The following is a 144,179-nucleotide window of genomic DNA, read 5'->3' as shown; positions in this document are numbered from 1 at the left end:
CATACACTGGGCACAGGCTGAAGTCGGGGAACCTCAGTAGTGAGGCATGATTTTTAACCATCACAGGCTGTACATGAATACAGCGTGTGCCTACAGGTTCACACTTGCAGTGCTGAAGCCATACAGTAGCAGTCCAGATGGCAACATTTCTAGAAAGCAGCAAGCCAAATTTCTCTGCAGGTCGAGCACACAATTTAACACAAACTACCATGTCCCAAGAGGTTAGATGCATCAGAATACTCCATGTATCTCATATCCAATTGGCAACGCTGTCATTGTGCAGAGCTTAGGACCATAGAGTGCCAGTAATTGGCTTCAGTACAACAGTAGAACAATGCCAGATGTGGCCACAGATGTATGTGCAGATACAGTGAGGGCACACGTATGGTGAGAAACCAGCAACCATCATGCATTGACACCTCTTCCTGTCATTTTGTCCACACATCACGCACATCTGATAATGGGATGTACCTGGTGATGGCTGCCATTACACCTCAGTTACCCATGTAAAACAGTCACAAGGTGGGGCAGGGAATACTCATTACACACACTCCACAATGCCTCAGAAATCCATACCTGTCATTTCACATAGGGACATGTCCAGGAACTCAATCATTTAAGTACATACAGGGCTCTAAGGACACATTCTGACATATTGCCCATAATCCTAGGCTACACAAATCAAAGTTTAGTCGAGCTACAGTAACATATGTGTACATGGTACTCTTTCCTGCCATTCTGGTGCACCATTGAGGTGTCCATACAGGGGTAAGACCCCCTTCACAAGCTTTTCCAGCTCTTCTAGTGAGAAGGCAGGGGCCCTGTCACCCGTAGGAAGTGGCATGATTTCTTCCAGAGGAAGTAAACAGCAGCTCGAGTTGTGGAGGTCTTGCTGGCAGCAGTGTCAGGAGTCAAGTGAGAGGTTCATCAGGAGATGGTGGTCACGTCTGCCACGTACAGGACCAACACCGCTGGCGAACACTGCAATTGGGTGAAGATCGCCACAGGCAGCAATGTGTTCCAATGGCAATGTCCGTCGCGGTCGCATCCGCCTACTGCCATGATGACTTCCGCTGGCAGTCGCGGTTGTTTCCTTTGTCCAGTATGGTAGATCAGACATTCACCATTTTTAAGCCCTTAGATGATCAAAAAAGTTAATTTATTGATGTGTCACAAGTTTGAAAACAAATTTCCCTTCAAACATGTATGATTGTCCAGAATGAAGGGACATATTGTCTAGCTAAAATTCAGGAATCTTTGGTGGCACAGTCAGCACCCTCTTGGCAATAGGCAAGACAGTTATTGTGTCTTTTTAATGAAATGCCTAGTCAGATGTCAGTATCACAGAGACTCAGAGAGGCATCCATTTACATTCACATGACTTATTTGAGGCAAGGGGATGACATATCACTGATATGCAATAATTTCCATTGGTATGTGCTGTGTACCAAGTTTCAACTGTTTAAATGGCATGTCACAACATTCTATGGGACATATGTATTGACACAATGAGTCATTGACATACCTCCTTATTTTCTCTCACATAGTTACCCCGGAATGAGAATTGTCAAACAACCTCCAGTGTACTCCAGTGTACTAGCAGACCTGCTGACCATGGAGGATCAACATGTGATTCCGATCTACCGCCTGGATAGGCAGACAATTGTGGATCTCCGTTGTCAGTTGGAGCCAAGTCTAATGCCTGCTATACATCATCCTAATGGCATACCACCCATGGTACAAGTCATGTCAGTGCTGCACTTCCTGGCCACAGGCTCCTTCTAAAATACAGTGTCCCTAACTGCAGGGATGTCTCAGCCTATGTTTAGCCTGGTCTTTTAGGCTGCACTGTCTGCTTTGTTAAATCACATAGACAGCTACATCCAATTTCCACAATGGGAGGATTTGGCCCATGTGAAGGCTGATTTTTATTGTTTTGAACACATCCCACATGTAGAAGGAACCATTGATGGTACCCATGTATCCTTGGTTCCCACCACATGGCAATGAACAGGTCTATAATAACAGGAAAAACTTCATGAAACATCAGGAACATGTTTGGTGAAAAAGGACCAGTGAGTAGTGATCTTCAATTATAACAATATTTGTAACTATAAAAGCAAAATATTATCATAAAATAAATAACTTTGAAGACCAAGACAGGAATGACCAGTCGTGAGAGTGGTCTAAACCAAAAAAGAAAATGGAAGATGAAAGAAAAGCTTAAGTCAACAAATTATTACTGTAGGCATGGCATCATAGATGTAGAAGGAAGGTAGAAAATCCATTCTAAAAATCTCTGACCGTGAGCCATACAGGATTACATGTGTGACAGTGGTGAAAACCCATTCAGTATATGTTGGGGAGTTCATGGAGGTTTGGTGTTGGCAAAGTAGTCATCTAATGTTTTCCAAAGTGATCTGGTCTGTGATTTCCAAGGGGAGTTTTGGAGGGAAACATTGTCTGCACACCTCTTAAGTAAGAGACCTAGTTCATCCAGGGTTTAAAGGAGGTGGCAGCTGTGTTCTTCAAATTACTGAGAATGGACTTACAGGCAGCCGTTATGAAGATATCTTGGATTAAGAAACCCGTGAATAAGTGAGAGGAAGCCTTGCTTTAGTTGTATCCCAAAGAGGATACAAATAAAACCAAATACCCAGTCCCAAAAATGTGAGATAGCACTGCAAAGGAAGAGCATATGATAAAGGTCACCATTAGTGTTGTTACAATTCCAGCAGGTTGGGTCCTCTCTGAGACATCATTTATGGAGGCGGGATGGGGTCCAAAACTATTCTGTGTAAGAGCCAAAAGTGCTATAAGGTGTAAGTCACCCATTATCTCTTTTTTTAACATTTAGCCAGGTGGGAGAGTAGTCCTGAGGAGGTGAGAGCCATAGGGAACCTTGTCTGGCTAAAAAAAAGTAGTTTGGTCATTTGTAAGGTTGGTTAGGTTGACTCCTCCTAGCGTTGTGGTGAGACAAAGCCTTTTATTAGAAATTCTGGGGCGCTTGTTCTGCCACATACATTTATTTATTAATTTGATGAGTTTGCGGTGGAAGTTGTTGGATAAGGTAAACAGGAGAATACTGATGAAGTAGTTGCCAATAGGAGTTACTATAATTTTGATGGTCTCCATACGGCCCTACCAGGAGATAAACTTAGGCTTCCAACCATCTAATAGATTATCAGTCTTTTTCATGGTCAATTTCTTGTTGGGTTGGAGGGTTTCGATCAAGTCCAAGGTAAATTCAAGGCCTAAGTATTTTATGAAATGGGGTTGCCAGGTAGGTCACAAGACGCTAGTAGGTCACTAGTACAGACATTATTAAGTCCCTTAACTTCAGATTAACCTCTATTAAATTTATAACCAGCTACTGGGGTGTATTCGTCAATTGTCTGTAATAGGCTGGGATTGAATGACTTGCATTCTCAGTTACAATTTAAATATCGTCCTCACATGCTGCAACTTTTACTGTCATTTTTTACACTGGTTATAGAGTCGTTCATCTGTATGCTACGATGGGTTCAAGAATCAAAATGAATCAGGACGGGGAGAGAAGGCAACCTTGTCTATTGCCCCTTTCTAAATTAAAAGAGGACGACATTAGACCACCAGTTCTCACATTGGCCAAGGAACCACTGTAAAGAGCCCATGATCATCTGAGTGAAGGTTTTATCCACGTTAAATTTTACCAGGATTTCTCTTAAGAAAATCCAGGAGACTCTGTTGAATGATTTTTCCACTTCTAATGTGATCGCCACGGTATCCGAGTTTGTTTATTTGGCTTTGTCAATAATGTGGCAAAGAATACGGGTGTTGTCACTGTATAGACGTTTTTTCATGAAACCCACCTGTGTGTTAAGAAAGAAGGATTCTAGTCTTTGACAGAGGATTTAGGTGTATATTTTTGCATCCAAGTTAATCAGTGAGATAGACCTATAGTTTTTGGCAAAGGACGCATCTTTGCCCTCTTTTGGGATCACCACAATGGTAGCTTCACTCACTGTACCTACGATGGAGCCAGAAATGGATGGAGAACTGATGGAACGATGGAGAAGTGATGGAAGAGGTCAAGAAGTAAGGGACCTAGGGAGGTGACAAAGGTTTTATAGAAGTTAGCCGAGAAGCCATGTGGCCTGTGGCTTTGTGAGATTTAAGCAATTTTATACTCTCCTTGATCTCTTCTATTGCAATTAGCGAAGCAAGGGTGCTTTTTCATGCTCCTTAATGGTAGGGAGTTGTATGTTACTTAGGTATTCCCTGTATTTCTCACTTAAGGAGATGGAGTCGTCTTTGTAGAGGGATGTGTAGAAATCTGTAATGATTTCCATGATTTTTTTAGGGTTTGTGTGAGTGACATTCATTTTATCTTTAAGAATGGTTAAGCCTTTGTGGGACTGTCCATGTTTTAAATGTGCTGCCAATAGTTTACCTGCTTTGCCTCACAGTGTCAAACTTTTAAATATGTTGATCAATTCACCTGCCCTCTCACTCATAATACTGTTGTATTCATATATTTTGTTGGTAAGGGACAAGGGGTACTATCCTTTGGATTGGAGATATGGGAAGTTTCTTGAGATTTGATTTATTTTTCAAGTTCTAAGAGACTGTTGTGGGATTCGTTAAGTTTAGATTGAATCTCGAATAAGGAGCATCTAACAGTAGGCTTGAGTGTGTCTCAGTAAGTTGGGGGTGAAGTGTCGAAGGGCCAGTTATCCTTTATAGTATTTTCAATGATTTCTTTGGATGCCACATCTTTAACAATTTCATCATTAAATCGCCATATTTTACTAGACTGCCTCTTGTTAGTTCCTAGGAGAGAGAAAGAGTGATGGCTGAGTAGTCTGAGACTAGCCTCAGTAGGATATCAGTTTGGTCTATCAAATGGGTATGTGGTTTGGAGATTAAAAAATAGTTAATTCTAGAATATGGTTTGTGTGGGGGGGGGGGTAATGTGTAATCCCTTGTGTCAAGGAGTTGTAGTCTCCAGGTATCTTGGAGGCTGAATCTAGAGGTTAAGTAGTGGCATGTGATTTAGGGGGTTGTAATGCTTCTCTGGATTGTCTGTCTAAGTGCAGTCTATGATGAGGGTAAAATCATTACTCATAGTGACTAGTTCCTCATCAGGGATTTAGTCTAAAGACGAGGTCAAAGAGTCCCAGAAGTCCAGGACATGGTTATTTTGGTCATATAGGACATGAAAAGAACTTGCTTTTTTGGAGAGTTTTGTTAGGATCTACCTCCCATTCTCATCTGAGGTGTGAGAGTCTACAGCTAGGCCAGACTTTTTTTGAAATCAGTTATTACTCCCCTTTTTTGTTGATGGATGAAGAACAGAGGATACTACTGGCCCAATTACGTCCAAATGCAGTTATCTCTTTGTCTGTTATCCTGGTTTCCTGTAAGAGAATATCTGCTTTGAGTTTGTAAAGGTAGTTTTCAATATTTTTCCTTTTAACAGGATGGTTAATCCCCCTTGACATTTAAGGAAAATAGTTCCAGGTTCACATTGAGAGGGTTGTTACTCGTAAGGTATAAGAAAGTAAGTAATAGTGAGATACATAAGCAGAGGGAGTAAGATGGATACGTAATGTGAACAGTCTTGTTGGTTCAGGGTCATTAACATAGTGTCAGCGTCTTTATGGGAGTCCTTATAGTGTGTGACTACAATTGTACTGTTTCTCATGACTAGGTTTTGATGAAGAGTCACTTAGATGTTGGCCCATGTAGGAAAAGGAAATAAATTGTCATTCCAAAAGAGTTGCAAAGTGACAAGAAATACACCACCAAGAAACCAAACTGAATATTAGCAAACAAAACAGAAAACTCACACACCCAACCCCTACCCATTCCCCCGCCTACCCCTCCACCCTCCCTTAACACTGAATGAGAAGGGGGCGACAGCAAGGTGAAAACCCAACCTTATGGCATTGCAGCAATAAAAACGTAATATAGCCTGAGGTACAGGAGCAATACAGAAATAGATCCCGTGAGACAGAAAATATCCAAGCGGATACATTTTGGTTAACAATAGAGGGAGATAAGGCACATGGCTAAATCAGGTACACCTAGTTGGGTAAATCCAAAACGGAACATAACTAGAGAGGTTAAAGGCTGAGAAATGAGTCATACCTCCATAACCCTTTAAGAGACAGGTGACATTGGATTTAGGCTGTAGCACAAGGGGCATACAAATAAGTGTATGTTACTCCAACCTAAGTAGGAAAAACATATACACAGCTAAATGTTGAACCACCTAATAGTGCACACTCAATGAGCAGGTAAAGTACATGCTAGAAATGTAGCAGATTGCAACAAAGTATATGGAAGACAGAATTAGCACTTGACAAAGATGCAGTAAGTTGTAGAAAGATCAATAAGAGCAACAGTTCATAACACGTGTGTCCTTACATTAGATCTGAGCAGAGCAACCAGCTCAGTGAGTGTAGAAGGGTCTCATGTCTTCGCTTGGTGAGTGTCCAGAAAACTGCCATCTATTTCATTCAGAAATAGTTGCAGGTCCCTGTGATCATTGAAGATATGGTGTTTGCCATCGGCGAGGACTTTAAATTTCGCAGGAGAAATGAAGGTTTAAGTTTCTAAGTCTGGGTCTAAGAACAAGAAAACCCTTTCTAACTTCCACTGTGGATTTAGAGTAGTCTGTGAAATAAAAATCTTGTGACCATTCCACAGAATGTGATTATTCTTGCGCATGAAGTTTGTGATTAATTCTGTGTGTTGATAACTCAAGGGGCGACAGACAATTTGATGTGAGATATTCTTATTGGTGGGCTTGAATGACTGAATACAATGTGCCTTTTCTAGCTTGAAATCCTTTTTTAATGGTAAGCCTGCCATCTGTGGTATCCATCCTTCCAGAAAGGCGACGTAGGAGCCCAATGGGTCTTCTGATGCTTCTGGAACCCCAAAGATGCATAGGTTTCCTCTTCGGTTCCTGTCTTCCAAATCAGTGATGTCCTTTTCCAGGGTTTTGGTTACACTCTGTACGTCTTTGCATGTGAGGTTAGAATTGTCTTCTAAGGAGCTGATCTGGTTGTCTGTGACAGACAGTTTAGTATTGATGGAGTTTATGTCACTTCTTATTGCACATAGTTCTTCCTGCATCAGATCAGTGTTGGTTTTGATGAATTTAGCCAAGTCGTGTACATCTGTGAGTTTTTGAGAATCATATCCATTGCGTTGCTAATGTCGGTGTTCCCCTTACTAGGCGAGTCAGGAAGCGGCGGATCCGCTTTGGTGCGTTTGTGGCTTTTGATTACTTTTTCTGACATGAATCTTATGGCTGTAGTGTATTGTGGATGAGCTGCCAGCATGTCCTCAGAAGCTACAGCGACAGTACCAGTGATCCAGCGTTACTGGTGAGGATACATACATGCATGTGGCAGGAATGTGCGTGGAAGCCAACCTTGGCAATATGCCTGTATTGTCACTTTTAATGACTGAGTTGAATGCCAGTCATGTTTTGTGTATGAGCAAAACACATCAGAGTTTTAGAGCGACAGACGATATCTGGGGTAAATAGTTTCACAGCCCATAGTGCATGAAAATTGCATGTTATTTGTCATTTAGTTGATCAAGTTCAGGGCAGTAATGCTGAAATACAAAGGCATAGTAAATCCGGGAGGTAAGACAGGCCTGTGTGCAGCAGAAAACGGATCAGAGGTTTCACATAAGCGTAATGTCACAACAAGTATCCTCAAAGACTCATGTTTTGGGGAGTCATATATTCACACATGTGCGTAAGCATCAAAACTAGCAGGATCATTCATATTTGTAGTGGGGTTTTAATAGCAGAGTGATCGAAACAGGGAGTAACTAAACTTTCACCACTGAATGATTTCACAATGCTTGCTGTAATGAGAGACAGGAAATGTTCCAGGTTCTTGGCTGCTTATGAGAATCTCAATTTTGACGGGCGTTACTTGGGGTTCACAGAATTTCAGGGTGGTGTTGGCTTCCCCAAGAGCTTTTCTCCTCCAATGTAAGCATTTCAGGATTGAAAGAACCTTCTTCTCAAAAGCCTAAACATCACGCCTGATACAGTTCCTTTGAATGAGTTATCTTTAGCTCTGCAACTGTGTTATGCTGATCTCTCATGATGATAACTTCCTTATGCAGTTTCCTGCTTCCTTGACTCAAAAACTGGAGTATTTCTTTTACGTCTGCCTCAGTCTCATCCCTGTAGATTATTAATGTATGTGATTGACAATCTCTTTATGCATCCCCCATTTTATCTTTTGCTATGTATTTGCAGCCAGGGACATCTTAAGGATCTAGGGGGCCCTGGGACAAAAGCATTTTGGGGCCCCAGGTTTGGAACAGCTTTGAATTTATGATCTAATTTCAGCTCTCTCCTGCCCTCTTTGGCGAGGTCATTGACAGTGCCCAGGCACACTCCTCCATATCCTAAATGTGTTTACATCTAATATTCAGGGGTAGTGGTGTGTGTTTTTAACATTGTAACACAACAGCAGCAGCTCACTAATATTACAGCGAATAATCTCTGTGACACCCTCCCATTTCTCATATGTTAGGTCCTCTTTTAATCTAAAAGAATCTTTTTATGGTTGTTGTATGAAATGTAAACATAACATTTCTCTGCAAAATAGACACTCACAGACCACTCACATTAAAAATAACTTAAAAGAAAAGGGTATTTAAAACACTATGTTTAAGAATTCAGGGCAACAGCCTGCAGAACAGAGCTGACTTTATCAGGGGCCCCCTGAAAGGCTGGGGCCCTGGGCCACAGCCCACTTTGCCCATGGCTTAAAACGCCTCTGTTTGTGGCTGCTGGAAGTTGGGATTAAAGTGACCTTAATTCACTGCATGTCATTTTTGCTCTTGACTGGATCATTCAAGGGCAATCACTTCTGTGAATAGGGTGCAGTTTGAATAGTTGTTCACACAGAAAAGGCAGCAATAGTGGCACAAAATGCCCCTGGCTGATATGTGAGTAGCAATTAGGTAAGTAATGTCCCATGTGAAGATCAGCCACGCTAGTCCGCCTACTGCAGTGTGCTCATACTGCAGCAGACAGTCCATCACCACCCTGCAACACTGAGATCTTTTCAGCAGGAGCATGACGGACTGTGCCAAGTTGCTCTGCATGGACATGTTCATCTTTGGCCCGAGGCGACCATGAGAACCCCTGAAAAATGCCCACTAATGGTGGAGGCACATTACACAAGTCCGATGTATTTCGAATTATAACAAGCATTTGCAATTCAATGGGTTTTGCGTTTGCTCGAGTTAGAGCTATTAGCGTTGTAAATTCCTAACTGGACTTTTCTAGCCACATAAATGAAAAGTAAAACAGTTGACATAAGCAAGCCGATTCAAAGCACCATGGCCGCCAGGAGCATGAGCGCGAAGGAGAGACACAAAAGGAAAAAGAAGTTTACTTGCAGTCAAACGTGTCGGCAAACGTGCATTTATCCATGTAACAGGGTCGATGGCCAAGGTGGTAATAAAACTGCCCCACAGAGGGACAAACATAAAGCATTTACCAATGATAACAAAGGATTTTTTAAAGGCAAGCCCATGAACAAGTGATAGTGATGGGTGTGGTTAAAGGCCCACAGATAGATTACAACACGTCAGAGCGCTTGCACGCTCGACCTAAAAATACAGAGTATACACTTCCCAATCTTCTCTGAAGCACTTCTACTGGTGTACATTTCACATTTGTATCATTTAGTTTATGTACAAAAATGTATTTAAAAAATATTTTTCTTTTTTTCATACACCTTCTGATAACTATTTTTATTGTTACTACCTTCGAACATTTACCAGAATATGAACACAGAATAGTCAAGACCAAGTGACAGAAATGTTGCATCTCAAAAGGAGGAAAATCTTGCAAATGCAGATGTGAATCCCGATGCAAATCTGTCTGCCACAGAAAAAGTGGTATGCAAGCGAAATGCCATGAAGGACACATAGTTAACGGTCCTCACAGTGAGAACTGTGAAACATGTGAATTTGTCACTTTAAGACCCAAGAACCCAGAACTGTATGTGAGGACCAGGACTGCCAGGGGGCGAACAATGTATTAACATTAATAATCATTACTTTAAGGTAGTTACCCTGCTTGGCCCTAGACAATGGTCTTGAAGGCAACTCTCCCAGCAGGTGGCTTGTTTGCGGGGATCCTGTCTGCTGGTATGCTGTCAAGACAGCTGCTGCCTGCTGGAGGGTCAGGATTCCATCGGCATTCCAGCAGGGAGGCATGCTGCACTCAGGCTCCCCTACTAGGGAAGTTGCTTTCAGGAGAACCTTCAGGGGATGGGCAGGCACTATAATTACCTTGTTGCAATTAACATTAATGTAATTGCATTGTTTAGTCCCCGAAAGTGCTCCTAAGAGCAACTGTATTTGGCATTGAACTTTTTTGTTACCTATGGAATAACCCTGCTTTTGTTTTTTTAGGCGAAAAAAACTGCAGCCTTTGCCTATTTTGAACTCTGCTTGTAAATTTCACCCTTCCGATTTGGAATAGCCAAAATAGCCAAGGCTGGATCCACATGAACTTTCTATCCACTCCTACTAGCAGATAGGAGCACTAGGGCCCACAAACATCATATTGAAGATGAGCATAAACCTTAATTATTTAATAATGACTGAAATATTCATGCCCTGTTGCATCATAGCTCACTGATCGGTTTGCGGCCTGTATCTAATTTCAAGTCTCATCCAGCAGACAGCTTTTAGCTGTCCGGTTGTGAAAGACCTATTGTGGACCATATTAAAGGCTTACAGTGGGCTAGAAACCCATTGTTTACTATTTAGTTTCCCCCCTCCCTCCACCAGGATATTGTGACACGGATCAGTACATTTTGTGGTATAGATATGGAAATTTAGTGGCAAATAAAGAGAAATTTTGCAACATTTTTGCTGCACTTTATTTAGCTATTTGTAGTTATTTTTTTTAATAAAATTTTGGGAAATTTGATAAAAAATAAATGCCCCCTTGGGCCCGCCACGTGCCCAGTGGGCAGTGGTCCCAGAACTTGATAAAAGTTAATGCCCCCAGGTGCCCGTGAGCGACAGGCTCTGCGGGCATTAATTTGTATCAAGTTTTAGGCCCACAGGGCACATGGTGGGCCCAGGGGTCATGTGAAACAAATGCCTCCTGGGCCCACCACGTGTCCTGTAGGTGGCGGCCCTAAAAATGTTTTTAAATAAATGCCCCCTGGGCTAGCTGCATTCCCCTTGGATGGCGGGCCCAAACCTTGATAAAAGGTAATGCCGCCAGGTGCCCTGTGGGCAACGGGCCCTGGGGGCATTGATTTGTAACAAAGTTTGCGCCTGTCACCCACGGGCCTGCCACATGTCTTGTGGGCGGCAGGCCCTAAACCTTTTTAAAAATAAATGCCCCCTGGGCCCGGCGCTTGCCCTCCAGGTGTCGGGCCCAAAACGTCAGAAAAGTTAATGCCCCCAGGTGGTCTTTGGGCGACGGGCCCTCGGTGCATTGATTTGTATCAAGTTTTGGGGCTGCCGCCCATGGAGCACATTGCAGGCCCAGGGGCATTTATTTTTTAATATGTTTAGGGCTTGCCGCCTATGGGACACAATGCGGCCCAAGGGGCATGTAGAATAAATGATCCCTGGGCCTGCTGTGTGTCCTGTGGGGGTGGGCCCTAAATTTTTTTAAAAATAAATGCCCCTGGTGCCACTGCATGCCCCATGGGCCGTGTGCCCATAACTTGATAAGAGTTAATGCCCCCAGGTGCCCCATGGGCAACGGGCCCTTTGGGGGCATTCATTTGCATGAGGTTTTGAGCCCGCCGCCCACGGGCCATGAGCAGGCAAGTGGGCTTCCAAAGAATGCAAGAAACCCTTTTTCTTTCGGGCCAGTCACAAGCCAGTGGACCAATACAAGGTTACATTCTCAAATTTAACAGGCACTTTTGTAGAAAGTGCAGGCTTTTTACAAAACTGCAGATTTCATGATTCTTTTGCAAAATTAGATATTGTGAAATCCTGGAGAATCTGACTATTGGTTACCTTTATTGTTGCTCTCATTTTCTTGCTTCTTATTCAACAGCTTGCCTTCTTCTTCTTGTGCTTGCCTCTCCCTTGGGACATAGCACATTTACCATCCTTTTGATTGGCTGTCTTTTATCCTTCCAATTCCCGCATGAAGGGAACTTCTTTTTAGGTCTCATCTAGTAGACAGCTCATGCACTGTCTACTGGAAGACATATTCTAGGCTTACCAAAAACATACAGGGCTTGGAGCCTGTCCATTGTTTAACATTGGTTTGGTATCTTTCCTGCCACTCTCATTTACCTTCAACTTTTTGGTGTCCCAGCTTATCATCCTTCTGTTTGTCCCTCCCATGAAGCATTGCCTCTTTACCATCACTTTTAATTGGCTGGTTTCTATGCTACCACTACTTGCTTTTCCTGCACTTATTTATTTCTTTGCAGCTAAGCACTATATTGGACTGTGTTCTTTTTCCAGGTCATGTACTTCTCTCCCCTGCAGTCTGTGTTGTTCTTGCTCTTCTGTGTGCCCCTTCATGTTGAGTTCACCTTCATATATTCCCCTTAATTTCTCTCTCGCCAATGTGCTTTTTCCCTCCCCTTCCATGTTGCACTCTTGCCTGTTGCTTCTCCTCAACCGCCCTCTTCCATCACACATTGCTTCTCATCCTCCCACATCACCCTCTGTGTTGCTTCCATCCCCCAGTTGCATCCACCACATGAGTTGCTTGTGCCACCACCCCTTGGTTTGCTTTCACCCCCCATGTTGCCCCTCCCCCCCACCATCCTAGTGTTGGTAATATTCCCCCTGTTTTTAAAAGCAAATTTAACAAGCGTTTTTGCACATTTTGTTTCTTTTTAGTTACTGATTGCTAGACCTGTTAGCACAAGGGTGGTCTTACCCCAAACGTTTTTCCTGCTTGCCTCAAATTTTGCGAATTTGATTGTATTGGCCTTAGGACTCTGTGCATTTTATCACTGCTAACCACTACCTACTAAAGTGCTCTCTCCCAAAAACATGGTTTGTTTGGCATATTCAATTTACTTGTAGGTACACAGTAAAGTGTACTACGTGTGCACAGGGCCTGTAAATTAAATGCCACTAGTGGGCCTGCAGCATTGATTGTGCCACTCACTTAAGTAGCCCTTTAAACATGTCTCAGGCCTGCCATTACAGAGCCTGTGTGTGCAGTTTAAACTGCCATGCCGACTTGGCATTTAGAACCCCTTGCCCAGCCTTAAACTCCCCTTTAATATATGTCAACCCTAACGTAGGCCCTAGGTAGCTCGTAGGGCAGGGTGCAGTGTAATTAAAAGGCAGGCATGTGCCTTTCAGTTGTACATGTCCTGGTAGTGAAAAACTCCCAAATTAGTTTTTCACTATAGGGTGGCCTACGCCTTTTATAGGATAATATTGGGGATTCCCTATTATATTTACTAAGATGTAAATCCCGATTAAGTGGATGTAGGTCTGACATGTTTACTACCTATGGAATTCTAATGATAAGCCCTCTTTAATGACAAAGTCAAAGTTATTATTACAATTTTAAAAAATGCCAATTTTAGAAAGTTGGCCATTTCCTTCTCTTAGTCCTGTGTGCCTGCAGCCTGTCTATGAGCACTTCTCTGAGGTGGGTGACAGTTGGGCTTTGGGTATTCCTTCCACACAGTGGGAGCCTAGGTGTGACTTGATGGACCATGATGGGCCATCCTAACAGGATGATAGGGAGTAGCTGGCCACAGCCTCACACTGACACCTAATTAAGCAGTGTCCTGTCCCCACACAAATAGCAGCATACCCCCTGTAGTGATTCTTGAGCCAAGGCAGGAAAGAGGACCTCTGTAGACCTCAAAGACTTCTTGAAGTCTCTCCTACTTCAAAGCCATAAGAGTTCGAGCTCAGACCCTACAATCTTAGTTCCCCCTATGGACCTGTGGACACCCTGCCAGGAAGAAGAACTGCTGTTCTGCTACATGGACTGCCACTCTGCTGGACTGCTGCTCTTGAAGAACTGCTGACCTGCTGCCTGCCTCTTTGCTGGGGGTGAGAAGGACTGAACCTGTATCTCCCCAATCCAGAACCCAGAGTGACTCGAAGGGCCAGCTGACTGCTATCCTGATTCAAATTTTCAGGGACATAAAAGACTTTGAACCAACCAACTTCTGCACCTGGACTCTTCCAGCTGCAAATCTGTCCTGCCAAGTGGTGCCTGGATCCTTGAAAGTGGGCTTAAGGTGCTTGCCCAGCAGAACCGATGCATCCGCTGTCGCTGGATCGGAACTGATGCATCACCTCTGTTGCGGGGCTATACTCTGACACATCACCATTGCTGCAGGAACAGGCACTGCGCATCGTCTTCTTATCTGCCATATCTCGGAATCGCTGCATCACCACTGCTGTGTGGAGAAAATTGATGCATCTCCTCTGCTAAGTGAAGAAAATCGACTCATCTCCTCCGGTGTGGGGATCAACACTGGCGCATTGCTTTAGCTGCTCCCCGCATCTTCTTTGTCGACGAAGCCAGGATTAAGGTACTTTTGTTCAATGGATCTCACTTGGTCCCTGTAGCTGGCCTGTACTCCATGGCGGTTGGCCTGAACTTTAGACTTTTTCCCAGTGTGGCGCAGCCAGATAGTCCCAGTTGATGCTGTTTGCTTCTAAGCACTTTTCTACAATTTATTCCTTAAAAAATCATAACTCAGGTTGTACCTTTTGGATTATTGTTGTTTGGGTATTGTTTTATTTATTAAGTTAAGTTCTATTTTTCAAACCAGGTGTGGTTTCTTTTTGTGTGGTGTTTTCACTGTTTCACTGATTAAAGTGTTGAACAAAAACTTTACACATTGCCTCTTATGTTAAGCATGCCTGCTCTGTGCAAGCTACAAGGGTGTGAGCACAGGTTAATTTAGGGTGTGCTTGTGACTTACCCTGACTAGTATAGTGGTTCCTGCTTGATCAGGGTGCATACCTCTGTCAACCAGCAACCCAATTTCTAACACTGATCAAATTTGGATTGAGAACTAAAAAGAAAAAAACATCCTTGTATTTTCGAGGTACATGCACCAAAAAAATAATGAAGGCGTGTCTATCACATACCTATTTATCTCATTCTTTAGCCATACTGCACAGTCAGACTTTCCCTGCCTATGTTGCTCCCTCTCCACTTGCTTCTCCCTTCTTATCCCCCACCCATTCCTTAGTTTCTCCCTCCTATAGTCCTTTAATTTATTTTCTTAATCTGACATTTGCTGCTAGGCCACTCTACAAGTCAAAATGTGCTTTTGCACAAATAATGTTTTATAAATATATTTACAGATTTATGTGGCGTCCTCCATCTTGGCAAATACAACCAAAAGAAAATGGCACCTGCGTTATTCCATAGGCAACCGGATGCATTGTGATGTACGTAAAGGCATACATCATCATGCATGTGCATGGCTTCAGATTGATGCACCACGTGTTTGTGTCTTTCTTCTGATGCTGTAGAGCATCGGCAGTTTTACATTTTGCACAGCATTCGCAAGCAGCTTTGGCAAAGCCAATAGGTCAGTAAGCCGCAATCTATTGGATTTGCCATTGCTTGTGTTTTTTACTGCAGCATCAACCCTATAATCAATACGGTGTGACGAAAGAGCATCCGCAGAAACCACAGCTGACGTACTTCATGCTGTCCACTAGCACAGCTATTCTTATATATAGCTAAAAGCCAGAGTATGCGTTTACTGCTGCTTGCACATTTTTATTTAACGTAACAGTAAGAAAAGCTTGAATTTTAGCTTGTAGCTGAATAGTTTTAACGCATCCATACTTCTTCAAACTTATACATCTCGCCATGGGCTGCCAATTGTAGATCATATAAAACCCCGAGCAATTCTATATTGCGCTTTCTCTTTTCGCCCAACTAAACAGCACATGGGAGTAATGCTGTGCAACAGCCCCATCATGTGTTCATATGGTGTACTGACAATTTCATACTGGTGAATAATCTGTCTTCTTTATGTGACAGACACATCGAGACTGATGAGCCCTATTCATCTTTTCAATCAATCAGTCAATGTATTTAGGTCCGACAAGACACAGCTTTAGAATTCATCCGCCTTAAGTAGCAACAAAAGTTAAAAAAAATGTATGGAAAGGGACTTGTTTAAGGCTAGCGACTTTATTGATGAGCATCTTCTTGAAAACTCAGAACTCGATTCAGACCAGTAGTCGTGACAGTCCACCTAACAAGTGCTTTCGCTGCACTGCAATAAAGGTATATGTTTATCATAAATATATCGAACGTTCCATACCTAAAAAATTAAAATAAAACAGCAGCTGCGGAGATTGGCCCCTGCGCTCTGAGTCTGTGAACCACGAGAGCAGCATCACCACTCTGCCTCGGGGAGGGATGCATAGTGCTTAGTCTATAGGCAATCATAATGACGATGCTGCTTGTCATGGATTGCTGCTGTGAGCAATGACCGCTTTCCCTAAGCTTGTTCACGTTTTGTTTGAAATTAACATTATTTTAACGTTGCAACTACCTTATTCAACGGATAGCCAGTTACTGTGTCCCAGTGAGAACATCACCTGGTTGGTTTGATTCTGCACATTATTGCACCAATGAGGAAAAAAGAAACAATCCATATAAAAGCATTTCCATATTGGTCTACAGCTATACATCTCATGCACCGATATGGAAAATATAAACAATCTTTTCTTTGTGTCTCCTCAATGGTTCACCTATATATATGTAATGTTGAATGCAACAAGAGGTCTAACATTGCGCTTTAACTCTTCACACTACGACCTAATAGCCCAATGAAGCCTCAAATGACTCCATCTGTTAAAGCCATATTGTAGCTCCAAAGCAGTCGTTAGTTTTGCTGGTTAAGAAATTACACATATTTACATTTCTTTCAGGCAGCAGGCGCCCTGACCAGAAGACTTGTTTCTTCCTACACTGTGTGCCTCTCTCTTGGCTTCCCAGTACAGGAGCCCCCTCCACTCCCTTTCAGCCAGAGGCACCTAAAGCTCAGCATTGACAGGGAGAGTTTTTGAACCCTGTTTTCTAAAATGAAAAAAGATTAGGAACCTTGTTCCCAATAGATCCCGCCCACTTCGACCACTGTTCCTGTGTCACTCACCTCCTCCCCCCAGCCCCCTTCCACCAGAAGCAGAGCCTACTGGATGGAAGGCAAGACCACATACGTGCATCATGTTTCACTCTATCTTATTCCACGATATCAATGTATGCAACGACACAGTCACAGCAGCACGAGAGGTGGGCTTCACTATTTATCACGCGTGGCACCAACACAATTTCCACACTAACCATGCACATAATCACCACCCTTACGACAAGTCATAACAATGAATTAAAATAAAGGACATGAACTCTATCCCTCATTCGCCTACACTGTAGGTTTCGGCGCAGAGACAGATGTCAGTATGAGGACACTATGCCTGCTGGCTCTCATGCACATCACCAAAAATACTCAACTCATGGGTAATAGGGTAAGTCAACACTCTTCCAAAATCACACTATTTATGTTGTACCACGCCACCCATTCGCTAATGCACTTTGGTGCTTCATCAGTGAAATGGAACACTATACCAATGCAACTACAATTCCTTCAGCAGCACTAGTGTGACGATGCATGATGTGTTGTGGAGTTCCTTCACCAAAGATGATGGCCGCACCAATCTCCAAGCGGGCTGGTTGTTGTTTACTTAAAAGTAGAACACGGTTTGACAGCTGCAACATGAAGAAGAGCCGAGCCTGAAACACGCATCACAGGGAGCAACATGGCAGCCTGAAGGGCACTGAGACAGGCACATGGTGGAGCCGGCGGGTGCAAGACCATGGCATGCTGCAAGCACCAATGGACATTTCTGTGAAGGGAATGGCGTGCCCTGGGAGAGATTCTTCAGAAGGCTCAGTGATGGCAATCTGGCCATGGAGACCAGGTAACCATTTCCGGTACTCTACATGGGTGTTGGCATCTGCAACGGTCCTTTCAGAGCCGGGAGAGGTGGGCACAACCTGGCCGGCCAATGTCACAGGTTGACTCCACACCTATTCTAGTGCTGTTGTTCAGTGGGTCTGGCATCAAGACACTGCCAGGAGAAATCAGGTTAGGCAGGGCACCAAAAGTAACGCCAAAGCCAACAGTGAATGCAGCAGGTCTCGGTAATGCCGAGAACTGGAGAGGGATCAAAGGCAAACCAAAAGCATTGGTAGTGCCAGCTAGGGAGAAAAGGGTGTGGAGCATTCCAGGTAAGTGCCCGACATAGCAGGCTAATAGCAGGGTCATGGTTTACAGATCACAGCGATTTCTTTTTCCCCTACTCAATCAAATATTCTTTATACTGTTAAAAAAAAAAAAGAAAAAAGAAACAAGCTAATAAAACACAATGCAAAACATCTCATAATAACCAGAGCACATGATAAAAACAAGCATTTGCAATGCAATAGGTCTTGCATTTCCCAGTGTTAGAGCTATTGGCAATGCAAATTCATAACTGGGCTTTTCTTGCCACATACATTTATCAACTCTGCCTCATAATTTTGTCTTTTCCTGCCATATGATTCCATTGGCACAGCATTTAACTAAATCACTTCCATTTACCTTCTTCCTCTACTTCAAAACATATACAATTATTATATAAACCTTTATCAGAAATAAACTTTTGGCACAAGAATGTAATGCTCAAAACACCATAACAAAAATATCATTTGGGAGGGACTCGAGGGTGAAAGGAAAGAGGGAGTCGGGAGTAGAGATGGAGAGGACAAGTGGCGTAGTAACAGTGTCATTGGCTCTGGAGTAAGAAAGGAAAATGGCTGACTGCAATTTCAGCAGGAAAATATACCAGTAATTAGAGTTGAGCGAGGTCCATAGGCCTATAGGCCCTGGTACTACTGCACCTGTTGCTCCATTGATAACTAGGCCCCAGGAGAGAAAGTGGATGGGGCAGAAAAAGAGAAGTGAAAGGCATACAACATTCAAAAGGAAGAAAGAGAAGGGGTCCCAAACAAATAAAAGAAAAAAGGGAATAAAAGAACGAGAAGATGAAAACACAACTAACAGAAGAAATAGAGCAAATGTGTGAGACAAAAGAAATAAGGGAAGGAAGCTAGCAAATGAAAGATAAAGAGGAAAAAATAATGAAAGAAAAGAAAGAGAAAAATGAACATTAGAGAAAAATAGAGAGGTGGTGAGAGAAACAAGCAGCGAAAGAACCAGGGCATGTATGTACTGACACATTTCCCACAGAATGGGAAAACCACTTTGACGCTTTGGTTCCAACAAGTAACTTGTGGCTTCCACATACAGACGGGAAAAAGAGGGATTTATAGTAAAACGGGAATTGACAGATTAAGATAAGAAAAACACCAGAGAAAAGAAGGGCGAAAGATCTAAAAAAATTAAAAAAAAAGAGAAAGGACGCACACTGAGTCAAAGGAAAGAGCAAATAAAAAAGAAAAAGAAAGAATGAAGAAAAGAGAGACAAATAGTGAAAGAATGAACGCCTGGCGAAGAAAAAAGAGAAGAAACCAGGAAAGAAATAACCACGTTTTTGCAAGTTTAAAAGAGACGGTAGCGAGAGGATGAGGGAAATAAACAAACAGGAGAGGAGTAGAAATAAACAGTTGAAAGAAAGAGCGAAACTGTTAATGTGTTGATTTTAAGAGCTAAAAAGAGAAAAGTGGGGGAGAAAGAAACATTGACAGCAAACAGAGTAAAGGAAAGAACAGAGTGAGATGGGTGAAACAGATCCTCCCAAATAAAGATGGCAGCTAACAATAGATTTAATTGGATCTCCCGGTCCTCAAACAGAAGTCAAAGTGAGGAACAGCAGGGAGCACTGCAGAACAGCAGAAGGGTCATTAACAGAGTTGTATGTGAACCCCAATACAGCAATATTGGGGCACTTCAGATCAAGATTTGGAGTACAGACAGAGCTGTGTCCCGGCCCAATGCTAGAATAACAGAAAGGCGGAGGGTGAGGAATGAGAAACGGAGTGCTGTGTAATTCCTGGTATTGGAATAATGGGCCACTGCAGGGCAGGGTCTAGGTGCACTGACAGAGTTGTATGTGGGCTGCAGTACTGGAATAGTAACGGGCACACAAGGTCTAAAGTGAGGTATGTTAATAGAGCTATGTGTGGAACCTAGTATTGGCGTGCCAGTGCTGCCAAGTGTTAGCCTGGAGGTGCCCTGGTGAAGCTGTGAGTGGGGCCCAGTATGGGAGTGGCATTGCCTCTAAACCACAGAAGCAAGGAGTCCTGAAGGGCATATGTGCGAGCCTTAGTACTGAGAAGAAATGCACACTGAAAGTTAGAATTGATGGATTCTGGCAGAGCTATGGTGGTTCCCATCAACAGTGGTGCTGGATGTTAGATTTGAGGTGCACTGGCTGAGCTGTGTTTTGCTCTTTTGGGTCCAGTATTGGCTTGCCAATGGGACTGAAAGTAGAGTTGAGCTGCTGTAATGGAACTGTATGTGGGTGGAGTCCCAGTACAGGAAAGGAAGTGACCTCACCGGGGTAGAACTGCGGTGCACTGATGGAGCTGCATCCGAGGTCCTAGTATTAGAACAGCAGAGGGTACTGACTGTAAGAACTGAAGTGCTGTGGCAGGCAGCATGTGTGGGGTTCTGGCATGGGCACGGCTGAGGGGCTTCGAGTGTATGAACTGAGACATACTGATGGAGCTGCGCCCGAGGTCCCAGTACTGGAACAGCAGTGTGTACTGACTGCAAAAACTCAGGTGCTTTGGCAGACAGCGTGTGTGGGATTCGAGCATGGCTGAGGGGCTTGGGATGTGTGAACTGATGAGCACTGATGGAGCTGCGCTTGAGATACCAGTACTGGAACAGCAGAGTGTACTGACTGCGGTGCTCTGGCAGACAACATGTGGGGTTCTGGCACTGGCACAGCGGAGGGCTTAAAATGTGTGAACTGAGGTGCACTGATGGAGCTGCGAGTGGGATCCCAGTATGGAGAAGAAGTAGCCACTGTCTCTGAGGATTGGGGAGCCCTGGTAGAGCCAGGTGAGGGGTCCCAGCACTGGAACAGTAGTGAGCACTGAGTGCTTGGAAGAAGATGCTTTGTCTGAGCAGCATATGGGTAGCAGAACTTAAAGAGCAGGGACACCATACAAAGCTTTCCTAGTTGACATCAGGTTACATCTGGGGGCGGGGCCTCTGGATGGCACAGGCAGGCAGAGCAAATGTGACCGAGATAACAGCCTGATTTATAGTCTTGTTTACAGCCAAGCTCAGAAACTGAGGTGCTCCGGCAGACAGGTGTGTGGGATTCTGGCTCTGCCACGACTGAGGGCTTGGAGTGTGTGAACTGTGGTGCACTGATGGAGCTGCGCCCGAGGTCCCAGTACTGGAGCAGCAGAGTGTACTAACTTAAAGAACTGAGGTGCTCTGGGAGACAGCATGTTTGAGGTTCCCGGCAGTGGCATGGCTGAGGACTTGGAGTGTGTGAACTGCGGTGCACTGATGGAGCTGCTCCTGAGGTCCCAGTACAGGAGAAGAAGAGTGTACTGACTGGAAGAACTGAGGTTCTCTGGCAGACAGCGTGTGTGTGAAGTTCCTGGCACGGCTGAGGGCTTGGAGTGTGTGAACTGTGGTGCACTGATGGACCTGCTTCTTAGGTCTCAGTACTGGAGCAGCAGAGAGTACTGACTGCAAGAACTGAGGTGCTCTGGCAGACAGTGAGTGTGGGGTTATTGGCACAGCTGAGGACTTGGAGTGTGTGAACTGAGGTGCACTGATGAAGGTGCAAGTGGGATCTCAGTATGAGGCAGATGTGGGCACTCTCTCTAAGGATTGTGGAGCCCTGGTAGAGCTGGGTGTCTAGGCTATAAGCAATTACAAGTGATCCCCTGCCCTTTCTCTCAGCACACAGGCAGGCACACTTGGTAAAGAAAATCTAAGCCAAGGAAGGGTAGGAGCCAGGCAGATGAGAGACGGTGCAGAGACACCATAAAGACCAAATGTGACCAAGATAACAGCCTGATTTACAGCTTGTTTCAAGCTAAGCTCAGAGGAAGAATGCTCTGCAAATGAAAAGGGAAGCTTCCCTGGACCGGATCAGGAAGCAGGGTAAAATAAAGTCACCTACAGACCAGAAAAACATGACAAAGCGTAATCATACAGTAGTTGGTCACTGCTCCCACACAGAATAAGGAGGGACAAAGAGGCATGGCTGACCACTTGCAAGCAAGGATTTTTAAATGACACTGAAACTAACAAATGAAATAGCGGAAGCCCACAGAAGGAGTATACTTAAAAGTATACAAGAGGTAGTACACTTTCACTGGACCTAAAAATGAGTATTACTAGGCCATTACCCTTCTTGTACTCTATACAGAGCCCGGTGAGCTTGGAACATAAAAACCATGAACCACAAGCCTACTATATTATATCTCAGAAGACGTCGCAAGAGAGTTGCTGGATCAGAGCCAATGAGAGAATAAAGAAGACATGGCAAATAGAAGGCAGAAATAGAAAAGGGGAGAAAAAAAAGAAAACAAAAGTTTTCTATTCAGGGATTGTAGACACTTGTGAATAAGTGTGTGGCTAATAATTGTTTAAAAGGGGGTCATTGACTGTGCCTGATGCCACAAATATGGGAATATGGCAAAGGATAGGAGAGGAGAAAAGCTGTGGATGTCACCATCAGGAGCACTGAGGAGATTTGTAAAAGGTGCAATTTACGCACGAGGACCAAATTAAAACTGGCCAGTAGAAGGCAGGCAGTAGCCAATACTGGAGTGGGGCATTCCACTCAGCCACCACCTTTGCCAGTGAAGTCATGAATACTTTGTACCTTTAAGTTGTCAGTTAAGATAGTGACATTCGTACATCTGCTACTCCACCACCACCATAGTAGTGCCTACATTTTAAACTCGCTTTCACTAAAATTGCATTTGCCATCAACATACATGCACTGTTTGATCATGCAGTGCACAATCAAATATCACAGTTGGCAGCAACATTTTACGATTCACATCCATAGCAGCTTTTATATTACCAAGTAAAATGCATTATGTGACTTGTAATGAACCTCTGTAATACATGAATCAGCAAGTATGCCTATGCAGTGCACACTTAGGCCCATATTTATACTTTTTGACGCTAAACTGCGCTAACGCAGTTTAGCGTCAAAAAGTTTTGCGCCGGCTAACGCCATTCTGAAGCGCCATGCGGGCGCCGTATTTATTGAATGGCGTTAGCCGGCGCAAGCAGACCGGCGCTGCCTGGTGTGCGCGAGAAAAACCACGTACACCAGGCAGCGCCGGCGTAGGGGGAAAATGGCGCATGGGCGTCTTAAAATGGGGCAAGTCAGGTTACGTCGAAAAAATCGTCGTAACCCGACTTGCGCCATTTTTTTTCGACGCCCATCCCCCATCAACATGACTCCTATCATTGTAAAGATAGGAGTCATGCCCCCTTGCCCAATGGCCATGCCCAGGGGACTTCTGTCCCCTGGGCATGGTCATTGGGCATAGTGGCATGTAGGGGGGCACAAATCAGGCCCCCCTATGCCAAAAAAAATTATTAAAAAAAAATAAAAAAATACTTACCTGAACTTACCTGAATGTCCCTGGGGTGGGTCCCTCCAGCCTTGGGTGTCCTCCTGGGGTGGGCAAGGGTGGCAGGGGGGGTCCCTGGGGGCAGGGGAGGGCACTCTGGGCTCATTTTGAGCCCACTTGTCCCTTAACGCCATGCCTGACCCCGGCATTAAAAAGCGGCGCAAATGCGCCGTTTTTAGCCACGCCCACTCCCGGGCGTCTCTTTTGCCCGGGAGTATAAATACCACGTAAAGGCCTGGGAGTCATTTTTTAGACGGGAACGCCTCCCTTGCATATCATTAACGCAAGGAAGGGGTTCACGCTAAAAAATGACGCACATTCCGGGAACTTTGGCGCTATACGCCTCTAACGCCATAGTATAAATATGGCGTTAGTTGGCGTTAGTTTAGCGTCGAATTTGCGTCGAAAAAAACGATGCAAATTCGGCGCAAACGGAGTATAAATACGGGCCTTAATACATTGTACAAACAAGCATACTTTCAAACACTAAATTGAAAGTCATCATCGTAAATGTTCTGCACCACACACATTTTATAAAGTAATGTCTACCTGCATCATATTACACATGCATATTTCAATTTAAAATTCAGTTTATCAATCAAAAATCAAAAATAAGGCTGAAATTCTGGGTTCTTCCATATAACAAGGCTTCGAAGCCATGTCCAACAGTATGGATTCGTTGGCAGGGGCAGTGACTGCAGCATTTAGTGCGTTGCACAATGACGATGTGACACAAAAACAGCACCAGCAGCATATGTTGATCAGTCTTAAAGTTTATGGGAGGCTAGTTGGTAACCATTGGGTCTCAAGTGCAGAACTGAAAAATATGCAAGGTGAGATGGCACTCTGAAGCAGGATGTGGCCAAGAGACTTCAAGTGATAGCTGCCCTACACTCTGCAAGGTGGTTTTAGAGCAGAACATGCCTGCACAGGAGACGAAGGAGCACTGAGTCTCTGCAGCCTGGCAGTGCCAGGCAATACAAACAGCACACCGCACAAGAAGCCCTGGTGGAGAGGGAGAAGAGAAGGCGCCAGAGTCTACCATCATCGGGCCTACAGATGGCAGAGTGAGAAAAAACACTAAAAGATAAAAAGTGAAACACTTCATGTTTAGGTTGTATATTCATAGAAATAATTCAGAATTATTTCAACGTGGAGTACAAGCCACGTCAGTTCTTATGTTAAACAAACAAAATTAATATTGTTAATGCACACAGTGCATTTGTCTCATTATTCAGTCGTTACACAAGGCATGCCGGGCCCTCCCTTCAGCAGCCCTTGCTGAATCCTCATGCTACTTGTGTTTTTATGCTATTTTTTTCGCATGAAATGCATGTTGCGTAATGTAGTGATAATTGAAGGATTTGCATTTTGCATAATTACACATACCTGTGCCAAAATGTTGCATAATTATGTGAAAGCAAATGATGCAAATTTCAAATACCCGTCCTCTGAATCTGAGTATTTAAGAGCCCTCTGTAAACCTACCTCGCCACCTAAAACTTTGCGTTCCTCCAACATCAGTTGGTATGTATTTCCAAAATCATACCTTGGCTTGTTGGTGGTATTTCTTTGCCTTCTTTGCAGCCAAATTCTGGCACCCTCTGCTCCTTGAAGTTCGTTCTCTTACGGTCTTTTAAAAAAACGGACTTTTCCAGTCTTTATTTTCCTCTCCTGGTGCACCCTAGTCAGTCAGGATTCTTAGTGCCAGGATGCCCAGTTGGGTGACAGTGCACTGTACAAATCATTCATTCATTCATCCATTATTGTCAAGGCCAGCAGTCGGCCAGCCTGACCAAATGAATTGCAGGGATATCTTGCTTTATCACTGTTACAGTACTGGATGCCAGCTAGCATCTCAGAGCATACGCCGGAAACACAAGTTTGTGGCAATCCGCGATCCCATTTGGAGTACTTTCATCAATACTGATGTCAATCACGCCCTCAGACTGGGGGCCTACATTATTACTTTTTATTGGGCTTTAGGTAATGAAGAGCTGTGACCGTTGCCTTTGATGGGTGATTAACTTGATATTCTAGAGGAAGCCCTGATGAAGTCTGCTGCTATATTTTCAACGCAGACGAAACACATGTTGGCTATGGATGCTGTAAAAATTTCGTTGGCTATCCTGTTTTGAAATTGAAGATCGTGAAACCCGTTTGAGGAATATTTGGACCTTTGTGCCAAGTTTCATGAAAATAAATAGTTGCTTGAGCATCACATTGTGATTTACTATCGGAGTGCTTAAAACATATCATTTTGCAGACTTGATCCGACTGAAGACGAAGTGGTGGCTTTCCTTCATTCTGAGCACCTGATACAATCTTGGACTGGTTTACTCTTGCTGGGTTAAAGTTGGACACTTAGGGCGTATGCGCCGTATTCCCAGCCACAAATACTTTTAGACAGATGGCTGTATTCCAATTCGTTAGCATAATTCTTTTTGCCAATTCCTGGAAGTTTTTCAATTCATAAGAAGCAGAATTAATACACAAACCCTATTGATGATAGATTATTGAATAGCAGCAGTTGAGGTGTCCCACTGGCGGGCACCACAGCATTTTGCCCAAAACAGTCCAACTTCAAACTACAGGCTCTCCTACAAGCCACACAAGAATACCCGAAAGCATCTTCCACTCCCATACTTTACACTAACCCTTACATCTTCCACCCTACATCCCATACCACGTGCCCCTGACTGTAATTCCATCCACTGATCAGGAGCCATTAGTGTTAGCTACATGAGAGGCAACCAGGAGCAGCAACAGGAGTTGGGAGAGGAGAAGTAGAGGGGTAGATGGAGGAGGGGGTGTTTTTGCACTGTGTCCAACCTGGTGAAATGCCAGCCCTTGCATTATAATGGTAATTCTTGGCCACTTTTGGGTAACCATAGAAGGATGCCTCTGCAAAATGGATAGCAACGTCTTGCCAACTTTTGGACATTCATAGGATGATGCCAATTGCCCACGCCTGGAAAATCAGTGGTATTTGTTGGTTGTATGGTTGTAATTACTGGCAATCCATAGGTAGCCATGCACGATGACCATTTTTGATCCCTGGAAAAATACTGTCCCTCACATAATGGTGATAACTCTTGCAACTTTTGGGCTCTAATAGAATGATGCCCTCGCCCACCCTAGTAAAATGCTGACCCTGGAATATTTGTTGCAATCCAGTGCAACCAGTGGCATGCATGAGATGATGTCCACTGTCAAACCACAATAAAATTCTGACCTGCGCATAATAATGGTATTTCTTGGCAACTTGTGGGTATCTATAACACGATGGACACCCCAGGTAAAATGTTGGCCCTAGCACAATGGTGTTCATTCTTGGAAACTTGTGTGCCTATATGCTGCCCATTTCTAGTAAAGTGCTGACTGGCATAATGGTGGTGGCCAGAAGTCATATTGTGAGCATAAAGTGTGCCAATCTCTGAAATGATGCTGATGATGAAAGAAAGGTTGTCATAATTGGCATTTCTGCACATATATGGCACAGTGTCGACAATCCATGGTATAATGTCAGTCCTGGAAGGATAAGAGTAATTCTAAGCACACTGTCGGCATCTATGGCACATTGATGATTCTGTGAGGGTGGTATTAACTCTTGCTCTATCGTGGCATACGTTTCAAATTGGCAGTAAGTCCTGGCTTACTGTGGGCACCCAGGCCTGCTAAAATGCACGCCCAACCTATCTGTCCATGTCTTAAGTGCTGTAACTTATGCCACACTATGGGCAGTTTTGGTATGATGGTGCTAAGGCAAAATTTAAATAATTGTTAATTAATGTAAGTATTAAAGTTCAAGATAGCTTGAAAAAGAGAGGAATCAGTGCAAGTGAACGTTGTATCTTTGCAGTCAACCCTGTCTCCAAAACCGAAGACAAATAAGTCTTTGGAGAAGACTCTTTAAACTGTATTTATACTTATACAGATAGCAGCAACATACATGGATGTTTATCCTCATGTTACACAATCACTCATGAACATCAACATTGTTCCAGCGCTTGACATTCTACTTTAGTATCAAGATGGCACTCGTAGTCTCTGCAAAGTCACCATAAAGCATGGCCATGTCAGTAAGCAGTCATATTTTATAAGAACAGGACTATGTCCCTATATAGTGGAGTACTATGTGTTACACGGATCACCCATCCTTTGTGTGTGCATTTTTCAAAATCTTTTTGGAATTCTGCATACATATATTGTCTAAGTGGATCCCAAACGGATTCCGAACAGGGTGTGGATGGCATTAAGGGTGGAACTATATTCAGGTTATCGTTGCTGTAACCTAAGGTGCATATTTACAAACCCTTGCACCACTGTTGCATCATTGTTTGTGACAATACAGTGGCACAAACCTTTAAATCATATCCATGAGGCTTTGACTAGCCTCATAGATATGGAGTAAGGCAAGGCAGCACAAATCGCTGTGTTGCCTTACGTTGCGCAAGGGAGGCATTCCATGGGGGTGGCGGCGGCTGCTCCCATGCAACACCCATGCATTTTGATACATCCCCAGATTTACAAGACCTTCTAAACCTTACTTCTCCCCAGGGGAGGCACAACGAGGAGAAATATCACTATTTCTCCTAGTTTTTCCTCTTTCTATGTATGCTGCACCTTGCAAGAGGAAAAAGACTCCACATATTGTTTTTGTGCAGGAAGGTGGCCCCACAGCATTCCTGCCCTTCCCCTTAGATGCAGGGCAGCACAGCAAGGTGACTTGCGGCACAGCCCTGCGCCAAAAGCCCATAATTATGCGCCCAGATTTGCAAGCCAGTGTTTAATCAACGGCAACAGTCCCCTGTCCCTTCTGAGGTCTGAACTCCATTTGGCTACAAATCACCTACTTTTTACTGGCACCTTTTGTACGTAACCTACTGCCATCATACGCATCAGCTTCAAACTTAGGCCTGCCATCTTATTCTTCTCCAAAGGTATATCATCACAAATATGTGTGTGCCCGGACACGTCCATGCCAGGTGCATAAAGGTAGCTTCTCTGTGTGTGCATCTATTGGAGGGATGGTCATTACACAGACCAAATCTGTACATCCGGGCAGGTTCATACCTCCAGGGGCAGCTCCTCCGTTAGGGCGAAGGAGGGTTGTCATCCCCTGGCCCCACTGCAAGCAGCAGTAGCTGCCTACGTTCTACAGTAAAACAATAATAAACTGTGTTTATTATTGTTTTACTGTAGAAGGACCACGCGCTGTGACGCATGTAAGCTGGCCAAACATACATGCGCACTAAGCTCTGTCCAACCCGGAAACGCAGGTCGACTGCAGCTCTTTGAAATAGTCCTTGGGGATTGAGAGCACTAGGGTTTGTAAGATATAAGGATCCAAGGAAGGATAGACATTTTAAATGCAGTTATACTTTCCAGTAGGGAGAGGGCTTTGTGTTTCCAGTTGTTAAGGATGCTAGCTTTGCTGACTTTTTTGGAGATTTACTTCCTACGTTTTAAGCAGCTTGGATGCCAGGGCCACCCCCAGATACTGGATATGGGAGGTGGCCTACCACATCAGGGTTGTCAGTTGCAGCTTATCCGCTAGTTGTTTTGGGGTGGAGATGTTGAGGATCACCGATTTTGTGAGACTTCTTTTGAACCCAATTCTCGTCTGGTAGTCTGTGAGCTCGTCATTTGAAAACATAGGCCCTCATTACAACATTGCCGGTAAATGCCACCTACCGCCGTGCTGACGGGCGCCAACATACTGTGACCACGGCGGTATACCGCTATGGGTATTATGACCCACAAAGAGAAATCCGCCACTATACAGACACCCACACAAGTCCGCCAGCCCAAAGGTTGTGATAAACTGGCAGTACCAAAACCCACACTGTTACGCCAACAGAAATACTCCCACAGCATCATGACCCACGAATCACCGCAGCGGTCATTCAACCGCGGTAAACCATTGGCGGCACAGACCACTGCACTCATAAAACACACATACTAACAAAACAGCACCACATTGGACAATTCAAACTACATACACCTGACACACATACACACACCACACCCACACAATAACACTATAAAACATACACACCCACATTACCCACAACCCTTTATGACCCAAAGAATTTGACAACTGAGAGAGAGGCAAGCCAGGAACACCCACTGAATCTGAGCCACATAACACCATCACCCATACACCATCCACACACCTCACAGCACACACCCCAACACATCACCCCACACACCCTCACACATACCACTCACACTACACCCATGGCACCAGAAAGACACCCCAGGTTCTCTGAGGAGGAGCTAAGGGTCATGGTGGAGGAAATCATCCTGGTAGATCCACAGCTATTCGGATCACAAGTGCAGCAGACATCTATTGTTAGGATGATGGAGCTATGGTGGAGAGACGTGGACAGGGTCAATGCCACGGGACAGCACCCCAGAACAAGGGATGACATCAGGAAGAGGTGTTACAAGACACCAGGTAGCTGTACAGAGGACTGGCAGTGGACCCCCAATTCCTCCCCCACAACTAACAACATGGGAGGAGCAAGTCTTGGCGATCATGCATCCTGAGGGCCTTGCAGGAGTAGCAGGAGGACTGGACCCTGGTAAGTCAAATCTTTACTACTACTATATCCCCCACCCTACCTGCATGCCATCACAAACTCCTACCCCTACCCTCACCCCCATTACTCCACCACCTCACATATACCCTACTATCACAACCCACCCATCCCAATACCAAGCCCTGCATGCAACACCAATGCATGGACACCCATCACAGACCTGTATGGACACCCATCACCACAGCATGCACACTAGTGACAATCACTTAGCCAAACCAAGCACAACTCACACAAGCCAAAGCTGCCTTGCTAATAACAACCATAGAGGGAAACATATCCATGCACAAGATGGCACACGCAAATACAATAACACTGCATTTACATCCCCACAGGACCCCCACTCAATGTCACCGGAGAGAAGGTGCCACCAACATCCAGTCCCCCCCCCAGAAGAGGCCCACAGTGATGACAGCAGCTCTGCACGCCTGGATCCTGATGACCAACCTGACCCATCAGGGACCTCTGGACAGTCGGTTACCCTGCCAGAGTCCCAAACCACCACAGAGCCTCCACCCTCAGGAAACACCAGCACAGCACCCACCCAGCGGGCCCATAGCTCTGTCTTCAGGACACATCCATCAGCAGTGTGTCCACCACTACAGGGACCCCAGACAACCCCACAAACCCAAGACAATCAGAGACCTGGGGTCAGTGGCAGTGGGCACACGGTTCAGGGGACAGAGGCACAGGACAACAGGGAAGCTTTGAGGAAAGGCCCAGGGAACCTACTCTCCACGAGGCACTTGCAGGAATCCTGGGAGCATACCACCATTCCCAGGAGACCATGGGGCAGATAATGTACAAGTTGCAGGAGACCCAGCGGCTGCAGGAAGGATAGTACCTGGGGATCAGGGAGGATCTGAAAGACATCCACACCACCCTGGTCACCCTTGCACGGATGCTGGCTGACATGGCCAACACCATGAGGGAGGCAGTGGCACACCAACGGGCCCCCGACACTAGCCACACCGAAGAACAGCCCTCCACCTCTGCCGGCGATAGTGGACAGGAGGCCCCACCACAGGACCAACAGGCCACCAGCACCCCACCCCCTGCAGAAAGACAACCACCCCGCAAACGGTCCCTGAGATCTAGGCAGAAGCCAGAGAACATTGCCAAGACCCCCACCAGGAAATAAGACTCTCCTGATTGTCACCCTTGTGTCCCACTCTGTCACCCTGTCCACTGCTCCCCTTCCTATGCCCCCTTGGACAATGCACCTGTGATACAAATAGACTGGACTCTACCCTGGACTCTTCTCCATCAGCAACCCAGCCCATTGCAATACCCCCCCCCCCACACACACTTATTAGCGCCTAAATAAACACCCTTGGAACTGATACAAGTATGGAGTCTGTCAATTGATTGAAATATGTATTTGTTTAACAAGCTGTAAGCATTGCATTTCTAATCTACTGTAATATTAACATAGGTATAACCTGTAGTGGGTAGCAGTAAACACACCAGGAGCCAGAGTGGGGCACAGAGATCTGAAAATAGAGATGCCAAAGGGTACAGTAAGTGGCCATAGACATAGGGAAATCAGGCTGCCATGTTCAATGTCAAACACAAAACTGCAATGGAAGGTGAAGTTACAGTGTCTTACCTGTGTGTCGCTGGAAGTACTGTTGAATGAGTGTACATCTGTTGTCCACATCTTCTTCCTCTGCATCTTCTTCGTCACTGTCCACATGCTCCACCGCTGCCACAAGACCATCTCCAGACTCATCCTCCTGCAGAAAAGGCACCTGGCGTCTCAATGCCAGGTTGTTCAACATGCAACATGCAACGATGATCTGGCACACCTTCTTGGGTGAGTAGTACAGGGGTCCTTCCATCATATGGAGGCACCGGAATCTGGCCTTCAGGAGGTCAAAGGTTCTCTCAATTATCCTCCTTGTTCGCCCATGTGCCTCACTGTAATGTTCCTCTGCCCTTGTCCTGGCGTTCTGCATTGGGGTCAGAAGCCATGAGAGATTAGGGTAACCAGAGTCACCTGTAAATATCGAGGGATACCTGTTAGCCACACACTCACCCTTAGGGCCAAACCCACACCCATATACCTACACCAACTGGGTGGAGACCATGGGCTCAGCTATTAGCCACACCCTGTGCCTCTGGAGTTGAGACATCACATATGGAATGCTGCTATTCCTCAAGATAAAGGCATCATGCACAGAGCCAGGATAGTTGGCATTCACATGGGAGATGTACAGGTCCACCAAACACACCATCTGCACATTCAGAAAGTGAAAGCTTTTTCTATTCCTGAACACTTGTTCATTTCTCTGGGGGGGGACAAATGCAATATGTGTACCATCAATGGCGCCAATGATGTTGGGGATATGTCCCAGGGCATAAAAGTCAGCCTTCACTGTGGCCAAATCATCCACCTGGGGGAATACGATGTAGCTACGCATGTGTTTCAGCAGGGCAGACAAAACTCTGGTCAGCACGTTGGAGAACATTGGCTGAGACATCCCTGATGCCATGGCCACTGTCGCTTGGAAGGAACCACTTGCCGGGAAATGGAGCACTGACAGGACCTGCACTAGAGGGGGGATACCTGTGGGCTGGTGGATAGCTGAAATCAGGTCTGGCTCCAATTGGCCATACAGTTCTTGGACTGTGGCCCTATCAAGTCTGTAGGTCAGGATAATGTGCCTGTCCTCCATTGTCGCCAGGTCCACCAGGGGTCTGTACACGGGGGGATGTCTCCATCGCCTATTCATCCTCAGCGGTTGAACTCTATGGTGAAAACCGGTGAGCAGAGGGTCATATTCACACATATGTGAAAATAAAAATGCATTTCTTCCTTTACAGAAACAGTATGTGAATTTGAGAGCCAGTTGATGTGCCAATGACTGCTGTGACTCAGTTAGGTGCCATGGCCTGTGCCCCCTGAAATGGCAGCTGCCTGACCTGTGAGGAGAGACAAGTGGAAATGAGGTAATTCTGCTGACACTGTGCACCGTTACGGTCGGCGGTGGATGACCGCCGCGCAACACGGCATTGGTTATCAAAGGGCCCTATGGGTTCCAGGAGCCAATGGTGATGTACGCCGGCGGTGACGGTACACACCGCCACGGGCATGACTGCCATTTTCTATCTGTTCACTCACTTGCTACCTGACATTCAACAGAAGAGGACCTACACTCCAAGTGCTGCTGTGATCTGTGTCTTGAAGCGACAATGGCTCGAGTGTCTGGGGAAAGGGCCCCCATCTTTACTTCGGAAGAGTTGGAGAGACTGGTGGATGGGGTCCTACCCCAGTACACTTTACTCTATGGTACTCCAGACAAACAGGTGAGTACACTGTGAACATGATGCGTGGGCCTTGAATGTATAGATTGCTGTGTGTGTAAGGGGGGGGCTGAGGGGTCCTGGGCAGAGTGCTGCATGTGTGGTGGTTAATGTCTGTGCGTAAGAGGATGGGAGGGATATTGTGGGCCATGAGTGTAACAGTCCGGACGGTATGACTAATCCCGTTTTTCTATGCATATTTTCCTGCAGGTCAGCGCCCATCAGAAAAAGGGTATTTGGGGTGCCATCGCCAAGAAGGTGCAGACCCTGGGGGTCTTTGACAGGCGGAGAACCCACCGCTGCAAACGGTAGGAGGACCTCCGCCGCTGGGCAAGGAATACGGCGGACGCCCAGCTGGGGCTGGCCTCCCAACGAGGAAGGGGTGCACGTCGTACCCTGACTCCCCTGATGGTCTGCATCCTGGCGGTGGCCTATCCGGAGTGGATGGGCGCTTGAAGGCGTCAGAGCAGCCACAAGGGGCGGAGTACAGATTCAGAATCATGAATTTGCGTGTGTTAAGATTTTACCTGGATGGGGGATGTGGGCTGTGGGCTGTGGGTACCCCTAGGCCAGGGCAAACTGGCAGGGTAGGTCCCTTGTTGGGCAGGCTCTGAAGCACTCCAACCCTAATAGTGTTAGTGGGCATCTAATACTGGGCAGGGTCCTGTGGGTTTCATGTGTGCAGCTAATGGCGTTAGGCATTGTACCCCATGGGCTGGTGACTAGCATTGTAACTGGTAGTGCATGGCCTAGTGCATAGGGCTGATTCCTGTGTGTTGTGTACGCCAACGGTAGTGTTGTTGCTGGCATTGACCAAGTGTATCCTCTGTCTCTCCCCCCCCTTTTTGTTTTGTCACCCTGTCCTTGTGTGCATTAGCATCATCTGGTGGAGGAGCAGAGGCACCAGCGACGGAGGGAGCTGCATCCCACATGGGCCTGGAGGCCGAATCCACCAACGGTGAGGGCACCAGTGGGACGGAGGGTGAGGGGAGTACCACGACGGAGACAGGAGGGGACACTACCGACAGCAACTCCTCCTCCGATGGAAGCTCCCTGGCGGTGGCGGACACCTCTGTGCCCACCCCAACAACAGGTACAGCCGCCACCCCCGTACCAGCACCACCCTCCCAGCAGACCCTCAGCATTTTTCCCGTGCCCGCTCACCCAGAAGGATGGGCATCTCCTTTGCCCGAGGCACCTCAGGCCCTGCCCCGTTCAGCCCTGCTGCCTTCAGTGAGAAGGCTATTGACCTCCTGTGATCCCTCACTGTTGGGCAGTCAATCATACTGAATGCTATCCAGGGTGTTGAAAGGCATTTGCAACAAACAAATGCATACCTGGAGGGCATTCACTCTGGTGTGGCGGCCCAACAGAGAGCTTTCAAGGCTCTGGCCTCCGCACTGATGGCAGCCATTGTCCCTATCCCCAGCCTCCCCCCATCCCTCCTCCAACTTCCTCTACCCAGTCCCAATCCCCTCAACCCCAACCTATCCCAAGCATACCCTCAGACCAGCATGCACCCAAATCAACACACAGAAGTGGCTCAGGCAAACACAAGCACCACACTTCATCTCACAGGCACTCACACAAGCACCATCCCCATGCAGACACACCAACATCCACTGCCTCCACTGTGTCCCCCTCCTCCTCCTCCTCCACCTCCACTTCTGTCCCAGTAGCGCCTTCACTCACACCTGCATTCACTACATCCTCACCTACTACCTCCATCACCAGCACGCCCCTCACTGGCAGTCACTACCCCCACATCCATGCACACGTCCCCTGTGTCCTCTCCCACTGTGTCTGTGACCCCTCCTCCCAAAGTACACAAACGCAAGAACACACCCACCCAACAGCCATCCACCTCACAACAGCATCCAGCTCATGCACCTGCACCCAAACACAGCAGACTGATTCCTCCTACAACCACTCCCTCTTCCTCCACTCACAAACCTTCACCCTCTTCCCACCCCAGTGTTCCTAGGAAGCTTTTCCTCGCCAACATTGACCCTTTACCTACCCCTTCCTCCCGTCCTTCACCTTGGGCCAGAACCCAGCCCAGCACCTCAACCACCCAGTCCACGTCCCTCTGTGGTTTCTGCAGCTGTGAGAGGCTCCGAAGAGGCACCCGTCAGCCCAGCCAGTGTGCCAGCAACACCTGCCAAGGCCAAGAAGGTTCCGCCACCTGGCAAGGGCAAGAAGGGGACAACATCCAGTAGGGGAAGGAGGCACAACCAGCCAGCAAGGCCAAGTCAAAGACTCCAGCTGGCAGAAGCAAGGAGGCACCACCATCTGCCAAGGGCAGGAAGGGGCATAGAACACCAGCCATGGCACTACAGCCGTCCGAGGCTGCAGGTGAAGGCCTGGAGGCTACCGCCACAACCGCCAGTATCGCCACCTGCACCGCGGCCAGCCCTGCCACCTGCACCGCCGCAAGCAGAACCACTGCCCGCAGCAGCAGCCCCAGTGGGCAGCCATCCAAGGCTGCAGGTGAAGGCCTGGAGGCTACCACCACAACTGCTAGTATCGCCACCTGCACCGCGGCCAGTACCACCACCTGCACCGCGGCCAGCACCGCAACCTGCACCGCCGCAAGCAGCACCACTGCCAGCAGCAGCAGCGCCAGTGGACAGCCGTCCGAGGTTGCAGGTGAAGGCCTGGAGGTTACCACCACAACCGCCAGTATTGCCACCTGCACCTCGGGCAGCACTGCCACCTGCACACTGGGCACAAGGCCCCCTCCAGAGCCAGTGGATCCACCTAGCCCATCCTTGCCAGGATGAAGCACACTGGGCACAAGGCCCCCTCCAGAACCAGTGGAAGAAGGCATCCACTCGGAAAATCCTTGCCAGGATGAAGCACACTAGGCACAAGGCCCCCTCCAGAAGAAGGCATCCACTAGAGAGACTGTGGCCTTGCACTCCCCAGGACCAAGCAGTGGGCAAACCACCCACTTGAGAGACTGTGGCCTTGCACTCCCCAGGACCAATCAGTGGCCAAACCACCCACTTGAGAGACTGTGGCCTTGCACTCCCCAGGACCAAGCAGAGGGCATGGAGCCCCCTCTAGGAGCAGTGGCGTTGTACCATATTCCGGCTGAGGTGCCCCCCCATTCCCCATCCCCCTAAAGTGCCTGTGTTTTTGACCTGATGCCCCTGCAGTGTTCTCTCCGTATTGAGGCAGGAGTCAAGTGTGAGCTTGGCCTATGTGTTTTGGCCCAGTTGGCCACGGACAACTTTTGAGTGGGTATTGCCCCGCCTTTTGTATATATTGTACATACTGTTTTTGCTTTATGAACGTATTTCTAAGTATTACTAATATTACACTCATTTGACTCCATTCCTTTTGTCCTTGTGTTATTCCTGAGGGTTATGGGCTGTATATGTAATGTTGTTGCATGTGTTTGTGTGTATGGTGTTGGGGGTGTTGCGTGTGTGTGTGTGTCACTCTCTTTTTCTTCCCCCCCCTAGCTTGTGTGCTAGGTACAGTACTCACCGTGGTCGTCGTCGCCGGCGTTCATACTCCTGGTGTATGAGAAGATACACCAGCATGGGGAAAACCTGCAGCTCAGGCTCCCTGGCATCCTGGTTTTCCTTGAATGTCGAGACGGGAGTCATTTCCCTTCAGAGTACTGTTTCTGCCATGCTTTTGATGGCGTTGGTACCGCCCCGGAAAAGCTGGCGGATGGGCGGGTTGTAACAGAGTGGGCGGTACATTGTCTTCCACCTGGCTGTTGTCAGTTACCGCCACAGTGTTTGTTGTTACTGCCGTGGCGGTCAGAACGTGGCTGTATGTGTTGGCGGTTTCCGCCAAGGTTGTAATGAGGGCCATAGTTTTATATTTTGTATCCCAAGTTGGATAACCTATATTTGAGGGCTGTCCCTGGTTTTTTGGGCCCACAGCTCTAGTTTGACCTCGAACAGGGGCGGGTAGAGTAGACATCCCTGTCTCATCCCCCTTGAGATAGAAAACCATCCTGATAATATCCCATTCATTCTAATGCATGCCTTAGGTGCTTTATAGCCTGCCAGCTGCCAAATGAGTCCCCAAAGCCCATCCAGTAAATTATATCAGCCATAAATACCCAGACCACCACTCAAAAGCCTTCTCAGCTTTCACTGAGACCAAGATTGACTGTTTAGCTCCTTTTCTGCCTATATCTATCAAGTGTAAGGCTTTCTTAGTGGTATCATTCACTTGGCGTCCCAGGATAAAGCCTGCCTGATCAGCGTGGAGAAGGTTCTCCATCAACAATTGAAGGAGCAGGGAAGACATTTTTACGTCAACATTCAGAAGGGATATCGGGCAGAATGAACTGGTGGGGTCTTTGCCTGATTTAAGCATGAGCAATATTGTGGAATCTGCCATGGATGGCGTCACCCATCTCTCCTGAATCATCTCTTGATATACTTTATGCAAGAGTGGTAGTACTGCAAGCACAAAATATTTATAAAAAGACTTGCAAAGCCACCTGGGCCTGGAGCCTTCACATTCTTGAGTTTAGCAATGGACTCCAGAATTCCTTCTTTGGCAAGAGGTTTGTCCAATATCTCTCCATCCTGTCTGGACAGTGTGGAGATGCCCATCCTATCCAGATACTTCTCTCTTGGGGACGGGTCGGTTGCAGAGTGTACAGGGCGGAGTGGTAAGAAAGAAAACATTCTGCCTTGTCCTGGTCAAGTGTGAGGAGACGCTCATCCACACCCTTGACTTCTGTGACTGTATTGCATGTTTGCCTCAATCACAAAGTGTTTGCCAGTAGCTTGTCTTATTTGTTGCCCCAATCATTGAATTTACCAGGTTTTGCTAGTAAACAGGCTGCCCTGTCCATCTCAAGCGTTCTGAGCTGGCCCAAGTAATGAGGATTTTCTTCCCAGTTTTGGGGGATCGTGTGTGTTTGTGGTCTCCCTCCAAATCCCTCACGTCCGTCAGGAGCCTTTGATGCAGGTCATCCCTTAGTGTTTTTTAATCTGGCTACCTCCGCAATAAAGCATCCCTTGATCCCAGCTTAAAGGGCACCCCACTGGGTCATTGCCACTGTTGCATCTACAGTGGCTTTGTGTTCAATATATTCCCTGATACTCTATCAATGTTGTTGGCACTGTGAATGGGTCCCTCATGAGCGCGTCCTGAAACCTCCAGGATGTCGCTATTCTGTGGAACCCTGCCAAACCAAGTGACAGGGAGTATGTGGCTGGGCCATGAGCAAATAAAGTCATTGATTCCTGCTTAGCTTCAATCAGGCTAGGCAACCGCCATTTATCCAGCTGCAGGTAATTTGGTAGTGCATACGTCTTGGGGGACCCGGAGAAGTGAGAATAATCCAGCCGCCAACTGGATGCCGATGCCTCCAGGCATCAATAGTCCCATTCCTTCCATCAGGGATCTGCTTGCCAGGGATAATATTGACTTCACTCCACAGACCTGTTCATCCGGGTCCACTGAGCCATCGCAAACTAAGTTGAAATCCCCCCTCTCCCTATCAGGATAAGGCCTGGTGACCAGGATGTCAGAGTGCAGATAATGTTGGTGAGGAAGCACCCTTGTCACTAGTTGGGGCAGTAAATCAAAGCTACTTTCATGGGGGAACCTCGGAGCATGCCTGTAAGGGCCACCTATCTTCCTGCTCCATCACAATGTATTGACGCTAAGTGGGCATTGTGAGAGAACCAGAACCCCACCCTGCCCGTTTTTTTTCTTCCCAGTGTACTAGTATTGCATTGGGAAAAGTTCAGACTGCATGCATGGCCAGTCTCGCCACACAAATAGAGTCTCCTGAAGTAGCCCTAAATCTGTAGGGAGACAAGTAAGCATCTGCAAAATGGATAGTCTCTTGAAGAGATTGTTAAGGCCTCTTATGTTATATGTGGTTATGTGAATGGATGTAATGGCATATGAGGGGGGGGGTCCATATAGGGACTCCTACATTATTGGAACTCGACTGCCTCCTCCCCCAACTACCACATGCCCCTCTCAACACAGTTGTAGGAAAGTACCCTCTTGCCTGGCATTTTACCCCCATAGTTCACGGTATATATGTTGTTTTAGTGTATGTCACTGGGACCCTGCCAGCCAGGGCCCCAGTGCTCATAAGTGTGCCCTGTATGTGTTCCCTGTGTGATGACTAACTGTCTCACTGAGGCTCTGCTAATCAGAACCTCAGTGGTTATGCTCTCTCTTTGCTTTCCAAATTGTCACTAACAGGCTAGTGACCAATTTCACCAATTCACATTGGCATACTGGAACACCCTTATAATTCCCTAGTATATGGTACTGAAGTACCCAGGGTATTGGGGTTCCAGGAGATCCCTATGGGCTGCAGCATTTCTTTTGCCACCTATAGGGAGCTCTGACAATTCATACACAGGCCTGCCACTGCAGCCTGAGTTAAATAACGTCCATGTTATTTCACAGCCATTTACCACTGCACTTAAGTAACTTATAAGTCACCTATATGTCTAACCTTTACCTGGTAAAGGTTGGGTGCTAAGTTACTTAGTGTGTGGGCACCCTGGCACTAGCCAAGGTGCCCCCACATTGTTCAGGGCAAATTCCCCGGACTTTGTGAGTGCGGGGACACCATTACACACGTGCACTGGACATAGGTCACTACCTATGTACAGCGTCACAATGGTAACTCCACACATGGCCATGTAACATGTCTAAGATCATGGAATTGTCACCCCAATGCCATTCTGGCATTGGGTAAGACAATTCCATGATCCCCAGAGTCTCTAGCACAGACCCGGGTACTGCCAAACTACCTTTCCCGGGGTTTCACTGCAGCTACTGCTGCTGCCAACCCCTCAGACAGGTTTCTGCCCTCCTGGGGTCCAGCCAGGCTTGGCCCAGAAAGGCAGAACAAAGGACTTCCTCAGAGAGAGGGTGTTACACCCTCTCCCTTTGGAAAAAGGTGTCAGGGCTGGGGAGGAGTAGCCTCCCCCAGCCTCTGGAAATGCTTTGATGGGCACAGATGGTGCCCATCTCTGCATAAGCCAGTCTACACCGGTTCAGGGATCCCCCAGCCATACTCTGGCGTGAAACTGGACAAAGGAAAGGGGAGTGACCACTCCCCTGACCTGCACCTCCCAGGGGAGGTGCCCAGAGCTCCTCCAGTGTGCTCCAGACCTCTGCCATCTTGGAAACAGAGGTGCTGCTGGCACACTGGACTGCTCTGAGTGGCCAGTGCCAGCAGGTGACGACAGAGACTCCTCCTGATAGGCTCTTACCTGTGTTGCTAGCCTATCCTCCTTCCTAGGTATCCAAACCTCCTTTTCTGGCTATTTAGTATCTCTGCTTTGGGGAATTCTTTAGATAACGAATGCAAGAGCTCATCAGAGTTCCTCTGCATCTCTCTCTTCACCTTCTGCCAAGGAATCGACCGCTGACTGCTCAGGACGCCTGCAAAACTGCAACAAAGTAGCAAAGACGACTACTGCAACCTTGTATCGCTGATCCTGCCGCCTTCTCAATGGTTTTCCTGGTGGTGCATGCTGTGGGGGTAGTCTGCCTCCTCTCTGCACTATAAGCTCCGAAGAACTCTCCCGTGGGACGATGGAATCCTCCCCCTGCAACCGCAGGCACCGAAAGAACTGCATCACCGGTCCTCTGGGTCCCCTCTCAGCACGACGAGGTGGTCCCTGGAGCTCAGCAACTCTGTCCAACTGACTCCCACAGTCCAGTGACTCTTCAGTCCAAGTTTGGTGGAGGTAAGTCCTTGCCTCCCCACGCTAGACTGCATTGCTGGGTACCGCGTGATTTGCAGCTGCTCCGGCTCCTGTGCACTCTTCCAGGATTTCCTTTGTGCACAGCCAAGCCTGGGTCCCCGACACTCTAACCTGCAGTGCACAACCTCCTGAGTTGTCCTCCGGCGTTGTGGGATCTCCTTTTGTGACTTCGGGTGAGCTCTGGTTCACTCTTCTTCGTAGTGCCTGTTCCGGCACTTCTGCGGGTGCTGCCTGCTCCTGTGAGGGCTCCCTGTCTTGCTGGGCGCCCCCTCTGTCTCCTCACGCAATTGGCGACATCCTGGTCCCTCCTGGGCCACAGCAGCATCCAAAAACCCTAACCGCGACGCTTGCAGCTAGCAAGGTTTTTGTTTGCAGTCTTTCTGCGTGGGAACACCTCTGCAAGCTTCTTAACGACGTGGGACATCCATCCTCCAAAGGGGAAGTTCCTAGTCCTCTTCATTCTTGCAGAATCCACAGCTTCTACCATCCGGTGGCAGCTTCTTTGCACCCTCAGCTGGCATTTCCTGGGCATCTGCCCAATCTCGACTTTGTCATGACTCTTGGACTTGGTCCCCTTGTTCCACAGGTACTCTAGTCCGGAAATCCAACTTTGTTGCGTTGCTGGTGTTGGTCTTCCTTACAGAATTCCCCTATCACGACGTCTGTGCTCTCTGGGGAATATAGGTGCACTTTACACCTACTTTTCAGGGTCTTGGGGTGGGCTATTTTTCTAACCCTCACTGTTTTCTTACAGTCCTAGCGACCCTCTACAAGCTCACATAGGTTTGAGGTCCATTTGTGGTTCGCATTCCACTTTTGGAGTATATGGTTTGTGTTGCCCCTATACCTATGTGCTCCTATTGCAATCTATTGTGACTATACATTGCTTGCATTACTTCCTTTTGCTATTACTGCATATTTTTGGTATTGTGTACATATATCTTGTGTATATTTGCTATCCTCATACTGAGGGTACTCACTGAGATACTTTTGGCATATTGTCATAAAAATAAAGTACCTTTATTTTTAGTATATCTGTGTATTGTGTTTTCTTATGATATTGTGCATATGAAACCAGTGGTATAGTAGGAGCTTTGCATGTCTCCTAGTTCAGCCTAAGCTGCTCAGCTATAGCTACCTTCTACCAGCCTAAGCTGCTAGAAACACCTCTTCTACACTAATAAGGGATAACTGGACCTGGTACAGAGTATAAGTACCCCTTGGTACCACTACAAACCAGGCCAGCCTCCTACATTGGTCGTACAGCGGTGGGATAAGTACTTGCAACTACTTACCACTTTGTCATTGTGTACTTTTCATAAGAGAATAATATACAAAACAAGTTCAGTGTATGTACACCTAACCAAAAAGTTTTGCTTTTCTTCTCTTACTCTATTGCTAAGTGCTGAAAAGTACCTCTAAACTTTCAAAAAGTTTCTAAAAAGTTGAAAACGTTTTTTTTCTTGTTTCCTTAAAAAGTTCTGAAACTTTTTCTTTCTTTTTCTGTCATTTAAACCTTTTTTATCATGTATGGTACAGGTCCTACTCTTGATCTGGCCAGCACAGCTTATGATCTCCTTAGGTGGAAAGGTTTGAGGGGTCTCTGCATTGATAGAGGTTTAGGGGTAGGGAAGAATCCCTCTAGAGAATTGTTGATTAACATGCTCATTGAAAATGATAAGGCCTTAGCTGGCACATCTGTTGAGAAGTTAGGAGATGGTTCACACTCTGATTCTGGGGCAGCCCCAGCAAGAATGTTAGATGGTATTCTTTCCAACCTGCCCCTTAGCAGACCTCCTAGCATAACTGGTACTAATGTGAGCTCTCATCACAGTAGGGATGTCATTCCTTTAGGCCAGGTTGTTAGGGTGCCAACTGTTAGGGACAGGTCTCCTTCTGTTCATTCACATCATTCTTCTGTGTCAAAGCATGCCCAACCCACCCACCCTGATGACAGAATGTTAGAAAGGGAGCTCAATAGATTGAGAGTGGAAGAGACCAGGCCGAAGCTTAAACAGCAACAGCTGGCTCTAGACAGGGAATCTTTAGACTTAGAAAAAGAAAGACAGAAGTTGGGGTTTGGACCCCATGGTGGCAGCAGCAGTATTACAGATAGTAATCCTGTGAAAGAGCATGATTCTAGGAATCTGCATAAGATAGTTCCCCCATACAAGGAGGGGGATGACATTAACAAGTGGTTTGCTGCACTTGAGAGGGCCTGTATTGTACAGGGGGTCCCACAAAGGCAGCGGGCTGCTATCCTATGGCTATCTTTCAGTGGAAAGGGTAGGGATAGGCTCCTTACTGTGAAGGAAAGTGATGCCAATAATTTTACAGTTTTAAAGAATGCACTCTTGGATGGATATGGCTCAACAACTGAACAGTACAGGATTAAGTTCAGAGAAACCAAAAAAGAGTCTTCACAAGACTGGGTAGACTTTGTTGACCATTCAGTGAAGGCCTTGGAGGGGTGGTTACATGGCAGTAAAGTTTCTGACTATGAAAGCCTGTATAATCTGATCCTGAGAGAGCATATTCTAAATATATGTGTGTCTGATTTGTTACACCAATATCTAGTGGACTCAGATCTGACCTCTCCCCAGGAATTGGGAAAGAAGGCAGATAAATGGGTCAGAACAAGAGTGAACAGACAAGTTCATACAGGGGGTGATAAGGATGGCAAGAAGAAGGATGGTAAGTCTTCAGACAACGGTGGGGAGAAATCTAAAAATGAGTCTTCATCAGGCCCACAAAAACACTCTGGTGGGGGTGGTGTGACCAAATCCTCTTCTAATCAAGTAAAGAAACCATGGTGCTATTTATGTAAAGTAAAAGGCCATTGGACAATTGATGCCAGTTGTCCAAAGAAAAGCACCAAGCCTCCCACTACCACAACCCCTACTGCTACACCTAGTGCCCCTAGTAATAGCAGTGGTGGTGGGAGCAAACCTACTAATAGCCAATCCAAGGGAGTAGCTGGGCTCACTTTTGGTAATTTAGTTGGGGTTGGTCTTGTTAGGGAGACCACAGAGGCTGTGCTAGTCTCTGAAGGTGCCATTGATTTGGCCACCTTCGTTGCTTGTCCCCTTAATATGGATAAGTACAAGCAACTTCCCCTAATAAATGGTGTTGAGGTTCAGGCCTACAGGGACACAGGTGCCAGTGTTACCATGGTAATAGAGAAACTGGTACACCCTGAACAACACCTACTTGGTCACGAGTACCAAGTGACTGATGCTCATAACAACACTCTTAGCCACCCCATGTCTGTTGTAAATCTCAACTGGGGTGGGGTTACTGGTCCAAAGAAAGTTGTGGTTGCCTCAGATTTACCTGTAGACTGTCTACTAGGGAACGATTTAGAGACATCAGCTTGGGCAAAAGTGGAGTTGGAGGCTCATGCAGCAATGCTGGGCATTCCTGGGCATATTTTTGCTTTGACAAGGGCTCAGGCCAAAAAGCAAAAAGGACAGGGTGACTTGGATCCTGGAACAATGGACCAAGTGCTCCCTAAAGCTAGGGGTAGTAAAGGGAAATCCCTGCCTACTATCCCTCCCTCTACAGATGATTCAACTTCTGAGGAAGAAGAATTTCCCCCCTGTGCAGAACCTTCACCAGAGGAGCTGGAAGCAGACACTGCTGAGCTTTTGGGTGGAGGGGGGCCTACCAGGGAGGAGCTGAGTGTGGCACAGCAGACCTGTCCCACACTAGAGGGTCTAAGACAGCAAGCTGTCAAACCGCAAAATGGGGAAGTCAGTGACTCTCACAGAGTTTACTGGGAGGACAACCTCTTGTATACAGAGGCAAGGGACCCAAAACCTGGAGCTGCCAGGAGATTGATTATTCCCCTGCAATACAGTTCCTCCTAACTCTAGCCCACAACATTCCCTTGGCTGGACATTTGGGGCAGATGAAAACATGGGATAGGCTTGTCCCCCTGTTTCATTGGCCTAGAATGTCAGAGGACACAAAAGATTTTTGTAAGTCCTGTGTCACCTGTCAAGCCAGTGGCAAGACTGGTGGCACCCCAAAGGCACCCCTTATTCCCCTGCCTGTGGTTGGGGTTCCCTTTGAAAGGGTAGGGGTTGACATAGTTGGCCCCCTTGACCCTCCTACTGCTTCAGGCAATAGGTTTATCTTGGTGGTAGGGGACCATGCCACAAGATATCCTGAAGCAATTCCTCTTAGGACCACTACAGCACCTGCAGTGGCAAAGGCCCTCCTGGGAATCTTTTCCAGGGTGGGTTTCCCAAAAGAGGTGGTATCAGACAGGGGTAGCAACTTTATGTCTGCATACTTAAAGGCCATGTGGAAGGAATGTGGTGTAACATACAAATTCACCACACCTTATCATCCACAAACAAATGGACTGGTTGAGAGGTTTAACAAAACTCTCAAAGGAATGATAATGGGACTTCCTGAAAAACTCAGGAGGAGAAGAGATGTCCTGTTACCTTGCCTCCTTTTTGCTTACAGGGAGGTACCCCAGAAAGGAGTGGGCTTCAGCCCCTTTGAACTCCTATTTGGGCACCCTGTAAGAGGTCCTCTAACACTTGTAAAGGAGGGTTGGGAACAACCTTTAAAAGCTCCTAAGCAAGACATAGTGGACTATGTACTTGGCCTAAGATCCAGAATGGCTGAGTATATGAAAAAGACCAGTAAAAACCTTCAGGCCAGCCAAGAGCTCCAAAAGCAATGGCATGACAAGAAGACTGTTCTGATTCAGTACCAACCAGGGCAGAAAGTGTGGGTCTTAGAGCCTGTGGCCCCAAGAGCACTCTAAGACAAATGGAGTGGACCCTACATTATTGTTGAAAAGAAGGGAGAAGTCACCTACTTGGTTGACTTGGGCACTGCCAGGAGTCCCCTCAGGGTGCTCCATGTCAATCGCCTGAAACCCTACTATGACAGGGCTGATCTCACCCTGCTCATGGCAACAGATGAAGGACAGGAAGAAGAGAGTGACCCTCTCCCTGATCTCTTCTCTTCCACAGAACAAGATGCTCTAGTGGAAGGTGTAGTTTTGGCAGATTGTCTTACTGCTGAGCAGAAAGACCACTGCATAAATCTCCTGGGTCAGTTTTCTGAACTCTTTTCTACTGTGCCAGGTACCACTTCTTGGTGTGAGCACACTATAGATACTGGAGACAGCATGCCTGTCAAAAGTAAGATCTATAGGCAGCCTGACCATGTCAGGGACTGAATAAAACAAGAGGTTCAGAAAATGCTTGAAATGGGAGTGGTTGAGCACTCTGAAAGCCTCACTCTAAATATGGGAAAAAGGAAATTAGGTTTTGTGTAGATTACAGAGGTCTCAACCAGGTAACTAAAACTGATGCTCACCCTATACCCAGGGCAGATGAGCTCATAGATACACTGGCATCTGCCAAGTATCTAAGCACCTTTGATTTGACTGCAGGGTATTGGCAGATCAAGTTATCAGAGGATGCTAAAGCAAAAACTGCATTTTCGACTATTGGAGGGCACTACCAATTCACAGTAATGCCCTTTGGTTTGAAAAATGCACCTGCCACTTTTCAGAGGTTGGTGAATACAGTCCTCCAAGGGTTGGAGGCTTTTAGTGCAGCATATCTAGATGATATAGCTGTCTTTAGCTCCACCTGGGATGATCACCTGGTCCACCTGTGGAAGGTTTTGGAGGCCCTGCAAAAGGCAGGCCTCACTATCAAGGCTTCAAAGTGCCAGATAGGGCAGGGGAAAGTGGTTTATCTGGGACACCTTGTAGGTGGAAAACAGATTGCACCACTTCAGGGGAAAATCCAAACTATCATAGATTGGGTTCCCCCTACAACTCAGACCCAGGTGAGAGCCTTCTTAGGCCTCACTGGGTATTACAGGAGGTTCATAAAGAACTATGGCTCCATAGCAGCCCCTCTTAATGACCTCACTTCTAAAAAAAAACTGCCTAAAAAGGTATTGTGGACAGCTAGCTGTCAGAAAGCTGAAACAGGCCATGTGCACTGCACCTGTCCTAAAAAGCCCATGTTACTCCAAGAAATTAATTGTTCAAACTGATGCATCTGAATTTGGGGTAGGGGCAGTCTTACCACAACTCAATTCTGAGGGCCAGGATCAACCTGTTGCTTTTATCAGCAGGAGGTTGACCCCTAGAGAAAAGCGTTGGTCTGCCATAGAGAGGGAGGCCTTTGCTGTGGTCTGGGCACTGAAGAAGTTGAGCCCATACCTGTTTGGCACACACTTCATTGTTCAGACAGACCACAAACCTCTACTTTGGCTAAAACAAATGAAAGGTGAAAACCCTAATTTGTTGAGGTGGTCCATATCTCTACAGGGAATGGACTATACAGTGGAACATAGTCCTGGGAGTACCCACTCCAATGCAGATGGACTCTCCAGATATTTCCACTTAGACAATGAAGACTCATCAGGTCATGGCTAGTCTTATTGTCCTTCGTTTGGGGGGGGGAAGGGTTGTGTTGGAAAGTACCCTCTTGCCTGGCATGTTACCCCCATATTTCACGGTGTATATGTTGTTTTAGTGTATGTGTCACTGGGACCCTGCCAGCCAGGGCCCCAATGCTCATAAGTGTGCCCTGTATGTGTTCCCTGTGTGATGACTAACTGTCTCACTGAGGCTCTGCTAATCAGAACCTCAGTGGTTATGCTCTCTCTTTGCTTTCCAAATTGTCACTAAGAGGCTAGTGACCAATTTCACCAATTCACATTGGCATACTGGAACACCCTTATAATTCCCTAGTATATGGTACTGAGGTATCCAGGGTATTGGGGTTCCAGGAGATCCCTATGGGCTGCAGCATTTCTTTTGCCACCCATAGGGAGCTCTGACAATTCTTACACAGGCCTGCCACTGCAGCCTGAGTGAAATAACGTCCACGTTATTTCACAGTCATTTACCACTGCACTTAAGTAACTTATAAGTCACTTATATGTCTAACCTTTACCTGGTAAAGCGATGGACGCTCCAGCAGAGGAGAGGGTGGAGAGACACTGCGGGCCGATCGGGATCCATCCGGCGCCGGCATTGACTTCATCGGCAACATCATCTGGGGTGATGTCATCGGCACTGAACCAGCACCTTCACCTGGGTAGGAGGGTACAAACAAGGCCTGTTTGTACGGCGCTGGCAAACCTAGCATGAAAGCTAATGGACCCGTGGGACCAGCCGGTGCACCAGCAGGGGCCATTGCTCTGTTGAAAATGCTAAACATAGGATTGAGGAATGCTGATGGATCCGCTGCCGGAGTTGGGAAGGCAGGAAACCTCTGCTCCTGAGGCGCTTGAACTGAATCCGAAGCTTCGACACCCGACTCTTGACCATGAGTGAAAACAGGAGAAAAGTGAGCTGGAGGGCTCGCAGGGGACTAGGAGAACTCTATCAACATCGGAGCCGGAGAAGCAGACTCCGAGGCTGAGGAGTCACCATTGGACTGACCTCCCACGCCGTACGGCGCCATCTCGGAGGGCACCGAGACCAATCCCTCGAAGAACGGCATCGAGAATCGTGCCGGTGCCACTTCTTATGGGACCTCGAGGACTTATGCGAAGATGAATCCCTCACCTTATGCTCCTTCTTAGCTTTTGCCAAGAAGAGCTTAGCCGCTCTCTCCTTCAAGGCCTTTGGGTTCATCCACTGGCAGGACACGCACTTCTCATGAGGATTCATAACCGACATGCGACCCCTGCACTCATAACAAAGCTTAAAGCCCAATTTTTTCAGTGGAGACATTGTAACTCAACAACAACTCCTCGAAACAGTAACTGTTCGAGAGCCAGGAAAAAAACATTAGCGTCGAAGGTGTGGAAAAAAGGGAACTCACGTCAGCACGTCGGCGAGGACTTCTTATTTCCACGATGACGTCAGACTGAGTCGCGTGCGGAGCCATGCAATTGTGACATTCTCATCGACTTGGAGATCTAGGAAGAAAATTTCCATTGAATGCTGGCGTATTAGGAGAATTCATAAGGTGAGGAATCCACAGGTAGTTGTATTCATCAGAAACACAGGAATTCAAAGTACTGCGACAATGCTGGCATTGTTGCTTACAAAAAACAGATAAGTCCCTTACACCCCTGATTTGTCCATTCACTTGCTCAAAGCATTACCTAGAAGTGGGCAATGGGAACAAATTTCAGAGTGCTCAGATGCAGGAGTGACAACAACGGGGGATCTCTTCCACTCCGATGTGCTCCCTCCATTCGAGGAATTCAGAGCAGAGTTTGACCTTCGACAGGGGCACTTCCTATACCACAGAGCCATAGCCACAGCATTTCAAACCAGTGGAAAACCAGTACAACACCATTTACTCATAACACATGTCAATACCTGAAAACATCAGCAGGCACTATTAAAGCAATAACATGCATTTATAGAGCTATAAGGAGAGACATGAGTCTACCTTTGTTGAACCTTAACGCAGAATGGGAGGAAAACCTAGATATACCTATACTAGAAAAGGGTTGATCTACCACACTAGTAGACACCGAAGGTATCTAGGAATGCTAGATTCAAATTGATTCGTACAGAGCATACCTCACCCCGGGTCACCCCAACAAATACTTTCATACGATGAGGGTGACATGTCCGAGGTGTGGAGCAATAGGGGCAGAACTTAAACACATGCTGTGGGATTGCCCTCACCTGAAAGATTATTGGGAAGAGGTCACAACAGTAGTGGCCAACACAATTGCTAAGGACATTCCCCGATCCATGGGCCTTTGTATTCTTCGTTGGTTTCCACACACAGCAAAAACAAATGTTACCAGTAGGTTTCAGGGTTTAGCATTTGTGTTGGCAAAGACAGAAATCACACTCAATTGGAATGCCCCAGGGGACCCTGCATCATCATGTGGTGCAGAGAATTGGAGAGATGGGTAGGGAACAAGGGTGCAGTTCTCCTTCATGAAGTTAGAAGAGGATTATGATTGATGGAAGTAGCACAGGGCTGGGAGGCCTTAGGAGCTAACCTGAAAGACTCTGACGCACATGGGACACACCATCACCACAGGGCTCCCTGACTCCCCCTCCCATACACCACTGAAGCTACAAGAGCACTCAAGAATAAAGATGTTAGGACTACTCCGAGCCTCTCCCCACTAACACTCCCCTCCCGCTTGGTGCTCAGCGACTAAGGGCAATATACTTACGAGCCTGAACATGAAACAAGTGTCACCTATACTAAATAACATTTCGGTAAAGTAGCCCATGAGGGGTGGAGAGGGAGCTGTGGGGCATGTGTTAATGTTAAGAATTGATTGGCTTTCCTAAAAATTCCATAATCTGGATCTTTGTTAATTAAACATGTACACAAGATGATTGTAAGCACTTTAAGACCAAGAACTCCCCCTCTTGCCGCCTCTAGTATCGCCACCTTGTCAATAAAGTAATGAAAGCACATAAGAATGTCTGGGGCTGGCCGCAAGTTTTGGCACGGCAGGCTTGCCTTATGTGCTCTGTCAATACGGAGGGGCTCCGGGCCGTGCTTGTCTAGAATTGCCTCCACAAGCCTCTGGATATATTTCTTGATTTTCCCTTTTTACCCTAGTGGGACTCCTCTTTTACGTAAATTGGAACACAAGGATCTATTTTCCAGAGCTTCTTATTTTTCTTGCTATAGAGGTCCAGCAACCAAGCACGGTATTCTTCGAGGTAAAGCCATCTCTCCTCTTAGGCTGATTCCAGTAAGCTGATTCTCTGGCCCAGGTAATCAAGGTCCTGACGTACCTCTGCAAGACTTTGTTTCAAATCTGTCCTCAACAAGCTGATTTCCTTCATCAGCTCTGTAAACATTTGGGTCATGGAGGTCCTGGTGACCTTCGTAGCTTCATTGGGTGGATCTTCAGTGTTGTCATGGCGCTCACCAATTTGGATTTTGGATGCGTTCACAGTCTCACCATTGTGCTTGTTCATTGTCGCTTGTGGGAGCTCTTTAATTGTGCCATCTCATTTCTTGTGGAGGCCATGCTGCATCCCCCCCTGCTCAGCCCCTAGGTGTGTTGTTATCGATGACAATGTTCAAGAGCCCAGTAACGCCTCTGTTGTGGTGCCAGGGGAAGGCCTTGCAAGGAGTTGCAGCCCGATGCTTCCCATGCAAGGCTGAAGCCTGTTGGCACCAGCAAGCACAGAAGCCTGGTTAGGCCATAGGTCAAAGGATAGCTACAGTACCTTCAACTTCTTCCGGGGCAGGTCTAACTGTATCCTTGCCATCTCCAGTAGTGTAGGGGTGGGGTTCTGGGGCCTCTAAGGCTGGCGACTCTCCCTAGGTGGCATGCTAGGGATTCCGCCACACCTTTTCTACCTGTGGGTCTCTTCATCGGCTATCTCAGCAGCCCATATCCACACTCATAAGCCCTCAAAGTAGCTGCAGACCCAGTCGCACGGCCCTCAGCTCTCTCACTTCGCCGGGCCCTCAGAGATCTCACCCAGGGAGGGTGAGGTGGGGACCAGTTAGGGCAACTCATCACAGCAAGCACTCTATCTGACGTCTCAGACATGCACAATGTGGGGCCACATTAGTGCTGCCAAATTCTCCTCATGGGAAGGCCTCAATCGCTGTCTCCAGCACTTGGCGGTTGGAGCCTCCCCTCTCCTGTAGGTCTGCACAGGTACCAACTCTCGCCTCAAGGGCACACTGTCCAGTGTCCAGCCACCTGCACCATTGCTCTGGCTCATCGTCCGAGGCAGCGTAGGCCCTGGCCCCTTTCTGTGTCCAACAACGCACTCGTCAGTGCATCCTCCAGCCTCATCCTGGTCTGCTCAGGAGCTGGGTTGGGGCTGGTGTGAGGTGCCAGTCTGGCCTCCAGGTCAGATACTAAAATGTGTTCCTTTCAGCTCTCAAGCACGTTTGAAGTGCAACGAGCCAGTCTTTCTTAGCTTTTATTTTTTTCCCCATCAACTCAGGTGTCCCCGCCATCTGCACGGCCCAGCTCCGCCCTGCATAATCATTTTCCTATCAAGGAAGATTAAGAGGTATCAAAACGTCTCCACAGACAAAAGCTGCTATTATTAAAGCCCACCCTATCAACAAATAGACAGCTGGGGTACCCTGCAACACTCCCTCTGCAGTAAAATCCCACCAATGAATTCCCAAAGCAGGGCAATGTAGACAGTGACTGGCTGAAGGATTTTGCCTTGTAAGGAAAATGTTTATGAGGGGTAAATGAAAACAGGCTACATGAAAACACTACTATTAGAATCAGTCAGTTTTATTTTCTAAGTAGCGTAAATCTCCTCGCAATAGGCAGCGCCACCACATAAGTGTAAAAAGTAACATAGCACCTTGACATAAGGGGTAAGAAGCGGTATTTAGACGTCATTGGAAAACACGCAAAAATATGCCTCTTTCTATAGATAGGCCTATGAGCCTTACACAGGGCTTTAAAGTCCCCACAGCATGAGTTTGATTTAGATTGTGGGCATCTCAGACTTTCATCCTTCTGGTAATTTATACAATGGTTAACACTACAGAACGTTAGTAGTCCTGCGTATCTTTGCAGAATATAAATTATATATTTGTTAACCCAAAGATTTCAAGGAAAAAAATACATTGTAACTGTGTCAATTCTGAAAACTACTGAAAGTCATCAGTTAAGTTGTTTTTTTATATCCTAGCTTTTTCCTCAAAAGTACTGTAAATCTTCCTGAAAAGATACATAGAGCAATGTCATATGTGTGGAGTAATGGTAGCCAATTCCAATATGCAATACTCCTGATAAAGAGCATATAGGATTTACAAGTTCTTTGCCTAGCAGTGCATGCTCACACATTTGCACAAGTAAGTTTCAGCATTTCAAACCTGCCAAAATGTACCAGGGGAAAAAAGAAGTTCAGTAAATACCAGAACATAGGGACTGGCATTGAAAGAACCAAAAGCCATCTGTTATGTCCTATATTTTGGGGGAAAATCATTACTGGTGCTATTTATCACACCTAATAAATTCAAACCCTGTTATTGGATTTTATCAGTTGTGATAAATATTGCACTGTCCTCTATGTAATTTATAATCTTGGTCCAATTACAGTAATGTAGTGCACAGTACAGAGCTGTAAAGGCTGAGTGCATATCCTTTTCCCTCTTTGCTTACCGGAGAATATGTGCATTCCAGGTGTTTTTTTCAGAATGTCCAGGTCTCCTTTTATGCTCGATCTGTTCTGTATATATTTATTTGGCTCAAGTGAATGCAGTGCACGTTTATGAATAACAATTTTAGTCTGTAAATGTACATTCCCTGATCTAAATGTGTATATGTTGGTGAAACTGTACATTCATAGGTGCACATTTTCCTGGTGGGTTCCAATATTCATTGCTTATAATGAATGTACATTTACTTTTCACGCTGTATATTCATTAGAGCATATGCACATTTGACTGAGCTCAAGTTGACATGTAACACATAGACTGTATTGTACTTTGGATGCTTTGTTTTATAGTCTTATGTCCCTGAGGAGGCCCCAAAGCGCTTCTTGGTTGATGAGTATGTGGCTACTCCATAGGATGTGCTTCATTGAACGAGTGTTGGTTTATCGTGTGATCTGGATTGAAAGAGTTTTGGTGTCAGCCATGAGTACTTGTGGGGTATACGACTTGGGGATCAGGAACTCATTCAAGCAGAGGCAACCAGAGGTCAGCAGGGTCCAGGCAGGCCCAGTGCAGCAGATCAGCTTGGCAGTTAACGGGAGGCCTTGGGAGCGCTTTGTGTCCATGTAGCTCAGACAGGTCGGTCAGCTGACCCTTTGAGTCCCTTCAGAGTGGGATAATGGGTGCATTTCCAGTCTTCCATCTCAGCTAGCTGGGCAAGCCTCAAGCAATAGGGTAGCGGAGTGTCATCCTTCTGTGGTATGCACGGGTCCAGGAGTGTAATAAAGAGTGGGTCTGAGGTCCAGGAATGTACTGAAGAATGGATCTTAGAGTCCCATTTTTATATCTGGCTACTTTTATGAAGTGTGATAAGCTTCTGGAGGCTTGTCTAGAATTTCCTGCCTCCTTGCCCTGTTTCCAGTCTGTCTGGGGGGGCACAACATGGTACTGTGAAGTCCTCTGTGTGAGGTGAGCCAGTACCTTTGATGTACAAGTGTGGTAGTTGACAGCGCTATCCACTTAGCAAGTAAGAGATGGTCCATCCCGCCAGCATCCAGAACATCCTTTGTGTGGCTGTCTGGGAGAAATATTCAAAGGGTAACTGACACTCATACCTAGTCAGGGGACCCAAGAACAGGCACCAAATAGTTAGGACAAGAAAATGCCAACTTTCTAAAAGTCTCACTAAAAAATGCTCCTAGTTTAGATATACTTTGTGTACATAAGATCCAGTCTTCAATTAAGGAATATGACTACTCCGTACTGTTCAAATCCAATATATTAATCAAGAGGATTCAAGAAGTTCAAAAATGTACAACGAACGTCCATCCCATAGACAACTACACTTTATATAACTCCCCTAGATCACACGATTGTATCACAACAGAAGATCCAGGAAAGGATTATAACCCTCCTCTTGACACAGTCCTGCACAATAATTGCCTGGTTTTCAGTCCCAGTTCAAGCAATGTCATGGTCTTTCAATTCAGCTTGCCAAATGAGATGGTAATGTCCGACTCGCGTGGGTTGACCGAATGCGGATGGAGACAGACGCAAGCAGTCCCATGTTTAGAAGGTTGAAGTCTCTGTGTGTGTTGCTATGGAGTCTATTTTCGCAACCTGTTGTATTATTTTACAACACTGAGTCCTGATGATGGTCTGACGGACTTTTGACTGCCACCGCAGACTGAAACGTCGACATGACCTTCTCAACTGGGACTGAAACCAGGCAATTATTGTGTGTACCCAGTTCCTAGGGGAATACTGGATTGCCCGTAAGTGTGTTATCTAAAAGTGGCATTTTCAGAATTGTGACTTAAAATCCGACTTCATCATTAAAGAGGATTTTAAATTACAATTCAACATATACAAACCTTGACTTTCCTACCTGCCCCCACTCAAAAGTTTGTACTTATTAAATGTAATAAGGTAACCCAATGAATCAGTTGGGAGAATAAGGCCTCACAGTAGTGAAAAACTCATTTGTGAGTTTTTCACTTCCAGGACATTTAAAACATAAAAGTGCATGCCCAACTTTTTAATTACAATGCACCCTGTCCTATGGACTGCCTAGGACCTACCTTAGGGGTGACTTACATGTAAATAAAGGGAGTAAAACCAATTGTAATTAAAGGTTTAAAACTGCAAACTGGCTGCAGGGGCATATCTGGGACATGCTGTAAGGGGCTACTTAAGTGAGGGGCACAATAAGTACTGCCGGTCCACTAGTAGCATTTAATTTACCAGCCATGGGTATATGGTCCCACTTTACTGGGGACTTCCAAGTAAATTAAATATGCCAATCACTTGTAGGCCAATTTTACCATATTTTAGGGAGTAAGCCCAAGGACTTTAGCACAGGTCAGCAGTGGAATAATGCACAGAGTCCTAAGTGTAACAAAAACAAATTCAGAAAATGGGAGGGTAAAGGCAAAACACTTGGGGAAGACCACCCTAAGGCTGACAGGGCTAACAGAAAGCAATAATATGTTGATGGATTTGATACTTTATGTGTAGGGGACTTCATTACAGAATTGAAAGCATGGTTGTTGCTGTTGTTATTTAACAGCACATTTTATTGGCATTTAACATTAATATAGTACAGCAAGAACAAATTGACAAGGTATCATTTCCAAGTAGCAGATCCAAATTAAAGAGAATATATTGTATAGCATACATTGCTAACTCACAGGCTATATTACATTTTTGGTACCATCCTCTTTACACCAACAACAGCAACTCCTGCCTTCTCCCCACAGACCATCACGTCCTGAGGGTGCACACCTTTTCCAAAGACCAGGATCATGTTAGGCAAAGCTCAAGTTGAAATCCTCTGTAGTGAGCCCAATCACTACAGGCGCTGCTATGCATTCGTGGGAAATTTACAGCCAAGTATACTGGTTTTGGTAGGGTAATACACATATCCAGGCCCTTCTTTCATTGTACCAATGATGGAGCATCTACCTTTTTCTATGCTCTGGTGATATTGTCTTTGGCCCCACCAATCCACAGTAGGCCTTCCTTGTGCCAGCTGCCTTCTACATTGTTAGTGACATGCAAAAGGGCTAATTTGGAATCACTTAGAAGGGACCAACCCAGCAAACCCCTCACCCCCACCACCAAGGCATGTCAAAAGCCTGCCAAAAAGGTAGTGAGGACTCAGCAGCCCCAAACTGTGTGGAGAAAGACTTGCAGATGGTTAGCACAGAGCAGACAAAGAGGTGAAGTGATCACGTCCATTTTCCACAAGCTGGACCTCATAGAACTGATGTAGGTATTTCAACACTGTAAAGCAAATTTGGGCCTTAATCACAGCCTCCCAGGAGGGTCCCAAGGCTTCCTGACAATCGTGGACCATCAGTTGGCAAGGTTGTGGGCCCAAGCTGTGTGCAGTCTAAGGAAGGAATCTGGGGCATGTGTGACAAGCGATTTATAGATGTATAAAAGTTTGTTTGCCAAGTAATATCTGTGCTTCCAGTGGACTGAACCCCTGATGTTTCTCCAAAACAGAAACAGAAGGCGGTCAGAGTTGCAAATATCAATAGAATTGGTCCTGTGGAGGTCATATTCTGTCTAACTATGGGCCTGATTTAGAACTCAGCGGACGGGTTACTCCGACACAAGGGTTACAGATATCCTGTACACATAAATCTAAATCTGATAGGATAGAATGGGATTTAGATTTTGGCAGACAGGATATCAGAGACCGTTGTGACAGAGTAACCCATCTGCTGAGTTCTAAATCAGGCCCTTAGTTATTATTACGTCTGCTATTAAGAGCCAACATTTATGTTTCTTTTAGTTTAACATTTTTCCGGGGCATTACTCATTAGTCACATTTACTATATGTTCTGACATTTGAAGGAATTCTTAACGCTCTACATTAATTAACACAATTTATTGCAAAGTTATTTCAAGGTAGCTACATTTTTTGTGAGTTCTTAAGGCCTGGTGGGTTCATGCATGAATATGGCTCACACATTTCATATGAGAACTGCTCAATATAGCGTGCTAACAACAACTATTTTATTTTGAACTGTTTAGATTCCTAGTAGAAAAATGTACAGGTGATTTTCACTCACTCACTCACTCAATTTCAGAAGGAACAAGTATTGGCAAATAGGTTTTGCCTATGGGATCTACTAAAAACTACTGACATGCAAATTGGAAATATTTCTTCAAGAAATTGAATGATTTGTTTACAATTCACCTAAACAAGAGAAACTGAGGGAGGAGCTCAGGAGCATCACCTGTATGCACCAATTAGAACAGCATCAAGAAACAACTGAGGGAGAATTACAGGCATCCTCAAAAGCAGTCAGTTGATGAAAGTGACATCAAATCCCAGGACCCGAGCATCATCACCTCAGATAGAGGACATTAACCCCTTGAGAAGGAGTTACAAATGGGTGGGGGCAAAAGTAACTTCCCAGACAAGGAAGCATCAGTCTTTGTTGGCCAGTGAAATGTTGCCTAGTTGATGTTTTTTTTCTTTTGCTGTTTTATATAGGGCAAACTCGATCCAAAGGTATTGGAGAACTTTACATGTGCACCAGTAACATTACATAATACATTCATATTTTTGTAGGCACAGGCATATTGAATGATTTGCCCAGAATCACAGGATGTTGAGCCAACACCGAGACTCGAAGATGGTTTCCCAGCTACAAATTTGCCAGCTCTGGCTCTTACTCGACATCCTTATTACAGATATAAAAATGCCTGCATTTGCCTAACAGTGGGTAAGGTTGCCTCTCCTAAGGATATGAGGGTACACTGTCATGTTTTACTCTGTTCTAGGTGCAGCGTGTGAGGTTTTCTCTGGCAGGTGATGTGATGGGTGCCTTGCCGAAGATGATCAAGGATGCAGTTTTCAAACCTGTGAATGGCATTCCTGATACTGTGGCCTGGACTGCCAAGGGAGAAAGGGTCATCCCACTGTATATTGTCCTCCTCCTCCCAATGGTGGCAACAGCCTGAACAAGAACAGCAGCAGCACACACGTCATCCCACAACTTATAAAACTATCACCATCTTTTAGCACACTCCACCATCAGCTCCTGGTAAGATGCCATAAACTGGAACTTCTCGAGGCATGCTTGCCATACCGCTTCAGCCTCCTCTAGACTGAAGTCATGATCCCGGTTATGCAGGTTGGTAGCAGAGAAGAGAAATGGGACAGCTCTAACTACTTGAGCAACATGTCAGGGGTGTCAAAGCCTAAGCTCAGGTGGGATCGGGTACGGAAACTGCTTGGTGGAGGACCATCTCCCAGTCCACGCTGCCTCGATGTGCGAAAGCACAGTAGGTCCTTTATGACTTTTCCATTCAGCCCCGTGGCTCAGCAACCCAGCAGGTCCTACTAGGCGTCTCCACTAACATTATTTACATAGACATCCAAAAAAGACAACAACGGCAAACCCTCTGAACATGTCAAATCGTTGCATGACACTGGTGTCCACTTTCTAATTGCATTGCAGATTGAAAGTCAACTAAATGTCTATGGTTTCTGACCATGTACCACTGATGTTTTTTGTAGTTATAACCCTTGTCTATAACAAATATTGTTTATGTAAATGTTATGAAATATGTAATCTGTAATAGTGCGATTTTCATGTAGCACCCTGCAGTGTAAGGGCGCAGGCCACTGGAAGCTGTGCCTGGGAAGGGCTCCACTACAGGACGCACCAAAGACTTGAAGCCCATGAAGAAAGATGGAAGCAAAGAAGAGGCACTGACCAACCGAAGCAAGGAAACAAGAGTGACATTGGAGCCATGTGGGAGCCAGCCAATGGTAAGTAAAGGGAAACGACAGGGATGTGAGACCCACGTGGGAGCCAGCCAATGGTAAGTCAAGGTAAGAAAGGGGCATGCTCAAAGCCCCTTTGAAGATTTTTTGTTTTTTAAAGACAAAAGATTGTGCAAGTCCAGCCTGCAAGCGCTATGCAGACAAATCCTAAAAAAGATGCATTAAGAATCAAACCTGTGACTTGCCAGCCATGTATACCGAAATTAGGGGTATTAACCAATATTCTGTCACCTCTGCCTGTGAGAGGCCTCAAACAAGCTTTTGTTGCATCGTCCCGATGAGCAGAATGACCATGTACCTTTGAACAAAAGGCGTAATTAAAAATATTTCACAAGCTCACTGTCATTTCACAGAAGGAATTTGAAAAATCATTGTGGGCTTGAAATAGCTTTGTGAAATCTAGTTTTAAAGTTCTTTATATTGAAATCTGTGAAGCCTTTTTTTTTTTTTAAGTTGTCAAATCACTTGTCTCCCCTTTTTAAATCACTCTGGGCTGATTTATATTTCGGCGGATGGCCCGTTTCTCTGCCAGGGTTAATGGAGTGAATTACTCACGGGGGTACCCTCTGCCCGATTTAGATATGACCAAGTTGGCAGTCATTTCTAAAGCAATGCCAGGAACTGCTGTCACAATGGTTACAGTCAATGCTTTATGCAGTTTTATGCAGAGCTCGGTCAACATGACAGTGCCTTGCACCAAACAGTGTTTTTTAATTTTCAAAAAGAAAATGCCAAAGCAGAAAAAAATAAAGAAAATGCCCACCTTGCCTGGCAGCGACTGAAATCCCAAAAAAAAAAAAAAAAAATCATCATTGGGCAGACTGACACATAGCATGTTCTCCAACAGCCCTCACTGAATTGCACCATCGGAGAAGTTTGGCTATGCCAGTGATAGTCATCGCTATAGTCAAACCTATGGTACACCCACATTTAAACTGGGTGGGGGTGGACCACTGTGTTAACGGGCAGGACACTTCAATGCTGCAGTCTACTGCAGCGCTGTTTAGCTATAAACACATACATAAGTGTTGTGTTGTAGAATTCTCGACAGGCACGCGCGTGTCGAGAATTCTACATTCCATGGGAGGACGGTGAGAGCTGATGGTGAAGACGGAGGTGGGCGAGGGATCGTTTCTTTGTCGCGGCTATGTTTAATCAATAAACATATTATTATAAACTCCTTATCGGAGCAACAAGATTTACTACATTGGCGACGAGCGCCTACCTCCATCTCTGCGTCGCCGTGGCACGGAAACGTCAAGAGTGGACCCTCGATCCTGACTTAGATGGCGACATCCATCGGATGGCACGAAGGAGACGCGCGTGAATTGGGAGGAGGAAGCGCGTAGTGAACAGGAAATATATTGTTTTTTTTCTTTAAAAAAAAAAACAAAAAAACAACCCCTACCGCCTATAGAAAACAACCCGAATGACGCGGCGGCCATCTTGGGAATAGAGATACAAGAAAAAGGAAAAAACAACCCCTACCGCCTATAGAAAGAAACCTGAATGACGCAGCGGCCATCTTCGGGGTAGGAATACATGCTGGAATAACGTGGCGGCCATCTTGAGGGTATAAAATCGATTTTGTTTTGAAATTGGACAAGTTAATGTGGGAATCATCACACAAGACTGAAACTGTTTTTCACCGATGTTAGATATTGCCTACATTTATGTATTAAGACTTAGTGGGCAGGACTTTTCCTAGAACAAAATATATCTAACAATAGTTGGTCAATACTGTAACATTGTGTGTTACCATGGCTACCAATACGCAAGGTATAGTGCCACCTCCCCCATTCCTTGCACAACCAGGTAATCCACCCATCCCTTGGGGTGAATGGATTGACATTGTTGAGAATTATTTGGTAGCACTTGATGGCCAGGATTTAAGAACGGAAAGGAAAAAAGCTATTCTTTTAAGTACTATGGGACAGGAAGGCCAACGTGTATTTAAGTACTTACCTCAACCATTAATAGAAGAAGGTCAACCGGAAATGGATGTATATAAGGAGGCGCGGAAAAGATTGGAAAAAAGATTTTCGAAAGAAATCAACATTGTCATGGCAAGACACACATTCTATACTCAACCACAAAGATATGAGGAGAGTATTGACGAATTTGTCACAAGGTTAAGAGAGTTATCCACCAAATGTCAATTTGGTGCAATGACTGAAGAATTAATACGAGATCAATTAATCGTTCAGTGTCATAGCAAAAAAATGCAGGAGAGGTTATGGGCAGCCAAGAATCCGTCGTTGAAAGATGCTATCGATATAGCAAAAATTGTTGAACACTCTGAATATTGCATGAGGGAAATGGAAAAGAAGGAGAGGGTATCTAATGGCAGTTCTGAAACAAATACAACTTGTGCTATGACAGAAGGAAATTATGTTTTGACAAATACAAAAGGGGGGCGTATGCTCAAGGGTGGTAATAAGAATAACAATGTCAACAAGTATTACAGTAAGATGTGTACGAGATGTGGAAGTAAGTTTCACAATGCAGACTCAAAATCTTGTTTTGCCTTGGGTAAAGACTGTATGAAGTGTGGTAAAAAGGGGCATTTTGCACGTATGTGTAAAAATACTGGTAAATCTAGAGTGGGGGTTATTCATCAAGATCATATGGAGGAGGCCGAGGAAATAGATAGAGTTTTATCCATAGAGAACACGGGACAGGAAATAAGAAGTATGCATAGACCTCCCAGACCGACTGCAAATTTTATGGTACGTGGGAGAAAGGTGCGACTGATGATTGATTCGGGTTCGCTATACACAATTGTGCCCAAGAGCTTATTAAGTAAAGAATGGCCCAATGTGCGACTTCTCCCAAAAGATATCAATCCTGGTGGGTATCAAGGTGAGAAAATAGATATAATTGGCTACATGTTAGCCAATATAAGTTTTGCAGGGAGACAAATTGAGGGTAAGGTTTATGTGGCTACTAATGGTCCACCAATACTTGGTTGGCACCACCAGTATGATTTACACATAAAATTGGATCCCAGGACAGACAATACGGTCATGTTGTTGCAAGATGATAACTTGGGTAATATATTGGAGGAATACAAAGAAGTTTTCACTGATAAGGTAGGAGAACTTAAAGGATATACACACAAGATCATGCTAAGAAAAGATGCTGTTCCGGTGCAGCACAAATTGAGGAGGGTTCCTATTAGGGCAAGGGATGAGGTAAAAAAGATGATTGGTGACATGGTACAAGAAGGTATTATAGAACGCATTGAAACATCATGTTGGATCTCCCCAGTGGTTATCACAAGTAAGCCTGATGGGTCTTTGAGATTCTGTGTTGATCTCAGAACACTTAACCAGAATATTGTGGTGGACAATTATCCATTGCCCAATATTAATGAGTTGGTTTTACTTCTGAGAGGGGGGAAATACTTTTCAAAGCTAGATCTTAGAAGTGCATGTCACCAGGTTAAATTGCATGATGAATCCAAAGAGTTAACTGCATTTATCACTATGGAAGGGGTTTATCAGTTTAATAGGATGCCATTTGGATTGGCTTCAGCGGCAGGTGTATTTCAGAGAATAATGGGCGATATATTTGAAGGGGTTGATAATGTGCTGTATTTTCAGGATGACATCCTAATTTTTGGGGAAACCTTGGAAAAACATAACCAAGTATTGAAGTGGGCATTAGAGAGAGTTATGAGTGCAGGTCTAACCATAAAAAGAGAAAAATGTAAATTCTTAGTTGAGGAAATTGAGTATTTGGGTTATACCCTCTCTGAACAGGGAGTAAAACCAATGAGGAAACTTTTGGATGCCATTGAGAAGGTTCCAACCCCCCAGGATAAAGAACAGTTGAGGTCATTCATGGGACTCATTGAGTACTACTCCAAATTTATAAAGAATTTTGCTGACAACACAGAGCGTATAAGAAAACTCTTACGCAAGGGGCAAAAGTTCCAATGGGAGGGTGATCAAGAAAGGGCTTTTCAAAATATAAAGAAAGAAATGTGTGCAGCAAACGTGTTGGTACCTTTCAATGTTGTTGCTAAAACTATTGTAACGGTGGATGCGAGTGCAATTGGACTAGGAGCTGTACTTTCGCAGAACTCTGACAAAGGTGAAGAAACTGTAGCTTTTGCATCACGGTCATTGACCAAGTCGGAAAGGAATTATTCGGTCATCGAAAAAGAGACATTGGCTGCATCGTGGGGCATTGAGTATTTCAGAACTTATTGTTGGGGACGTAAGATTACATTACGCACTGATCATAAACCATTGGTGAGAGTACTGTTACCTGGGGGTGCCAACAAAGTGTCTCCACGCCTGGCCAGATTAGCTGCAAGGTTACAGGAGTATCAGTTTACTATAGAATATATTCCGGGATGGCGTAACGTTCAGGCAGATTGCCTATCTCGCTTGCCATTGAATTGGCAGGAGGTAGATAAACAATGTGTGCAGGATTATGAGAACGAAGGTGCTGTGGCAAGTGTTGAAGACGTGCTGGAATGCACTCATGGTGTGGTATCGCGTGAGGAATGGTGTGAGGAAATGAGAAAAGATGAGGTTATAAAGGATGTAATGAATTTAATTGTTGGTGGAGAAAGAAGAGAGAGTACGTTGAACCCTCAAGTTCGACCCTATGCAAAAATTTTGGAGGAATTGTCTATAATAACTAGGAATATCGTGGTGAGAGGTGACAAGTTTGTTCCTCCGGTGGGCGTGAGGTATAAACTGTTTTGGTTGGCTCACGAAGGTCATTTAGGGCAGACTTTAACGAAGAAAAGGTTAAAGGAACATTTTTGGTGGCCAGGGATTGATAATGATGTTAGTAATTGGGTCGAAAGGTGTGTTGATTGTGTGGAGAGTGAGAAGAGATTGAAAGTGGGAAAACAAGGCTTATTGGGATTCATATCAGATCCTGGCATAATGTGGCATACAGTGTGTATGGATTTTATTGGACCTTTGAATGGTGTTCCATGGGATCTAAAGTATGCGTTAGTAATGATTGATGTACATTCAAAATGGTTGACAGTGAAGTTTATGAAGGAGATCACTACCAGAGCAACTATTAACACAATGCAGGAGATTTTTCATGAAGAAGGTTATCCAACTAAACTCATTACGGATAATGGGACACAGTTAGTTTCCCATGAGATGGAGCAATTTCTTAAACACGCAGGGATACATCATTCACGTACTGCATTGTACAATCCTCAGGCTAATGGCATGGTTGAGAGGTGCAATAGGATGGTAAAAGGGGTTATCAACATGGCTATAAGGAATGGCAAAAATGTACGTACCATGGTTGATGATCTTGTGTGGGCATATCGCACCACTGTGCACAGTGTTACGGGTAGAATTCCTTTTGAGGTGATGAGAGGCAGGAAATCATGTACAAGAGTTTACCCATCATGGTTGGTGTCAGTGTTAGAGGAAGGAGATTTGATCCAAAAGAGTGCAGGGACATCACGATCAGTTTCAGAAAAGGATATTAATAAAGGAGATTTGGTGAAAATTAGAGTGGTGAATACTGGAAATAGCTTTATGAAATTTAGAGGGCCCTACTTAGTTAAAGATGTACGTGAATTTCATGTTGTTTTAGAAAATGGTGAACGGTGGAATAAGAGGAGGGTAGCCTTGTATTGCAGAGGTAATGGAAATGGAAAGAGGAAGATATGCTCTCAGAGATGGGTTCCAGACGGGAATAGTGGTTATCTGTTTATGAGTGATGAAGAATTGTTGGATAAAGGAAGAGTGGATGTACAGGAGAGGGACAATGTGCGAAACGGGAATCAACATGAAACAGAGATGAGAACACTTATAGGTATGAATAAAGGGAATGTTCAAACTAAACGAATAGGGTCAAGACTTCGTAAACCTCCAGAATATTTACGAGATTACGTTGAGTGAAGTTTATTCTATATTATTCTACATATTGTGTATCTAGTAAAACTTTGTGTATAGTTTTACGATATATGTGGTTGTGAAATTCCAAGTTATTGTAACCCCAATTAATGTTATTGCCGATGGTTTTAATGTGCAATTTGTATTTATTTTTTTGTTTTTTTTGTTTTTATGGTCTATTATTGGTTTCAATATATTATTGTGTTATTCATTGTTTGTAAAGGGGGTGGATATGTTGTGTTGTAGAATTCTCGACAGGCACGCGCGTGTCGAGAATTCTACATTCCATGGGAGGACGGTGAGAGCTGATGGTGAAGACGGAGGTGGGCGAGGGATCGTTTCTTTGTCGCAGCTATGTTTAATCAATAAACATATTATTATAAACTCCTTATCGGAGCAACGAGATTTACTACAATAAGGTTTGTTATGCCACCTTTGGCTGCACACAGCTGTGTCCCATGTATTAAAGATGGCTCACCCTGACACCATTACTGCACCTCACTAATAGCCATCCAACTCACTGTGCCCATTACCCAAAAACTGTGCTTTGCTTTCCCCCTTCACTCATTAGCCTGAGCTGGAAAAATCAGTTGATGGATTCACGCCCTGCCATAAGTTACAGTTGACAACCTGACAGTGCAGTAGCTCAAACCGGCACCTCATGTAGAGCAGGGGGAGAATTCCCTCAGTGTCTCTGCCTGTTCCTAATTTGAGCGGTGTTTGCCAGTGAGGGACACGGGCACTTTATTTTAGGGATCAGCACTTGTTTTTTCACAACAGATATTTACCGAACGCAAGAGGAGGAAAAACACAAAGATCAGAAAGACGGCAAAACTTTCACAAAGGGAGAAAAAAGCAGGAACCTACAAAAGTGAGATAAGGGGCATGGAGCGTCGGGTAGTGGGTTAAACAGGCATGACCTGTATAAAACCATCAGCTTGCTATTTGACGAGATTTAGTTGCATGGCCGTGGGCTTCTGAGCAAAGTTTCGGCAACTACACACTTTCTTTTACAAATTAAACACTGGCCTCGGACCGAAGTGTGACACTGTATCCCGACTCTAACACTGGCGCCACTTGGAGGCCACGGACTACTGCCAGCCCCCAATGTAAGGGTGTGGGAATAAGAGCAGCCCCGGGATGCTAACAGCTCGCAGTGCGTTACCCGAGGCCCACGCTGTGTGGTGCCTATCAAATCTCCATCGGGCGCAGCCCCATCCCATGTGGCAAAGTCCACACGGCCATTCGTCATAAGAAGGAGCGTGGCAGCGCAGACCTCAGCGTGAACGACGGCCCTGCGCTGTTGGGTCGTTCTTTCTTTCCTGTGAATCAAGGGTCAGTTCCGGGGCAGCAGCAGGAGAGACCTCTTCCGCTGCAGAAAGATTGGATGGGACACCTTTTTTGGGGGCGGGTAATGTGTTTTTCTCACCAATGACAGGGCAAACTGGGAAAGGCAGCCACAAAGACTCTCCAAGCTCCGCCTATCATCCTGTCAATCTAACAACAGTTTTCAGATAATCTTCTCCTGTTTTCTGATATTTAAATAGAATATACTTGAAATTAAAGTCGAGACGGCCGGATGTTTGTGAGCTTCAGTTGGGAAATAGCAGGTAAGACTCAAATGTGGGAACCTTTCGCCTGGATCTGGAAAGTTGGTACATAGGACCTTACTGCTAGTACTGGAGACCGATTGAAAAAACAGCTTTGCAGAGAGTAAGTCAGGTAAAGAAAAGATAGGGATTTAGAACTGAAGACAGGCGTACAGAAGTCGGACAGAAATTAGTGCCCGCTTGGAACAGGAGACTGAGTTACAGTAAAGGTTAGGAAATGTGTTTCAGAGAAGCCACGGCAGAGAGAGTGAGAAATACAGGGCACCTGTACTCTATGTGGCAGGGAAGAAAGAAGTACTGATTCAGGTCTGTGATAGGGACGAGGGTCTGACCGCAGAGATAGAGGGAAAAGTGCAAATGAGCCTGGGTTATAGTTCATGATGGACACTAATTAGAATAGAGGATAGTTATTAACAGTATTGACGACGTGGACTCAGAGGCACCAGAATAAGTGCCGATGCGTTAATTAAACTGGCAGGGCTATATGATACACGAAGAAGCAAAACACGCGAGGACGAGATGCAGGGATTTGTGTGAAGTGGGATGTCGATCGGAGCGGTAGTGAAATACTGGGCAACTATTTACAGGACGAGCTTTAATACAGGGGACTACAGCCGAAGGGTTCTGAATGTAGCCTATCTAGTTTGGTGAGGCTAAGGGGCCTAGATGCAAATCCCCTCCGTCAAGACAAGACTATGGGGATGTAGATGCAAACTTCGGCCATGCCGCCGGAACAGCTCCTGGGGTCTAGATTAACTGGTCTGGGATGAGATCTGCACGGGGGTTCTGCACGCGATCTCGGGGGAAATACCAATTGAGTGTGGACAACCGCTCTAGTTTCCTAAAGTCTATGTGACCTCTTGTTACCTTTGTTCGCTTTGTTCCCATGTCATCGCACTTTCCTTTTCGCGGCTCTCTTTGTAGTTTCAATGTGGGTCCTCGAAGTGCAGTGACATTGTGAAGTGTTGGTCGAGGGTCTGTGCTTAAGGTGTGGGCGCATGATTCTACTTGAACTTTATAAACTTATCTTCCAATGTCTGCATCTTCACTGTATTTGGTAGCATCCAAACCTGGAGGCACCATGCCATTAGTGCTGTCGTTTAATCTATAAGGGCTCCTGCTTTGACCCTTCTCCCACTGCACTACATCATGAAATTGGTGTCCAGTCTGTCGTGGACATAAACTGACTGTTCACCGGCCTTGTTTCCTAGCTCAGACATTTAATGACGGGAATTTGTGGAGACACTCGTTTGGTCTCACTAATGTTTCTTGAATCGTACAACATTATTAGAGGTGGGTGAAGCAACAATTTAACAAGGATAGCCAATTTAGAGCCGAGCTAATGGTAAGCTCCAACTCTAAGGACACGAGCCGAGCCGAGCCTCAATTTTCGGCATGTAAATCATGTAACATACATCATGTAAAAGTAAAATAACATTTTGTTAAAATAAAAAATAAAAAAGTGTTTTTCTTTAGCATGCACAAGTGTGTCAGATTATAGTACAGGAATGAGAGATTTACTAAAAGCGATATTAATAGTTTATAAACATCAGCTTGGAAACTTTAATGCACCCCTATGATTACAATGGCATTAGTGAAATAAGAGGCACATTTGTTGACATTTATCCTCTATGTTACCTAGATTTTCTATGCATGAAGCAACATTATAGCCCAATAAATCAAGTACAAGAGGTGTTTGTGTAGTACACGTCCTGAATTCAAGTATTTGAAGGTGCTTTCATATGTGATAATGAAATAAAAGGAGGCTTGTTGAAAAAACATCTGCAAATTTGGTCAAGCTGTGAAGTTAGGTTTGGTCCCAAGTTTACTGGTTTCCTTTTGCAATTCATCCACAAGATGAATATCTAGTTCTCTCTCATTTTTTAACATCAAAGTTCACTGCTTTATGTTTAATACTTTGTCCATGAGTTCAGACTGGGAGTTGCAAGTAGAGGCCACTTAGAGGCTTTTTTATCATTTCTACTGTTGTTTACTTCACTCCCTTGTATTTGTTTCACAAACCCATCCAGCTATTCGTTCTTTTATTTTACCAATTTACCACTGTCCAAAAGTGCAGGTTTGCACTCATGCTCCTCCCCCTCCATCTGTTGTTGCTGCTTCCATGCTTCCAGCCTTCTCGCACTGGGCTGTCATGTTTTGTGTTTTTTGGGTTCATTTTAAAATGAGACACGTCCATTACTACATCAAAACTTGCTGTTTCAGCAGTCCCGCCCTTAAAAACATCTAGAGTTTTCATTGCCCGAACACAGCCTGCGTTCACTTCCCATTGGCAGGTCAAACCCTCAGCAGCTTGTGTTAGGAGGGCCTTGCTTTTCCATCCTTCCCTGCTCTGGATCTTGCACGCCTCATTCCTACCATGGAGACCCTTATCTGGGAAGGCTGGTTTTGGGAGGCCAGCATTCTGTGGCCAGGGCAGGCTTTGGCCTTGAAGGCGGAGAAGGTCCTCTACCAGCGGAGGTCCTCCTATCATGATATCCTTCTCGTCAGTAGGTGAGATGTGCATGCACCACCCTAGGTACACACTGCAGGTCTGCAACCATAGTATAGTATTGCCAACGTGTTAAAATCTTGAAACATGCTGTTTACTGTGGCCCCACTGCAAATATTGTATTTGTTTGCAGTTGTCTTTACATACCGCTACGTTTGCCTGACCTGGCACTGAAGCGTACAGTAATGTCCTTAGGCTTAGAAACAACTGCAGTCGTGTTACTGACTGACTGCAGTTCAGATTATGAACCATAGAATTGACTGAAACCAGAGTGTATGCCTGCGTAGTTTAAGAAATTAAAAATGGCTAATTAAGAGGAGTATCGTATCGATGGATTCTGATATATAAACAAAATTATAGATCCTTTTTTCCAGTTAATTTTGCCAATATTTAGAGCTGGTCCAGGGAAACGCCATGGGTATTGCTATGGGACATCACGCGTAAGTGGAGAGAGGCGAGGCCCCCCGATGATGAGGGAGTGAAAGAGTGGACTTGATCACTTCAGAAACATGGAAAGACCGGTATATGAGGCCAGAGGGTGCCTCCAGATGTATTAAAGATATGGGGAGACTGGGCTCAATACAGAGGGATTGACCTACTCTTGAGACCCTCCAGGGAAGATTACCTGGAGTCAGAAATTCGCAAGTACGTGGGGTAAGGGTGGGGGGTAGGCGTATGGGTGTACACTGAACACGTATGGACCTGGTCCGGAGAGTCATTGTATATGTTGACCTGATGAAGGAAGGAAAGTAGCATGAGGAAATGAGTGTTGTCGACCATGCACCTTGTTCTCTTGTTTGTATGCAATTTTCATATTTTATTTTTTCGTGCTACACTGAGGTGTACCTTGCAAAATGCAATAAATTGTGTCTTTAAAAAAATAAAGAAAGAAAAGTGGGTGGGAGCGTGGCAGCAAGATGGCTGACATGAAGTAACTCTAACGGCTCAGTTCAGCCCGAATAGTTATTTTGACAGAATTCTGCACCATTGTTGATATTAGAACCAGACAACGATGGAGGAACACGCCTAGATGATCAGGAAGCCTGCCTAGCTGCTTAGTTTGTACATTAAGCAGAAATCCAGACTGGATGACGAGCCTGAAATCAGGATGATGGCCCCTGCTTTGTCAGGCATCTGCCTGCTATTATAAGAGATCACTGGTGCCTCTCCACCGTTGTGGCACCCTAAGACATGAGAGGAGAGCTGTTTGTGTTGTCTTGGATGGACAGGTTAAGGAGATGGCCAGCGTTCCTGCTGAAGGCCCTTCACTGTACCCAACCTCCTCCCTGAAGAGAAGATGATTGGTCTAAAAAGATGCTGGCATAGCATATACAAAATGAACAGAATAAGACATAATGTTAGTAATAAAAATCTTTATTTACAGTTAATTAAAATGATGTCAATTGTCTACCCGAAGATAAAAGCGAGCAGCAAATTAATCTACTCAAATGAGAAATAAGGATGATGAGGTATTAATCCTCAATCTAATGAGCATGTCTGTATTTGAGAATTCTTTGTAATCTTTACAAAAAAATATAAAGTTACAATATTTGCTTGTCCATGGTATAAAAAGAGGAAGGCTACTAGGAAGCAGCATTTCTTCGTGTAATAGTCCAGTTCGGATGATAACATTTTCATGAAATTTACAAAGCTCTTTAAAAGGCTGCCATTGTTGCTGTTAAAACACAATGCCATTTTTTTGTAAAACTGTAGAACAAAGAACAAATCCACAAATTGATGGATGTAAAATTCTTTATGGTCAGTTACAAAGATGAGCAACATCAAATTACATGTACCACGTTTCAGATTTGTAGTTGCAAAAACAACTCATATATTTCAAAGATGGGCAGATTCTCCTATTTTAAACTGACAATCTCAGGTGAGGCTATTGTATTTTGGATTCACAGGGTAGAGGTAATACGTGATAAACCTAAGTTTGATTAGCTTAATAAGTAAAATTCATTAAAGTGCAGTGTGGTTTCCTTTTGAACAGTTGTTGACTATTAAAATGAGAACAATTTCAGGTTAATCTTGATAATGTTCTTAAAACAGTCATATGTATAGCTCCCATAGCCGGGACATATTCACTTGCTGCATGAGCAAGGTTTTGGTTTCATGCCATGGGGTTGTGCTGTTAAGTATTTGCAGGGTTTAGATCTTGTCTTATTATTCCTCTAAATGACACTTCATTTGTTCATTGTAGCCTGAATTTAAGTCTGACAGTAGCTGCCTCTTGCTTAAGGGATTACCCCCACAGGGCAAATTGTAGGTGGAATTGGTCTTGCGAGAACGAATGTGGAAGATGGAACACTATGCTAAACAAGTTGCATTGAATATTATTTAACTGGGTGCCACAAGACAAAGGACATACTTACAGACCATATGTTAATGTGGCAAAATTTGGATTTTGTAAGTGTTTTTTATGAATGGCAGTGGATTATAAAAGTGGCAGTTGTGGAATTTTAGATAGGTCAGAAAGATTTTTTGAAAGCTTTCTGAAACTGTGCGTTAATGGTGGAATTTTGGTTTCATTATGTGACAAATGTTCTCTGTGGCACCTAGGGCTCGGAAATAGACTCCCAAGTGTATGTAAGCTTTTTTTTATTTTTGGTCCAATATTTTACCCTACAAGGACCAGGTAAAGCTAGGTTATTTATCACTTACAAATGTGACCACTTTCAATATGCTTTAGTAGATTTTTAGCTTGTTTTAAATGGGAGTATTCTTCAAAGCTGTTTATATTGTGTTGCCAACCTAGCATGGTATAATGCACCAGAACCGTGTCATCTGCATGCTACATCAGGATAAAAGCACAAATTTGCTAAAGTTTGACCAATATCTGAGACTTATAATTTAAATGAAAGAGGCGCAGTTGCAGGGACTCATCCTTGTTTTAGGTCTTTGTTAATAAACATTTTTTCCAGAAAAGGAAAAGTTATCTCCTGTTTTAACATGAATCCAATGGTGTATAATGTTATAATAGCTTTAAGCTAAAGTGTTGTGGAGTTTACTCCGTAGGCAACCTTTTGTATATACAGTCAAAGGCTTTTTAAAATGTTTAAAACAATTAATTAAGCTCTTTCACATTTTATAGATAAGTAAGGATAGTACCACACTGTTCTCCATCATGCTGCTTTTAGCCTGGAATCCTCTTTGAAACTAGCAAATTATTTGTTTGATTTGGCCTTTGATCAGCTCCTCAATAATAACGTGGCATACATTTTTAAGTCAGCTTCTAGAAGTAGTATAATTTAGTAATTTTCTGGATCAGATTTTGAGCCTTTTTTTTAGATGAAGTGCAATAGCAAGCCTTTTCATGAATCAGGGATTGCTCAAAGTATGTAGCTCACTTCAAAAAACGGTGTCCAGTGTGGTCGCTTAGTATTCTGGCTTGTATTTGCAGACTGCTGATGGGATACCAGTTGGACCTGGTGCTGCATCTTTCCCTAATATTTTTCTTAATCTGGCCAATCTGGATGATTAGTGAGTTATGTCTGATGGCAGGCAAAGAAGTCATCTGTATTCGGTAGTTTATTGGTGATTGAACTCTTGAAATCATACAATTTTCAACATGCAGTACTCCGTCGGACTCGTTCACATTGTTATTGACAACACACACATTTGGGCCTTCTATTTGGTTGACGTAGTTCCAGAAAGCCACAACAATGTTAGCCGCGTGCAATTGTTTTCCATTGTTTTTCCTTAAGCTGAAGCGTTATGTTCCAGATCATACATTTCATTCCTTTTGGAGCAAATCTAACCTGTTTAGTTGTCTCTTCTTGGTTGGAATGTTTTGCTCTTCTCATAGCACTGTTCAAGTCTCTTTTTTTATGTTCTGAAATTAAATGTAGGACAAATACTCATCCTTGGCTTACCTGTGTGATTTTTGGGCTTTTCATACTAAACTGTTAAGATTGATTCAGTGGTTAGACACCATGGGGGTTATTCTAACTTTGGAGGAGTGTTAATCCGTCCCAAAAGTGACGGTAAAGTGACGGATATACCACCAGCCGTATTACGAGTTCCATAGGATATAATGGACTCGTAATACGGCTGGTGGTAAATCCGTCACTTTTCCGTCACTTTTGGGACGGATTAACACCTCCTCCAAAGTTAGAATAACCCCCCATGTTCGGAGAGGTGTCCACTGGTCCCCTCATTGCCAAATCCTGCATAATTGCAGGTGGACTTGGCGTGAGGTGGTCCTAGGACAATGGGACCACCATCACAACGGTCAGCACAACTTGCTCTTTCTGTTTAGGTCATCTCTGCGTCCCCACACTATGTTGGGGGGGACCTCAAAATAATAATATAAATATGGTAAAAAATGGCAATGTTTTCATTTTTTGCTGCAGATAGAGGAAGAAGGTAAATGGAGGTGCTTTAGTTATATGTAGTGCTATTGGAATTATGTGGCAGATAATACAAAATTATGCAGCAGTGTTGACCAAGTTATGTGGCAAGAAAAGTCCAGTTATGCATTTACCACGTCAATACAGGGAGTGCAGAATTATTAGGCAAGTTGTATTTTTGAGGATTAATTTTATTATTGAACAACAACCATGTTCTCAATGAACCCAAAAAACTCATTAATATCAAAACTGAATATTTTTGGAAGTAGTTTTTAGTTTGTTTTTAGTTTTAGCTATGTCAGGGGGATATCTGTGTGTGCAGGTGACTATCACTGTGCATAATTATTAGGCAACTTAACAAAAAAAAATATATACCCATTTCAATTATTTTCCATTACCAGTGAAACCAATATAACATCTCAACATTCACAAATATACATTTCTGACATTCAAAAACAAAACAAAAACAAATCAGTGACCAATATAGCCACCTTTCTTTGCAAGGACACTCAAAAGCCTGCCATCCATGGATTCTGTCAGTGTTTTGATCTGTTCACCATCAACATTGCGTGCAGCAGCAACCACAGCCTCCCAGACACTGTTCAGAGAGGTGTACTGTTTTCCCTCCTTGTAAATCTCACATTTGATGATGGACCACAGGTTCTCAATAGGGTTCAGATCAGGTGAACAAGGAGGCCATGTCATTAGATTTCCTTCTTTTATACCCTTTCTTGCCAGCCACGCTGTGGAGTACTTGGACGCGTGTGATGGAGCATTGTCCTGCATGAAAATCATGTTTTTCTTGAAGGATGCTGACTTCTTCCTGTACCACTGCTTGAAGAAGGTGTCTTCCAGGAACTGGCAGTAGGACTGGGAGTTGAGCTTGACTCCATCCTCAACCCGAAAAGGCCCCACAAGCTCATCTTTGATGATACCAGCCCAAACCAGTACTCCACCTCCACCTTGCTGGCGTCTGAGTCGGACTGGAGCTCTCTGCCCTTTACCAATCCAGCCACGGGCCCATCCATCTGGCCCATCAAAACTCACTCTCATTTCATCAGTCCATAAAACCTTAGAAAAATCAGTCTTGAGATATTTCTTGGCCCAGTCTTGACGTTTCAGCTTGTGTGTCTTGTTCAGTGGTGGTCGTCTTTCAGCCTTTCTTACCTTGGCCATGTCTCTGAGTATTGCACACCTTGTGCTTTTGGGCACTCCAGTGATGTTGCAGCTCTGAAATATGGCCAAACTGGTGGCAAGTGGCATCGTGGCAGCTGCACGCTTGACTTTTCTCAGTTCATGGGCAGTTATTTTGCGCCTTGGTTTTTCCACACGCTTCTTGCGACCCTGTTGACTATTTGGAATGAAACGCTTGATTGTTCGATGATCACGCTTCAGAAGCTTTGCAATTTTAAGAGTGCTGCATCCCTCTGCAAGATATCTCACTATTTTTTACTTTTCTGAGCCTGTCAAGTCCTTCTTTTGACCCATTTTGCCAAAGGAAAGGAAGTTGCCTAATAATTATGCACACCTGATATAGGGTGTTGATGTCATTAGACCACACCCCTTCTCATTACAGAGATGCACATCACCTAATATGCTTAATTGGTAGTAGGCTTTCGAGCCTATACAGCTTGGAGTAAGACAACATGCATAAAGAGGATGATGTGGTCAAAATACTCATTTGCCTAATAATTCTGCACTCCCTGTAGTTCTAACTCAAGCAAATGTGAGACCTGTTGGGGAGGGTTGCTACGCCAGACTTTGGCCAAAAGAAGCATTATGCTAATAACAGGGCTTTGTTTTAAGGTGAAAAAATGAACAGCAATAAAATGCTGTGTAATGGGCCATCACTAACATGTTTTATCCTATGTATCCATGCTGGGAATATGTGTCAAATGGGAAAGGACTCCAAATACTCTTCAAAACCCCCAGCCCCACTTCTAATAATCACATTGTGGATACTTTTACGTGTTAGTAAGGCCTGCTTGATCAGAAAAGTATGTTTGGCATCATGTATTTTTATTGCATTTGTAAAACAGTAAAAGAACTTAACTGCAATGTTTAAGTGTAGAAATATTTAAGTATTGGTAATTTAATAGAATAATTGTGACAAATTTAGAGGGGGTATTTTTTTTCACTGAGCGGGGCACAGCATTAAAATGTTTGAAGACCACTGCTATAAGCACAAAGGGAACCTCTAGATCACATATGGAGACAAGAATACTTAGACCCAGCTGACCTTCACTGAATGTTAGGGAAGCACTCTCTATAACATGCAAGGAATTAAGAGAAGCAGTTAGGGAAATGCAGACCAAGAGAACGCCAGGTACAGGTGGGCTGCTGCCCGAGTTTTACAAAACTATTAGGGGTTGCACAGGAGACCTACAGTGTTAGTAGTCTGCCTGGCACTATGCATGGGCCTCTAATAGTGGTGGTGCACAGGAGACCTACAGTGTTAATAGTCTGCCTGGCACTATGCATGGAGCTCTAATAGTGGTGGTCCCAAAAGCAGGAAAAGACCCAGAAGAGCTGGGCTTGTACCCATACTGATATTATCAGTAAATTACTGTCTCATAAGATCCTGAGGGTGATACCTGATTTACTATGTAACAATCAATCAGAGGTTACGCCACAGAGAAACACGATTTCCAGTCTGCACAGATGGGCGCAAGCAAAACATCTTTTAAGGCACAATGATTAAGACTATGTGGTAGTTCCTCTCAATATCAAGCATGTACTTGACACTGCGTAGGAGTTAATATTTGAAGTGTTAGAAAAGGCAAACTTTGGCACATACATAATGTACTGGCTCAAATTTCTGCATACCCCTTTAAGATGAGATTATCTCTGGAAGATGGGAGCTTAATCTGGGCAGAAGACAAGGATGCCTGATATCACCCCTACAGTTTGCTCTCGCCACGGACCAGTAACGACAAGGTACATGGCCGATAAAGGCATTACAGTATGTGATAAAACGCACATAGGGGGTCGATTATGACTTCGACGTATGGAAAAGGCCATCCGCCGATGGTCCATTGGCCCCATTACGAGTTTCCCATTGGGTCAGCGGATGGAAACAGAGTTTCTGCCTATTGGCCCAGCGGGAAATGGCCTACAGCATTGTCACCGGCTCGTAATAGAGCCAGGGGCAACGCTGTAGTGTGGCGGGTGCACCAGGACCCATAGCAAAGTACAGTGTCTGCAAGGCTGACAGTAAACTTTGCGACGGGACTGCCTGGAGGGCCCCCTGCACCCCATCTCCACCAGCCATTTCATGGCAGTTCTACTGCCATGAAACTGCTGGCAGAGAGGGGAATCGTAATCACCAGGGCAGAGCAGCTTGCAGCGCTGCCCTAGCGGATTAGGACCGCCAGGCCATCCTGTGGCAGTAAAGTGGCAGTGCTGGCGGTCGGACCGAGGCTCTACCACCGTGGTTGTAATGTGGCGGTCAGCTCACCACCGTGGTGGTCCGAACTTCACCGTGACTGGTCATAATGAGGGCCATAGTGTCACTCTATGCAAGTGACTGGCTAGTCGAAATGAAATACCCTGTGAGCTCAGTTCCATTCATGCTCCCCATAATAGATGTTTTCCGACAGATCTTTGGTTTGAGAACTAACTGGTCTAAGTTATGCCTCTTTCCTATGGGATAAATTGCCCTGAGACTGGTAGCACAGCTCCTGGACCTAGGCTTAGATTGGCAGCATTGGGTCCCTAAAATATCTTAGGATAACCATAATATGTCTCTTTATCTTGCAGAGGAGATTGAACTCACTATAGGCAAGATTCTGCTGAGCACTCCCTTTCCTTCTGGTGACGACTGACCCTATCATTCATGGGAAGAGTGGCCCTTTTTAAAATGATCGTACTTTCCAAATATCTATATGTATTTCAGGGAATAATGGGATGTTCCCCACATCAATATTCCATACTGGTGTAGGATGGTGGCAGCCCCATAATTAAACTTACTACTCTCAAGTCGCGTAACAAACAGAGCAGGCTCGCCCGACTAGATTTAGAATGCTATTACTTAACAGCTCAGTCACAGTTTCGGCCATATTGAGCAGATAGGGCCTCTTGTAAGAAAAATAATTAGATGCAGGATTTTACTTACACTCTTCTCTACAAACTGTACGCATAGCTCCGAAGTGCGAAAACCAAGAGACTCCACATCTGATATTGATTTTGAATGTGTGGTGAATACTTGTGTGTGAAAATTATAAGAATGACAATTTTTCTAGCGGATGCCAAATTATGGGGCTCCCATATTTCTAAAGTAGGGGGTTGGAAACCGCTGGCTGGGTTGAGTGTGGGTACTTTCATGTACATGTACGAAGGAAAGACATTTATAACATTCATGGGGATCAGGCAAAAATTCAGACAAGGTGCAAAAAAGTTCCTGATTTTTTTCAAAGCTAACCAGACCTGTGAGGCAAACATGCAGAAGAAATCTAATATTTCCATGACCACTCTTACTGGTCTCATGCAGGATTGATGACCCAGATTGCATGTTTACAACGTACTGCTGCAACAACAGACGACTCATCTGGTAATCATTAAAGAGAGGTGGGAACAAGACATCAAAATGCCATTCACTAGTACTGAATGAGGCAGCACATTGATCTGCCATAAGACAGTATCTAGCAATGCACTGTGCCATATATCAAACTAGAGCAGGCGCTTGTCCACTCTGTCGCCAGGAAGGAGTAAACTTTCTGGACGTGGTGTGTGTCAGCCCACTGGCTGTGGACACTTGGAGACAAATGATTCTTGCCTTAACAGAAGTGCCACCAAGAGCAGTGATATACTCTTTAACACCGTGCACAGCTGGCTTACATCCTAGACAGAATGGAAAAGTCAGCTATAAGTGTATGACCCTTCTGTTGTAGTTGACAAAACCGAGCATAACTGTCCACTGGTTAAAGCTGCAGGGCCCCTATCTGGACTTGTGGAATAGATGCTAAGAAGGGAAAATTAGCTGAAGAAATTTGGATGAAGATGATGTTAAGAGACAATAAACTGTCAAATAATATTACAGAGTGGCTGGAATTGTCAGATAGCTTGCTGGGAATTAATGTTCACTTAAACTTGCCACACATTTCACAAAGCTATAACACTCTGCAGTGTTTTCTGTTAAAGACCACTGTACTCCCCCAGGGTTATGTTCTATAAAATAAGACATCAATATAATGTGTCTTAAAAAAAAAAAGAAAGAAAAAAAAAAGTATGTAGCCACATTAGGATGACTCTGATATCTTCGAGTGGGCAGCAGAGCAAATCGTAATTTTAAATTCAGCTTTGTTCATTAGAAGGGAGTATGATATGACCTCTGGTTAGGCAAATGCAAATTCATTGACAATGAAGTGGAATATTTGAGGCACTGGGAAACAGGTGGGGAAGTCAATCCTATCCTTGTTTCATTAGGATTGTTGCTGGTTTACTTCTTTCATACACAATTAGAAGCTGTCTTTTCTTTACTGGCTCTATTAATTACTCTTAAGTTGTCCCAGCGAGTTCAATGATCACAGAGCTTCTTAAGATCTTTCAGAGAAATGGGTCAATTTTCAGTTTGAGGATCAAAACCATTTGAGTGTATGGAGAAAGCCATTTATTAATGATGCAAAATATGCTGTCATAGTGAATGGTAATTGTTGTAGGTATAGTTCTCTTGCAGTTTGTTTCAGCGAAAGACTACTCCACAACTGGGAGACATTATCATGTGCTTGGCTCATTGACCTCTATTTTTTATGGAAAGGGACTTCCATTCCTGTGTGCACCACAAACCACTGATCCATCTTTTATAAGGTTACTGGTACTACTGAAGTGTCTGTTTGACTTGTGTTTGAAATCCAGTTGAAAGATTAAATCTCTGGCCAGCTCATCTCTTAGCTAGCCAATATTATAGGCCCAACTCATACTCTTAAACACCATACATTATTGGATCCATTGCAGTGGCTTTGTGGTTCCTCAGCAGTTTTCCTGACCACTTGTCTCCTGAATGTATTGTAAGAATCTGCTGATAGAACACCATATGATGTTTGAGCTGTTCCATTCAGCTCACCGGAGCCATTTATGCATTAATGTGCTTGTTATTCAGTCATTTAAGGTCCAACATTTCCAGTAATCTAATCAGTTGGTGTCTAAAATGTCATTTTAGCTTAATTACCCATATTTCTAATTTCATTATACCTTTCATTCGTCCTTTTAAGTTTTATATTTATCCTTGCTCAGGCCTTGAGAAATCATGAAAATATTACTAGACCTGCAGTAACTTGAATAATCTACTCGACCTGACTGTAATGTACATGACCCATAAACAGGTCTCAAATTGTGTGATCCCAGGCAAATAGTTTACTGAGTCAACTTTATTTTCATTCTCACATATGATTGCACCTTGAAATATGTGAGCTCAGCATTTCTGCAGGACCTCTTTTGTTTAAGTAGACTAAAGTTTGCTGTATGTGTCACATGAATCTAGTCCACTTATAGGGAATAAATGACCCATGACTTGCTTTTAGTTTAAACATGCACTTTTAAATGACCCATGACTTGCTTTTTGTTTAAACATGTACTTTTAATAAATATATTACTAAACCATGATGTGGTAGCATATTGTCATCTAAACACAGTAAATTTCCAAGAAATGTCCAAAAACCTTTCCACTAACTTGCAGCTTTACTAATTAAACTATATAGTGTATTAGCAATCTGTAAAAATTGGGTTTCAGAAAACATATCCTTTGCACATCAACACGTAAAGTATTCCTATTAAAATAATTTTTTAATCACACAGAATTACAAAAAATTGGCTTTCACAGCTACTGAAATACATTTTGAAATGCTTGTACAGTTGACTTAGTCATTTAAATGTTGTGTGTGAGGAAAAACCTCACTCCTTATGTCCTTTTATTTTACATTCTAAACAGCTGGTCACACAGTTCACCTTACAAAATCTTGGAACTCTGCAGTCAGAAGGAAAAATAATTTAAAGACAAACTGACTTTTGACCTCTGTCTGTGAACACAGAGCAAAAGTGACATACAAGATTTAAAGGAGTCTTTTATTGCTCCTTCACTTTCTGACTGAACAGAACACCTGTTCTTTTTCAACTGGCCAGAAGGGACGAGTAAGTCCTAAAAATAGCTCGACCTGATCAAATATGACTCGTCATGGCGAGTGGTCGAGTAGATTTTTGGAGCCCTGCTGCTGTGGCGAAGAGTTTTCTCCTTTTTGCCCGTTCCTTGGGCGACAAAGCCTGAGCCTCCCCATCTTTACTGTGTTTTGTGGAGCCTGCCTAGGGTAACTATCAGCCATGTTAATGGGGAATTGAAAGATGCTTGGACTCCTAGTTGAATTTGAGAAAAAGACAAGTCACTCACAAAATAACTGCCTATTGCTACAAGAGTGAAATGGTTGAAAACTATTCTCACCAATGCTGTGTCAGCAGTCTCAGTACAGCATTCTTCTAAGTTCTTTCACTGCTGTCAGCTCTCCTAGCAGCGTCTGACCCAACGTGCCTGACTCTAAATTGACCACCACTACTGTAAATCTCACAAGGAGAAGGTCTTTTTGTTTTATAATTATTTTTTTTCCTTTCAGGTATTGTCCTTTTTTGAAGTATACATGTTAGTTATTGGAGTGTAAATGGTGAATATGAAAAGCACACTTATTCATGTCACTTTTCATTACAACGTGATAATCATATCTGTTTGCTTATATTCATGTTATTCTATCTGAATGGAGTTCTTTGTTCTATAAGCTAATTTCACTTCTCGTTTAATAGTACTAAACAATAAGCAGGGTTCACAGAATGTAAGTTATGTGTATTAGATACATTATAAAAGCTAAGAACAGAGTCTGAGAGATAGTCAGGAACTTTGCACCAGAGACCCGAGACTGAAGCCATACCAAAGTGTATCACCTTCCTTTGCTGAAGAATACTGGGAGGCACTTTTAGCCTTATTTAGCAGGCTTATCTGTTTACCTGCTGATGCAGACGGGAATATCAGACAATTCCATTATAGTGAACACTGCTTCTTAGTCCTGGAATGGTATACAGGTTTGAACCATCTTTAAAACTCAAGTTAGGCCCTTTCTTTGGTGCTAAGTTCAGTTTAGTTGGCCAAAGAGTGGAGGGTGGGATTGTAAATATTGATACAACGAAAATCTTTATGATTTTACCAGTATGTTATATTACTATTTACTTTTCACACTTGTAATGAAATTTGTTGCTACTGTACAGTTTACATTCATAACAGTTACTATTCGTATTCTGAGCACGAGGATAAGGTTTTATTTTTTAAAAACATACATCTTTAAAATGTACCCATGTTTTCTTAGTGCTATTGTGTGTGTCTTTCCACAATGGAAAAGATTTTGAGTTCCACTAATTTTCCCTTTGATAACTCATAGGATCAGTACCTGAAACACATCTCACACTGATATTTGCAGTGCAACTGACTTTCTTGGGCACATTGACAATGTCCTGTGTGCCAGGGACAAGAAAGCCTATTTTAGGCCCTTGTTCTGTAATATTGATCCATAAAACGTATCACCTAACTTTAAAATGGCATGTACACTGCTATTGGAGATTCCAAGTATTATGATGACATGTTTTTCTCCATTGCCTCAGGGCTTGCTTGCCCGGGTGATAGTCCTCCCCCAGGGCCTACGTCTTCCTTAAAATTTTGAACCATGCTGCAGGGCAGGATGACAGCTCTCCGATACCGGAGAGATGAGGTCCACGAAGAGCAAATGAAATGTGGGCCAAACAATGTCCCGAAATTCCTATCTTTACAGCCCTTCCATCCTGATCAAGTGTGTTTGTCTGTATGATCAGCTCCACCACTTTCACAGTCTTTATATCTTTAAAGGCTTCTCTCAGGTCCAGGAGCCTCTAAGTAGAGCGACCATCTTAAAATACTTCCAAGCCACACTCCATTGTGCAACCTTTTGATTGACTTTAGAAGAACTGTCGTGGAGAATTAATAACTTATGTCCCTCAGAAGAAAGGAATTCTTAGGTTCACCTGCATTATGGATTCCACAGGCCAATATGCTAAATGTCTCATTTGTGAGGGATTCGCACCAATATGGCTGAGATGTCATGGTCAGCTTAGCTTGCAAGAGGAATTTTATCGCACAGCACATAGTACCACAGAGTTTTTGATTGTATATGTTGAGTCAGGTCCTGCCTATTGAAAATCTGTGAGATCTTTTGCAGATACCTTTATCACACAGTGTACAATTGTAGGTTTGCGCGTCCAACTACATTTGTAATGTGTATTTTTAATTATTTTTTATTAAGCATCTGTGTTTCGAGAATCTTGCATTTTATTTGCAATGTTAATATGCCTTTTCAGCACAGCGGGTAGACTGTGTCTCAAAGTCTTTAAATCCTAGTAAAACAGCACAGTGGGTATATGCAGTTGTTGCAGAGATCATTTCTTGTAAGTTCCCATCCTGGGAAACAGTTAAGTAGGCTACGAGCCTCTTGTACACTTTTTGACATATGACATTAGTTGGAATACTTACAAGACCATGTCAAACGTCTTCAAAACGAATTCCATTGAGGGGAGTACTTATATTACGAAGTATGTAAAACTAATTCATTTATTAGTCTTGAACTATGTAAATAGTCATTTTACACATGCATATATGATGTATATTGAATGAACATGCTATTTTACATGCCTACCTTAAAGACATTATGCTGTATTTCTTCTCTCTTTTACTATATCACACACACATTGCTTCACGGTTTCTTTATAAATCAGTTTTTGTACTTTTTTTTTTTTTTTTTTGGAAGGAGCTTCACAAAATAGAAAGTTTACTTACTTATGCATACCTAAGTGGACTTGTTTGCCAGAATTCATCTATATCTATTTCCTGATTTGTGCCCAGTTGGAGTGTCCAGCTGTACTCCCTTTGACTTCTGAAATCTTCTCCAGGATGCAGTATAGTAACAAGCTTTGGCAAAACCGGTAGCTTTTGCCTATGCAAGATCAATTGGTTTTGTCTATGTTTTTTAGACAGGTTGCACAACAGCATAGGCTGCTCACAACATTGCTTAAAGTAAAGAAAAAAGCAGTGCGACACCGCCAGCGCTGACCGCGTCATAGCACTTTTTTTCATTACTTTAAGCCATGTTGCACAGTAGTGCAGGCTGGTGTGCAACATGGCTTAAAGTAAGGAGGGGAGGGGAAAGTACTATGATGGGATCAGCACTGTCACATCACCTTATTTTTAAGCCATGTTGTACTGCAGCTCAGGCTGCTTTGCAGTATGTTAAAGAAGAGTCCAAGGGAGGCTAGTCACATGAGGGTAGGTGCGTTGGGGGGAGTGGAAGGGAGCAGCAGCAACAACTAACAGTGAGAGCAGGGGGAAGCAACATGAGGGAGGCAGGGAAGGACGGTGGGAGCACCAAAACGGGAAGGGGGAAGCAACATGAGGGAGGTGAGGGGGAGGGAGCAGCAACCACGGTCGGTGGGAAGAAAGGTGGATGAAAGTAAAACGAGGGGGGTACAGAATCAGAGGGAAGTCAACCAGTGGTAATAAATGGTAAGTAATAGGCGGGCTCTAAGCCCATTTTAAGCTTTTTTTATTTATAAGAGATTTCACAACAGCACATGGACACTGTTCAAACGAAACCTAAAAAGCTTTCCCAGGCAACAATTGAAGAGTGGATTTTAGCTTTTTCTTTCACTTTAGCTCTGCTTGGTTATAGAGAATGAATGAACACAATGTTTTATAAAAGGATGAGGTGAAATTGTTAACAGTCAGAATATAGAATCTACCAAAATATAACAAAATAAAAATTAAATGTCCTGATGAAGTTTTGGTTTACAGACAAAATGCGTTGGCTGGTTCTCCTGTAACTGAAAGTTTGAAAAAAAAAGATTGAAGATGCATTTTAACTGACCTGAAAAAAACATATCTGTATTGGAATGCAATCATTACGGATTGATAGTGTGATTGGATGCCCCACACAAGTTGGAGAGTGAAGATAAGCTTTTGATACTAGGAGCCAGATGTAGCAAAGGTTTTTACCCATTCTGTGTCTATGGGAAAAAGTGTTCGTACATATGGCCATAGTTGTCTTCTCCAAGGAGTGATAACTCTGTAGTGTGCACTGGCAGTAAGAAGCTCAAAGTGGATCTATACACAATTTAAATATCACTGCTCCAAAGCATGGATGTGAGCCATTTTGCTACATTTTGAGTTTTTTTTCCATTCACTGATAAACTATTATCCTATTATGTAGACAGCATTTGCATCAAGAATCCAGCAACCCCATTCAGTCTTTTACAAATCTAATCTGGCATAATTATGTTCAGGAACCCCCCTAGTTTAGGTACACAGAGGTTGTGTAATCCTGAGTCAGACTGTGCAACGAGAAACCCACGAAAGACCGAGCCAAACACATTGTACGCATGCTTTCCTCCTCTGTTGGGAATTTGGAGGGACTACCCTGTACAGTATTATTGCAACCTGTTTATAGAAGCATAACGACCAAGAAGATGACAGTTTGAAAAATGTGATACGGGCATTATGAGGTTCTGGGGCTTGTATCTGTCAGCTTGTTTTCTCTCAGCACTTCATAGAAGTGCACATTTTCCTGCACTCTCCCTCCTGTGCAGCTTCCCCGCGTTCTCATTGTCGTCTCCTACCCCAGCCCATCCCACACGTTTACCTTTTTCTTTTTTATTACTGCAAACCACAACCCACTCCTTTGCTGGTCCCATTCACGCTGCTTGCAACTTGTTGGAATAGTACATTAAAATAAAAAATATATTGCCAGCAGAGTCTTAGCATACACGTTATGACACATACGCGCATACACACAGTCATAATATTTTGATACCCAATGCTGTTCCGCATCAGTAAATGTTATCTTTAATCTTTTTGATGATGTGAAACAAAGAACATTGGTAAAACCAAAAGTCGGGGAACCTCACTATAAGGAGCCCTATTGGCTTTGCCAATGCTTGATGCTATTTAAATTTTGCCTCTTTGTGATAGACTCCGTTATGCCCAATGAGCGAAATCTTCATGATGAGGGGCATCGTGTTGTCTTCTATCATCTTTTCCAGGCCCCGTTATTGCAACCTTCAAGTATTCTAGAGGCCATTTAGTCTCATGTTGTATGACGTGATACACATTTGTCCCAAATAGTCCTATATTTAGGGAAATGTGAGATGTGTTGTACACCAACAGTAGGTGCCGGTAGAGAGACTTTGGATATAGTGAGTTTAAGTAGTATGTTATCCATATAAAGGAAAACGTTTACTAATCCTCACGATGTGTATATATACTGTGAATTTCTCTGTAAATTGTACTGCTTCAGAAAGTGGCCCCAGAGCCAACAGGAACAGAAGAAGTGGGAAGGGCAATTTGAATGCTTTAGTTTGTCATGAACATAGTGCTCTTCACTGTTCGTTCTTGCATGTTGTCATTAAAATATATGATAACATGCAACAAAAAGTTGTAGAGGGTCATCCAGGCCTCTCCTCAACATTTTAGTGGCACTCGAATGCTGTCATATATTTCTCAATCACCAGTGGTCCCATCTTGGATTGACACTTGAGGTGACCACTTCCTGAACTTGTTTTTCAGCTCAGGCTTGGGAGCTTCTCTGCATAGACTAGCATTGGGAGCACTACAATTTCCAATAGCTGCAGCAGTAGCACCCTGTCTTCCTACCACTCTAACAGTCTACTCTGCTTTAACAATCCAGTCCCCTCAACTCTTCGCCTTTTCACTATGCAACACTGTACCCCCTATGTTACAATCCACAACACTACACACATTTAATTGGTTCTGTCCATTATTGGCTGTGCATGGGGAAGGGCGAGGGCAACGGGCCACAGCAGCGGCGTAGTTTTTCCGTGCAAGTGTGTCACACACCATTTTTTGTTTCATTGCACAGAAAAAAACAAATAGAAAGAAAACAGGGAGTGCTGTGTCAGCTTCTTCCCGAACCCCAGTCCCTCTGCGTCAATCGCTAATGGTCAATTGTGTTAGACCTGAAGATTGGGTCTGGTTGCGCCTGAGACTCATCCCCATAAAGAAAGAGTGAATCATTCTTACACAGTCAATGCTACTGGTTGATAAAGCTACTGCTGCGGTTTGCTTTTTCCTTTGGGGATAGAGGAGTTACTATGCCCCGTCCACACTATGTCCAGCTGCCCTACCTCCGCTTGCCATCACCTTGTTTTCAAGTGCTACACCCGTGACTAGAAACCAATGCCTTTACAGCAAACTTCCTGCCACTCATCAAAGTTTGCTTCAAGCCAACTTGATGTATGACACCAACCAGTCAAATGTCAGACAGTGTCTTTCGAGTGCGCCTGCAGCTCTGCAGGCCGCTCCCAGGCAGAGGACGCTAGAGCAGCTGTGCTCCTATCTCTGTCCGGGATCCACTGAAAAGGTAGAGCGACCAAGTGTCTGTCTGTTTGTACTTCTGCTTTTCTGTCTACAACTGCAAGCTTAAAAAATGCAACCATCCTTTTTTATAAAAACAATAAGTACTCCTACAGGAACAGCTCACTCCAAATGAATATCCACAAAAAACAAGTTTTTTCAAATGTTTCTCGTATGTTTGATTTTTGTAAAGCAGCAGAGCACGGTGCATTTAACTCTGAAGTTCATTTTACAATACCTGATTTACTTGGATCTTGAGGCGAAAATGAGATTGTTAGGGATGCATTTTAATGCAGGGCCTGAGGCAGGCAAGATCTGTTCTGGCTTTTGAAGACGACGTCGTTGTTTGTGCTGCGTTGACTTTATTTTGTATTTTAAGTCCCTTGCCTTAGATCCATACAGTGCAAAATCAACTGCTTTGTGTTTATCACTCGTCTAGCCACAGATTGGCAGTGAAGACAGTGAAATTTTTTCAGAGAGCCCTTCTTGGCGCCGCTCTGTCAGAATTGCATTTTGTACTGCAATAGCACTATGTGAAAGTTTGTCTATAAGTCCATGTTTTGTCTAGCAGCATGCTTTTGTTTCAAGATGAGTTTGCATGTTAAAGAAATTGCGTGACATTCCTGATTAAGGGCTGACATAAAGTGCCAGTCACTCCTATTAAGTTACTGCTACTTAAGAGTTCCTAGACGAGTATGTGGTAGGGTGACCAGATGTTCTGAAAAAAAAAAAAACCTGGTCAGCCATTGACATAGAAATGGGACTAAATGTTGACACTATACTGACTAGTGCCAACATTTAGTCCTATGTCTATGTCAATGGATCTGATGTAATGTGTATCAGGACAGCCATATGGAACACACCACACTGTGGCCAAGGACGTCTAATTTTCATGCTACCAAAATGCACACCTCTGGAGCCTCGGCCATCCTCCGTTGTGTTGCAATGGGAGCTTTGTTATTCTGGCCACGGGTGATGGGATCCATAGGGGTTTATTGCCCCCCCCCCATTAAATCCTGCTGTGCTGCCTGAATTAAAGCAGGCAGCACAGCAGGAAAGTTTTTTTAAACAATACGTATCAGTGGTGTCATGTGATGGCCGGTGTGAACACAGTGCACAGTGATAAATGTGCATGCTCACCCAACCCTGAAGATTTGTGTATTTTTTAACAAGTGTCAGGACACCGGGACACTCTTTGGAAAATCAGGACTGTCCGGGGACATCTGGGATGTCTGGTCACCCTAGCATGGGGCCTAGGAACATTGTGCATTTTATACTCCTGCTGCCTGGCATGAAGGAAGGTTGGACGTGTACAGCATGTGCTTGTATCTCTCACAAAGTGTTGTTTTGAGCCTTTACTGAGCTGAGATTTGTCACACATAAGATTGCTTTCTTAACCCTTCTATTAACATGCACCTTTTGGACCCCTCTGCATGTGTTACCACAAGGCTCCGGAGACAAGAAAAGTAATTAATAGATTCAACAGTTTTGCCAAGTGGTTAGGATACCCAGGTTTCAGCAGCATTGTGTCTCAAGTTCACAGGCATGTTGGAAAACAACCACACTTGGGGTGGAATTTGTTAAGTACATTAGCTTACTTCCCAGGCAGCGGTTTGTTGCTGGCCACAGAATGTTTGTTTGCATAATCCGGAGGTAGCAGCTGTGCCTTCTTCTAAGGCAGGCTGCCTTTGGGGTTATACTTCCACCCCTTGCATGAAGATAGCTATTCAGGATGTATCCTCACAAATCTTGTTGCACATGCTCCCCAAACTGCGGTGTGCCACAGGCTTGTAAAGCTGCACGTAGGTCGCTATGTGTGTTTTTATTTTTTCCGCTGTGTAGCTTGGAAATCAGTCCAGAGCCCTCAGTGTGGGACTATGCCCCACAGTAGCCCTATTGGCTTCTTCAGGCTACTATACAGGCCTCAAAAAATCATAAAAATGTTACTAGACCTGCAGGTCGAGTATCTTGAATAATCTACTCAACCTACCTGTAATGTGCTTTACCCAGAAACAGGTCTCAAATTGTGTGATCCTAGGCAAATATTGTATTTTACAGTCGCCTTTTTCTTCATTCTCACATACGAGTGCACCTTCAAATATGTGAGTTCAGCATTTTTGATGTAAAAAAAATAATCCTCTTTTGTTTGATTAAATACACTAAACGTTTGCTCCATGTATAATATATCTAGCCTACATATAGGGTACACATGATCCATGCATGACTTGCCTCTTCGCTTACTAATAACTTTGCCATCAGGGCAGGAGTATTTCTCAGTTTATGTTTAAACAATCACTTTTAATAAATATATTACTAAAGCATGATGTGGTGGCGCACTGTCATTTATAAACAGTCAATTTCCATGAAATGTCCAAAACCCTTCCCACTAATTTGCCGCTTTACTGATAAAACTATATATATATATATAGTGTATTAACAATCTTTGAAAATTGGGTTCTTAGAAAACATTTATCATTTGCACATCACCAAGTAAAGTGTTCCAACTTTTGTTTCATCCTATTAAAATATTTTTATAATCACACAGAAGTACAAAAAAAGGTCTTTCACAGCTACTGAAATATATTTTGAAATGTTTGTAAAGTTGACTTAGTTATATAAATGTTTTGTGTTAGCAAAAACCTGATCCAAAACCATTTCATTTCACATAGGTCAGACAGTTCACCTTACAAAATCCTGGAACTTTGCAGTCACAAGGAAAAGTATTTGCATTGCAAGAAGACAAACTGACTTTTGACCTCTGTCTCTGAACACAGAGAAAATGTGACAAGAATAAGATTTAAAGGCATCTTAATTGTATATATATATATATATATATATATATATATATATATATATATATATATATATATATATATATATATATATATATATATATACAACCAAGCACAACCTTCATATGGGGAACGCAGTCGGTGCGACAACATAAGCTATGGTTACACAGACTTGATTAGCTACCTTAAAACAGACACTGCATGAGTTTTGCAGATTTCCGGATATGTCAGTGCATTATGTCTGCAGTGCATGTAATGTGACCAGGCACCTATTTATACCTGTTTGGTACAACACACAATTGCTTTCTTGACATTGACTAGACACACCGCTTTAAATTACATTGAAGCAGTGCTGCTGTCAAGACTGCATCAGATTGTTCTTGTTTCCCTGATTGGCCTCTTGCAAATACAGTCTCCTCCCTCTGCTGCCTTTCATTGGGTAAAGTTATCGCGTGTGTGTCTGTTTTGGCCGGGGGAGGGATACATTTGGTTTCATTTGGATTGCTACGCACATCTGTATGCTAATTTAAGCCAGTGATTTTTAATGTCACCAGAGAACAGGCATCACACTGAGAGCTTTAAGATGCTTTATATGTACAGGCTCCAGTCCTTTGAGCACCCTAGTATACACAGTGACTGCCATTTTCACTTAGACGAACACACACACACACACACACACACACACACTCCATACCTCTTCATCAGACAAGTTATACTTCGTAGCTCACAGCCAATACAGATCCGTTTTTCAAGATGTCCCATTCATAGACAATCTCACTCAAACCTGCTTTATCAAGAAAAAAGAAAACAGTCAGAAACAGTAGTTAAGTATTTACTGCTGAACATGTTCTGCAAAAATCAGTCAGCAGTGTCTAAAAAGGTTAATCACCTTGATTCTTTTCAGCACGATAGACTGCTAGCATCCACCCAAAGTAATCTATTGGTGCCTGCTCCCCTTATCTGAGCAGGAAATGCCTGGTGAAAACTATAATCTGCCCCAATGCTGATCTGACTACCCATATCCAATGTCTACTCAGCCTTTGTGCTCTGAAGGTTCAAGAACTTTCACCCATGGTGAACAGCAGTCGTGCTGCTCTACAGCATGGCTAAAAGACATTGATATTCACAATGCCAATAACTCGCATTTCCCACACCAGGTAGCTTTGGCAATGCTTGTTACCTTTATTAATTTACGTTGGTTTCTCTCACACACAAATAGACCTCAACACAGAATTCTGTGCCAGGATTCCAGTGACCTTCAGAAACCCTTTCCCAGAAGAACTCTACTCTTTACTAAGACTGTGCCAGAGGAAACCTCAGAACATGCATGTTGTGACTACAAGTATTACGTTTTGCAGTGTATGCAAGGAAGATGTTGTTGTCCAGCATTACTGGCACAAGAAGTTATTAATTTCAGAAATGCACTTCAGAAGTATTTTGCCTGAAGAAAATGCCATTCCCTAAAAATGAGGCAAGTGAAACACTGCCCATCAAGTTTAAATGGCGAAAACACTGCCTTTCATAATTAACGTCCAGTCAAATATTGACCAAAGGGATAAATGCTCTTTATGACTCTTCACCCGTTTGACTGTTCTAAGAGGAAACCACCCTAAGAGAATTGGGTGTAAGAGACATGTTTCCTTGTGCTAGTGAGAGAAAATTAGAAAATCAAAAACAATATTGTGTGAAAATATTTGCCTTAAAATCAGTAGAAAAATGTTGTGCCTCCTGAAATGTAGCTGCACACTTCAGAATATCACAGCATAATAGCCATCCTATTTTAATCTTTGTTTCTTCATCGCTCAGCTCATTGTACTTCAAAAAATCTGCATCACTCAGCCCCCAACCGTCCGTCCACCTATCTTACAACACATCCCAACCTTACCTTGGGGCGTCCCGTTTCTCATCTCAAACAAACAGCTACAGTTCCTCACTCCTGCTTCAGATTTCTGCCTGCCTTTAGTTTATTCACTGCCTGACTCTCACAGTTATGGGTGTTAATCTTATCAGCAAACCCAATGGAAAGAAATAATCAAGACTTGACAAAATTAAGAAACAAATTGTCTTATAGGAAACAAAATTAACACACAAGGAGGAAAGGAAATCCTTAATGAATTTAGCTACCTAAAATATGAATACAGTAGGACCTAATTGTCATAAACAACAACCATTCAAATTTTATGGACAGTAAAGCAGATAAACTGCTTGCCATCTACCTAGGTAAAAAAACAAATTCTAAAGAAAAATTGCATTTAGGGAACGCCTCTGCAGGATCCTCACTGTCGAAAATGGCACACTCTATGTATTTGATAAATTTTCTTCACTTTATACTCAAGCAATAATTCCACTTCCTACTAATCATGTTAAGAATACCCAAATGACCTACCAATCCCACTCTACCAATGGAAATGAAAGTACTGAATACATAATTTCAAACCCCATAACTTCTAAAAGGCATCAGACACTGAAAATAGGAAAAGCCCCAGGCCTAAATGTGTTTTTTTTAGCTACTGTTTACTGCACATGGACAAGGGTGATCTTAAAGCTTATAAAACCACCCTTGAGCGTTATACAGGGTCAGGATTTGTGACGTGTATAGCAACATAAGCAAATATGGTATGTATTCTGAAAGAAGGAAAGGATCCACTAGAACCAATGAAATACTCCCACCTCTCTTACTAACATAGACTGTATGATGTGGGCAAAAGTCCTGGCTGACAGACTGGAACAACTCTTAAATAGACTAATTCACCCAACTTAATCCAGATTCAAAAAAGGTACATTTGCCTTGGATGATATAAGAGTCCTTAGTCATGTTATAGAAAAAGACAGACTACTAAACACTCCAGTGCTATTGCAATAGACATCAAAAAGGCTTTTGACAGGATGTTCCCAAGTTCAGTTTGATGGTGTTAGTACTATGTATCTAACCGTTTCCGTGTCCAGCAAGAAACTAAAGTAGGTGTGTCCCTTCTCTCCTTTATTATTCCTGCTAACAATTGAACCGCTTTTAATTTCTGGTAGAGAAAATGTCAAAATAGTTGGCGTTTCTTATAAAGTAGGACCACAACAAATAACTGTTTATGCACATGATGTCCTTATTTGTATAGAAGAAGCTGATAATGCAATACTGGAAACCATGGAGAAATATATTAAGTATCAGGCTACACCCTAAACAAAGATAAGACAAAAACCTTACCCCAAAATAACTTGTTTCAGGGTTCAGTGGTAGCTAACACTGGGATGAGATGGGTTAAGTCCAGAATTTGGTATCTCAGATTCAAAACTAACCTTAATGATTCTATAACATACAATGAAAATTGAACGTTAAATCAAACAATCTGGTTAACTAGCCACACACATTTATTGCTAGGTGGGTACTAATTTAATATATTAAAGTGATGATATCAACAGTATTCTTTGCTTATTAGTATATCTCCAGTGCATCTCTCGAATTTCTTATGCAAGTACGTTGATGCACTCATCTCTGACTTTATCTGGTGCACAAAAAATCCTAAAATACCCATGTAAAATGAGAATCCTAAAAGGATTAGGGGAACTCAACATGGCAGATTTCCACAGGTATCCAGTTAGTTATTTGGCACAACTGGGACTCACCCAATGGATCCACCACCTAATTCATATCTGTCATCACCATGAAACAAATCAGAACTGAACACTTCTAATTATTTATCAGTAGTACCATCTCAGCCTTATGTTCAGTAGACAATAAACCCCAAAGAGAATGAAACACTTGCCTCACTTTGGGATCATCAACATATAAGGATACAGAGGAGATTTCTCCTTTCGGAAGACCAATCAATAGAACCCTTTCTCTGCTCAAAGAAATGGCAACAAAAATGTTCTTCTCCCCTTCTCTCTTATTCAGTCACACACAACCTAAATGACATAGATTTATACAGATTCTTAAAAATGAAGGGTTATCTTGCTAATACACGTGCACCAAAAACTTGCTACGCACAGTGAATAAACTCACACGGGGATGCCACTGCACGTCCTAAGTTTATAAACTACTAGCTGATTAATGCTAATCAGATTAAACATGCTCTTGAAACTAACAAACTGATTAAGTCAGATAATTTGGACTGTCTTTTTGTTACAGAGACCTGGGCCTGTGAAGATTCCAACCCAGATTTCCTTATTGCTTCTCCTCCAGGTTACTCCTATGTGAGACATGATAGAATAGGAAAAAGAGGAGGAGGATTTGCCATTATTTTTAAAAATGAGTTAAGTTTCTCATTAAGGGAACATAAGGGCTGCACCCAGATATGCGAAAGTACTTATTTTAAAATTAAAACTCAGAATAGCCAGGACATAGAAGGCCTGCTTCTGTATAGACCACCAGGCCCCAAGAATGTTTTTTTTGGCTGCTTGGCCATCTATGTTGGAACCTTTGCTTTTAGGTAAGAACGCTTTGGTTTTAGGCGATTTAAATCTTCATCTAGAAGATCTTGTGGACCCTAGTATGGTAGATTTCATGAACTACATGCAGAGCTTGAACTGGCTTTCTGGAGATTGCACTCCTTCTCATCGAGCCAGCCATAGGCTAGATGCTATTTTTTCCAGGCCAGGCATGATCCCCAGGAATGATAATCGGGAGGTAGACTGGTCTGATCACTTTCTATTATCATTTACGTTGGCTTGGCCTCTACCTCCAGCTAAACCCTTATTTAATACGCCCTTAAAAAGACCATGGTTTAAAATTAATAAGGGCCATCTCTCTCAGGCCTTGAAAACAGGCTGGGATATTGCTGAGCCATTAGGTGGCTCTCAACTGGAGATTTTTGAATGCGGCTTGAAAAGGGCCATTGATGAGCTTGCTCCTCGGGCTAAATCCAATTCTAACGGCCATCGGGCGCACTCTGCCCCCTGGTTCTCTGAGGAGCTGAAAAATCTCCAAAGAAATTACCGCAGGCAAGAGCGAAAATGGCTTTTGAAAAAATCCCCTTGCTGAAAGAGGAACTCTAAGGGAGTCCCTGAGGAAGTATAAAATAGCCATCAAGCTAGCTAAAATGACATATTTTTCCAATACCGTAAGAGGGGCCTTGAATTCTCCGAGGGAACTGTTTAAGACAGTCCGTTTTTTAACCTCTCCTTCAGCAGCAGTCACCCCTTTGGATAACTCACTGCAATTCTGTCAGTCAGTGGCGGACTTTTTCCATAATAAAATTATCAAATTGTTGAATAATTTTAGTCCCCCACTCCCTGTCTGGGCAGATGATGTGAACATAGTCTCCTTATGCACGGTTAAACCACTGCATATATTGGATAATTTTCAACCGCTGTCCGTAAACATAATTAGAGACTCTCTTATGGCCCTTAAATCAGGAGCACCCACAGATCTCTGTCCACCCTGGGTATTTAAGCTAGCTCCTCAGATGATGGCCCAGACTCTAGAACCGGTGTATGCAGAGATTCTTCAGGAAAGAATCTTTCCTGAAACTTGGAAGCAGGCCACTGTTATTCCTCTCAGGGAAAGATGTGACGGACCTTTCCAATCTTCACCCGATTTCTCTACTCCCGGGGTTGTCTAAAATTCTAGAAAAACATCTTAACCAGGAGCGGTCTGTTTTCCTGCAGGATAATGGTGGACTAGATCCTTTACAGCATGGTTTTCAGGGTGCTCATAGTACGGAAACTGCACTCATTTTCACGACAGACATGATCCGGAGAAGAGGCGATCTGGGAGAGGGGTCGATCCTGGTCCTGTTAGATCTATCAGCAGCGTTTGATACCATCTCCCATTCTATTTTATGTAACCGGCTGGCCCAAGTTTGAGTGAGAGGGAAGGCCTTGCAGCTTCTTAGCTCTTTTTTGATGGACAGAACTACTACGGTAGCATGCGTGGATTATAGGGCCTCTCCCTTCCAACTCCCTTGTGGCGCACCGCAGGGATCTTCTCTTAGTCCAACACTTTTTAATCTTTATATGGCACCTTTGGCTAACCTGGTTCGCTCATTTCGGACCCAGATCGTCTCCTATGCAGATGATACGCAGTTAATTGTGCCCATTTCCCATAATGTGAAGGACACAAAGGAACACTTCCAATGATGTATGTTAGCAATCAATAAATGGATGACTGGCAACTGGCTTAAACTCAATGGGGACAAAACTGTGATTATGGGGGTCATTACAATCCTGGCGGATGGCTGAGAACCAGCGGTAAGACCGCCAACAGGCTGGCGGTCTTACCTTGGTGAATTATGACCATGGCAGTTACCGCCATGGTCATCCGCCGGTTTTCCGTCCTACCCGCCAGGGCGGAAATGACCGGCGGGCTGGAGACCTGGGTCTCCAGCCCTGCGGCCGTCAGTATACCGCCGGCGGTATTTGGACCCGGCTTACCGCCGTGGATTTCCAGCAGTTTGAACCGCCATGAAATTCATGCCGGTAACCACTATCAGTGCCAGGGAACTCCTTCCCTGGCACTGATAGGGGTCTCCCCCACCCCCACCCCGACTCCCTCCCCTACACCCCCCACCACCCCTGCCACCCCCCAAAGGTGGCAGGGCCCCCCTCCCCGACCCCCAACATAACATTACTCACACACACCCGACACGCATGCAGGCACCACACACACGCACACACCCCGACATACATGCCCACAGCCGCACACACAGTCAGACACGCACACCCACACTCAAACATACACGCACACATCCATTCAGACATACCCACAGCCATACACGCACTCATTCCCATACACACAACACCCCCGCAAGCATACACGCACTCACACACCCCCTCTACATACACACACGCACACCCCCATGCATGCACACAACACCCCCCACCCCCCTCCCCTAACGGACGATCGACTTACCTGTTCCGTCGATCCTCTGGGAAGGGACGGGAGCCATGGGGGCAGCTCTGCTGACACCACCACGGCGAATCACAGGACGTGATTCGCTGGGCGGTGTTCTGTTGCCGTGGAGGTGGAGCAACCTCCACTTCCCCGCCACCCGCAAGTATGGCTGTTGGCGGCTCTCCGTCGGAATAACGACGGAGAGCAGCCAACAGTCATAATACGCCGAGCGGCAAACCGCCTGCACAGGCGGTCTTCCGCACGGCGGTCCCTCGGCGGTCTTGCAAAAAGACCGCCGAGGTTGTAATGACCCCCTATGTGTTTTGGCTGTAAAGATTCCCCTTGGGATAATAACTGGTGGCCGCCCGTCTGTGGGGGTTGCCCATCGCCTGTAACGGCTGCAAATAATTTGGGCATTATGTTCAATGATTTATTGTCTTTCAAGTTACAGATTAATCACTTGGTCAAGGTCTGTTTTTGGACATTGAAAATTCTTAAGAAAATTCTTCATCTTTTGGAGGAAGACCTTAGACGTCCGGTCGTATTGGCTCTGGTTACTTCTAGACTGAACTACTGTAACTCATTGTTGCTTAATGCTAATAAATCTTCCTTAGATAAATTACAGTCTATTCAGAATGCGGCTGCTCGTTTAACTTTAAACACTCCCCATTCTGTCTCTGCTAAAAGTTGTGTGACATCTCTTCATTGGCTTCCAATTAGGAAGAGAATCATGTTTAAAACACTCTGACTTACGCATAAAGCATTTCAGTCAGTGGGATGTGATTATCTGAAATCCATCTTGTTGTTCTATCAACCTCCGAGACACCTGAGATCATCTTCTAAATTTATGATCAAGGTATCACGTTGTAAAAAAGCGAGATGGGGAGATCAGGCTTTTACGGTGGAAGCAGCCAGACTATGGAATGGTTTGCCTCTCTCGATGCGTCAAATACCGAACCACATCTTCTTTAGTAAATGTCTTAAAACCTGGCTCTTTGCAAATTAATTTTTAGTGATAATTTGTGTTTGTTTTTCTTTATTTATGGTCTGTATAGCGCTTCGATGCTTTTGCCGGAATGCGCTCTATAAATAATTTAATACAATACAATACTAGCCTCTAGATACCCAAGTGCAAGCGAAGTGGGACAGTCTTGTTAGCAATGCACCTTTTCAAACAAGCAGATCATGTCTTGGTGCACAATATAGACGCTCTTCACAGGAAACAAAAAGGCTCCTGCATTTGCCCAATAGAGATTTTGGTCCATCCATAATTTATTCTGTACCCTTCGAAACAGTAACAATTAGAAGTATTAGACCAGGATTGTTGCTGGATCTTCCAGACCAAAAAGGAAACCATAGGACATGATACAGGAAAGCAGATCTTTCTGGGATGAGATTAGACAAAACATATCCAAAATACTGAATGATGGCCCGACCCCTGACCCTCCCTCAATCACTGTTGGGGCCTTCCTTCCTAGTCCATCCTAATAAATCTGCAAAAGTGATGCTTCCCTCTTTGACCTAATGCGAATCATGGAGGTTAAATCCATCCAGTTGAAAAACCTCAAATAATGCTCAGTACATACATGGTGGACGTGGAGCAAACTAACCAGAAAAGCAGGTAACTCCTTAACACAGAATCAACTTATGCAACAAACTGGGGACTTTCACACAATCACCAAAGCCACTGTGACATGCTCATGGTGCTTCTCACTCATTCTCTTGCCAGAGCAATATCAGCATACTCTGACAGAACATCACACTCACCCCATACCACAATGTGTCAAATACTAAGTATACCAAAGATACTTCCAAAAGTTTTTTTTCTTCTTCTTCTTTTCCCCTTTTTCTTTTTTTCCCCAATATATTTTCCTCCCCTTGGTTGATTCCGGTACACAGGCAATATCAATATGGTTTTAAGATGGTATCAGCGATTATATGAAACTGACCGCCTGCTACACAGCACAAACATGTAATTTTTTACTGCAAGTCTAAATATGAGTCATGTACTGTTTGGCAGTACTGTATTTTCCTGTTGTCAAAAACATCTTGAAATTAAAAAAGACGATGTGAAATCCAAGTTTACAGCAATATCTTAAGCACGTATTTGTTTCTTCTTTCCATGTTTTAAAGCTTCCATTCAGTCTTTTATATAAGTAAACTGTTAAAAATGTCAGTGCTCTTTGTGCTCCAAGTATAACAGGACAGTAATCTAGCACTATTAAATGCCTACACTTAGTTCTTGACTCCGTGCTTTAGAGTACACTAAACTAAGAGGATTAAATTGGAAGGACTCCTGTTACAGCTAAAAGTATGTGTAAAGTGGGATCATTTTATGCTTTTTTTATTTGGGGCTGTGCAAATTGTCTTTAGGGACATTACTGAAGAATAAGTGTATACTGAAAGAAAACAAAACAGGGAACAGGCTACAGCATTGTCTCCAGCTCGTAATCGATCCGGCGGCAATGCTGTCGCCTGCAGTGTGCACCAGCACCCTTGCAATGTTCACTGTCTTCAAAACAGACAGTGAACATTGCGACTGTGCTAGCCAGGGGGGCCCATGGCAAGTCCATGGGCCCTTTGCACACGTTCTCTGTTAGTCTTTCCATGGTGGTGCTACCTCCATGTAACCACTGGCGGTGAAGGGGGTCATAATCCACAGGGCAGCGCTGCCCTGGTGGATTAGGAGCGCCACCATCCTCCAGACCACCGGGATCCAAGATCCTGGCGGTCCGTCACTAGGGTTGTAATGTGGCCGTTGGGCTGCCACATTGGCGGTGGTCCAGCCAACCACCACGAGTGTGGTGGTCTGTAGACCACCACACTCTGAATAAAGACCATAGTGTCCTTTGAGTAACTTAAGACAGAGTTTGGGCTCCATAATTTCCAGTTTTTCAAGCACTTCCAGGTATGACACACCCTGGAAGGACACAGGGCGATCTTGGGTGAGGTCCTGGACTACAGCCTCCTGGAAGCAAAGTAGACCATGGACTCCTTGGTCCGGAAAGGTATTTCCCATCTCTACAGGTCCCTCCTACTAAATGCGCCAGACCCCTTTGGAATTTACCTGAAAGTTGGGAAGACAATGTTGGGAAATTGGATGACAACCACTGACGTGAAGCGAAACTAGCCCGATCCCTTCCAACCTTTGCCTCATACAATTTAACAACTTCCACAGTGTATATAATGGCTAGACAGGCAGTGGGAAATGGGATAAACTGAGTTGATTTGCTGTCTGCAATGTCGGTACCTGAATGGGTCATTTTCCCTGTTGTAAGGGCTGGCTCAACCATAATTATTTCTCCACAATGCATAATCTAATCGCATGCCTCACACAAACCTCTGAAGCCCTAGACCCAAAAGTGGTCTAGGGATAATGGAAGGCTTGGCAAATACTATCACCAGAGTATTGGCCGTAATCGTCTAGCTGGTAGCCAAAAGAGACATTGTCAGATGTTGGAGCGCCCTAGACCCTAAAACCTTTCACCCTGCCCCTCCCCCCCAACCCCATAATCTCCACTGGTCACAGGAAATGTGCTTATGTTACAGGGCTGAAAAAGAAATCTACAAATGACGAGAATGCTCTTCTAAAACCAAAAGATGTGGGGCCTGTGGCTTTCTGGATATGCATACGACAAAGGTTAAGACTTGCACATTATAATTCATCTCTGTGCTGTAGTGGTGGGGGGGGTTTCATGACGTGGACTAACCCTGGTAGCCGGCTGTCTTTTGTGTTGCCTTGATGTTCTACTTATGGTCTTATCTTGTATTTTGTATACCAAATACAAAAAACAATAAACCGGTGTGTTAAAAAGTGATTTGAATAAAGTAGTAAGATGTAAGGAATTTAGGGCCAGATGTAGGAAACGTTTAGCAAATCGCAAACGGCAAAAATTGCCGTTTGCGACTCGCTAAACGCGTTTCCCAATGCAGAAATGCATATTGCGAGTCGGTACCGACTCGCAATATGCATTTCAGACTCGCAAATAGGAAGGGGTGTTCCCTTCCTATTTGCGAGTCTGAGTGGTATGCAATACCATTTGCGACCGCGTACGTGGTCGCAAATGGTATCGCAGTTACCATCCACTTCAAGTGGATGGTAACCCACTCGCAAATTGGAAGGGGTCCCATGGGACCCCTTCCACTTTGTGAATGGACCCAAAAATATTTTTTCAGGGCAGGGAGTGGTCCAAAGGACCACTCCCTGCCCTGAAAAAATACCGAAACTAAAGGTTTCGTTTTTTTTTTTTTTAAGTGCAGCTCGTTTTCCTTTAAGGAAAACGGGCTACACTTAAAAAAAAAAAAAAACTGCTTTATTGAAAGCAGTCACGAACATGGAGGTCTGCTGACGACAGCAGGCCTCCATGTTTGCGAGTGCCTATACTCGCTATGGGGCCGCAATTTGTGACCCACCTCATGAATATTGATGAGGTGGGTCATTGCGACCCGATAGCGAGCCGCAGTCGGTGTCTGAGACACCGTACTGCATTGCAAATTGCGACTTGCAATTTGCGAGTCGGATGGACTCGCAAATTGCAAGTCGCAATTTGCAATATTGTTACATCTGGCCCTTATTTAGTTACCTTTGGGTAAAGTTCTAAAACATTTGTATTGTAAGCACGCAGTAGCCATGGAGCATTAATTAACCAAACCCAAAAGGAGAGCTTTAATACAGACTTTATACAAATTATTTGTGGACAAATGCAATTGCTCAGTCCTGGAGGTAGAGCTGTGAAACGTCGTTTGTGAAAATAGGGTGCTTTAATGTATGTTTGTCAGAATATCTTTAGACCAGACTACTTGATTTTGCTCTCTAATGCATTTAATATTTGCCCCTTCTGGATTTTACTACAGTTATCTTAACAAATATGTATTATAAACAGGTCTGAGTGTGAATAACTAGTTGATCATGTTTTCGCCTGTGCTAAGACAGCACTTCATTGTTGAAATGTTATATTGTTTAAGCATGAACAATTATTACTAATACTGGTTCCTGCAATGCTGTATATTTCTTCAGTCTGTAATGGTTACATGGCATGTGTTAGTGTTAATTGATCAAGTAATTTTATTAACAACACAAATCATTTCATAATTTGTTTAATGTAGAGCTGTAAACAACTAAATCACACATATGTGAGCGATGTATAGGTATACTTAGTTACAAGTTTTAGTAAATAGTAAAATGAGTGCAGCACTACAGGGTCAGCAGTGCCTGTATTTTCGTGGCAAAGGTGGGACTCCAGGGGTTCAACTAGCAGCAGTACACGGAAACCTTTTCAGCTTTGATATTAACCTCTAATGCATCCACAACACATCATGAAACCTCTGGGAAGAAAAGAGGGTGTATCCTTAAATCACTGTATTATACAGTACATCACATTAATTCAGATTTTCCCTTTCAGGTGTTCACATGAAAAATGAGGCTGAAAGAAGGGTCGTCCCAAACCTTCCAGGCCCCAGTTAGTGTTCATGCGGCCCAAGGCAGCCATGTTTATATGTTCAAAAATAACAAGTCTGATTCAGAAGACTCGTCGGAAGAGGAATTTGATGTCATGGAACTGCGAGCCAGAGGCAGGGATCAGCAAAGGCTGAAAAAACCCGTGGATAGACCTAGAGATGTGATGCTATTGGAGCGAGAGATCACAGAAGAAGACAACCTAAACAAACTTGCTTTGCAGTACGGCTGTAAGGTAAGTAGTCATCGGCATGCTGCCTGGTTTGGTTTGTCCGAATAGTAATATGTATTTACTTGAAACTTAATTGTACACTCTGTCTTCCCATACTGCTTTAACAAACAAATGTTCACCTTTACTCTCGCCAGCATCTTGACATCTGCAGCATTGACAAGAGTTAGACAGGTCTCATCTCTCTACTGAAGTGCATTGTAAGTGCATTGTCCAGCAGCACCCACTGGCTTCAAAATGTCTTTGAACTGTCTCATGACATAATTATGACTTGGGTCAACAACCCCTCTTCAGAAAATAGTTTTTCCTGAATTTAGAAGAAATACTTTGGTTTTAAAGTCCCACCCCAGAAGAAATAACTGATACTATCCATAGTGAGAGGGCCACAGGGAAAATCACCTTTTTTATGTAAACAGTTTTGCCCTTTTTTAGCATTGAACATTAAGTTTACAGCAACAAAAGTAGATTAAAAAAATCTGTAGTACAACAACGTATCAAAAAAGACAAACATTAGTAACTTAACAAAAAGTTATATATTGGAAGACGTTGTAAAGTAAAACATACTGACTTTCTTTTTAAAATATAAATAAATAAAATGCAGTTTTAAAGGCCAAAACATTTCAAATGGACACCACATTAGATGACTGCATGAGGTGCTTGTAGCTGAAGTGACACAGCCCAAAAACAGAACGGCGCAAGGTTGGATGTAAAAAGTGCAACCATTCGATAAAAAGTGGGTGTAAAGAAAGAATGCACAGCAGTGGGTTGGGGAGCAAGGAAGGCAAGAGGAAAGGGGAGGTGAATGTGATTGGAGGTTGAAAACGGCAACTGCAGCGAAAAGATTGCAGCAATCAAGCACTGGCAAGATCAGTATGTTGCGCTTGCAATTTTTGTCTCTTTTGAAACATATTAAAGACGCCTATAGCAGTGAAAAAATGTAACTAAAACCAACTATTTTCTGTCTATAATACTTCTATGACATAAAGAACTTATTGTGTGATGACTCAGTGTACTTTTGAGATGTAAAATAGTCCCTCGCACATTAAAATTCAAGCAGCCCATAGGCAGCACAGTGATACAACAAACAGCCCATAAAACAAGGTGAGAAGTTTATACTCCTGGGCAGAGCTAAAGCCCCTTCCAACAATGTATGTATTAAAATATGAGACTCAGTAGGTTTTGCTGCCAGCTGCGTTATCAAGCCAGACCTAAAACGTCAGAGAGAAAAAAAGAGGTAGGGCAAATAAGTGAGGGAGGAGTGTGACTGGAGAGTGAGAAAACTGTAGTCAAGATGGGTGATGTGGTCAATGGAAGGGAGAAAATAGGGGTATCACACCTTCAGATATTTAAAAAAAATGGCAGGATGAGCTGAAAATGGTAAGATTGATTGAAAAACAAAATACGAGACACAAAAAGTAGGCAAAAGCAATGACGTGGTCTAGATTTAGACTTCTACCACTGTTTAAATAACATGGAAATTCATGTTAGCCATGGTATTTTTGATACTATGTTTTTACCGCTTCATTTTTGTAGCATTATTTTTTTTGTACGGGACCTTTTTTCCCCCACACAAACATAATTAATTTCTGTTATTCCCTAACTGGATGTTACTCAGTTTGTTGACCCCGGAAGGACGCTAGTTTGAATTCGCTGTGTTGGGATTCAGACTGAACTGCAGCTCACATACAAGTCAGCAGCAGACCTTGCTTAACGCTGTCGGTATTCATATTGATCTGCAGATCACATATGTCAGAGGCAGACATTTGTTAACTTGCTTAATCCATCGTGATGCTCAATGTCAATTATGTGTCAACCAAATGGCAGAATATTTGTCATTTCAGTATGTACAAAGAAAAGAATGATTCAACCTTTGAAAGCGGCCATGGGATGGTCGGAAAGTATTGGGTGGTGGCAAGGAAGTGTGGTGAGCAGTGGCATAGTGGTTAAATCCGTGTGAAACCTAGGATTGTGGGGCCTCTCTTCTCAAGGATGAAAGATGCCCTATCTGATTTGGAGCAAAAAAATATTGATGGACTAATTTAATTGTGCTTTATGAACTTTTAAAAATAGTTACATGGTATAGCTACTGGTAGTGACTATAAATGTATTAATGACATATTCTAACCGCATTACAGAGACTACACTTTTTTCAGTTAATAGAAGTATTGAAATTAAAATGTTCATGCATTGAACCTTTAACTATTGCTTATGCTACAGGGGGAATCGCAGTCACATCATGTTTGTAACTACATCTGAGTGTGTGTGTTTGTGTTTGTGTTTGTGTGTGTGTGTGTGTGTGTGTGCACACGCTTGTGCAGGAGCTATCCCATCCACATAAAGATAACGGCTGTGGTCCTTCATGTGTGCTAACCTGTGCCTATAATTACAAGTCTGTACTGGAAAAGCATATTGTTTACATGTGATCTAATTAAAGAAAAAGGTTGGTATCAAATGTTTCCATTGTGGCACCAACCACCTCATAAAGAGGCTAGATTCATAAGTTTGCTACGAACCTCAGTTAGGGCAACATTTCAAGAGAGCAGTAGTCCTGTGCCAACCATCATATGGAACCACTCTTCCCTCATGGATTATCAAGCTTTGGGGACTCAAATACAGTGAGTAGGAACTCCTATGTGCAAGTGCTGATCTGTTGCAAATTAATGCCATGGATCTGCAGTTGAGTAAGATTAATGTATTGTAACTTTATTGAACTGCTTCCCGTGCAGCTCCATTAGGCAAGCCCATGCCTTTGGACATTTGCACCCGCACAGATCATGTAATCTCCAGAAGAAAGCACAAAGTTGTTCAGGAAGTTGTTTTAAAACATTAGGATAATTTAGGTGTGCATTTACCTTTCGCCTCTAAAGTTGTTCTTACAACTTTAGCTTGATCGCTAAGCTGACCTTTTCCATCCCACTCCGGAAGCTGCCATATAAGCAAACAAAAAATAAATACAGTTCTTTAGATTTATGTTTTGTTATATTACACGACTCCCTCTCCCCCCACCCCCAACACATACACACACACACACACAAAACCAGGTTTCAGAGAGCTGTACAACAGGATATAGATTTACAAAGACAATTATTGTTTTTTATCCCCCTTTAACCTTCGGATGTTCTTGCCCCTGCATGGTAGCAAACTCTCAGACACCTTTCTAGTTATTGGCACCAGATCCGCACTTTTTATGCAGAAATCCTCTGCACAACCCTATAGAAGGTTCACTTGTTAAGAAAGTGGAGTCATTGCACTTTAAACAGTGATACCATATCCTGGCAGTGGCATTGAATGCTAATGTCCTTGCCCAAAGACTTCTCATTGCAGATCAGATGCCTACAGTGGCTCAAATATGCACAATGGCAACAATTAAACAAAAGTAATCAGGGCCTGCAGTAGGCAAGACTAGGAAACCTTAAACGATAAAGATACTACAGAACTGTACAGTGATCACACTTAATCACAAATCCAGGTCACAGTTGCGACAGTCACAAGCGTTGACTAGTTAGTGCAGATAATAAAACGTAATTATGGTCAGGCTCACAAGCAGGTAATAGATGAATGAGTTCACTATGCAAGTGCTAACAGAAATATAAACTTAAGTGAGCAGTAACATTATGAACACAAAGACTAAGCCTAAAAGGAATTGCAAAGCTTAGCAGGACTTAAAATATAGTGTAGAGGAACACGTAGAGACATGAGTGGAGGTATTAGGAGCGACAAGTAACGGGAACCTCAGGAAGGGATTAACGCATAAGGTGATCGACATTGCAGTTTAACGTACATAGTGGCAGAAACACTAAATTGAGGTAAAAGAATGTCAGGTGATTAGACCCATCCAACGAGTAAAAGAACAGATAAGTGAAAGCGGTAATAACCAGTGTCTGCTGAGGTTATGTGAGTAAGCGTCCAAATGCAGATGTTTCCCAAGAAGGAGATTCTTTAAAAATGATTTAAGTATTTAAAAAGAGGGAGCATTCTTGAGGTGAGGAGCGAGGGCCCTGTAGATTCTTGGAGCATTGCTTAAAAAGGAAATGGGAAATCTAACCTTCTTGGAAAAAAGGGATGTAGAGAGATCATTTGCCTTCTGCAACATCAGGTGTGGGAGCCTCCATAAAAAGATAACACCTGTAAGAGATATCTGTGAGTTTAGAAGTTCATAGTTTTGTATGCAGGACATGCAGTTCTCATTTGGTAGCATTATGAGTGTTATTGAACACGCTGTCATTTCACCCACAAGAATGTACAGCCTTTAGTGAAATATCAGTGCATGATTTCTCTTACCATGCTTGAGAGTTAGGATTGGGAGGCAGCTATGCTCACTACTACACCAACGGAGAAATTAGGAGAAGAGTTAGATTCACTAATTGGAACACACAATTAAGCACATGAATAAGAAACATTCTGAGCTGAATCAAACTTACAGCAATAATACCACCTAACACAGACATATGAAAGCACTTCAGATAGCAAAAGATAATAAGAAAAGATATGCTAATAAAACTAATAACCTTGAAACAACAACAAAAAACAGGCAAACTACTTGCTTATTTGCGTCAACAACCAACACACCCAAAACACATACACTCTAGCAGAGTCATAAATTCAAGATCACTCACTGCCCTTATCCATGTCTGAGAACTTTTACGCTTATCTATATCACAATGATACTCAGTATGAATTCATACCTATCTTAAAATAGTATTTTCACCTGTTCTGGATAAATCTGAGAATACTGGGTTAATAGATCACTTCTCAGTCGATAAATTAAAGACCGCAATTACATAAATGGCACCTGATAAAGCACCTGGCCCGGGTCATACTCCAATAGAAATATACAGGACTAATATAGTTTTAATTGCACACCTGGTTTTTGCAATTGCTTCAGGAAATCAAAGTTCATAACAGTTCTGGTGACATGAGCAGAGGTCACCATGGTAGTCTTCCCCAAATAGGTTTAGCATCACTCAGATCCGAAATCCTATAGACCAGTTTCTTTGTTAATCACTGATTCAAATATGTTTAAGATTTTCGCTACCCAGATTCAGGTCCTGTTCTCTATAATCCCTGATAAGCAGCACGGTTTCAAAACCTACTCTTAGTTACACTCCATTTGATATGGTATCTGAGTTTCTTTGGAAAGTTCTTAAAACACCTTAGCTTCATTAAGTGGATCTAATGCCTTTAAAAAAACACCCAAATACCCATCAGTGGTAATGTATCAACTGTTTTTTCCATCTTCAGAGACATAAGGACAGGCTGCCCCATCTCTCCTGCTCTGTCTACGCTACATATGGAACCATACATCAGAAAGCTCGCAGAGAAACGTTTGTCAGTTCCTATTTCTACCACAGTCTCTCCAGTTGCAGTATACGTGGATTGTGTTGCTACATTTTGTAACTCAATAAACCACTCAAAATGTATGATAGAATATATAACTGAAGAGTTCAGCAGTCATCCGGATATAGATTCAGCCCCACAAAACCCAATTTGTTCTTACTTTAGGAGCAAGGAAAGAGGACCCAAGAATCACTCAAAGCGCACAGTATCTTGGAATTAGTATGTCCTCTAAACCTGAATTATGCTTTAAACATAACTACACAGACTTATTACAGTCTGCAACTAGAATGGTGTATGCATTTACCAATATTATTAATTGCCGTGAACAGCTTAATTAAAATGTATATTCCCAATTTTTTTTTTACTTTTTCAGACGCTTGCACGAAACACATCCATGAAAAATGTAAATGTATTCTTTCATATACAGACTTACATGATGTGGTAAGATATCTTGTAAATCTCTCAAATCATTAAAGCTGCCTATTAGCAGAGGTGGTTGGTCTCTTCCAGACTGGAAACTATTCTTAGTGGGCATGTTTGGGCAAAATACTGCAGTCTTTTTAGCCCACCAACCCATGATCTGACTATATGGCAGAGAACATACTTAATTGCAATGAAAATAATGCCACTGAAAAGTTTGGGGAGCCAAAGGTTTTCAAAAAGGTCAGTTTAAAGGCCTTTCTTATGCGATCTTGTGAAGAATTAAGATTAAGCATTATCTTAAAATTATGAATTTCTCACCACTGACACCTCTAAGAAGTAATTCAGAACTTCCAAACATCTGCAAGGACCAGATCTTTTGGTGATGGCACGTAGCAGGGTTTAGGAAACATAGAAACGTACTTGAGGGAGTGGTTCTTTAATCATTTATCAATTTGGAAAAATAATTCTACTTACATCATAAAAGATTTGTCAAACACCTGCAAATCAGACACTTCATCAATGAAATAGGACAAAACCACACAGACAACATCACATGTTCAAATGGGTTTATGGCAATAGTCCACCATCAACAGCCAACTTATATACTTGTTTTTGGGAATGGACACCTGATGATCGGACACAGTAGGTAGAGAAATGGTCCAAGTGGCTCTCTACCATGATTACTATAAACCAAATTTCATTCATTCTGTTCAAGAATCGTAAAACTGTCACTCCCACCAGGCTCAAAACTGAAACATTCTAACATATGATTTTATAAAACTCCTACTAAGCTAATCAAACGGTATTGATTCTAAATAAAGTGCCTGATATGTAACATGCAGCTTGCTGATTCTGTATATGTGGTTGCTGCCTGTCCAAGGTAATATTGGATCCCCGCTCTTTCAGGGCTAAGTGACATATTAACGTTTGACCTAAACTTCTACCCCTCTACCTTACTATCAAGTAATGAAGTAGATCATTTTACATTCCATGCTTTGACAATCGCCAGTTTACCAATTGCAAAGAAACGGAAATACCCTGAACTTCCAAGTTTTTTTCAAATGGTGGAGAGAAATTAACAAAACTTCTGAAATGGAATATCAAATACCCACAGAGAGAGATTTATCGTAGATATTTATCCAATCACCCCTTCCAAAGTTTCATCGACATAAAGGGTATTATTTCACAAACTTGAAAGGTGAAGTCAAGTTGTTATATGCTCTATCTAAATACATGTGTTCTTTTGCAAGCAAACAAAAAAGAGACTAGAAAATAAACGTCTTGAAGAGAAAGCCCAGTAGATGTCTCGTGAAGGAGATGAGGCTAGAAACTGAGCAGAAAGCGTGTTCCAATTCTTTATTGCTTTTTCTTGTGAAAATGCTGGATTGGGAGTTTCTTGCAGTTTCATTCATTGGCCCGGAGCAACTGAGGTCCTAATCAGAGTCAAGCTCAGCATAAAGTAGTAGCAATTGGGATGGCAATAGATAGAATCCTGCAAGCCTGCTGCTGGAATGCTTGTACCTTTTTCTGCTAGGTAAAGAAGTTCTTCTGACAACAGATCTAATTTGATCCCTATTAACTTCCACATGGGATATAAGTGCAGTTATGCAGTAATAAACCCCGTTGGAACCTATTCAAATATAGAGCTGAAAAATCTGAGCTTTTAATGAGAATGCCTGGGATGGTGTACCATTCAGAGAGTAAGTTTTGAAAGTGAACCTTTAGTTGCTACCCCAATAAAAGCAGTATCTTGAGGTTCCAGCTTCTCTCTAAGCCACTCATTTATATCAGCACAGGCACATCCTTCTAAGGTGCTGTTGTCGGAATGTATGGGCGAACTCTTGTGGAGTAAGAAGCCACAGGAAGCATTGACAAAGCCAATAGGTCTCACCTATACAAGAACAATTGACTTTGGCAATGTGTTTTGCCATGTTGTACACCAGTGTGGCTGCTGTTCAGCATAGCTAAAAGGTAGTGGGGTGGAGTTTCAAGACTAGAGTGGGGGAGTAAGGTGTCATAAAGTGGATTTGTTGGAATGTCGTAAAGTGGAGTAGTAGAATGTCATAGAGTTGAGTACAGAGGAGTAGAATTCAGTGGTTTAGTGCCAGAGAGTGTGTGGAGTGGGGTGGGTTGGGGTGGATTGACGTAGTGGGGTGGATTGGATTGGAGAAGAGTAGGGTGTATGGATTGGGTTGAGGCTGGTTGATTGAGTGGGGTGGATTGGAGTGGGGTGGATTGAAATAGGATTAGGTGGATGGGATTGGGATAGATTTGAGTAGAGCGGATTAGATTGGACTGGAGTAGGGCGGATAGGAGTGGGGTGGATTGGATTCACTGGATGGGAGTGGGGTGGGTGCATTGAAATGGGGTGCAATTTGTTGGATTGGATTGGGGTGGATTGGAGTGTGGCAGATTGCACTGAGGAGGGGTGGATGGATTTGTGTTTGGTGGACTGAACTGGGATGGGGTGGATTGGATTGAGGTGTGGTGGACTGAACTGGGATGGCTTCGGGTGGGGTGGATTGGAATGGGATAGGCTGATTGGATTGGAATGTAGTAGACAACTGGGACTGGGTGGGCTAGATTGGAGTAAGGTGGATTGGATTGAAATGGGGTGGGGTTGGGTGGACTGGATTTGGGTGGAGTGGATTGGGTGGGTTTGATTGGGGTGTATTAGACTGGGTTTATTGCATTGAGGTTGATTGGAGTGGGGTGGACCGGAGTAGGGTGTATTGAATTTGGATGTATCCGATTGGGGTGGTGTGGATTGGATTCAGTGAGATGGATTAGGGTAGAGTGGATTGAGTGGTGGATTGGAGTGGACTGTATAGTGGTGGGGTGGATTCGATTGGGTTGGGGTAGTTTGGAGAGGGCTGGGTGGATTAGAGTAGAGTGGATTGTGGTGGACTGGGGTAGGTTGGATTAGAGTGAGTTGGATTGTTGTGGGGTGGATTGAATTTGTGTGAGGTGGATTGATTGGAGAGGGGTGGACTGGATTGAAGTGGGGTAGATTAAGGTGGTTTGGAGTGGGTGGATTGGACTGGAGGAGGACTAATTGGTGTGGATTGTATTGCAGTGGGATGGACTGGGGTGGTGTGAGTGGATTGGATTGGTGTGGGGTGGGATGGGGTGGGTTGGATTGGAGTAGGGTGAGTTGGATTGGATTGGGATGGACTGAAGTAAGATGTATTGGACTGGAGTAGGGTCGATTTGACTGGAGTGGGGTGGATTGAACCGGAGTGGATTAAAGTGGATTGGACTTGAGTGATTGGGGTGTATTGGGTTGTAGTGGGGTGGATTGGACTTAAATGATTGGGGTGTAGTGGGGTGGATTGGATTGAAGTGGGGTAGATTGGACTGGGCTGAATTGGGGTGGATTGGATTGGAGTGGGGTAGATTGGACTGGGCTGGATTGGGGTGGATTGTATTGGAGTCGGGTAGATTGGACTGGTTGGATTGGGGTAGATTGGACTGGGCTGGATTGGGGTGGACTGGATTTTAGTGGGGTTAATTGTGGATTGGAGTGGGATGAATTGGGTTTGAGTGGGATGGTTTGGGGTGAGGTGGGGTGAATTGGGTTGGAATGGGGCAGATTGTTTTGAATTGGAGTTGGTTGTTTGGGATTGGAGTGGGGCAGATTGGAGTGTGGCAAATTGAAATGGGTTGGAGTGGGGCAGGTTGTTTTGGATTGAAGCGTGACTGATTGGAGTGGGACAGATTGCGTGTATTGGAGTGGGTAGACAAGTGTGGTGGATTGTTTTTGATTGGAGTTGGGCAGATTTTATTAGGGTGAATTGAGTTGGTATGTAGTGGATTGGATGTGAATGGGGTGAAATGAGATGGCCTGGGATGGATTGGAGTGGGACAGATTGTTTTGAAATGGAGTGGGCAGATTGTTTTGGTTTAAAATGGGGCAGATTGGAGTGTTGTGAACTGTAATGAGGTAGATTGTTTCAGATTGAAGTGGTGCAGATTATTTTGGATTCGAGTGGGGTATATTGTTTTGGATTGGAGTGGGGCGTTTTGGTTTGGATTGAAGTGGGACAGATTGCTTTGGAGTGGTGCAGATTGTTTTGGATTAGAGTGGGGTGAATTGGAGTGGGGCATATTCGATTGAAGTGGGTTGGGAGGATTGGAGTCGGTTGGGTTGGACTGGATTGGGGTGAGTGGTTTGGATTGGAGTGGGGTGAATTATGGTAGATTTTAGTGGGGCGGATAGGAGTGGAGTAGATTAGGGTGTACAGCACGATTATGTGATAAAGCACTATTTCATAAATTACATATAAAGAAGAAACAACGTCGTATTGCAATATTTCAAACAAGATAATCTTTTGAGAAGCGCGCCCACAAGCATAAACAAAATAAAACATGAGTGGAACGTGAGAAAAGACGAGTTGGCAAAATAAAAGAAAGTAAACTATAAAAGAGAAAACATAGTAATTGTGTTTGTTCTGCTAGGTACGTTTTTGCCAGTCACAAGCCTTATGTTTGCAGGGCACTAGAAGTTAAAAAGAACAAAACAGTACCTCGATGACGTCGGGTGCAGCGGACGGGCACTTAATAAGTTAAATCAATCAGTGCTTGATCCATGTGCCACAGAGCGGAACGGACATGATGCCAGGCCTGAAGTGGACGAATTACGAGGCAGTAAAGAAAATTGCCACACAAGCCAACAAATGGTGAGCGACAGGCGGGCTCCAAGCCCTTTACTGTACACAACCGAGTCTCACAAGTGAGACGTATGCACCAGCAAAGGGGTCTCCAACCTTTTCTGTAACAAGAGCTACTTATGTTCAATGAAAATCATCTCGAGCTACTAATGTTAGTGATATAGTAGTGACCACAAAATCCAAGATTGTCAGAAGTGATCACATCAGTGCATTTGGTCACCAGCAATAAAGTAAACAAGCAGTTGCAATGCAATAGGTCTCGCATTTGTGAGAGTTAGAGCTATTGATGTTGTAAATTCATAACTGGACTTTTTTGCCACATAAATTGCCACATTTGTCAACATCTCAGTAGCTGTGCCACATACAGCAACATTGCAGCAGTGTGCAAATACATCATCAGTAGCCGTGCGCCTAGCAGCTTTTAAAAAATTGGTTGCTGCCTTTTTTTTTTTTTAAAGCTTGCATTGGCGCATTTCAGTTATGTATTTTTTTTATATTATGTGAAATATCTGCTTGTTTTCACAACAATATGACATAAGCTATACCATGCCCAGCCATCACAAAATTACTCACCAACTGCTATAAAATCCCAGCACAACAGACGAAAGCCCATAAATAACATAATATTTACATCAGCCGCTACATTATTTTAGCACGCTTTCTTTTGAGATTGCATTTTTACGCACAAAATGTAAAATGGAAACCTTACTATGGTTGCTACAACATAATATATTACAAAGGTTTTAGCAAAGTGGATGTAACATAAAATATATAGATACAGGCTGTGGAACTGGTATACATCCTGAGTGTACAGCTTTTGAGAAGAGAAACTGTTAAATTCTGGACTTACTCTCCCTTTGCCAATCCAATTCAAAACGAATGGCAGTTATTTCACATTTAAAGTTAAAAGTAATACATTTATTTAAGGACCGGATGGCATGCGATTAAATCAGTATATTGGTGGCAAATGTATTAATGTGAAAGTAGCTATCTTTGCATATAAAAAATGTAGGGAACTGTCCAACTGCCTTACAGTTTGGGCGTGCACATTGCTGAGAACTTAAAAACTTACAAATTGGAATCAAAAATTCTGGAAAAGCGAAAGTGTGTATGCGTAACCTCTCACCCTGTCTTCCTAAACGTCAGTCTGATAAGCCCCATCTGCAGCTAGTTTATTTCTTGTTCCGCATTATATAACACTAGAAACTCCCAAATGGCATTACCTGAACATATGTTTTTCTGAATGCACAAAGTACAACATTAACAAGCAATACATATCAAACAACATCTACTGCTATCAACTGGAGAGCCAAATTCAAGATTCGGCGTACTCTCCCCGTAAAAACAAAAAAACAAAATTCAAGCCTGGAGACATGCAATAACTGAGACATGCCATTTATTCAACGACTGAAATAAAGTACCCACAATACTAAAATAGAGAGACATGCCATGACATGTAGTTTTATAAAAAAATAAAAAAAACTGTATGTAGTTTGTAAATGCACCATCAGCTAAGTCCATTTACTTTCAAATGCAATGGAACACAACAATCTGAAAACATGAAGACGAGAGAAAAACCACAAAAAAAAACGTTTGTAAGTTTTGGCATGCTACCCCTGTGACAACCAAACACTCGTTAACCACTAAAACGTGCCATTTTGATGAAAAATTAAATATCGTTTGTGATTTGCAAAAGTACCATCGGCTGAGTGAATTTAGTACAATATATGTCAGCAGTGCACCTTTATTTAACAAGGTACAACATAAGCTTAAAAATGTACATGGAATCTCCACATGCCAAGCCAAACAAATTGAGCTTATGTAGCCCTGCCCTAATCCAAAATATAAATTCTGCTTCTTCTTTTCCGAACTGGTTGTGGTGGAATTACATTAAGTGTAGCTGCATGTTATCAAACCATCAATGCATATCACGTACCATCTATAGCATACGTCTGGGGAACCAAATTCACACTTCAGCGTGCTTTCCCCATAATCACCAAAGCAAAATAAAAATTTGAGACATGCTGTGACCAAAACATGCTGCTTTAAAAAAAAAAAAAAAGTAAAGACTGTGTATGGTTTATAACTGTTAAAGCATGTAAATCAAATGCATACATGGTGAAATGCACACAAACACAACATTCATAAGGAAAACATTCCACCTAACTTCTAGTGTTGTCGACTGGAAACCTGGATACAAATTCTGATTATACTAGACATCTGGGGGAACCGAAAACAAGTTTCAGTGTGCTCTCCCCGTAATAACCACAACAAAATAAAAGTCTGAGATATATACTGAGTAAAACATAGCATTTTTAAAATAAAAAGCACCATACGTAGTTTAAAAATAATAAAGCAAATACAGTCAGGCGCATTTCTTTGTTAATGCATACAAACACAACATTCTCAACTAATACATGTCCCATAACATCTCTAGGAGAGAGACAAAAGCAAAGGTAGTGCGCTAACACTGGAGTGTATGGCTGATCGTCCAATAAGCCACGTAACAGGGTCAGTCTGCAAGGCGGTAACAAACCAGCCTCAAGGCGGGACAAACATAAGGCATTTACCAACATCATCAAGGGATTTTTGAAAGACAAGCCTAAGAAACAATGAAGGTGGTGGGCGTGCTCAAAGCCCACAGATAAATAACAACATGTCGGAAAGCAGCACTTGTACGCTGCTACGCTCGACCTAAAAAGTATTATTAAGTTGGAATGTCTCTAAATGGAATGTAATACATAAAAGACATAGCTGCATTGCTTCTGTCACCAAGGCAAAAATGTGAGTAATCAATGTCTACTACTCAAATAATAGTTTAAAATGCATTTTGAGTGTTCAACCATTTTCAGCCATTTTTCTCCAAACAACACCTTATGATTACTGACAATACACACCATTACATATGAAATGTATTCTTTTTTTTTAAAATGTATACATATAATACTTTAACCAAGCAACAGTTTCTATAGTAGTAGCCTGGGCTTCACACAGGAGAGCTACTTGTAGCTCATGAACAACTTGTTGGAGACACCTCCGCTAGCGCATGCACTCGCAGGCTCGACCCTAAAAAGTATGCAAAGAAATATATGATTGCAAACGCTTCTTACTATTGTTTTTTTGGCCCAAGGGCACAGCTATTGCTTCAGTGCAACAGGATGTGTTAGGTTTTAACTTAACTACTTGAGGCTGCAAAGAGTGTCTATCTCCACAGTTCACAAGTGTACTTATGTTATTGTAATTTGTAAAGCACACATACCGGAGTTTCATGGTGCCTTGGGGAGTGACAACATAACCAAATTCGGGCATTCAAAAAATAAATACAAAACTACATTTATGAATTAAAAAAAGGGTTTTAAGATTTTTCTGGCAAACTGAAGACAAGATAAGGATCAAAGTTCCAACAAGAGATTAACCCATTCCTTGTTAGTTGCAACTAAAAACGCTCTGTCTCTGTACAAAATTGTTTTGGTCCAAGGACCGTCCTGTAGCAATTGGCCAGAGAAGCGTATTGCATGTTGGATAACATGTAGTTGGATTTTGGATGCCAGAAAATGAGGCGAAGAGTTATGAATCGTCTGGTGTACCACACCTTTAGAACGTATTATTATTATTTTTATTTTTATTTTTTACTGGGAGCCAGTGCACATTTCAAACAATAGGGGTAATATAGTCCCAGCATCTGGCACCTTTTTTGATGTGTGCTGTGGCAATTTGGACCAGTTGAAGTTGTCTTATTGGCTTGTCAAGCACTCCAAGACTGATTACATTTCGGTAGTCAGTATGGGACTGAAAAAAAACATGACTACAAGAGTATTCTGCTCAAGGTCAATGTATGGTAAGCTTTTCCTCAGGCAGTTTATCTTCCTGAAACAAGACTGTATAGCTGCACTTAAGGATGGTCCAAATCGCTTTTGATGAAGGAGGAGGACCTACGACCTCTGGCCAGCAGGAAGCATTGCTACAGAATGACTCAGGATGAATTCAGCTTTAATTGGGTTCAATTTGAAAACATTTAATGCCATTCAGTGACATATGATGCTTACAATGTCAGCAGGAGTGCCCTGGGTAAAGGAAGACAAAAAGCTGTAGCTTTCCAGAGAGGACAAGTTGAACAACAAATGAGTTGTGTCAGGGTGTTTGTGGAATTTCACTCTTACAGTGTATAGAATGAAGGCTAGTGCTAATATATATAATGTTGAGTAGTAGCGAGAAGAGCACTGATTCCTGAGAAACACCCAGGTCACCTTAATGGATGTGTACTTCATTCAGTACTTCAGTGGTGGGAGAAAGGTGGTTTGGGAATTGTCAATAAAAAGGGCCTCTCCACTTTATGGTGCGATCATCAAGACCAGCATCCTTTAGTCTGTCCAATAGCAGGAAGTTGTCAGTGATTTCGAAAACTATGGAGAGATCCATATTGATCAGCTATCCTCTGTAGGTCATTAAGGACCAATGTAACCACCAACATGATGCAGTGGCTCAGTCTAAAGCTGGTTTGAAGGTGATGTAAGCTGTTATTGACCTTGAAAAATTAGTGTAGTTAGCTGAAAAGTATTTGACTAGGATTTTAGAATGAAAGAGAGATATGGGACAGAAATTATGTATGCCCTGTGGTGGAAGGAAGGTCATCTTTTAATGGAGGTTTGTTCACAACTCTTTTCCACAGAAAAGGAATAGTACCACGGTTTAGCGAATGCTGGTGACTATTTCCTAGACTGTGAAGCATGATGGGGACATGAGAGAAGAGCACACGAGCAGAGGGTGTTCCTCAGCTACTTTTTGTGTAGACAGAACTGACAGCATAGGAGGTGTAGGAACCATGGTATTTGAAGTGAGATGAGAGAAAGCCTTGTGCTGCAGACCCTTCACCTCGCCACTAGCCCCACTGAAGCACTGGACAGAGGAATTTAGAGGGACAGGGGAAGGTATAGACTCTTCCTATGCAGCTCAAAATTGAGATAGAATAAGGGCAGAGACGTTGTTGCCTGGAGATGCAGAGTAGAAGCGTCATAATGGGCAAACCTGCATGAGAGTTGGTGGCATTGACATGTGCTGGAAATGGCCCTTTTTGCAGGGTTATCCCCAAACTTTTTGCCTTCTTCCTCCGATTTCTTTTGTTCTGTTTTTGCTGGTTTATTGTCTCTGCGCACTTTACCACTGCTAATCAGTGCTAAAGTGCAAGTGCTCCCTATAGAAATTGTACTGTTGATTGGTTTATCTATGATTGGCATATTTCATTTACTAGTAAAGTGCACTAGAGGTGCCCAGGGTCTGTAAATCAAATGCTACTAGTGGGCCTGCAGCACTGGTTATGCCACCCACATTAGTAGCCCTTTAAACATGACTTAGACCTGCCATTGCAGTGTCTGTGTGTGCAGTTTTAAACTGCCAATTCGACTTGGCAAGTGTACCCACTTGCCAGGCTTCAGCCTTCCCTTTTACTACATGTAAGGCACCCCTAAGGTAGGCCCTAGGTAGCCCTATGGCCAGGGTGCAGTGTACGTTTAAGGTAGGACACATAGTAGTGTGTTTTATATGTCCTAACCGTGAAATACTGCCAAATTCGGTTTTCACTGTGCAAGGCCTATCTCTCATAGGTTAACATGGGGGCTGCCTTTAAATATCCTTAAAGCGCAGATTCTGTTTGAGAGCGGATAAAAATGTGGAGTTTAGGGTCTCTGAGCTCACAATTTAAAAATACATCTTTTAGTGAAGTTGGTTTTTAGATTGTAAGTTTGAAGTTCACACCTCTCCTCTAGACAGTGACACAAAAGGGGCTGGGGTGTAGCCTGCATATCTTGATTAGCCACCTGTGCTAGAGGGGAGGGGACGAGTGGTCACTCACACCTGAAAGGACAGTGTCTGCCCTCACACAATGCCGTCTCCGACCCCCCTGGTGAGTGTCTGGGGCCTGGCCTGGACAAGGAAGGATCTTGCAAACACTTGGAACTTTGCTTTGAAGTTTGCCAACTTCAAAGGCAAAACTGGGTATAAGAAGAAGACCCAAAACCCCAGACTTTTAGAATCTTTCTGGAATCAAGAGGAACCAGGAGAAGAGCTGAAAAGCTGAAGGAGGAGTACTGTCCCTTTGCTGTGTTGCTTTGCTGGACTGGCCTGCAGTTGCTGCTTCTGCCTGAAAAGAGTGCAAAGGGTGAACTTTGCTATGTGTCCTGCTTGAGAACATTCTCCAAGGGCTTGGAGTAGAGCTTACCTCATGTTGTAAGTCTCAGGGACACCAAAGACTTCAGTTTCCTCAACCTGCAGCACTGGGAACTGTGTGTTTTGTGCTGTTCAAGAGGAGAAACCACTGCAACGCCGCAAACGACGCCGCTGGCCTGCACTGTTACCTGCCGACGCCACACAGTCACATTGCCCCCGCTTCGCACCGCGACCCTGGTCTCACCGATGCCGTCATCGGACGACTTCACAGAGCCGCTGCTCTCACCACGACCTGTGGGCCCGCACTCCGGCATCGCCTGCTCACACTGCAGCCTGGGCATCCCTAATGACGCCGCTCCTGCTGACACCAACGCCGCTGCCTGCACTGTGGCCTGTGGACCCCGCTCGTGAGGAGCACGAAGCACCGTCCAGTCCCACGCCGCAGCCCGGGTCCACCGACGCCAGCACCATCGGCTCCAGTGTCGTCACCAGGCATCTTTGCCTGCACCGTGGCCTGTGGACACCGCTCGTGAGGGTCAAGAAGCACCGTCCCGTCCTGCACGGCTGGCTTGGGCCTACCGACGACAGCGCTTCTGCAACGACGACAGTGCTGCCTGCACCGTGACCTGTGAATACTGCACATTGCACCGGCCCGCTTCACACCGCATCCCTTGTCTCACCGACGGCGCTGGATGCCGTCACCGAACCGCTGCCTGCAACGTGACCTGTGGGCACCGCACGTCGCATCGTCCCGCTTCGCACTGCAGCCCCGACGCCATCCCCGCCAGCGCACCTGTTTTCATCAGTCCGGAGTTCGATCCCCGAGATGCGTGACTTCAAGGGCCCGACGACTCCTGCACCGACTCCGGAACCGACGCCAGCGACGCTGCTCTCCGGTGCTCACCGCGAGGATCACGACGCCCTGCGAATCCAAGGTACTGGTTGCGGGTCTTCCCGTCACCGCAGCTGGCCCGCGATGCTGAGGCCAGCCTGAACTTTTGGTTTTGTTGTTCATGACACCGTGATAGCCCCAGGTGGGGCTATCGACTTCAAGGAACTGTAGTTTTGAGTAAATCTTGCAGAATTCATATTTTTCTTACTGTATGTTGGATTTTTATCGTATTTGGTCTTGCTTTATATAGCTAAATATAGGCTATTTTTCTAAAACTGGTGTGGTGTCCTTTTGTAGTGTTTTCACTTATTACTGTGTGTTATGCGCAAATGCTTTATACATTGCTTCTGAGATAAGCCTGACTGCTCGTGCCAAGCTACCAAGGGGGTGAGCAGGGGTTATCTGAGCGAGTATTTCCCTTATGCTGACTAAAGTGAGGGTCCCTACTTGGACAGGGTGCAAATCGACTGCCAACTAGGGACCTCATTTCTAACAACATGATATTTGAATATGCTGCACAAATGGTATATCTAAACCAACAACAGTAACAACGAAGTGGAGATACATTTTGTCATATCAGTTTCCTGTGTCTTATATTAGTGTGGGAGAAGTAATATATCATAAACATTCCAGAACTCATCTCATTTTGTCTAGCTCAGCACCTATATGGTTACACATATTTAATGTTTTTCAGTCTTTGTTATATATTTTCTATTCTTCTTTATATGGTGCTGCTGTTCAGTGTTTTGCTTTTCCCGATAGCCTGTTTCTTGGAAGTACTGCAGTGATATTGTTACTGTGCTTTTCATCCCTGCCCATGTAGTGAGTTCTTCAGCTAATGGCCACTCTGGCCTACTTCTTCAGCAGTTCCTCAGCCAGAGCCCATTCCAGCACCTCTGTCTCCTATGTTTTTATCACTTGTCCCCCTGACTTAAAATCTGTATATGGACGTCGTGGCTTTGTCAACTGCAACCCCAATACTAGAAATCTATGCTGTATTCCTAATCTCTTGGGGTCTTGGTACCCCCAACAGGCAGTGCTTTACCATTGTCTCTACATTAATGTTTATTACAAAGTTTAAGCTCGCTACAGCCTAGTTACAGTATTCCTGAAGGGCCTTAGAAGTCATATGGATAAATGTGGCGTACATTAGGGTGGGAGAAGCAACGTGCCATAAACATTCCAGAACTCATCTCATTTTGACCTGCTCAACATCTATACAGTTACAAATATTTGATGTTTTTACTCTGTGTTGTAATATTATATGGTACTACTGTTCTAACTCAGTTTTTTGTTTTTCCTGGCTAGCCCTTTTCTTGGGGGCACTGCGACAATATTGCCAGTGTGTTTGACATCCGTGCTCATGTAGTCAGATCTTCAGGTAATATGTTATCTGTTATGACCTACTTCAGCCACATTTCCTCCTCCAGAGCCCATTTCATGATTTTATCTCTGAGCTCTTAACTTGGAGCCAGTTTATGTATGTTTGCCAACAACAGTCCCAATCAATATATGCTGTATTCATATCCCCTTGGGTTTTGGTACTACTGTCAATAGACAGTGCTATACCATTTTCATTAAAGAGCTTTCCCTCTCTACAACCTGTGTCCAGTATTCCATGAGGGCCTTACAATTCAATGTCATATGGCGAAATGTGGCTTCCTCTCTGCATCTGGGGCATGCAGTTCTATCAGGCTAAACCCTCTGGTGGGGGATCAAACACATAAAAAGTAGAAGTGAATTAATTTAAATCGCACATTGTTAAAGACTTCCTGTACTTGAGCACATTCTTTGGCCTAGTCTTCATTTGTTAGGTGTGCCTGCAGATCCTCCTCCCAATACTGCAAGTTCTTATTAGTTTGGTTTGCTATTTGTTTAATGCTTTATAAAAGTAGGAAACTAAACTGTGGCACAGCCTCCAACTCTAATATTCGACATCGGAGTATTGGAGAAACCCCACTAGAGATCTCTGGTAGTCCTGGCTAGCTTTGCATATTGGAAGAACTGTCCAGGCTCTACCCCAAACACATCCTGTGTCTCTACTAAAGTGGTTAACTCTTCACCCTGGTAAAGATCCCCAAGAGTGTGTCATCCATCCTCCCTCCTTTCAGCTATTGACATGTCTTGGCTCATAAGCCAAAACATCTGTAGCCCCCAGAGTTCAAAAGACCTGGCAAAGGGAGGGAGCCCCAAGGCTCTGTTTGGCATGTGGGAATATTGTTTCAGTATATTTGCTTCTCCTCAGGAGTACTGGGACGTTTTGCTTCTGAAAGGTCCCACTTTTATCTCTCCCAGTTATCTGGTTCCACACACCACCTTGCAGCATGTTGTAATTGCATTCCTATGTAGTATAGCTCTACTTCATGCAATCCAAGACTACCTTTGCCCCTATCTGTTTTTAGGAGATTCAGTCGGACCATGCTCCTTTTGACTGTCCACAGTAGCAAAGTCGGGCCATCTAATTCTTAAAATGTTGACTGTTAGATCATTCATAGAGAATTTGGTGACGCATATAGACACTGGGGAGGAAGACCATTGTTTCTTTTGCAAATGTACTCATGACAGACAGAGAAGATTAATTCCAGAATTGTTTTCACTAGATTTGTGGCGAAATCTGTCCATGTTGCATGAATATTGACTTTTTAAGGGTGTGTGAAATCTGCATTCTTAAATATTGAAATTATCTATTTCCCATTGTCCATTCAAGGGCCCTTTTGTGCCAATTTCGTAGCAATCTTGTACCTGTTAATATGCAGCCCGGAGACTCTGCCAAAATCTTCCAGTTCCTGTAACGCAACTAGATTCTCTAAAGGCAGTAGTCCAAAACATGACATGGTATGTGGGATGTCTAAGAAAGAAACTTGCCTGTAAAAACTCTAGAGCCTTGCTGACAGTAGTGGTAAACAAATAAATGTCCACAATCTCTTATGAAGCCATCGCGTTCAAGAATCGTCTCTTGGAGTGGCTAAATAAACAACTATGTGCCTGCTACCACCTGATATTTTCTCTCCTGGGTTGCACAAACCAGGTACAAATCAGGTTGTAATTTAACTTGACTAAGCAGGAACTGGTGCTCGTGCAAGGTATGTGGTGTACTGCCAAAAACTAAAAGCCTCCTGGAAGTGGCACATTGTAACGTCTCCTCTGGAAGAAAATCTAGGACCCTAACTTTACTAGTAAGCTTGATCTTGCCTTAGAAGGCAGGGCAGATAATAACAGCAATCTCCCAATTCAACTCGCATCACAATCAGTAATGCAGAATGCTAAGATAATGTCAGTGGAACAAGATCTAAGGTGCCTGAAGTCCAAAGCACATGGCAAATGGGCAGTAGACCTTTATTCAATACACTCTCTCCTAGCGTACTCGAGTCAGCCACTCCCAAATCAGTCCAAATACAAACTTATGAGACTGATTTGTCCTGATGCCACTGAGATCCTACTGGAATGGGCATGAAAAAGGAAGAAACCAACAACCTTGCAGACTGTTTGATCAAGCGGAGGAGTCGCTGATCCATGTGATACACATCTGCGAAAGATTGAAAGCCCTGATGGTATTTTGGTTACACCAGTTGTTACATGCACTAAACATACAAACATAAAAACCAGAAAGGGAGCACCCTGCATCACACTCCAGCAGGCAGTCAGCCCTAGTACATCATGGTAAATGCAGTACAAGTTTGTTTTTTATCCATAAAGTAAACTAAAGTATTTCACCTTAGTAGGTGCAGCAAGTGCTGTAAATCTCTGGACATGTGTTTCTGGGTAAGCCCTTCATCAGCAGAGAGCTGCTGCTGTTCTGGTCTGCTCTTTTGCTTTCACTAATGACAGAGCTGACAAACAACCCTGGAATGCACCTCAGTTCATAGAAGACATTTATTATTATTTCACCACAAGGCTCCTAAAAAATGAAGGAGATTAGTAGGTCGAAAGCACACGTTTAAAAATAGTCACAGCAATGAAAGGAAAATATACCGCAATGATTCTCAACTGCAATGTACACAGCAAATATATGTGATTATATTATAGCATAATTGCAAAGCAAAGAATAAAGTAAAAATTCATCACCGTAGGGTCAGCCAAGCCCTTCATCTTTCTCATGCCAGCAAGAAGATAACCCCGTTTAACTGTGAGAAAGAGAAATCCACCCTCACAGGACAAGTGTGTGTGTCAGGCATTTGACGTCTAATCCTGAACGAGGTCTTGGAAATTCCCTCGCTACTGAGCAGGGCCACCTTTTTTTATACCTTTAAAGAACCGAAAGGGCTTTCTGGAAAATTCCTCCCATGAAAGAGAAGTATTCAAACATGATGGCTACTGTAGGTCAGAGTTGGAAGAAAAACGTTGAAAACTGGCCAGATTCTCAAGGCTCGCCTCCCAAGGCCGCACCGTTCCCTGCACTGTACTTTCTTATCATGTTGACTGACTAACTGTTTGGTGTGAAAGAAATACGAAAAACAAGCTCAGTTTATCATGTGGAAAAACACAGCTCAACTGCAATGTCTAGCACCACGATAAAGCCAATAGGCAGCTAAACTGAATACAAAATGTAATCTACAACTGGTGAACACTGAACAACTAATATGCAAAGTGGTGCAACTCAAAGTCAGTGGTCAAACATACATATTTTTATCTCAGCTGCCTAAACGGAAAATCCTCCCAGCTATTTATGAATTTGGCAGTTGAAGAACTGCCCAGGGCAGATCAAGGTTACCGCAGAGCAGAATAAAATCTTAGATTTTAGTACCCACCGTTCCCAGACTTTCTCCAGAATGTGGAAGGTGCAGTCTCAGCCTGGATAGCAAGTAGAATGGAGAAGTTAAAGGCACTTTAAAATTTGCACTTTATGTAAATATTCCATGAATTGGCACTAAAACCCCAATGGTAGCATATCCCTGCCAGAACTTTGGAAGTGCAGACTTGAAGCTCACAGTTTAGCATGGATACCAAGTGGATGAGAAAGACTACACACACTTTAAATGTTGCACTTTATGCCGTGAATTGCAATTATAATCTCATGGGTAGCATGGACAACTATACATTTGTCCAAACCAATGGAAGTGCAGACTGAAGGATCACAGTTTAGCATGGTCACCCAGTCAAGCTGAACCCATACAAGCAGTTTAAAATTTGTTTTTAAGATAAATACCCTGCACTTTGGGGTTTATTTGCTTACATACCTGACGTGCCACAATGATGGAAGTGCAGACTGGAGGCTCTCTGTTAACTATGGTCACCGAGTGGAGTGGAATCATACAAGCATTTTAAAACTAGCTCTTAATATAGGTTGTATCCTTGAAGGCGAAGGAGATAGTAAGAATATCCTACACTTTGCACTTTGGGTTGGGGGTGTAAGATAGAATGTAGTTTCTTTTTTGTAATGATTTTAAATAGTACAACATTAACAAATGTGCATCTACTTACCTTTCACCTTGATGTCTGATCCAACAACCCTATGTAATACTTATACTTGAAGTTAGACTTCTAGAATATATTTTATAGAAAGTGGAACAAACAGAAATAATATTCCTTTTTCAAAACAAAATCGACTCCAGGGCCAAACAAATGTTGGGGTTTTGCAGCAGATGCACAAAGGAGGGCTTACTACATCATTTGTTTCCTTCTTTATAGTGTGCAGTATCCAGAAGAAATAAAAATTCTGGGTGCGAGATATCTGAGTTACAACACTCGCTGGATGGAAATACTAAAAACAAACAAGCAAGTGTTACCTGCCTGCATTCTCACTGATAATGGCAGCATCCGGAACCTAAAACGGAGTTGCTTTTTCAATACTTCTCTGATCACGGACAGCAGAAATGTGTTTCTGAATCACAAATCACATTGTTCATATTCATACGTGATGAGTAGGGAACATTTTTGTGTTCATTCTCGGAAGTAAAACACAGGTTGGGCACACAGGTAGATTTGCTGAAAACATATGAAGGCAACATGTTGACATCCAGTTCAGTGTGCTGGTGCCAAACTTCTCCATTTTTAATATTTATTTTTCTTGCTGATGTTAACAAGTTATTTCACCACTGAACTCAACTAATTTTACTCTGCCAAGTTTCTAAAACATTTCTTTTTTCTAAAGATGTAATGTGTTTTTTATTTTTAATTTAATCTTGAAGAGCATCCTAGTGAGACTCACAATGACAATGATTTTACTGAGACCGGTTACGCAGGCTGTTTAAATCGAGCCTAGACAGCGCTTGCGCTGTGCATAGTGAGCTGTTGTATATGCTTTGTGGGGCTCAACTCCTCCCAGTGATTTAGATTTTTCTAAATCGGTGTCCTTTAAAAATCTGTGCTTGCTAGTGGACAGTCCTTCCTCTTTGTCCCTCTTTTTTAGGGTTGAGTCTGCTAGAGCATTTGCTTGCACACAGTCCCACTTGCTAAACTGTTGTGTTCTGTAAAGGGCTTGGAGCCCGCCGGCGCTTACCACTTGTTGGCTTGCATGGCACTCCTCTTTACAGCCTCCTAATCCGTCAAGGCATGCCTAGCATCATTTCCATTCCTCTGTGTGGAGCAGGGATCAAGCACTAATTGATTCAACTTAATTAGTGCCCATTCGCTGCTCCAGATGTGACCAAGGTACTATTTTGTTATTTTTAACTTCTAGTGCCCCGCAAAAAGAAGGCTTGTGACTGGCAAAAACATGCCCAACGGGACAAACAGCATTGCAAAGTTTTTTGTTTTTTTTTAAAGCTAGCTGTCTTTTATTTTGCCAAGTCGTCTTTTCTCTCTTTCCACTCATGTTTTCTTTTGTTTTGTTCATGGGTGCTGTTCTCAAAAGAAGACAATTAACTTGTTTGAAATATTGCAAAGCAACAGTGTTTCTTTATCATGTGTAATCTCTTAAATTATGTTTTAACACATAACCATGCAATACATTTCTATCCACCCCCACTCAAATCAGCCCCATTACTATCCACCCAAAATCCAACCCACTTGACCCCACCCTAATTCAGTCTGCTCCAACCAACCCCATTCCAGTCCTCCCAACCCATCGCAATCTAATTTTCCCCAGTAATTAAGAACAATCTGCACCACTCCAAAGCAATCAGCCTCACTCCAATCAAAAAATTTGCCCCACTCTAGTCTGCCCCACTTCAATCCAAAACAATATGCCCACTTCAATCCAAAACAATATATCCCACTCCAATCTGCCCCAATCCATAACAATCTGCCCCACTGCAATCTACTGCACTTCAATCTAAAATAATCTGCCCCACTGCAGTCCAAAACAATCTTTCCCACTCCAGTCAAACACAGTCCAATCTACCCCATTCCTATTCAGAACCATCTGTCCGATCACAATCTGCCCCAATCCAAAATATTCTGCCTTACTCCAATCCAAAACAATCTTCTCCACTCCAATCCAAAATAACCTGCCCCAGTTCAGTCTGCCCCACTTCAATCCAAAACAATCCTCCCCACTCCCATCCATCTCGTCCTGCCCCACTCCTATCTGCCCCACTCCAGTCGAAAACACCCTGCCCCACTATAATGCCAAACAACCCTCTCCAATCCAATCCACCTCAACGCCCCCAATCCAACCCACTCCATCTCAGTTCACCCACTCCAATCCAGCCCATTACAACCCAGTGCTCCCCACTCCAATCCAGCCCTGTCCAATCTACCCCACTCCAATACAATACATCTCACCCCAATCCACCACACTCCAGTCCAGTCCCATCGACCCTACACCAATCCAACCCACCCCACCCCACTCCAATCCAGTGCACCCCACTCCAATCCAATGCACCCCACTCCAATCAAGTCCACCGCTACCCAATCCAGTACAATACACTTTAATCCACCCCACTTAGTCCAATCTAGTCCACATTAATCCACCTAGTCCAGTCAAATCCACCCCACTCCAAACCACCTTCACCTTCCTCACTTCAATAGAGTATACCTCTCTCCAATCCAATCAACCCCACCCCACTCCAATCTAGTCCACCCCACTCCAAACCAATCTATCCCACTCTAGTCCAATCAACCACAATCCACTCCACCCCACTGCACTCAAGTCCACCCCACCCTTATCCAGTCTTCCCCAACCCAATCCACCACACTCAATCGAATCCATCCTATCACACCCTAATTCACCCTACTCACTCCAGTCTACCCCGCCCCATGCCAATCCAATCTACCTCCCCTCGGTGCAATCCACCCCAGTCCAATCCGTCCACGTCCAGTCCACCCCACCCCAGTCCAATTCAGTCCACCTCCTCCAGTCCCCCTCCATCTACCTCACCCTATTTCAATCCACCACACACTACCACAATCCAGCCCACCCTATCCCAGGTTAGTCCCCGCACTCCAGTCCAATCCATCAAGCTTACCCCACCCCAGTCCACCCCACCCCACTCCAACACAATCCACCCCAACCCAGTTCAATCCACCCCACACTATCCCAGTTCAGTCCAACCCACTCCAGTCCATCCACTGCACCGCACTGCAATCCACCCCACCTCTATGCAATCCACCCTAGTCCAATCCAACACACCCCACTGCAATCCAATATAGCCCACCCCGATCTAACCCACCCCACTCCAATCAACCCCAGCCCTATCACTTCAATCCAAACCACCCACCCAATCCAGTCTAATCCACCCCGATCCCATCCACCTCAACCCTTTTCAGTCCACCCCACTCCAATCCAACACACCTCACTCCTCTGAAGCCACCTCAGTCCAATCCACCCCATTGTACTCCAGTCCAATCTACCCTAATACTTCAATCCACTCTAGCCCACTCCACCCTATTCCACCACACTCCACTCTACAACACTCTCTGCCACTGAATCCTACTTCCCTCTGCTCAACTCTACAACACTCAGACAAATCCATTTTACAACACACTACTCCCCCACTCCTCTCTGACACTCCATACCACTAACCTTCAGCCATGCTGAACAGGAGCCACACCGGTGTACAATATGGCAAAACAAAGTCAATGGATCTTGTATAGGCGTGACCTATTGGCTTTGCCAATGCTTGACCTTTTTTGTGTCCTCGCAGGAGATCTGACCAGGTACTGTATAAATACACTGCTCACCATTTTAAGATCTGTTCAGGGACTAATTTTATCTGTCATCTGGAGCACTGGAGAGGACTGCTTGTTTCCAAGCTCTGCTGTAAACAAGGCTGTAAATGTTGCTATCTCTTCAAATACTGTGCATTCAAAGAGCAAGGTTGTGTTTTAAAGACAGTTTTCCGAGGGCACCCACCCACCCCAGTTTTCCGAGGGCACCCACCCACCCCCGCGCAACACAAAGATGACCACAACTTTTTTCATTGATCTCCAGCTACGCGCTGCCGATGCGCTGACAAAACGGCTACTGTTTTATTTTTCATGAATACCGCCCCAATTTAAGATGGCGCCCACATGTCATGCACGATTACATCATTAACCTCATGTGTCATGACGGGGCCTTCTTGTCTGTCCCTTTTTTCCTTTATAGGGCGCAGTGAGCGAGTGGTTGCCTTTTAGAAAACTTGCCACCTGGAATTGTATTCTGGGCTTTCAGTTAAAACATTAGACCTCCAGGCGAGTTCCTTTTTTAGGGTCGAGCCTGAGTTGCATGCGCTTGTCGACATCACGTCAGTGTTTTTAATTGGTTCGTGGGCTTGCCTATTAAAATATGCTTGCTTTCATTAGTCGAAGGCATGCATACGTCATGCCTTTTCCGGTGGCTAGCCCTCCTCGAGCGCATCGACCAAGTGCAGAAAACATGCGAGGCTCGCTGTTTTCTGTCCGCTCGTGGACTACTTTTTCCCTATTTTACTAGCGCGATTTCGCTTGGCAGAAGTCGAGCGCTTTACACAGTTAATTGCACTTTTTCGGGTTTGGTGCATAAATGCACTTTTGCCGATAGGTGAAAAGTCGGGTTAGGAGTTTACAACGCTATCAGCTCTAACATGAGCAAACGCGAGACCCGTTGCATTGCAAATGCTTGTCTCTGCATGTTACCCCTCCGCTTGCAGAATCAGAGCTCATAGGCTCCCAGGGAGCACTGAGTTTCTCTGCGGCTCCCCCTGCCAAGCCCTGTACACGCCAGTCTGTTACAGTCATTAAGAACTGGGTGGCGGAGGTGAAGACGGTGTGAAAAGTGGAAATGCATGCAAGGGGTTTCCTGGAAGGCAGTGAACTGGCTACACGCTTGGGGTTAGTATTTGATGCTCATTTTAAATCGTTATTATGCAGTAACAGCAAAATAATGGCTTGTGTTTATCGCAGCACTTCCATGAGTGTGGGAACGATCACGCCCTCTTTCTACCCTTTTTCCCCCTTGAGACTGCCTCGTTGCATAGTTACAGTCAGGCTTGGATTTTAGTCATCTCCCACTGACTGCCTCTCACTTGTCTCGGCTTAGACAGTGCTTCACTGCCTACATTGCCTTTCTCCTTTGTCTGACTTCACAGTGCTGTACTGCCTGTGAGCGGTTGTGCATCACTGTAGCCTTAATATCCAGTAGCTGTTACACATATTTTAAGGCACTTGTATTTTCCTCTTATGTTTTTTAATTGGGTAGTGCTGTTCTACTGTATGAAACATACTTGTATTTTGTCTAATGCAAACGATGTTTTTACCACGTTAGATGATCACTGGCTAAGAACAAATAAATGGAGTTAAATAACACATCCTTAGTATATGAAAAAATACGTGAAGTACCACTTCGGGGCATATGTGTACTTTGAATGCATTGTGTATCTCGGTGAGCTACCCTCAAATATTGAAGTTTCGGGTGGTGTGTAGTGCGCAAGATCTAGCAAGATCACCTAAGCCCAAGTCGATAAACTAACTGACTGCAATTCATTTGGGTAATAATATTTATGATACAGCATCAGTATTCCGCAATGTGAAAAACACAGGCCTGGTTGTCCAACTTGTTGAATGTAGAGGCTTTAGAAGTCATACTAAAGGAGGTGTATACTATTCGCTGCATGACCCTACAGTGCAGGTTACAGCTCTATTCTATCGAGAGGAGCCCCTATGTGTTCACCTCTCCGCGGCCTAAAGTGGAAACACAAGGTGCTCCCTAAAGCCGTGATCTGCGGAGTTCTTAAAATACACCATCAGAGGGTGCTTCAGTGTCAGCTTTACATCCGCTTGCACTATTGCCCCGTAAAGCTATTCGAGGATTTATCATATGACAGGGCAGGCACAGACATCCAGTCATAATGCACAGACCTCTTACCTCTTTATTTCTGTCGGTGTCTGCCGCGGTGCTGCAGGCCTAAGGCATACATCGATCGATCCTTACAATCTTATAATAAACTGACTCAGAAAGTTGACAATGCTACCCTTTCATTTCACTAACACTCACGTAAGGAGGGAAACATGGAAAGAGCAAAGAAGAAAAAAGAATGTGATTAATACCTCCAGGAAAGGGCAAATAAAAGAAATAGGGGAGAAATAAAAGAATGTCAAAAGCAATCTATGACAGACACAGAGAAAAGGAGAAAGCTGGACTATAAAGAAAAACATCAAATGAAAGCATGGCAACAGCAGAATACCCAACTCCAGTCTAATCCACCCCGCTCCAGTCCAATCCATCCCACCCCACCCCACTCCAGTCCATCCCACCCACCCCACTCCAGTCCAATCCACCCCACTCCACTCTAATCCATCCCACCCTGCTCCACTCCATTCCAATCCAACCCACCCACCTCACTTCAATCTAATCCAACCCAATTCACACTAAGATCCATTCCACCCCCTTCCAGTCCAATCCACAGCAACCTAATCCACACCACCCATTTCACTCAAATCCACCCCACTCCAATCTTTCTTAATTCACCTCACACCAATCCACTCCATTCCACCTCACCCACTCAAATCCAGTCCACCCCACTCAGTCCAATCCACCCCACTCCAGTCAAATCCACCTTAATACAATCCACTCCAGTCCAACTACTTCATTCAAATCCATCCTTCTCCAATCCTTCTTAATCCATCCCACTCCAGTCCTTTCATTCCATTTCAACCCACCCCACTCAAATCCAATCTATCCCACTCCTCTCCCAAAAAATCCCCCCAATCCTCCACCTCGCTCCAATCCAGTCCACCTCATTTCAATCCATTCCACCCTTAAACCAACACACCCCACTCCAATCCAGTCCACCAAACTCCAATCGAATCCACCTCTCCCCATTTCAGTCTAGACTAGTCCATCCCACTCTACCCCTGTCCAGTCCACCGCACTCTACTACAATCCCCCACTACCTCCGTCCACTCCAACTCACTCCACTCTATTCCACCCAACTCCACTGTACGCACTCTGACACTCTCTGCCTCTGAACTCTAGTCCCCTCTACTCAGCTCTACGACACTCTACTCCAACAAATCCATTCTGCGACACTCGACTCTCCACTCTACGATACTACTCCCCCACTCCACTCTGACACTCTACTCCCCCTCTCCGCTCTACGACACTCCACACCACTAACTTTTAGCCATGCTGAACATCATCCACACTGGTGTAGAACATGGCAAAAACACATTGCCAATGTCAATAGCTTTTGTAGAGGCGAGACCTATTGACTTTTCTAATCCTTATTTTGCTTAGAGACTAGGAGACTGACAAATTCAACACATCTATTAGGTACAAGGGATGAGCCATACACTTAGTACACAAGTGTAGTGGTGGATTTTAAAATATGGCATGTGTGGAATGTACAAAAGAAGTATATCTTTTATTTCAAGAAATGTGTTTAAAGTTGTTTGCGCAAGTAGGTTTATGGAACAGTAAGTGCAACACATAGTATACTCAAACTAATTTACTTTTTAAGGAAGATATAATTTGCAGAAGACACTATTAAGTGTACTATGGTCCTATGGTTTAATTCAAGAAGAACATATTGTTTTTAAAAAGTATTTAACTGAATTGTACAAGGACAAACTACAGAAATCTTCACACACGTAAGCATAACCCAGTTACATGGAGGCTACAAGGGGTCGCCCTTTCCATACTCCAGCAAAATGTGTAGTACAAATCTGTACATAACTGAATTTTCCTTTGGGTCGTAAGGGATAGCAGTTCAATATTTGGTACCAGTAGTTAATTATTGTAATTACATAACCATTCACAGGAAAGAGCAGCATAAATGATTTTACTCTTTTAGTATTCCACATATATCGATCCTGCTATGTAGCATAAATCAGCCAGCCCTGCTGCATAACTTGTGTTCTTGCCATATAATCCTTGTGTTGTTGCATATCGCCCGTTCGTGACCATCCTCCATTCCACCAAGTTGCTTCTGTCCAGTCTTTCAATTCATGTTTTTGTAAGAGGCTGATATTAGTATACTCTGAACTGTTGGCAAAGCATATTTTTGGAGTATTTGAGACTATTTATGATGTATTTTATGGAGTTAATCCCTTCTTTGTTTCTCATAGGTTGCTGACATCAAACGTGTGAACAACTTCATCAGGGAGCAAGACATTTATGCTCTAAAGTCAATCAAGATCCCAGTGAAACCCAATGGGATTCTGACAGAGGGGAGGGGAGAACTGAGACCTCTTCAGCCCACAGTTTCATCCTTTGGACTTAAATTGGTTGAGTCCCCAGAAGTCGATGACATGAACAGTCGGGCGGACCTAACAGAATATTTTAAGGAGATTGATCAAAACATTGAAGCAGCGGTGCAGTCTACAGAGCAATCATCCGCTACCTTGCCCTCCAGCCTTGTCAGCGGCTTTTCCCCTGGTTCCTTCCCTGAGAAGAGCGGTACCTCTGGTGCAGACTGTGGCATCCGATGGTGGAATGCCGTTCTGTTCATGCTGTTGATAGGGATTGTTCTGCCAGTTTTTTACATAGTCTATTTTAAAACTCAAGAGGAGGGGAGCCCAGCTACAGAGACCCAAGACTTTGCAGAGGCTCCAAGCTCCACCAATGTGGAACATCTATGGAATAACACCACAATAGCATACCACACAAAAACAGTTAGCTGAAACAGACGGTAGACCACATACTCTTACTGTATGGCGTCTAGTTTCCCGAAATCAGAGAGAACATAACATTACAATGAAGCATACACAACCAGCAAGGCGAACAAAAAACATAAAGGAGGAGTTGGCTGAGTGCTTAAAGTTTGCATTGCACGTTTGTAGCTTAATCAGGCCCTACGTTGATGTTTTCCAGCTTTTCTGTGTTTTTAGCTCTGTGGTGTGACCGTGTGTTCAGTACTTCCTGAATTCCTTAAAGAGTGCCAAAGTGAGCTATTACAAAGCACCTTTGTCATTACACATAGTCATGATAGTTAAATTGTTAGCACATCTCCGTTATGATTGCAAATACTTTGAATCCTTTTACTGCCTAAGGCTGCTATACTGCAAATTAGATTTTGAGATACCTTTGAATTGTGATTATTCACTTTAATTCTTAATTTTACAGTTACCCTTTTTCTCCCTGTGGTAATTCATTTACACAATGCACCATGAAGCAAAAGTGCCAACTGCCTGACTCCCTCGTCTGGCAGAAGCCATTTCCTTATCCACTGAAGTGGCTGATGAACCAAAATAAGGGTTCTGAGATGTGACTGGCAACATCCCTCTTATCCAGCAGACTTGGGATTTACAAATGTAGCTGTGTGGTAGTGGTGGACTCTACTGCACTACTGGTTGGGTCTCTTATCTTGATAAAGCAACCTGTGCAGTGCCCCTAAGCTCATCGGTTGACTGAATATGAGTTTCAAACTAGTGTCTGGATATGTTGATGCAAGTTAGTTTTGCCATAAGATAGGTTCTTTCAGTATTTATTTTCTTAATTAAATGTATCTGTTTTTGCCTTTTCCTCTTACAAATGTTTGAATTGACATTTAAGACTTCCACTGCCACCTTACAACCCCTACTACTCCCACTCCACCCTCCCCAAGTTGTGGGACAGGGGCAGCACAAATATTGACTGAAACAAGAGTGGAGGCTAAAGGGTCAGGATAGGAAAGGGCAGCGACTCTTCCTCCTTAGCGGAGGAGCGTCACCCCACTGCTTTATGCAGTGGACGAAAGGGAAAAATAAAATAATAATGTAATGTTATTATCATTTTATTTTTCCTCGGGAGCACGGTTGGGGCTTGTTTGGGCTGGAGGAGGGTTATGTGCACATAAGTGAGCATGATGCTTTGGGCAGCCGTGTTGGGCTGGCCAAACAGTCATGCACACGTATATTTCTCCAACCGGTTGTATTGAACAGCTGGGTGGAGAAAATGCACAGGACCCTACTCCCTGTCTGAGCACCAAAGCAGGGGGCTCAGACCAATCACAACACTACTGTCTTGCTGTTGACAGCAGCGTCGTGATTGGAGGGGAGACTGGGAGCCTTGTGCTTCCTGGAGTCCCAGGAGGAAGGAGGGACGGAACCATCTTGCCCAACATAAAAGGTATGTTTTCTTTTTTTTTCTTTTTTTTTTTTTAATACCAACCTCCTCCACCCCCTGCCCAGCGCCTGCCACCCCCGTTGACAAGGGGTCACCACTGAAGGGCAGGCTGGATTTTGGCAATGCCTCTTTCCTTCCCAGTTATCCCTGCATAGATGTACCATAGCTTGCCATGACTAAGGTACAAGTTTCTTCCTTGGCCTTCCCTTCCAGCCTTGCTCTGTTTGGGCTTCTCCGGAGGCAATGGTATAAGGTATCTATAATTTAATTTATTAATAATTAATGTGTTCAACAGTAAAACCTTCATATACAATTAGGGGGCGGGGACAAAATAAAGCAACATCCAAGCACTTACAACTTTATCACTTAGTTCTCCTCTATGAGTTGATTGGGATTTCTGTGTGGAATTCAGCTCCATTCAGTCAAGAGTGAACTATTGTTCTCGCACGCATATTTACTGGGGGTGGGAACACCAGATATGATTTTACCTCACTAGACAATCCTGCCAGTAAAATCGCCTTTAGGAGGGTTGCATTTCATTCTGGACCTGTTTCTTGGCCCCAGCGTTACTTTTAGACAAGACGTGAGGAGTGCATGTAATGCTCCCCTGCAAACCAACCTTTACCCCTTCTTTCCCCAGCGTTCTCCCACTCCCACGTAGACCAGTCTCCATGATCCCTGTGCTCAGAGCAGGTGGTTAAACCCCACTGAGAGGGGAATACCATGCAGAATACCACCAAGTAAATCGGTGTCCTGTTAGTCCCCATTTTGTGGGGTTTAGTTCACAACAAGAGTGTAAATGCCAGCAAATATCAGAAACAGTAACTCTGGCCACCTAGAATATTCACTGATAATTCGTAATTGGGGCCATAGTACAGTTATTCTGTTTCTAGGAGCATGAGAAGAAATAGAATTAAAAAATATATATTCTTGCACTTGTTAACTTGTTGCTTGTTAAGAATGGCAGTATTTAATGTCCAACCTTCTCTGTGAGAATGCCACAATGTAAGATTTGCCTTTACCCATCCTGAAGAATACGGGTCTGTTGTAATGGCATAAGTTTATCGAAACCGTGTTTAATTTCCGTTATGAGGGTAAAGCGCATTTACATGTTCTTCCGATTCCTAGGAAAGAGCTCAAAATTCTTTAATGTGGTTGTGGAAAAAAAGATGTGTTTGAGAAAGTATGTGACATGATCTGAGGCCTAATTATTAAAAAACGGTGTGTCTGGTAACGATGTACATCGGTAAAACTACTTCTGAAAAGCCCAGGTGTTTTGATGGACTTTGCCTTGTTCTTTAACTAGAGCTTAATCGGTAATGTTTACATGGAACTTTTTCTTTAGGTATCATTGATATCATAGCCACTTTCCCCAAAAAATCATTCACTGTTGCCCTCCTTTCATCTGCTTGACATTTTCCATGGGTTTAGAAAAGGAGGGAATTGCCTCCCCATTGCTGTCAACACCACGTTTCTTGGTGATATCCTATCTTGGATACCAAGGGCAGGGAGAGTGTGCAAGCCTCGAGATACAGAAATATTTCCTTGTTAAAAGTTCAATTTTTTTTTTTTTTTTTAAGTTGGAAAAATCGTTAACAAGGTTAGACTGGCTCTTTAAAACAGGAAATAAACCTGTGTTTTGCGCATACAGCACCCAGCATAAGCTATACTAATTACCTCTCACCATTTCACCAAATGCCTTCACCAGGCAAGCTTTGGGAGTGCATTTTAGCTGGGATTTTATTTTGTATTTTCAGTATGTGTGATCCTGAACATTTTGAGTAATCTAGTGGGAAGGCTACCTCACTTTACTCTCTCTGTATTAGGTGTACTTTCTGAGGCTCCATAGGCGTGTCCACAGTTAAACAAGTGCACGTGTTGACACGTGCACGTTTCTGAGCCTAGGTAACTCCTTGAAATCGAGTGAACAAGAAAACCTTTAAGGTAGCTTGGGGACTAAAACTTAGATAGCATTCCTTAATTAAAAGCGAACTGAGCTATTCAATTGGTCTGTACATTGGAAGCTGCCTTTCAGTGTTTTAAATGAGTGAGTTTTTTGTAGAATTTGCTCTCGTTACATGTTACGCCGTATGTGGGGTACAGTGTTATTAGTCACGAAGAGAGCAGTGATCGCAGGGCACTGCAGACTGGGTCATTCCAAGTGGCGCACGCTTCTCAGCTCCACCTTTTGTCCACGCTTGTGGGGGTTGGGGAGGTGAAAGAGCAGTTCACAGCACATGACCTTCTCGTTGGGGCTTTCTGGGAGTTTCACCAAGACTGCTACTTCTAAGGTAGTGGAGTCCTGGCTCCTAGGAGGAACCTTGAGGATATCATCTAACTTCCTCTTGCCCTAAATAACTTGATGAGTAGGCGTGCCACCAGGAGCCTCGTTTGCAGCAGGAATGAAGTGTCCTTGTGACTGTTTAATTTCAAACCTGGGAATCAGATTCTGCAAATTCTAAGCTTTCAACAAGGCAGGACTTTTAAACCACAAGCTGATTAGAGATGGTTTTTAACGTGCCCATGCATGAGATTCTATTTTTATAGTATACCCATCATGCACTTGATCTTACACTCAGCAGATCTGTAAACTGAAAGACACAGTTTATAACTGGAAAAGGCTCCTCTGCATTCGGAAGACCCATACAGCACCACTGACCATCCCTGGTGTAGGATTAATGGTCGTTTTCCTAGGAGGTGGAATAGAGCACTTGATTTGCAGTGGAGCACTGTTCACCCCTCTGCATTGGTTCAAAGTCCACTGTCTCTATCCACCTAATCTACCCATAACCTTTCTGATTACAAATGATTTGCCTAGGCCAGGCTCATTCTGTGTTCGTTCAAATCATGATCACAGCACGTCCTATGTACCAGCCTTTCTCATTTCTCCCTAGAAGTAAACTAAAGTAGAAAAAATGTGGAGAAATCTCTTCTGGCCTAAAGTGGCTGTAGAACTGAAACAGTCACTTGATGGGGTTGTCTAACATATGAGTGACGCACCCCTAACCTCATGCTGGAAGTCTTGCAAGTTTCTATTAAATCTGTTTGTCTCCGTTTTCCCCAAACTGTAGTTAATTGGCAGTATCTTTTCTGTTCACACTCCTCATGTTTTATGATGTTCTTCATTTGCATATGTTTAGTACCATTTAATGCTCTTTTTGCTGTTGGTGTGTAAACCCATTTTAAACTGAGGGACAGACTCTTTAATCATACTCGAATGCTGCAAAAACCATTAGGAAAATGAAGATTAATTTTACTGTGGGACCCTCGTGCTTCCTGGGACTATATACCATGCAAAGTAAATTCATTTTTTTAATTCCAGTTTATTTTATGAGTCATTTTTGTATTGTACAGCAGCCAGAACCAAAAACCCACTAAAATCTCACTTCAGTTTCTAACTTCAAACATAAGATGAAAATCTTACGTATATGATGAGGATTTAGTGTACTGAAAGGGAGGGAACTCTGAACTACCAAGTTTTTATCAGAGTCTGCGAGCATGTACAGTAAGTACCCTAACAGACCGGCTTTATAAGCCTGCTTTCATCTGATAGGTGGGTTCCATGATAGGCACATATCAAACAATAGTTTCATGTCCAAATACATAATACTTTAAAGCGATTGTCATTCAGACCGGTGAAGAAGTAACAGTTGTTGGCTATTCATAATCATATTTTGATTGAGTGATGAAAACTGTTGTGGTAGCATCCACCTTTAAGAATTAATCTCATGTTGGTGCTTATTCAGGGGCTCATTAGGCCGGGCAATGTGCAAATTCAGCAGTATTTTTGTCAAACATAGAGCAGGAGTAGAGGCCACAAGAAAATCTTTCTAAACTACAGGTGGGACCTTCTACCTATCCAGCCCCCTGCTTTTACTTTACACACAAACAATAATGGTTTAGCCACCCAACTAGCCATTCGCTCCATCCACACTCTCAGAGCGAGGCATCCTGGCAACTTCATTGACATGCATATTCTGTCTGTAGTTTTGACTATCCGGACTATCTACCAGGCTTGGATTTCGAGCATTTTATTAGTCTTGCAAGTTTTCATAGGCATATACTGTGTTGCGTAGGTGCAGCCGATTGGCTGAACTAATTTCTGCTGGAAGTAGACATAGATCATCTTTAAATCAATGATTCAGAGGTCTTTTTATACAGCAAGCAGTGTCTGTAGTCCTCGATTGATCATCATGCCTTTAGGTCTTTCCGCAATAGGCGTTATTGTGGGGACAGCTGAGCTTATGTGGACAAGTGTCCACAGGCGAAGCTTATCTTTAACATGACTGCCTGCCAGTGTGCATCTTTGGCTACAAGGTTGGACTAGAACGCATTCATCTGGGTTCACATGAAAATACACCCTTATACTTACTTTAACATTGTAGTTATGTCACTTTTAGTAGAAATAACTGAATGCCAATAATAATGCTGCAGTTAGCCCATTTTACATTTAACAAGTGTTTTCTAACAATGCTTTGTAGGTCTGTATATGTTAAAAGTATACGTTTATAATAGAGGTGTCTTGTTGTTTTAAAATAATTATAGCTGACCTGATATAATAGTATTCTGTTGTAGATTGTTATGATAGTGGCACTTTGTAAGGTAAAAAGACCAGGTGCAATGTTTCTTTTCCAGCTTTATTGCTGCTGTTGTGGAGGAACACAATTTGTAACAAGGTGCTTCCCACCTAAAGGTGTCAAAGTCCATGAACTACCCACAACTAGTGTTGGCAGTTTCCAGCATGCAGAAACTGTTTGGGTCTGTGGGATGATGTTCAGTTCTGGTGTTATCAGTTTATGATGTGCAATATTTTCAAACAATAGCATGTGTTCATTGCGGGGTTGCGGAAAAACTTGGTGCCTACTGCGAGTGTGCAGTGGTTTCCAAGAGCCATCTGCAAAGCTAACGGCAGCGGGAATGGGGGGTTCGGGTGCACTAGGAGAAGAGTGCTTAGTTGGTGAGGTATAGGAGCAGGAGAGCAAATGTTTGTTTACTGGGGGGGTAAGTAGAGAAAATCATTTTCTTTCAGTGGTAGCGACATAGGAGACAGAATCGGTGTTTCTGGTGGGCCTTGTTGACGCAGGGTAGATTGGTTATATTTGCGGTTGAGGAAGGGACCTTGGTGTAAGGGAATGAGGAACAATCAGATATTTTGTGCCGGTGGATAGAAGAAGGGGAAAGGTACAGTCCTATGAAAAATGCAATCAGACTGCACAAGTCGATTTTTCCAGTATTGGTGAGACAGCAGGCGAGATAAGTGAATTTTCAGAACAACAGGAAAGGACAATGGAGTCCGCATACTTTTTAGTTGTGGGAGGGTAGTAGCATCCAGATTCTTTGGTAGTGGAATTACGAGGCATCATATTCTACACGTTTTTCCATTGAGGGGAGGATATTTAATATCAGACTTTAATTGCAGGTTGAGAAGGGCTCATAGTTCACTTATCTCCCATTTTGTTAAATGACAAGTTCAAGATTTTACACAGTTGCGCTACCATGCTTTATATTTTTTTGAGGGTCTGGCACCCGGTACATTTGGCAAACGTCGGCATCCTAGTCCGGTTGTCATTAATATACGAATGTGACTTCTCTCTTTTTCTCCTGCCCTAGCCTCTTCCTTTCTCCAAGTCCTCAGTTCATATACTGTATCCGATTTGTATCCAGCCTTTCTCCTGCCTCAAACACGGCTGCTAGAGAGCTATGCATACTGAGAAAGGCCAGTGAGTGATAGAGTGAAAGCGCTGAGTCCACTCAGAGTTTGAATGCATGTCTCTAAATCAACTGGTCATCACAGAATGCACAGTAAATGTGCCAGTTTTAGAAAATGTGCCACATTTCGAGACAGGTTGATATTTTTTAAGTCTAACAAAGACAATTGGCCGGTTTAAATAAAAGTGTAATGAGAAAAAAGTTTGCACTCTTCCTTCTGTGAAGGAAGGTCAATTGCTTTTGTGTAAGATTTGGTACGAAATATCTAATTTAATACAAGAGATAATAAAAATTCATGACAAACTACCATTGGTCACTTATTTATTTGCAAGTGGTTACTTGTTGTTCTGAGAGTTTACATAATTGTTTTTTTTTCCCGTCCATCTGCTCAATACAAATGGGTTTTTCCTTTTTTAACTCAAAACTGAAAGGACATTATGATGTCATGAGATTTACAGTATGAACGACCAATTAAAAATTCCTGCTATACTCTAACAGAATGTAACTGCTGGCGTTCACTGCTCAGATCCACTCACTACGGCGAGCCGCTTTTGCGTGCTGTCATTCTTGATATAAAGAGTGCACTTCACCATTTCAGTGCAATGAACCGTTTTTTGGATAATCGTGCCAAAAGCGGAGTGGGAAGCACCTACCCAAATAAAGATAAGCTTTTAGCTGATCTCAACTGCTTGGTTTTCTCTAGGTCTGCCATTGCCCTTTGGTTTCTTTTACACCCTTTATTAACTTGAATGCCCGGAAGGTACATCTTGGGCTGTAGAGAGCTCAGATTGATTGTTTTGTCACATAGGTGGGTAGAGTGAGGATGTTAACCAATGTCACCCAGCTCCCCATTAGCACCAGCCGGGCACTACATATGTAATACATCTTAAAAACATTTTATTGTAAAAATGACCACCAAAGGCCTTGTTAATTGGTGCCTGTTTTATTAACTAGTTTGAGTTTTTAGCCTATGTCTCCTAGAGGTCACACATTTTCTTCTCATTAGACTAATTAATCCATTTTACAAATTCCCTCGACCATGCAACAACAATGATTAAAGCCTATCTACACTCAATCATAAATAGCTCAGTGTTTTTGCACCCAATATTCCCGGTTGTGGGAACACTGACCTTGTTTTTACTGACTGGAAAAAAACAGCTGGCAAAATCGCCTCATGCTTCAACTGTAACAGGCCTCATCCCACAACCCAGCCCGACCTCTTTCTCTGGCAAGGGGGAGCATGCATGACAATGTCAGAGCACTGCCATTAATCCACAGAATGTTGCCATTACGTTGAGTTTCCTTTATCACAAGAATTATATTGGGAGTCTTTACATCAAAGGTACATTTTCAGCACTTTACTTTGCAGATAGGTTCGTGCCCTAACTTTAACTGTATAGCAGTACTCCCATTGTAATGACAGTGTAATTACTCCCGATGGAAAGTCCTGCAATATAACAATTTCATTTGAATTGACTTTCCAGATAGATTTGCAGAATTAGTCCTTGGTGTGTATTATTTTTGGAAATCACAAAACTGCAACATACACTCTTCTATATGGACATTTGTTTTTATGTCATCACAGTGTGTGCTTAGTTTGTTGTGAGTGAGGGTAAGCGAATGTATGACATTGCTGTTACTTTTGGGAAAATATTATTATAATATATTGTTATAATATTAATGATTTTTGTAACAACTGCATTGCCATTATAAACCTAACAATCAGTCCTATCATTTTAGAAATTTAGGTAATATATAGTTCATTCATTACTTAGAATTTGTGAGGGACAGATAATTACATTTTTTCAACAATTTGGGGATGCACTATTCTAAAATAACCAGTAGCTAATCTGATGTAATGGTGGCACCTGTCCTTTGGCCAAAACAAACATGAAAACTGGTTGCCCTTGACCACAAACAATGTGTTTTGGGTGTCAGGCAATAGGAATTCCACACCCCTGATCTTGTGTCATAATGGAGAAGTCCCCATTGTTTTTGTTTTGCAACCCCAACTTGACAAGAGGATGTTTGCATAACAAAAACAGTTTCCCTGCTGTGCTACATCATTTCCCCAAGCTTGTGGGGGAATTTCTTCTTACTTTCTGCCATAGTCCAGGGCAGGATAATAAACAGTAGAAATGACATTTGGTGGCCCACCCTAAATAGGTTGGTTCTGTTGGTGGTGTTGAAACACCATAATGCACGAGAAATCAGAGGTACCTCCACTACTAAATGAAGGTGAGAAATCGGAGGTACCTCCACTACTAAATGAAGGTGAGAACGAAGACCTAGGCAGAGAATGCATCCTTCAATTTCTTGTAATAAATAGTAGTCATGAAATCAGGACTAGTAATGTGAACACGAATACCTGATTTATACAGTGAGCATAAATATATACTTTTTTTAGAATATATTTTGTTAAAAAAAATATGTAAAAAAGGATGATTTTGAAATGCAAGTTTTCCCTTTCAAGGATGATCTGGCCTGGCAGTTCAGGCTGTACTGTTCCCATTGGAACAGGGCCAAGACTGATTTGCATATGACAAAATAACAATTGTCTGCAATGCAGTCCCAAGTAATTACCAGTGGTTGATGTGGGAAAGTACCCTCATTTTGGCATGGTTACCCCCCACCTTTTGCCTGCTATCAGTATGCTTGGACCCCAGTGATTGTGCTCTTTCCCTCTAAATTTGGTTGGTTAGGACTTTACACACCCCACAATTTGCATACCAGTGCCCCCATATAAGTCCCTAGTATGTGGTACTTGGGTACCCAGGGCATTGGGGCACCAGGGGCTCCAATGGGGTGCAGCATGTATTGTGCCACCCATGGGAGCCCATGCAAAATGTGTCTGTAGGCCTGCCATTGCAGCCTGCATGAAAAGGTGCATGCTTCCTTTCACCACCGGTCACTGCACCAGGTCAATGTAAGTCACCCCTATAGTTGGCCCTCCTAGCCAAGTATATGTGTTTGAGGACACCCCTGCCTGAGCAGAGGTACCCCTACGAACTCCCAATTCCATTGCACTGGACTTGGTAAGTGCGGGGAAGCCATTTTACCTATGTACTAGACTAGACCTGTGTCCAGCTACATAATGGTAACTCCAAACCTGGGCATGTGTGCCCCATTTTACCTATGTACTAGACTATACCTGTGTCCAGCTACATAATGGTAACTTCAAACCTGGGCATGTGTGGTATCAAACATGTTGGAATCATACCCCAATACTGTTGCCAGCATTGGTTGTATGATTCCAAGCACTTTGGGGGCTCCTTAGAGGACCCCCAGTATTGCTCCCACCAGTCTTCTCTGATTTTCTGGGCAGCCTGCGCTGCTGCCACCCCACAGACAGGTTTCTGCTCTCCTGCTGCTTGACCAGCTCAGGCAG

The 144,179-nt window shown here is 43.7% G+C and overlaps 1 protein-coding gene across 1 annotated transcript; it reads left to right on the top strand.

Annotated features, from left to right (window-relative positions):
• The first annotated feature begins 66,502 nt into the window (after nt 1–66,502).
• LYSMD4 (LysM domain containing 4) lies at nt 66,503–141,097 on the top strand. Its single transcript, XM_069222780.1, has 3 exons — nt 66,503–66,630; nt 101,932–102,219; nt 133,105–141,097. Exons 2-3 carry the CDS (start codon nt 101,947–101,949, stop codon nt 133,657–133,659), a joined length of 828 nt encoding a protein of 275 aa, XP_069078881.1. The 5' UTR covers nt 66,503–66,630; nt 101,932–101,946; the 3' UTR covers nt 133,660–141,097.
• The last annotated feature ends 3,082 nt before the right edge of the window (nt 141,098–144,179 follow it).

This window comes from Pleurodeles waltl, chromosome 3_1 (genome assembly GCF_031143425.1).
Source record: "Pleurodeles waltl isolate 20211129_DDA chromosome 3_1, aPleWal1.hap1.20221129, whole genome shotgun sequence".
Classification (NCBI taxonomy): domain Eukaryota; kingdom Metazoa; phylum Chordata; class Amphibia; order Caudata; family Salamandridae; genus Pleurodeles; species Pleurodeles waltl.
The sequence above is the reverse complement of the archived record's forward strand: the minus strand, read 5'-3'. Positions and strand labels throughout refer to the sequence as shown.

Bases quoted from the DNA above. Each gene is read 5' to 3' on its own strand.
- LYSMD4 (XM_069222780.1), top strand. From the start codon at position 101,947: ATGAGGCTGAAAGAAGGGTCGTCCCAAACCTTCCAGGCCCCAGTTAGT. The intron at 102,220-133,104 runs GTAAGTAGTCAT...TGTTTCTCATAG, and splicing joins CTTTGCAGTACGGCTGTAAG to GTTGCTGACATCAAACGTGT.